General features: G+C 36.0%; 1 protein-coding gene across 6 annotated transcripts; it reads left to right on the forward strand.

Moving 5' to 3' along the window:
- Positions 1 to 2,341: 2,341 nt before the first annotated feature.
- Gabrg2 (gamma-aminobutyric acid type A receptor subunit gamma2) lies at positions 2,342 to 81,617 on the forward strand. 6 transcript variants are annotated; one of them, XM_050138735.1, is made up of 12 exons: positions 2,342 to 2,445; positions 26,336 to 26,487; positions 27,942 to 28,009; positions 29,818 to 30,038; positions 32,382 to 32,464; positions 35,048 to 35,185; positions 50,486 to 50,504; positions 64,370 to 64,389; positions 72,226 to 72,378; positions 77,445 to 77,650; positions 79,782 to 79,805; positions 81,342 to 81,617. In XM_050138735.1, exons 1-12 carry the CDS (start codon positions 2,342 to 2,344, stop codon positions 81,615 to 81,617), a joined length of 1,464 nt encoding a protein of 487 aa, XP_049994692.1. The 6 variants fall into 6 exon arrangements, with proteins under 6 accessions (XP_049994692.1, XP_049994691.1, XP_049994693.1 ...); XM_050138734.1 differs by lacking the exons at positions 50,486 to 50,504; positions 64,370 to 64,389; XM_050138736.1 differs by lacking the exons at positions 50,486 to 50,504; positions 64,370 to 64,389 and having other exon boundaries at positions 72,229 to 72,378.
- Positions 81,618 to 144,179: the final 62,562 nt, after the last annotated feature.

Here is a 144,179-nt window from a genome sequence, read left to right on the forward strand (position 1 = left end):
TAGAATATTCCACAAACTGTCTTTCTTCAATTTTCTTCCAAGAATTATGACAGGAATTAAATGACGGGTCTATATTTACAGTCGCTCCAATGGGTATGGTTTCTAATATTGTAATTTTTTGTAACTAGCCTGTCCGTTTCACTTATGTCATTGATGTTTTTTGGTAGGCATTTAAAAAATATGTTTCTAGGCCCTATTCTACAAAAATGTGATCAAATTAGATATAGTCACTAACAACATATAACTATAGACTGCCTAGGCTCTGAATATATTAAAATTGTAGCTGTGAGGAGGAACCCTGAATGGGGACCATTTTAGCAAAAAGATACTTAAATTTGTTCTGTCTTCATTGAAACCACAGTGGAAAGAAATCTATTGACCTCTGCTGCGGGAACTACCTGCCTACTGGATCATGGCCTCATAGACAATATACCTGGATGCAGAAACGCGTCCAGCCCCTTCCTCTCTGATTCCCCCTGGGCACCATTGGTTGGTCAGTTTGCTTTGGATCTGATCTTCATCCATCGTTCAAGCAGAGAATCCTGACTTTGTAAGTTTTACCCTTTTAATAAACATCGGTCTATTTCTTAGTTCTGAGCTAGTGTGGAATTCCTTTTTTTAAAAATAAGCATCCAATCTTTCTGCCTTCAGACCTCATATGAATATTGTTATTATTTTAATTGGATTTTGTTCACATGCCATGAAATAATTATGCTTAAGGCTAGCATCATGCAGGTTTCCTTGATGTCTCTGCCAGAAGGCATCTCCTGGACTTACACCATTGACAGAAGTCATCACTAATTTTTCCTGCTTTTCTAATGTGTAATTTTGAGAGCAATGATGGAAGCGGCATTCTATCATCTTGTGTTCAAGTCCCAGTCCCGGAACTTCTTGCTAAATTTCCATTAGTATAGGATGATTTTTATCACAATAGCTTTTGGTTTAGGGATGGTGCACTGGCACTTTTCTATGAAGAGGTACAGCAATTATCTTACCTGTATTTTTTAGTGAACATCTTGCATATGCGATGCTGACTCTACAGGAAGTGGGAAGCACTTCACCACACCCCTTTCTTCCCTAGGATATGAGAGTAGAGATTTTCTGTGTGGTTGGCTAACTAGGTTGGAATAAGAGAGTTCCAATGTCCTCGGGCTCATTTGATCAAGAAAGAAACACTAGTTAATACAAGATTGCTTCCAAAACACCTAAAACTAAAATTAAGGAAATCAAAGTCACGGCACACAGAAGAAATGGAAGTGTCTCGGCGTTGTTACATCGCCCACTGTTTTTGTCCACAAGTACACACAGGCATAAGCAAATCAGGGCCCTATTTTGTGATCCTTGCTCAAGCAGCTGCCTCCATGCAGCTGTGTTGGTCAGCATTCCAACACATGAATGACAAGGGAGGAGTAAGGTCCTGAGGAGCACAGGACTTTCCCCATGCTTTACCCTATCAGTGTTTTCTGCTTTCATTCAATTTAAATTTACCAAGTCTTTCTTTGCAGGATAGTTCACTAGGCAGAGCTACTCTTTTCTCAAAGCCTGTTATTCTTCCCCCAGCAATGCACTCATGTTTAAGATCACATGATTTTAAGATAAGAATTGTTCTCAAATCTGGCCAAAACAAACCCTCTCTAGTGATTCTGTTTCTAGGCATACTGAAACATCTCTCTATCTCTCTTTTTTTTTTTTTACTCCCATGAATGGAAATCCTAGTATGTTGGTACAGGAAAGGGTTAAAAAGTGCTGGCAGGAAATCACGCATGTGTTAATGCCTGCTGCCCCTTGCATCTCTTCCACTTTGACCTCACAGTTAGTCTGCAGGAGTTAATCACGCAGAGCCTCTAGTGATTCCCCTTTCTGCTTCTTTTAAACAGAAACACAGCAGAACCACGCAAACAGAGCACAGCCCCATTTAAAAAGAAAGAAAAGAACAGAGAGCAAATACATAAACAAATTTAAAAGGACAAACCCCTGGGAGTTCATGGGAGCGCACAGGGCATGAAAGTGAGCGCCTTTCTGTTTCTCTCATTTGCCTCCGTGTGCATCTCTGCCTGTACCATCCCCCCCCCCCCCCCCCCCCGCCTCAATTATATTATCCTCTCAGACTTGGAAGCTGCTGCCTGAGCTGACGCTTTGATGGTATCTGCGAGCGTTTGTACTGATCTTTATTTCTGCCCCCTGAATATTAATTTTTGAAGCTGGTAGCAATGCATTTCCTGAGTGACGGGACCTACTAGAGGCAGGTGGGGGGAGCCAGCATCAAATCATCAGCATAATAATAATACAAAGGGGAGGGATTCTTCTGCAACCCAGAGGCGAGAGGAAAAAAAAAAAAGCGATGAGTTCGCCAAATACATGGAGCATTGGAAGCACAGTCTACTCTCCTGTATTTTCACAGAAAATGACGCTGTGGATTCTGCTCCTGCTATCGCTCTACCCGGGGTAAGATGGGCCGTTTTCAATGTTGTTTGGCTCTAGAGAGATGTGGGGGAGAGATAGGGTATGGAAGCAGGGAGACCACCCAGATTTGAGACACTCTTTTGGCATTTAGGCTTTATAATTTAGGGAAGAGTGAATATGTGGGGTGGGAGAGAGACGGATGAGAGAGGAAGGACATATTGGTTTATCTGTTAATGAATTAGGTTTTATTTGTTTGTGTCGTGTTTCTGAGCGCTATAGCTCACCTCATAGACTCTGTGTTCTGGGAATAGCATTTGAATTTGCTGCAATCTGATATGAAGTGGGCTGTGCTCGCACACGCCAACATTTGAGGCCATATTGAAGGCATTTGGGTGGGGGTCTGGAGGAGAAAATTATAAATGGGGTCCTGGAGAACACTAGCGTGGTCTGTGTGAAGGAGTATTGGGGGCGGGGGCAGCGCGTTTTCTATTCTACACTACAGTCTTCTTTGGTCCTGCACCTGAGTATTCAGTCAGCCAGGTTTTCTATCCAGCCCCATTGACCCGGCAGCTGATTTGCAGATGGGCAAACACGATTCAGCACCAAGGACAGCGGTCCAGCTTAGGGCCCGATGTAAAGAGGCTTGCCAAAACCACATACAGTATCAATATCTCTAAATCTTCAAAGGACATCCACGTAGTCAGAAGGCCAGTGGGCCAAGGCACAGCACAGGAGTCTGGGGACCTTGCACGAGTTATTGCTGCTCCCAACATCAGATGGTACAGGGGCCACTGAACATAAGGTAGTGAATATAGTTCAATGAATGTTTAGGGAATTTATCTGGAACAAAGCTGGCCTGGCTGCAGTCTTGAAAACATGCTCAACCAAGTGAATGCAATGCCAAAATCGTGAAGCATGCATGAGTGCTTCACAGTCTTCCTGCACAAATAAAGGGGGAGGAGGGATCCATAAAATTCCTGAGCATGAGTGCTCCCTGAAATGGGTTTCATCTAGATTATTTAGAACTTCTTTTGAACTAAGCCTATGAGAGTAGAATCCCCCCCCCCCCCAGGCACGGTGCCTATGCTTCTATTCATGGATATAGCTCTCACCACATTACAGTTTCCAATAAGAACCTACAGCAGGCTAGAAGTCCACTCTTTCATAGTATGCTCTTCTGTATTTCCATTTTAAAATCAAGTATTGTAAGAAATATTTCTATGGCTGTGTAATCCCCAAACTTCAATAAAGACACAAATCTGTGGAAGATATCAAGACACTATGCCAAAGTTTTCTTGGAAGTTAATGTAGCTGTTGTAATAGAGATAAACTAAGTGTTTAACTACAATAAACTGAGTTTAGATAGACCGTTTCATTAAAAGACACAAATTGAAAAAGAGTCTCAGAAGAGGAAAGCGACATTTATCGGAAACAGTATTATATGTCACAGAATATAGTAGAACCATTAAAATATTTTTTTTTTCTATTCAAAACCATCACACACTTTCCTGTTACACATTTTATGTAAGTTTGTAAACTTTGTTTTGGGAATCAGTGTGCTCATAAATAGGGCATTTTTTTTCTTGTACTTCTACAAACCATGAAACCTGTGGAATAAAATCTAGATCAGACATGAGGGAATGTATCTTTCCTTCTTATTTCCATTCATTTTAGTAAACAATTTGTAATAACTACCTGAGTATATTCTTATGTATTTTACCTCCAAATTATTCTATTTTACTTTTTATTGCAAAATAGCATTTAAGATTTATGTGTTATAAAAATGCTCTGATAGATATATTTTTGTATCCTCGGAGTAATGGTAAAGCAAGTATCCATTGCAGTTTCGTGCAGTGAATGTGGTCAGAGTTTCATGTGATGCAGTCCTTTAGATGATCTATCTAAATACCTGAGTATGGATGGAGAAAGTAGAAGATTTGCTCTACAAAGCTGTTGCAAAAGTGTGGGATACAAAGAGTTTCTTATTAAAAAAAAAAATGGAATCCTCAGATTCTATGTCATAAACAATAATAGTAAGTGAAAGGGGATGAACATTGTAGGATAAGAAACTTTAACAGACATTTTTAATCTATAACACTTCAAATGAGCTTTTCTTCCTAGTCAATGACCAAACTCAGTTGGTCATCCCAACATAAAAGCAAAATAAGTCATAAATCAAATAATCAGAGCAAGTATGTTGAAAGCTTATACCTCTCCTTCAAGTGAGAATTTCATAAACTTGAAATTTGCTCCACTGCCTTGTATCTTGTTTACAACTTGTGAGAATCACTTGGGAACTGACGAAAATGGAAATTCCTCAAGCACACACTGGATGATTCTGAGTCATGAGGTCTGCGTGAAGTCTAAGAATGTTAATTTTAACAAGTTCTCAGAGTTCCTTAAGGAAAATAGGCCTGTTGTCTATCTATTTAGAAAAGTTTATTTATTTCCCTAGTTAATATTCATAAATAATGTGTTTCCAAAATTTTTATTCATCTTGGCATATAAAATCAATTTCTTATCCATTAGTTACCTAGTTGTATATTAATCAAGTATGCCCATAAATCAAAAATTAAAACTATAAAGGATGTTACTATATTTATCTCATGTGTAAATTTTTTGAAAAATTTTGACATGCAACCTACATAAATGTCTATGTTGGTATATACCACAACAGCATATGTTGACAAGTATGTTTTAAAACAAATTTAAAAATTTTGTAAATTATTTTAATATAAATTCATCCTGCCACAAAGTTTTAAAAATTAGTAAATTTTAAAATATAGCAGAAATTATTGGGAATAGTAGGAAATTGGTATACAAAGAGGGACATTTTATTTTGAGTGTCAAAAATTATCTTAAACTATATTTATAATGACAGTTATTTTTTAAAAATTAGTTGAGCAGAAACATAGTAGATTGAATTTTTGACAATTTCAACTTTTCATTTAAATAAAAGTTTTAATAGTTTTACTTTATTTATTTTAGAGATTATAACACGATTAAATATCCCATATTCCTCTCTTGCTCAATGTCAAACTTATGGGTTCTTTTCAATTAGTTGTTTGTCACATACAAATAGGCACATACATATTGATTGTGTGTCATTTTAATGTTCATATTTATTTTGTGTTCTTAACTTTGCCGGATAAAGTATGTTTCAGATGAAATATTAAGAGTTTTGAATTTTTTAATGCCATAATTACGTTTTATACTGAGTTTCACTTTTGCAAACCATCAGCATAAACATAAAAGAAATACTCTGATTTTTCAATATAACCAGCTTGTTTACAAAGTTAATCTTCATCAGCAAGCTTGTTACTCTACATCTTTAAAAGTGCTTTCCCTTATTTTTTTCAAGAAAACTACCTTTGTTTTTCATAAGCACACATAATTGCTTTGGTTCTGACATAGGATCCTAGTTAGTCTTCTCTGAGCACCTACATGAAACGGTAAAAACAGAGGCTGTAAGTATTACTCAGAATTTCCAAGAATCCTTTCCCCACCACACTGTACACCAAATACCTGGATAGCAGGCTGGGATTTTGAAACCGTTTTCTGTTTTGTTTTACTTTGGGTTGTTCACGCTGAGCTACAGGTTGAATTATAGAGTGTGCTCGGCACCAGTATAAAAATTAAACTTTCATTTAATGGAATCCATATATACCTTTCTGGTATTTTAGATTCATTTTATGTTTAGTTTAAAATAATTCACCAAAATTTAAGTTAATGGTAAAAACTTGTTTAGAAATTTTATAAGTTCTAGTCAAGTAGGAAGGAAGTCAAGATTGACTGCAATGACATCATTCCTGTTGTTCATATTGTCCTCCCAGGCCCATGATTCCTTGTTGATTATAACATCTCAGTTTGTTGAACATGGATATTTAAAATTTTAATCACAATGTAAATAACTCACAAGTGATCTTGACAAACTGCCATACTTACAAGAACAGAGGATAAGTAAGTTAAAACCAAAATACCAGAGGTAATTAGTAACTGATTTAAAATAAAACCAGTCATGCTATATGTGCACACATGCTTAAGCACTTAGTTTGTACATGATACATGTATACTTAGCATTAAGCACAGATATTTTGCCATATGTATCCACAAAAAAAACCCTCATATTGTTACTTCTGATTACCTGTTGTCTTTAAGCCAACCACCTAATATGTCTATAATTCTGTTTCCTAATCTGTCAAGCCTGGGTGATAAAGAGAGTATCACCATGCCACAGTGAAGACTAAATATAATTGGTACAAAAATGTATAGTTCACTGTATCTACCCAGAGGTCAAAGTTGATTTGAAAGTACATATATTTATGGTTGATTTAGAAGATGCCTTACTTTCCTCTAATTCTGCACAGCATGCATCCTGCTGAGGGTTGTTTCCAGAACGTGGATGTGCTAAGCACTCAATGTAATTGAGCCACATCCTCAATCTGATGATTCCTTCTCTTGACATCGAGCTGAAACGAGCAACAACAACAACTACAAATAACAGAATATCTGTGCAAAGTGAAATCCTGGCTGTTTTGACACCCATTCTGGTTGAACTTCCAGACTGTTTAATTAGAACTTTTAATTAGTGTTCTGTAATCAATTTGGTAAAATTGTTTTTGAAAAATCACAAACACATGCCATTTCAATAAAGCCCAACTATACTATATCAGGTATAACAGATTCTAGAAAAGATATCTTAGTTCCAAATGTCTATTGGATAAATTAAAATATTTAATTTATTTTTCGAGGATTCCTTGAGATCTTAATACCAATTAATTTTATCACCATTAAAATCTATCAAATTGTTCTCTCTGGACAGACATGCTTAGACACACCTTGCTATTCAATGGCTTTCTACATTTAAGAACATACTAAATGCAATGGTTTAATTCAAAATTAGAATTGTATTTGGGAAACACATTTCCCATAATATCATGTATGTATAAGAAAGAAATAATTCAATTTGCAATTCTTTGACTATGCAGGACCTACTACGGAATGCCAGCAGTGTTTAAAAGTCTTTACTCTCTATAAAGCAAACTCACAGGAAAATTTGCTCAGTAGTTTTCTTTAATTTTTTTTAACAAAATTCTTAGAAAAGCAAAAGATGAAAAGATGGAATTGAGTTAATAATACTGAATATTAAAGCAGAAATAACGTGGCTTTATCAGTGTCAGGAAACTTAAATTTCAAATATGTATATACTAATGGATGGACACTGTTAATTACCTGCATCATGCTAGAGCTTACTTAATTAGCTGTGCTATGGGACCTCCTAATATCAAGGCAATGATGCTTTTATTTCTGGAGTAAAAAAAGAAGTTTCTGTTTCTAAGTATTAATTATAGTTTTTAGTTTTTACTGTAATGCTTATATCAGTGTTCTTACACCCTCAATAGACTTGTTAGTTAGATGATAAGGATAACACTGTTTTCTTAAAAACAACAACAACAACAACAAAAAGAAACTATCATAACTGAGAAACAAGTTGATTAAGAGATCTAGTAATTCCTGAATATCAGCTTCAGGAAAGACCGAGATTCTTGTTGTTGTATTCCTAGTATACACAAAACACTGAATAAGTACAATACAATTCTTAGTGTTAGAAACCACACAGATTGTTCAGATTGTTGTGAATTGCAAGAGGCCTCTTCATTTTGCTTCCCTGGGGGAGTTGTTCCTTTTAATGTGTACTCTATATTGGATATTAAATGTCCTTTAAAAGAAAATGTAAAAACCCCTTTTAAGTTACATATTAGTGGCTTAGGGTAAAAAGAAAACTTAACTCCAAATCATATTAATCCTTGTAGTATTATATTACAAGAGCATAAATATGGTAATAATTCTATATTATTATAAGATCATTGTTCAGCTGTGCATAGATAAAGTACCATGTGAAGGGTAAATACGGAGCACTGACATTACACTCTACACCCATTCATAAAGAAAACCAAAGGAACAGAAAATAGCATAGCAGTGGGCAAAACAAGGGATGTTTTTAAAAGCAAAGATTCTTTATAGTAATTGAAATCCTACCATGAATAAAAGTTCAGCTACAGAAACAAGTGTTTGTAGTAGGGCAGTAGATTCTGCAATTTATTCATTCAATTTTATGGTAAAATGTCTCAAAAAAACTAAATATACCATGTCAATATTTAATATATTTGTGGTGTGGAAAAATAAGTGATAGATGGTCTTATGTGTTGTTTGGTAGTTATCAGTCTTTTTTTTAATTTATTTATTTTATATATATATATATATAGTGTTCTGGGCACCTGTAGTTGCTTTTGAAAATGTACTTGAAATACCTGGGTGGTGAATACTCTTCGCACAAAATTTGGTATAGATGAGTCAGATGTAGTGGTACATGTCTTTAATACCAGCACCCAGTAGGCAGAAGCAGGAGGAGCTCCCAGAGTTGAAGGCCAGCCTGGCTTACAAAGTAAATTTCAGGACAGTCTAGGCTAAGCAGAGAGACCTTATCTCAAGAACAAAAGGAAGAGAAGTATAAATCAATAAACTTTTTTTTATATTTAAAAAGGTATATTTTGGAATTAGATTTGCTGTGCTGACTGAGTGTGGAATTACAGACTAGCAGAGCCACAAAGATCTGTTCTCATAGAGTTTCAATATAATGCATGTGGGTACAGGTTATGACCAGAAAGGTATACAAATAACTATTAAGCTTTTACTAGACAAATGCTATGTATTAGATAAGAGCTACATGATACTGTAAAAAAAAAAAAAAAAACAACCCTATAATCACCACTCTTGCAATTTAAAATACATCCTGGTACCAAAATGTTAACAGTTTCATGCTTATCTATAAATAACCAACAACATGCAGCNTAAAAAAAAAAAAAAAAAAAAAAAAACAGGTTGGGGTTCCAGTGTTGTTAAAGAAAGTATGGGACAGAGGTTCACAAACATCAAAGATTCATCTGCAAACACCTAGTTGCAGTTTTAACAAACTGATGCTATTTTCTTTTCTTGTTCTTCACAGTTTTCAGTATAATTCTGGAGTGATCTTTCATAGGTATAAAAATTTATATATTAATGATATTTATTTTTGAAGACATCTACATTTTTTGAAATGTCCTAAGCTTTTCTGTTACTGTTTAGAAAAGAATTATTTAAAACATACACACATACACACAAATACAAAGGGCAGTGATAAAAGTCACACTGTGGTCTATTTACATACTTCTACTTCAACAACTTCCTATATATAATAGGAAGTTGAGAGCCTTCTCCATACACTATTTTGTATAAACAAGTCAGGTGTAAGTGATATTAATATATTTATTATATAATGCTTGTAATTATATATATGCAACATAATATAATGTATATATATAAATATAAAACAAGGTCTTATGGTTATATAATTGTCAGTAGATATATATCTTTCTATTATTTTTTACTGATTTATCTTTTCTGAGTCTTTGTTAATTGGATATAAATGAACAAATACAGTCATAAAAGATAGCATGACCATCTATATTCTGCAGTTGACTCCAGAAATATTAAAGTAAGATAGTTTGAATACAACAGAGCCAAAACAACAAGGATGGAGGCATTCACATTTTAAGTGCAAAATTAAATTTGTCATATAGAAGTACAGATAAGAGTTTTTAATTCCTTGACAGTTTTTTACCTTATTTTATTCTTTTTTTAAAAATACTATTTTGTTAAAAATGATTCTAATAGTTATGTTAACGAATTAACTGCCACATAACCAATTATCTTCAAATTTCCTGTCCAAAAACAATTAATTAATTAATTAATTAATTAATTAATGCTGTGCTTCAAGGGTGGAATCATTTGTAGTGCACAGACATAGCCAAAGAAATACAAATTTAAGATGTTATCCCTTTATTTGACAATTGATAATGAAAAAATTTAAAATTATTATTTTTTTTACTTTCCATCTCTGGAAAGATCATTTTAATGAAGTTATTTGCCCCCCAAAAGCCCAATAACAATTTAATTAGGTAATGGAAGGAAAAAAAACTTTGATCCTTTCCATATTCTCTTTCTTCTAAACTTCGAAATCCATCAAATGTGGCTACAAGCCAAGAGAAAATGAACAACGACAAAACAACTCTTAAGCTACACATGCTAGGCTGTGACATGTCTTTAAGAGTACAAAGTACTAGGCTATATTAGGTCACACACTCATTTATAACTAATAATTTCTTACATAGTGAGCCTCAGTCACCTTATTTAATTTCTCTTTGGCAAGTCATTTTGTGTAGTGACTGGTAAATACACGTGTACCTATTACCTCTCTTGCTACTACGGGGTCATTGTCTATTCCCTAGTCTTTATTCTTTCTTAAATGCCAGTTTGTATGCCAAGGCAATATTCTGTCTCCCTCTGTTTAAATCTAAATTTTGTGAGCATGTATTTTTTTTAATTTCTAATTACTTTGTTTTCTAAATTTCTCATCAATTTTCTTACCTAGAATGAGGTAAGAAAACTGGGGGAAAGACTGTAATTTCTAGAATGCCTGCACTATTCATTTTAAGTGTGTTGTTTCTGTGAACCAGAGACTAAAATGATATGGACAAAAATTATAGGAATATATATATCACTTTAGGGGACTCTTCCCTCATATAAAACTAAACAGGCATTTATTTTCCAGTAGTTGGTAACAAACTACTGACATTCATTTGCTAAACAAAATTACTGAATTTATTATTGAGGACATACCTTGTTTGCTTATCTTGACAGTCAACTCTCTTTTTGTCAGGATAGATTATTTAATGGTTGTAGAGTATTGGGAAAGATAAAAATGCAAGGTGATATTTTGTGATCTGTGGTCATGACTATCACTTCAATTTCTGTATGCCTCCTAGATCTGATCATAGGTGGGAAACCATGTCACCTAGGTTACAGCATCAGCACCAAAAATATCTTTCTGATACCATGTTTGCTCTTTACTAACTCACTCATGACACAGAAGAAATAGCCCCCAAACTAGTTTTTCTCAATAACAACCTATTCTAATAAGTAATTTGTGTAAGATTTAATGAATAGCTGGATGAGTTTTTCTTGATAGCATTTCTTCTGATTCATGCAGACATAGGTTTTTTTCCTACTTGTGAAATTAGTATTAGTGAAATTAATTGTCTATGTATTTTGTTTGATGCTTATTTTATTGGTCAACATGATGTTAGGGGTCCAATGGTGTTGCTTTTTGTTGTTGAATTTTAATATACCTAATTATTTTCATGGTGTGTTAGGTTGAAGTTAATGGGGCAATACTGACATTGCATTCTTTTATGTGTTTTTGAGACTATGCTTTAATTTCCATGGATGAAAGTTTTTAGATGCAAAATAGCTATGGTATGGTATTATTAATTAATTAGTAGAAGAGTTTTCAAGTTCATAACAGTGAAAGTTACTTCAAATTTCACAGCTATAGAATGTATCATTTTCCGATTATTCCAAAAGGTAGCAGTATAAAATAGATACATTTTTCTCAGATTAAAACACAGCTATGACAAGTTTAGCTGGGCAGCTATAGCTCAGAGTCTTTCATAAGGTTACAGTCTTACCATAGGGTTCTACCATTACCCAAATGCAATAATCTATCTGTTTCTAAGCTCTCAAAATTATGCACCATCATTCATAACTTATGCTATAGGTAACACAAACCAAATCTAACATTGTGGCTGTGGTCAAAGGAAAGTGGTTGTCTTAGTGTGTTCGAACTGATGTAAAAAAGTATCCTAGATCACTGTTAAAATATTATGAATGGAAATTTTCTTCTCACAGGCCTGTAGGACTGAAAATCAGAGATTTGCAGGGTATATTTCTAATGAGAACATTCCCCTGCTTGGCAGAATACTTTTGTATGACACACTGAGTTAATTAGATGTCTTTAAACACTGGGTTCATTTTCTATTTCCTCCATATTCTCTGTATCAGAGTTTACTATCTATTTCCCAATTTCTTTGAGACTAGCTATCTGTAACATGAAATTTTCATGAAAGAGTTACCTCAGATTTTTAGAGCTGTTGACACACTTCTTTCCTATTTCATAGCTTAAAAGAGAGATCTTAAGTAGAATAATATTTACAAAACTAATTATAATTTTGAAGATGAGTTAATAAAGTGCCAATAATGTAGAATGAAGTGCAACTCACCAGTCATACATACTGCATACTGCAAGTCTACACACACACACATAAATCATTCATAGAATTTAATAAATAGAAATTAATTAACAATGTGTTTAAAACACAGATATGCAAGCATTCAAGCATTTCTCAAAATACTCACTATGGTTTTTGGAGGTTTTCCAGATGCTTCTATGGCAAGAAGATCATAACAGTTTTACAGATTCAAAAGAACAGTTCTTTCTAAAACTCATTGTTGTCCCCACTTTTCCTTGCATAATTTCCCTGATGAACAAGCATCCAAGACACCCTTGCAGATGCACAAGAAGTGAGAGCTCATCATTCAATTCATTCTCTTTGACTACTGATATTAAGTAATTTTCCAAACAAACTCTTAGCAGATGGGTAAGTCTCAATAAAGTACATCAAAAACTTTCAAGTGCATTAAAGACATAAGTTGGAAATAAATGGTCCATACTTGTTTGGGGGAACTAAAATAGGATACCCTGGCTTACGATTTACTTTCAAGATGACTTAACTGCTCTATTCCTCACACCATGAAAACACTGAAGATAGCTAAACAAGTTAATCACTTGGTCTTATGGCATTTATATTATGGAATAAAAACATATCTTTAAAATATAGTTACATATTATACCTGGTAACACTATAGACCTATCTTTATAACTTTACTCATAACCAATGGCATACTTATGTACCACCCTGTTCCACTATTTCTCCTGACCCAAGGAAGTTCTACAACTAGGACATATTTTCTCCTCAATCATTTTTCAAACAACCAAATCCCCAAGATTCCTCATTTTACCCTCGGCTGACATGGCCAAATAAGTGTCATGATTTTATGAACTTTGTATTAACTTTATGAGTTCTGTAGTGCTTTGTTAAATATGGAATGAAAACAAGTTCAAGTAGAACAATCCATCCCATCATTCCATGTCCTGACTTCTCTATCTTTAATAAGTATTTACTGCATTTCTAGTACCTAATTGTTCCAATTTTATCCTTGGCAAAACACACACACATACACACACACATACATACACACACACACACACACACACATGAACCCTTTTTAAATGAAAAAAAATTACTTTTCATAGGTGGTCAGGAGAAACCATTCTGGTCAATGAATTAGTCATAGTGATTTCTTTTTTAATTAAGTGAAGTTGAAACAATTATGGGATTTAAAAAATACTATACTTCTGAATAGAATGGTTTAGAATAATAAAAAACCCATATGAGAATAGGATTTTGACATAATTTTAGCACTAAACTAAAATCAGATGGTTGACATACTGTAACCAAAGGTAGAACAGCTATAAGAAAGGGTTTGGGAAGCAGGAAGCTACTTCCTAATTCCCAGACTTATAGCAGTAGTCTGAATTGAAACTGTAGCTCAGGTAAAGATTTTGAATTGGTGAGAATACTTCTGGTCATCAGTGTCATTCTTAAATAAGACACATGGACATCCTCTAGAGAATAATGAATTCTGTTGTGCACAAACAATTGTTCAATAACGACAATTAACATTAACTATTGGCCTCTTTCTTGCTCAGAAATCTCATCTGTCCTTATATCCAAACAAGGCCAAGAATCACTTCTTATTTTTCATAGTAGTCTGGTTATTTCAAGCACAATTTATTTATAACAGTTATAAAATTATCTCTGTATAATTAACTGATATGTTTATACAGATTTAGTTTTTTGGTGCTAAAATTATAGCATTTAAAAATGACAAACAATTCCTCTTAAACAAATTAAAATATTTATTAGTTGGTTGATTTAAATGTTCTAGGGCATTGTCATGGAAAGGATTAGCAAACATGTTTTAATTTCTTAGCTGTAAAATGAATTGGTGGAACTGGAGGTAGCAAAAGTAAGATCCAGCTTCACTGAAGACTGAATAAAATTTCATGATTAGGACATGTTACAGTTTTGCAAATCCAGATTAAAATTTTTCTTAGGCAGTTTTAGGCCTCATAACAGTCACTCAATGACCACCGCCTTTTGACTGTGAAGTTAAGAAACTTGGAGAGTCTTGGTTCAACAGGCCATTATAGCTTCCACAAACCCCAAAGCTAAAGATGTCATCACAAAGAACCTAAAGAAAACAACAGAGATTCCCCTGCTTTGCTGCCATCTGCTCATGTGATAGTCCCACCAAAGTGTTTTCAAATGCCTTGATTTACAGCTCTCTTTTGTTTTAGCTATACAGCAATAGTAATTCACAATAACTCAATTTCTCTAATATTATGGCATACAAAAATATCAATTTCTTAATCTATGAAATGTAGAAACTTTTTTCTTATAAATTTGTATTTGCCAGTAAAATCGACATGGTGACTTAAAATATGCTGAAACTTAAACTCCACAAAACCATTTCCACATTAGAACAAGCAATTTGGGGAAATTGTCCACTCACGATGTTGGCATTCATATTTAGCCCATACAAGTTCTTTCTTGTTCTCGTTAACAGCAGGGTTCTCCGTTGACACTGCAGAAATTAACCTGCATACAAAAGTACTAGGGACTGTTATGTGCTTCAGTATTCCAAAAAGAAATACTAAAACTGTCGAACAAATTTAAAAAAAAACAAGTACTATTTCAGTAATAAAATATTCATTACTGAAGCCCCAAATTTAAGGACAGATATGATTCTTGGAAAGATGTCTAAAGTTGTGAAACACAAACAACGTAAAAAATTCAACATTTTGAGGTAGTAGCCATTAGGTAAACACAAATCAATCAGAAAAAAAAAGTTTTTAGATGGGGGAACATCTAAACAATCTTGTTTGAATGCCTTTGAATTTGAAACATTTAACAATGTATCTGGACATATACAGACATATTAAACAATTTATCTGGACATATTTTATGAAATTACATGCCGACCTTCTTTTTCATACACCTGCCTTTAGTGCCCTTCAGATTACACAGAACCTGGGAAAGTCTTGGCTTTCACTCACAGACAGCCTGGGAGAACACAGAGGTCATCCTGTCCATCTCTTGCTGTCTTATAAACAAATGAAATTTGTGTATGTGTATATGAATGATCTCATTTTTATTTTAATTCTATTCTTGGTAGAAAAAGAAACAAAAGTTTTATCAGCTTCTTAAAGTAGTTTCTGTTCTGGATGAAAACGCTCATTTTCCCAGAAAACATTAAGATTTTAAAGGTGAAGAAAGAAGTGTTTCAGTAGATGTAACCTCAATGTCAAGTTGGATGTGCTGGGAGACAGATTAGTCATCGTCTTGCTCAGAGAAAGCTTTAGGGTTGTCTTTCATGTTAAGTGTTGCCTTTCTCTACTTGCTCAAGTATTTGTCTCCACAAATAGATAAGATGTGTTTGATACCAGTATTGCATTTAACACTTCCTACTGTCTAACTACAGCTGCATCTTCTGCATGAGTCTTAAATACAAGCTGATTATCTAAAGGACTAGAAGATTTAAATCTATAAAGCATCATTTTCAAAATTCAGTCACTTTTCCTAGATTTCACAACTAAGTGACATGCAGTAATTTATATATTGAATATGTATTTTGATACTTTAGGTTTATTTTACCTTAATTAAAGTGTGTGTGTGTGTGTGTGTGTGTGTGTGTGTGTGTGTGTGTGTATTTTCATGTGAGTATAGAGAACAGCTGGCCTGAACGCCAGAGGTTTAGGGTTGTGAACTGGTTGATATGGGTGTTGGAACCTGAGTCAGGTATTCTAGGAGAGTACTATGTCCTCAGAACCACTGAACCACATCTCTGCTCCTGTTACTTACTGAATACTTTATAAAAAGAAAGCCAAACACCAGTGATTCAGTATAATTTTATAATTTCGATAAATTCATTTAAAAATATTAAAAACTAGAAAATTAGTCTCACTTTTCATAATAGATGACAGCTACAAAAACCAGAACAATGTTACTAAGCTTTTATTACATGGCTTTTGTCTATCAGACAAGTTGATTTTGTTATTGCTCTTTTAAAAAGTAGATTAGCAAACTAACAAATAGGGTTGAATACCAATTACAGGCAACTGAGAGTTTTACCAAATGTGATTAGATATGAAGAAAGTAATTTAAAACTGTAAAACTTTCAAAATATGTTGTTTAATATCCTTTAATATTATGTCTCTGTGAAATTTCAAGTTGTTCCGTCAGAATGACTTCAAAGATTCAGGTCAAATAAAGACTGTCTTAATAGAACACAAATATTAAAGACAATGCTTTTTTTCTTATTGTCAATTACTTTGAGTTGCATAACAGAAATTCCCAAATGATTATTTACTCCAAAGCTGAAACATGAAAAAGAAGTTTAAAATGTTTAAGAAAGTGTATCCAAAAAGTTCTGTCTTGTTTCTTCAATAACTCTTAATTATCCCACATCTCAAAATCGTTTGAAAATCCAGATTTTGACTTCCTTTGATCAGTTAAGACATAATTAAGGGTTTTTTTCAGCATTTGTATTTTTATAAAGACTCCCAAATAATTTTAACATGCAGGATTAAATAGGAATCTTCTAGATTCTGCTTGAACATTGATTGTGAAGGGAGTGGCATTATGTCGTCCTGGATGCCATAGTTAGCATATATAACGAAATTCACATTCTTTCTTCCTTGAGGCAATTCTTGATGGTGTATATAATCACCCCCATCTTCATTAGATTTTATGTCTTGTATTAATTCTATTGTGAAAACTGACCTCTGATTTCCAGCGAGAAGAGAACAAGTCATGCAGAATCTGAGGAGGTACTACTGCTACACTGGTAGAATTCTTACTTAGCTTGCAGAATACCTTAGGTTTGATCCCCAGCACAATTATCAAGAATTCTGGGAGGAAGAAAGCAGAATCAGGCAGATGCCGTGCTTCTCCTACCCAGGACAGAAAAAAAAAAGAAAGAAAATAGTACTGTTATCAGTTTTCTAAACAAGGACATTAATTTTTTTATAAATAAATGGTTAAGTAAAGCCATGCCGTTTTTCTAATTATATACTGACATTTCTTTATAATTATATTTAATACTAACACTCTATTTCTGTCTTATGAGTATCATGGTCAAAACTATGTTGCTTGTGGTCTTAATTTTGTGCTGTTGGTACCTAGAACCATGTACTTCCTTTGCATATCCACATACAGGAGTGGTTGGAAGTTTATGATATTGCTGGCTTACAGACAATAGAGTGTAACAAAGGCAGTTCAATTACACATTTAGCTTCAATTATTTATAAAAACCTTAATAGGAAATTAACATGATTTTTTACTAGTTTTACAAACATCACACGCTCTTATTGATCCATTCAATGTTTTAATAATAATATTAATTGGAAATCTTAGGAAATACCAAGGACTTAGATGATTTTGAAAGATGCTACTGAGGAGTCTAATTTTCTTATGTCTAACTTCGTTGGTTAAATTGGGTTACTTTAAGCTGTCTTTGTTTTGTGAAATAAAATGTAAATAAGAACAAGATGTCAATAGAGATAGAGGGAGTAATGCACAATGATATAAAAATATGTCTTTATCAAGCAACTCTGGAAAGAAAATATCATCACAAACTCAGGAAACGTCTTCATCTACTTACCAGTCTGTGTCTTCTCTCCCTTGCCCCCAATTAACTGCCATCCTCACTTTATCACCAGAGTGACTTTATTCTGACATTAAAGTGCATATCACATTTTAATGTATATGTTTCTATGTGCTGCAGGTTTTGTTTAGATATTTATTTTTCAGATTTATTTTGTTGCATTTAAGTACAGTTTGTTAACTTCACTGAGACTGAGCATTGATTGCATGAAGATGCCATATTATATCTACCAGTTCCGCTGTCCATTTGAGTTACACTCATTCCTATTGATCAACACAGTAATGGGTCTAAGAATGTCGTTGTGCATGTCTTTTAGAAGATTGGTAGACAGTATTATAGAATATACAGATGCCCATGACAGACAGTTAATAGCAAAATATTTCCTTTCTAGAGGTGTATGAAAGCAAAAGTCATACCATGACATCACAAAACTTTTGAAAAATGTTAAAGTGAAATAATAACAAACCATGACAAGAAGGCTGTCCAGAAGAAAATGGCTCATGGCAGTAATTCTAGAACACAACCTGATTGCTTTTTTCTCTGCAGAAACTCTGCTCTAAGCAAGTATTGAAGTTGCCTTCATGTTTTGCTTCATCACCTAGTACATTTCAATCTTTTTATATCAGTGAAGGACACTCTTTGTGGGAAGCTAATTCTAACCATACTTTTATTGAGGGATAAATAAACTAAAATTCTAAGGCATAATTCACCGTCTAGCTAAAGATACTGACTTTCAGTACGTCCTTCTCCTTGATACTTTCTATGAACTTTGGAAAGAAGTATTCTCTATTTTTAAAGGAAATTTTGTAAATGTTAATCTCTCTGATGAATTTAAACAAGAAAGCAGGGAAATTAAGAGATGTCAGTGAATAATGACAAAATTATCAAAGCAAATGTTTGTTTTGACAGTATGCAAGGCAGTAAGAAGAGACAAACAGAAAGGGTCTGATTTTGTGTTGTTATTGTTTTCATTTTTTGAAACAAGTTTTCATTATGGAAGCTACATTGTCTAGAATTCTGGAGTTTAGAATTCTCGAATTCTAAAGTCTGGACTGGATTCACACTCCTGGAATCTTCCTGCATGGATTCCTGAGTGCTGGGAATACAAGCATCAACAATCATGCTCAGTCTGAACCTGTGGGGTTTTTTGTTGTTGTCATTTTTGTATTTTTGTTTTTTAATTCTCATTTTGAAAATTGTGTCAGCACACATTGAAGACCACCCTACCTGTCATAATTATTTATGCTCCTGTTTTCTAAGCTAATTTGGAGATTCTGACAGCAGTAGTCAAGATTAATTTCGTCTAATGAAACATAATTTGTGATGGATTGTTAATAAATATTTTTGCATTTTATGCCCTGGAATATATGTCTGATATTTGATTCAGTCAAAGGGTTACACTTATTAACAGGTATAAACCTAATTGAACAAAATGAACTATTTGTGAGGTACGAAAGTCATTCCAAGCTAGGCAATCTGCTCTCAGAATGATCTGCATGCATGCACAATTAATACCCCTTCACTGGACTCCTTAGACATTACTCAGTATGTCAGTTACACATTCTTCCAGGAAAAGGAGCCATGTAAAAGTTACTGAATACTCTACAATCATAATTACCACTGTCAGAAAACAAGATATCCTTCAGAACTCTCAGTCTAGAAAGCAGGATGGGGTCCCAGATCTCACTGTACTGTGATGATTCTCCCCATCCCACACATGCACCAGTATCGACATGCATCTATTCTACCTTCTCACGAGCCTTCTAGAAATCCTTCCTTTTCAGATACAGCCTTTGGAAGGAGCGGGATCATAGTGCTGTATTGCTTCTGTGAGTGTGTTGCTTTCCGAACCCAACTACAAATGGGGCAGCTGATCACATCCATTACCTTTAACTGCGAGCTTTGCTGTTATTCCTCAGTATGGATTATGAAACCGTTGTTGTCTACCATGTCAAGCTTACAAAATTTGACTTTATTAACTTAATAAGGTGCCTTATTATTCAATGGTCTCGGTTAAAAACTCATTTATCCCCCAAAGGAAAAATGAACTGGAATCGTCATTTAATGTACGTAATGTTTTCGTTGTCTCTTTGATGACTACACATAGAGCAGCAATTCTCAACCTGTGGGTCACCGCCTCTTTGGGGGTTGAAAGACCCTTCCATAGAGGTCATCTAAGATTTAGGGAAAGCACAGATTATTTATGTTACAATTTGTAACGGCAGCAAAGTTGTAATTACAAGGTAACAATGAAAATAATTTTATGGTTTGGGGTCCCCACATCATGAAGAACTGTGTTAAAGGGTCACAGCATTAGACAGTTGGAGAAACACTGGCATTTATTCCTAGGCTAACAAGATGGCTCAGTGGATCAGTTAATTTTTCAATTCAGATCTCAAGAGCCTGCATAAAGCCAGATGTGCTAGTGCATGGCTCAGATAGTTCTCCATCCCTGAAGATACAATTAAGAGAGCAAAACCACCAGTGTACAAGAATTTGTTAATAGAAATGATTCAAAGGTATCACTTCTCTGATATATATGACCTGAGGGAGATATAATGACATGTAAAATACTGTTCATGTGAATCAATGTGTCTGCAAAAGGAACCAGCAACCAGTACCGACATAGCAGTAGTGCTACTGATTTTTAAACCACACTGGTATTTTAAAAGTATTTCAAGCATGAAAATAAATGTTGTTTTTTTTTTATTATTTTATTCAACTATCTTACCTATGTTAGGGAAATAGAAATATAGATTGTATTTTAAGGAAGTGAGTATCAGTGGATTTACAGACACCTACATGAAGCAAGAGAGGCTTTTTAATTTGTCCAACTGTTTTCTCTTTTATGTTGGAAGTGTATAATAAAGAGTCTCTTATTTAACCTGGAGCTTTAGTAAATCTATTAGAATATTACATAGATGAAAATATAAACTCAATAAATACTAGTTAATTTTTCCAAACAACCCACATATGTACTAAAATCAAGTATTTTAATCGCTTATGTAATTGTACTTTTTTTCTTACAAGCCCTGCTTTTTCCTAAATAGCTCATTATCAGTTTGAAGAAGAGTTAATGTTTATAGTTATGGCTTAGGTAGAACCACATGTTAATGTGTAAAGACAGAAACAAAATGAATACTATGATTTACAACACAGAGATTCATATGACTAAGGCAGACTGGGAACACAAATTTATCTAAAATATTCTATTCGGCTTTTTATTATTTTATTTTTTAATAAGAAAACAAACTATCTTTTCTTCATTTTACATACCAATTCCTGTTCATACTCCCTCCCCTCCTCCCATTCCTTCCACCTTTCTTCCCTACCTTACCCCCTATCCACTCCTCAGAGAGGGTAAGGCACGTTGCTTTGGCAAAGGTCCAGGGCCCTCCCTACTATATCTAGGCTGAGCAAGGTATCCATCCAAAAAAAAAATGGGTTCCCCAAAGGCCAATACAATCAGTAGGGATATTTTGATTGAGGGAGCCATTATGGGGCTAGCAAGAAACCTGACATTAGAGAAATTTTCAGGAGTCTACAGGGATAACCCCAGCTAAGACCCTAAGCAATAGAGGAGAGGGTGCCTGAATTGGCCTTGTGATGTAGTCAGGTTGGTGATTATCCTAAATGGCTCCATAGAACTTTCATCCAGTATCTGATGGAAACAGAGGCAGAGACCTGCAGCAGAGCACTGGGCTGAGCTCCCAAAATTCAGTTGAAGAGTGGGATGAGTGAGAATATGATCAAGGAGATCAAGACCATGATAGTGATAGGGACACCCACTGACACAGTTTACCTGAGCTAATGGAAGCTCACCAACTCTAAACAGACAGGGAAAGAACAAACATAGGCTTAAACTAGACCCTCTGAATGTGGATGACAGATGTATGGCTGGAAATTTCTTTAAAGAGTCTGACTTATGACTATAGATGGATCTTAGAGTTTAGCTTCACAGAAAATCCCCTGAGAATTTTTAGACTTTCGACTATCAGTCCAGAACTCTTGGCCAGATGACCTGTGACAACCTCTGTAAGTTTTCCAGAAATGAGAAGAATGAAGGTTTGTGGACGCAACTCCTCTGATGTTTTCATTCAAGTAAATTTTAAAAATTATGATCAAATAACTTAAGAACAATTTTAATTGCATTTCCTTTCCTCTATAATGTATTTTTTAAGATACTACAAAAAAATAATAACTCTAAATCCTCTCCAGGGGATGCTGACTGGTTCCTGAATTCAGATTTTCAAATTTGTGTGCTTTCAAGCCAACGATAGTATATAGATTGTCTTAAATCATGATCCATCTGTTTGTACACAGGCGTGCCTACAGTGCCACATTTGTTGGTCAGACACCATCATCCTTACAAAGCCCCTTGTAAACACAGACGTCCTACCTCTGAAGACTAAAGGAAACAGCCTGCCATGAATGAGGGAAGATTTTTTTCCTCTTATTTATTTTTTTAGACAAATCTGGAAATGATCCCAGATCATGCATCATCCCCTTTAATTTAGATTTCAGCTGGGAGAGCTGTGGAGAAACTAGACCTCATTTATTTATAATACAGGGGCTCATTATTTTTCCTCCTGGAAAGCATCTGTTTTTAGTTCTTCTGAAGTAAGGTTAGGTAAATGCCTTGAAACAGCTGTATGGATTCACGCTTTAGTTACACATTTGGCGCCATTCTGTTAAACCTAGCAATGGTCACCTCGCCATAATAATTATGGACCTAGATGCTAAATAAGTATACAGTGTAATATGAGTATGGATAATCCCCCATGCTTAAAGATTAAAACTTGTGGTTTTCTAAGTCTGACTAAATTTTTCCAGGCAATAAAGTAAGAATTAATATAGAAAATAAATCAGATTTACCTGTCTCCTAAATATATGTTTCTTATTTCTTTTTTTTGTATTTTAACTTCTCTCGGTGTCTATTTGGGCACTGTGAAGTGTGGAAATAAAACTACCACTGATGTATTCATTTTTAATAATCAGATTTTTGTTTCAGCAGTTGGTAGGGAAGTGATGGAATTGAGAAACTCATTAGTCAAGTTTGGTATCTTTCCTTCTAAGCAAGCCTATTTTTTTTCTACATTAAATAAAGATTTGATTTTAGTTTAAACAAGAAAAAGTAATTGCACCACTGTGCCTGGAAAATTTATTTATTAGCATGAGAATTTCCATAAAAAATAAATCATCATCTTTTTATATTAAAGGAAATGGAATCCCTATGGCTGACAGGGAAGCAAAGGGAAAGACACAGAGAGAGAGAAAGAGAGAGAGAGAGAGAGAGAGAGAGAGAGAGAGAGAGAGTTAAAAGATTTAAAAGGCACACTTTTGCATGGATTATTATGGTAATGAAATGCTATCATGATTACTTTTAATGGACTAACGATATTCTTTTCTTCATAAACTAAATAAATTGAAGTTTCTTGTTAGAAAACCTCCCCCCAAACACAATAGTAAGATCTGGGTCATAGGATTAGAGTTCATTTAGGCAGTGCTTAGCAGTGCTTTGGTGAAATGAGGAATTGAGCCCCTAGAGGCAATTTCTTAGCAGAGAACTTGTCTAGGTTGCTTTCTTTGGAGAGGTGTTGAAACACTGCCAGTCGACCCTATCCTGTCCAGGCACTCCAGATAGCTCATCTGAAGCTCCTATGCTCATTAACATACAAAATGTCAAATGGGGTCTTTGTAGATGTTTGTCCATATACTTTATTGTTTTTGTAAATTTTTGGTTGAGAATTTTACACATAAATATACTCTAGTTATATAATTTCCATATTTCCAAAAATTTATTGCTTGAGGATTTTATATATGGATGCTATAATATGTGATGATATACAACCAACATTCCCACTTTTTACCCACTCTGGGACCCCCACATACACATACATTCCCCTGAGAGGAGTCTAGTTCTGAGGGTGTAAACAATCGTCAGGAAACAGCTTGGCAATTTATGAAAATAATATCAGGTACTACTGTAGAGCCTATAACTTCCCCAACAATGGGTCTTGATCCAGGACTATAGTACTAGGCATGGATATACCCCTGGAGGAAGATAACTCAAATTATAAGAAAGCATGTAGTTACCCTATAAGAATGACTAGTCAACACAGGTGCATCCTTGAATGGTAGATCAGTATGGCAGTATGCAGCATTGGGTGACAGGTAAGGCCCTTGATGTCTTTTCTCCTTAGCAGACTATGTAGCCCTTTCTGACACAATAAAAGCTAGCCAACATGTGGGATTTTCCCATTTTGTTTGAGACTGATTTCTCTAAGTCTTATGGGCAAAATGTGTGGTATCTTTAGCCATAAGGGTCTATATCATGTGGTTATGGTGGGTAACCAAGATAGCATTTGTTGTTTTTGGAGACCTCTGAAATGTTCCTAACTAGTAACTTGTAAGAAAGTATTCCATGCATTATACTATGATTTTCATTTAATAACATGTGTCTTTGGTGAGAAGCATTCTCTACTCAGTCAAAAACATCATGTGAACTACATGCACAATAGTTTACTAACTAGTGCATTCCTATAAGGCTTTTCATACTTACTTAATATTAGATATTATTTCCCAAAGCTATAAAAAACAATATTATTGTCCTTGCTTCCTACGGTAATCTAACTAGTTAGTGTTCCTCTTAAAACATCACCTTCTATCTTCTTTGCAACCGACGTTAACAACTCAGTCACCATTCTCCTATCATTTTTGACATCTACATATTATTGATTATCTATTTTCTGTCTATCTGTTGATGTGTATATACACATATGCAATGTTATATACCTATGTATAAATATACATATATTTAAACTTATTTACTGCATCTACATTTTGTAAGTAATTTATATGATAGAAAATGTGAAAAAAAATACATGTCTCAGCATGTACAGGTTTGCCATCCAGCCTTGTGACCCTAGCTTGACCCCAGGAACCACATAGTAGAAGGAGAGAACAGAGTACCATGGGTTGTTTTCTGACCTTCTCATAAACACTGACTTCCACCGGTGTGACATGGCACACTTTCTTACTCCCGAATAAATAACTCCAAATAAATAAATGTAATGAAAAATTTCTAAAATCTATATATACCATCAGGGCAAAGTTGCAATCTGGTACCCAATGATATCCATTCTCTGACATAATTAGGAAAAGTAAGCTAAAACCAAGGGTTTGGGGTCAATCTTTATTTGTTAACTTTTCACAATCCCCAGATTTCTAGCAGTACTGATGAAAGTGAAAGGTGAAGGTTTGGACAGAACTTACATTTTTCTAGACCTGGCAAAATATAGTAATTTTGCACGTGGGAGGGGAGGAGCTAGAACTTAGAGCAGAGGAAGATATAAATCACAGAGTTCAATTCATCTTCCTAATTCATTTCTCCCTTCTTTGTCAATTATGAGGAATTTTCCATCTGGTTTCAGCATATAATACTGACTGACAGTATATCCTGAGACTATTTGATCAGTCAAAACAACTAATTTTATTCATATGAATACAGTACATCAGCCCCGTTAATATTGCAGTGACAAACGATGAATTAAAGCCTGCAACTACATTTTTCTTCGTAGTACAGTTTTTTTAACAAGGAAAGATAAATGACCGACTCTAGCCTTCACTGCAAGAAATTGGAGAAAATACACATCATGTAGCCTAGGGGACAAGAAGGCAGTCAGCCTGAACTCTTCCTAAGTGGCTCAGGTCGAGGAGAAGGGGCCTGACTGAGGGCTGTGAGAGTAAATCTAATAATCACTCCCTTAGTTTCCTTAATAGGTTGGTGTAAATTAACTTCTTGAGAAGCAGGAAGGAGACAGTACTGCTGAATCATTAGACTACCTTACAATAATTTAAATATCACATTCAAAAAAAATTTTTTTTAAAAAAAAAGGTCTTTAATGAGCTGGGCACATGGGTGAGAAGAACAGCAAACATTGAAAGTCAAAAATAAGAGATAACACATGTCTTATTCATAGACAGGAGGGCAAAGCACTCCGGAAAACTGTAAGAAACATTGTAATGCATTTTAATCTCCATCTGCACAGTATAATTGGTTAGATTAACCATCAGGTAAACTTTCTGCAGTTTCCCTACACTCCCGCAATCCTGCCTCATTCCTCCTTTCCTCTGGCTGGTTTGTGGTAGAAGTCAATTCGGATGTAATCTTTGTGTTTAGTGACTAATATTTTTCTTTCCTTAGCTTCACTAGCCAAAAATCAGATGATGATTATGAAGATTACACTTCTAATAAAACATGGGTGTTGACTCCAAAGGTTCCTGAGGGTGACGTCACTGTCATCCTAAACAACCTACTGGAAGGATATGACAACAAACTCCGGCCTGATATAGGAGGTATGAAGATGCTTTGGGTTCTGTGCTGTAGAGGGGACGCACCAGGCCTAAGTTACTTAATTCGAAAAACATATCATTATATTCCAAGAGCCAGAAAGTTTAAAATTATTATCCTACAATTTTCAATATAGAGAAAGGGTATATAAACAGCATTCAAGCCTGGTGGTAGCAACGGTGAAGCTTTACAACTGCTAGATATTTTCCTAGATATTACAAAGGTTTTAGTTGTTAAAAAGTTGCTGCTGTTGTTGCATCAAAACTCCAGATGAAATCACACCAGGGAAAAAAGAAATCAAAATGAAGAATAGCAGAGAAGGTATTGGGTAGACACAAGTATGTAATAACAGCTAAAATTTCAGACACTAGCAATAAGCAGTATTTGGCATCACAGTGGGGGATGGACTAACCTATGCCTAGTCAAACTGGATCAGATAGTCTCTCACTCTATTCCAGAATCAGGGTGTGAACTGTGAAAATCTTTTTCATGGTAATAGAAAAGAAAAAGAGAGATGGTTAAACATGTTTGGGCTTGGAATTGTCATTCACTTTTGTAAAGATAGTATCTGTCCAAGTAAGATCCACCAACCCCAAAGTCAAGAGACAAAGAAGTAACCGCCTTCACAGGAAGTGAAGAGTTTGGATGTCACCACTAACGAAGAATTCCATCTGTCACAGAGTTCGGACATGATACTTTCAAGGAAAATGAATAAGATGAGATAAAAATGCTTGAATTAAAGCCCAGAAGGACCTCGTGTATCTTCTGCTAATTAAATTTTAAATCAATATAGATCGCATTCATTTGATCGTGAGCATTACACCACCTATTTTAATATTAGTTCTAACAGATTGCTGTGTAATGGACTTGCTGGTGGTTTCCTTCTACAATCTACGCAGTCACAGCAACCCAGTAGGTCATTAGTGAAGATCTCGTTTTGATGTGGGTTGGAGATGTTTGAGGGCATAGTGGTGAAAGAATTGACAAGAGCAATGTCACATTATTGCTGTTTGTGTCTACTTTGAACTTTTAATACATAGTTCCCCTGCCACTTAGTAATTGTGTTTCTGTATACATCAATCAAGTGGGGTCAGGAGGCACAAACAGTTTCTAGAGCTCAGAGAGAAAAAAATGATAAAATTCAGGATATCTGAGAGAATGCTATAGAAAAGCAAACAAAAAAGAAGATTTTTTTTTATTCTTCACTTTTGTATACTCTAACAAGAAAAAGCCAAAAACTACTACACTTGCTTTTTGAAACAACATCCTTAAAAAGAGATATTTCTTTGAACAAAAATCATTATGAAAAGCTAAGGTATTGACTAATACTGAATTTGTCCTGTGTGATCATTTCTAATGCAGCTAAGTGAGATAGGCTAAGAAACAGACAAAAAATACAGTTTTGTTCCTGGAAAAAAAAAAAAAACAAAGAATTATATCCCTCTAATTTTCCTTGCAGTGAAACCGACATTAATTCACACGGATATGTATGTGAACAGCATTGGCCCAGTGAATGCTATCAATATGGTGAGTTTTAAATATAATTTGTTTTTAGCTAAGAAATAATAAGGAATTTTTTTAAAAAGGGAATCAAAAGTTTGCAAAGGAAAGATAAACTTAAAGACTGATTTTTTTTTTCATGTCAATTGAAGCAGTTAAAAATTTAAGGATTTTTAGCATAAAACTCAAACATGGTTAGAAATGAAATCAATGAGTGTAATTTTGATTTAATGTGATCCAACAATCACTGTAAACCTGTCAATTGCTATCTACAGCAAAATATAAAACTCTTTTATGATTTAGAAGATTGACGATGTAGAAACAATACTTTGCTTCAATTTATAAATCTTTTCCAGAGAAAATATTCATACTTATATTTTCAGCCCAAATCTGAAGTGAAATACTACATTTATTATATAACACAAAATAAAAGGGAATAAATTTATAGTATATTTTAATATAAATATTATTGTAAAATAAAATAAAATAAAGAAGCAAATGTGGTCAAAATACATAGCAGAAAAATACTATTTCAGTACACAGCATATAGTATAATAGTATGATAAATTATGGTAATATTATGATTGAAAATTGGCATTTGCCATGCTAGAATAAATTTATTCTATACAGATAAATACAGAGACTCAGATAAAATGATATAAAACTTACATAGTCATGAAAATAATCCTCAGTTTTTTACATCTTCAGTGTCCTGATACAAGCGCTAAATATTTAAAGAAAGTCTGTAAGTAATAATTTAGCTTTGTCCTTATTGAAAGTACATTGAAAGAGATTATCTTGGTATCAGAATTATGTTTTTTAGAAATTGTCTCTTAGTTCTATAAAATGCTGTTTTTTCATTGTTGTACATTAATTTTCATTTTGTTTGATACTAATGTGTGTTCACATTTATCACATCATTTTACTTCTCAGCTCAGCATTAATTAGTTAAAATAGTTATTAAAATTAGTTTCTCTCTCTTAAAAACTTAACCGTTAAGCCCTAAACTAAACTGTGAGCAACGTATAGGACATAAGCAGTGTACTGTTTGTTGTGTGCCATGGTGAGACAAGGTAGCAGCTAATACAGACAAGAGCAGTACTGAGCAGCGTGGAAGCAGCGAGAGAAGTGTATCCTGATGTTGCATATGGTCCTGAAAAAACAATGCTTCCCCTGGTGCCTCGAGTTTCTCAGCATAAAATGGTGTATAGGCTACTGGACACCTAAGAGGCCTTCTGAATCTTCTGTATTCTAAGAACTATAAGTTGATTTTTGTCTGTCCCACTTTTCTTATTTCAAATCAATCTGATTAAAATCAAGATATAAAGTAATACAAGAACCAGGAATGGTTATTTGGAACCATGAGGATAGTACATTATTTATGATATTGTTTATTATTATAAGACTTGATTTTTTGGATTATTGACTTAAAGTCGGATACTAATCAGCTAACAAGTGAAAAGCATTTAGTAAGAAGAATGACCCAGAGTAAAAAATTCTGAAAAGTCACACACAGACAAACAAATACACAGACACACATTGACAGACATACACACACACACAGAAAGAGAGAGACATACACATACACAAAACACATACACAAACACACAGAGAAACACACAAAAATGCACACATACACACTAGGGGTTGGCTATTTGGCCAGAAATCAAAACTGTATGAAACTGATGTCAAACCCAGATATGGTAGTGATCTCATCAGGAAAGATGTTAATTCCTTTTGAGCTATTCAAAACCCAAACAACACTGCCTCATCTGGCAATATCCATTGGACTGAGAAACACAAACACTCTAAATCCTCTGTTCTTTTTAAAACAGGAATATACAATTGATATATTTTTTGCCCAAACCTGGTATGACAGACGTTTGAAATTTAACAGTACCATTAAAGTTCTCCGGTTGAACAGCAATATGGTGGGGAAAATCTGGATTCCAGACACTTTCTTCAGGAACTCCAAAAAGGCTGATGCTCATTGGATCACCACTCCCAACAGGATGCTGAGAATTTGGAATGATGGTCGAGTTCTCTATACCTTAAGGTATTCTTTTTTTTGGGGGGGGGAAGTAAAGGGTGTTTGTTGGAAATAAAAGAACAAAATCAACCCTATGCTTTTAGGAAAGAAGGATGGATGGATGGATGGATGGATGGAAAGAAAGGGAAGCATGTGGCTCTTTGCTTTCTGTCTTGTCCTATGAACTCAGGCAACTGTGAAATTTCTATGTACAGAAGATATTGGAAGGACTTGGTTCTAGAATACATTTCAAACTTCTTTTCTACAGAAGAAGCATGACAATTCTCTTGTTACATTTTCTATTTCAATAAATTAAGCAAGCAAAGATATAAATTATTAGAAAAGGTGGAGCTCTCACTTTCTGTGATGTGTGTACATCTTCTTACCTTCTACCAACTTACCTCCCATTCTTTAGTGGAAGTATAGAAGTACTATAGCTAGTATTTCTTAGCTATCAGGTAAGGATCCTACCCACATGTTTGTTAGAAGTGAAAAGAGTGATGGGTACAATGCTAACTGCAGGGCATAATACATAAGTATTTCAGACATAAAATTATTTGTATATTAGCAGAAATTTAAATAGCACACTTCTAGGTTTTGGCATGTAAAAGGTATCAGTAAAATATGTCTTATAATTCTTAATACTGAATATATGTACCATAATATTTTAAAATTGCCTGAAACTTTACCATTTAGATTAGTTATTGAGAAAAATGGCTCCAACTGCGAAAGCAAGCCATTGTGTCGATTTTAAAGTCATTGAAAACTTATTAAATTACTGATAAGGTAATGAGTAGAAAAAGAAATGAGAAAATCAAAGTCTGTATTATACATCAGAGCTCAAACTGGCTTTTGAAATATGCAATCATTCTCCCTATCTCGGGTCTTATCATTTTATAATGTTGTGGTCATTTTTTAGTTCTATTAATTTGAGGAAGCACTATACTGTTTAATTATGGAAGTATCCTAAAAGTGTCAGTTATGGCCTGCTTAAGACTTGAGACAGTGTACGTACATAGAGAAAAGAAGATGATTTTAGCTCAGTTTCTTATCTGAACTAGAAGTGTCTGTATATGTATGTGCACGTCTATAGGGCTATATATTTCTGAGTCTGTATTTATATCTTCATTCTATCTGCATTATTTTTAATTTGTAATAATTTCACTTTAATTTTGAGAGATAATTCTAATAAAAAATCAAATTTTATTAAAATCTCATTTATGAATAAAGCCAAGCTTTTCTTTGAAAAAAAATCATAAGAAGAAAATTATTAAGTCCTCCCTGCTATGAAAAGTGGTAAGCCTAAATCCAAGTCCTGTGACTTGTCCTTGGTCATGTGACCTTGAGGAGGTTCAAATATCACAGAACACTAACAGTGCATTCTTAGGAAATAGTTCACTTAGTCCATGCTTTATACACATTAAAAATGCACAGAAAAGTCATTAATTGCTTTATTACACTACAAGAATTTAAATGAGCCCAATTAAAAGTTATGTCTATTGGAAATTCTTTGAAATTAATTTTTTATAAAAGTTTTATCACTTAAGCAGTGGCATTGTAGATTGTAAGAAATCCAGCTCACAGATGTGACTATTTTGAAAACTACCAACCATCACCGTTACAGTGTCACTTTTTCCCATGGGTCTGCAAAGGAGGCCAGAACATCTGGGCTCTTTCAGATTTAGACTCCTGGAGTCTCAGTCCAGGGCGTGAAACTCCTGATTTTTTTAGGCTTTAATTCTGTACAAAATGGAATTCGATGGCTAAGGCTTTCTCAATTTCTCAGTGTATGCACATTTAGCATCTCCTTTATGTGTTTAGATAACCCCCTTCTTTATAGCATTCTATTTGATGGCTTCATGGCGTTCTGTTGTAAAAATGCACACAAGTCCATTGCACCGCAGAGGCATCTTAAAACCCACCTATGGCAATTTAAAGACAGCAAGTTCTTGCCAACAGAAGGCTTTGTGTTAATTAGCTGATAAGATCAGAGAACTGCCAGAATTCATATCGATGCAAACAGTAAATGTGCTTAAGTTCTGAAAACAGTTTGTTCTCTTAAACAAGTTAAATATATTCACTGAGCAGTCTCCAGTGTGTGCAATTGATTTGTAAAAATAAATAAGATAAAACACAAAACAAGGCATCACATATTTTCAATAAATTGGGTTGAGCTGAAGTAGATGGTTCTGTTGCTATATAAAAATTTTCACGTAGAAATATTTTTTTTAACCTGGAATTTAGAATTTTTTTTTTTTTGTCCACTGAGGATCACGTTGTATGATAGATATGTTAGGTTGTAGTACAAAGGATGCCGGTGTGCAGTTTAGAAATGATGCTGGTGGTTTTCTCTGTTGTCGTTCTACGTAGGCTGACCATTGATGCTGAGTGCCAGCTGCAGTTGCACAACTTCCCGATGGACGAACACTCCTGCCCCCTGGAGTTCTCCAGTTGTAAGCAGTGCTCTCCTGTATTGTGCCCTGCGCCCTGTAGTCATTCCACTAACCTCCTCAATTAATGTCATGAAACATAGAAGTTGCATAGTGGCTGCGGGCTATGTTATTGATTCTGAAATCTTTTTTATTGTAATTCCTAATTATACCAATTAAGAAAAGCTCTGCAGTAGAATTCATTGAGTGGGAAATTTTAGAAAATAGATAATGGAATGCCAGAGTCACTGTTGAGAAGACTTTAAGACCAGGTCTGAACTCAATAGAAAAAGCATAGCCATTGAGTCTATACCTCCAATGGACTCAAAAGAGTTTTTTTTTTAAACATATTCTTAGGCAAGATGTGCCCCACATTAACACTTTTCTGTTAGTATAATATGTGTAAAAATGCATGGCATGTCAACACAATAAAAGCATGACTTATTGTTATTATCTTTATTGGTTAATATAAGTTACCAAGAAGAGCTTTGATAATCCTACCATCAATTAAGCATTAACACTTCTGCACAGATATTTGAAACCAAACAGGCATCAGTTTTCTAAATGGTTTCCTATTTGTTAATCATTCAAGTTAGATTATCCTTCTCTGCTTTGTTTTTCATATGACAGTTGGACATAATTGGATACATGAAAAATTATTTGTGGATTTTGAAGGATACACTTTTTGTCAACATAATTTCTCTGCGAGGGAGTCAGGGAAACTCCTAAGATAAATAAAGTCATAGACATAGTTAATTTTAAAAGACCAATCATAAGAGAAGCAATCCTCAGTTAAGCCATCAATTCCAAGGATATAAATGTGCATAATATAAATTTGGAAAACATCCCATTATATATCTGATTTCATGCCTATCTATTTGAGTAAAATGCGTTCAGTTACAAAGTTGACATCTCCCTCACTTTTAGAGAGAATAGCCTTACTGTCTGTTACTAACCAAGTAGAGCTGCTATTCTTCTGAGTTAGTTGAAACTCAAAAACAGGAAATAATTGCGCCATGAACTTGCAAATAACGCTTGTCCTGTGAACACACACACACACAATGTAATGTCGCTTACTGCTGAAAGAAAATCACTCAGCACTCCGCTCCCCACAGTGTTCTTTTGGGGGTATCATACTTTTCCCACCCTCAGTGTTGCTACAAATGTACCCACCTTATTTGTAGTTGCCATCTATCTGCTCTCTTTTACGAAAGAAAACAAAGATTCAACCAAAATTAAAATGAAAGTGTAAAGCAAAGACTATTTTATTAAAATGAAAAGCATACTTTATGGTCATGGATTATCTAACTTAATATTATTAATATATGAATAGTTGAAGTAATGTCCATTTCTTACTTATTCATTCATGCGCCCATTCATGTGGGGCCATATGAGAAAGTGAAAGTAGGACCTTGTTCCATGCTTCTACAACATTCTACCATTGAGTTTTATTAGCACTCTTGGTTTTAATTAAGTTCATATTTTACTGAGAAAAGGACAGTGTAGTACACAGTTGTTGTGATATGAAATAGTCTTATACTAGCCTAGAATCAAGTATAATAAAGGTCTATTTGTTAGAGGGTAAACTCACAGAAAGAAAAGTGACCCTCAGTCCTCTGAATGCTCTGGGAACTAGAACCAAATCCAGCAGTCAAAACCCACCCCCTCCCCCTGCACACACATTTCATCTACATTTACAGTACATGAGTTCAGTCCCAAAGTCAGCTAGTATCTTAAAGACTATTGGCTAAAGGAGTTCCCACAGCAAGCAGCTAATTCATGATAATGCTGTCCACTCAGGAAATGTTCACTGTCCATCAATTCTTTAATAGAGGAATTACAATAATTACTGTTAAGAATTATTTTACAAAAAAGTTAAGAAAATTTCTATGATACCTATGAATATCATACACAAAGTCACTCTTTTGCCCTGCTTGTTAGTGTAATACTATTTTTTGTAAAGATCTTCTATTCCTCTATGCTCATTTGTGTGTACCCATTGGCATTTCTACATACTAGCTTCAAATTGCATTATCTATTTATCTTAAAACTGAATCCAAACTGTATCCTAATACCATCCTGTATTTCCTCTTCTCATTGTTCTCTGCTACACACTAACCATGTAATCCTAGCAATCAGATGAACAGCTTGATATAATTATGTCATGCTATTAGGAATTAGAGAAATACCTTTTTTGAATCTTTCTGTTCCTTGTGTCTACATGACTCTCAAAATCTTGACCTATTGGCAAGACTTCACTATGAAACACTAACTTACATTTTTAATCTTTTATACTGGAAATTTTTGTATTATCTCAGGTGACACAAAGTACAGATACAATATTTAGAACATCATTTATTTTTTTACATTCTACACAATTAAAAGTGATTTTTCAAAGGCAGTTTTGCTTTTGTTACTTTCACTCCTTTCCCGCAGGGTGTGGATAGAATGTGTTAAGTTTTCACAGAACAGCACCTTTCCGTCCAGGCTCCTTATCTGACTTGCGGTGCTGTCTCCCTTAGCATCTACAACTTGTTCAAAGAAGGTAGTTGCTACCTGTGGCCCTCCGCTGTTGCGTTTAACGTGAGTATTCTCATCTCATGGTAGATGGCTATCCACGTGAAGAAATTGTCTATCAGTGGAAGCGTAGTTCTGTTGAAGTGGGTGACACACGATCTTGGAGGCTCTACCAGTTTTCCTTTGTTGGATTGAGGAACACCACTGAAGTAGTGAAGACAACTTCTGGTAAGTTGCCCTTGAGAAGAATTTTAAGGGACACATGTACTTTGCAAAGCATTTTGATGCAGATCTCTACATGATGTTTAGGAAGACCATGAGGCATATTGATTTCTTGGTATTTTAGTAGCACCAATGAATATACATGTAACTGATCAATTTAAAGCAAATTGAATTCGAAATAGTCTAGTAATTTATTTACTAACTTTATAAAATTAATTGCAATTAGTTGTGAAAAGAAAATGTCTATTAGGTGCAAATTAATTTATTCCTTTTAGGGAGTATGCTTCTTAGTATATGGAAATGAAAACATTTTCAATAACCACAAAAGTAAATGAAGTAGACATTTTAATATTTTAAAAATACTTTTGTTAAGTCTTTAAGACTTAACATACTCAGTCTCTTCAAATCCCACCCTTACTGCACTTTCACCCCTTCCCACCCAACTTTGTGATTACTATTTTTTCTACCTTTTGTACCTAGTTTCTGTTGCACAATTAATGTTGGAATTGTGATCTCGTCTAGTGTATAAAGTTAGTCTATCAGAGGTACCATCATAAGACAAGCAAACAAAACCAAAACTCCCAAATCCTCCTCTATCAGAGGCTATCAAATTTTAATAACCCCCAGTTAAAGAATGATGTATTTACCTCTCACCCTCTATCTTGGGATTTCTTCTGGATGAAGCTTGCAGAGTACTTATGCATGCAGTTGCTGTTACAGTTGCTGTGAATTCATATGTGCATCTGGATTATTGTGTCTGGAAATCACTGTTCAGTTTAATTATTTTATACTGGCTTCCTAACTGGTTAAGACAACATACTTTGCATTTTGTATAGACCCGTCTTGTCACAACTGCATTAGGCATTGTCTATAGATACTGTGATTTATCTGAAATTCATCTGGGACCAATTTTCCTAATTGCTTCATATGTATTAAAAGAACTACTCACTGAGAGTATGTGTATATGATATATACTTATATGTACATATTATACATAAAGTGATACTGGCATTAGAGAGCTGTCAATCATAAATGTAGCTAAAACTGCATTTTGTTAAGTACACATAGCCATGGCGTTAAGTTATTAAGAGAAGCTGAAAGTCAATATGTTTTATATAAAGTATCATGACTTTTAATGGCAGTGTGGTCTGAACAAGAAAAATTAGCATACACTCATGTTTGAATATTTAGTTCCCAGTTAGTTGAAGTGTTTAGGAAGGATTGGAAGGTGTGGACTTGCTGAAGGAAGTATGTGCTTGCTAGTTTTATGTCAACATGACAAAAGCTAAAGCTATCTGAGAGGAGGAAATCCTAATTGAGAAAATGTTTCAATAGGATTGGGCAAGATCACAGGACATTTTCATAATAAGTGATAGATTTTGGAAGGCCCAGCATAATATGGCTTTTAACATCCCTAGGCTAGTTATCCTGTGAGCTATACAAAAGCCTGCTAAATGAGCCATGGAGAGTAGGCCAGTAAGAAAGACTCCACAGCCTGTCCATTCCTGCCTCCAGGTTCAAAGCCTAATTTGATTTCTTGCCTCTGCTTCCCTTAAGGGACTTTGATTCAGGATATCTAGCCAAATAAGCCCTTTCTTCCTCAACTTAGTTTTTGTCATCATGTTTTGCCACAATAGTAACCCTAACCAATACAAGCTGTATCATTGTGTGTACACTGTCAGATTTCAAAAGCCTACAGCACTACAGTTTGCTCTGCCTTGTGACTGTGTGTCAATATTCAAACTCCCAGTGACTGTACAGGCGCCCTGCCTGAGTGCTTGCTCTCACACTCCCCATGACGATGGTCATCTTCTAACACTGTAAGACCCCAGTAAAGTCTTCTATAAAAATGTGTTGGTCATAATGTTATTGCACAGTAATATAAAAGTAACTAATATAAATGCTATGCTTTATTTTTTTTTTCAAAACTCTCTGTGGGAGCAAATTTGACATATTTTGAAAGGAGGAACATTTCCTATGTGTAGTATGTTTGAACTCTGAAAAGTCGAATATGGTCTCTGTGCAGAGTATTCAATGCTACTATATCAACTTAAATATGTCCCAATTTCAGACATCAACATTAGGTTGTCACCATGCTATCAATTATTTTAAGGAAAGACTTTGAATTATATACCTAAGTGTTAATCAGATTTCCTATAGTTCCTTTTTGCAAAATTCATAGGACATGATTTTTGTGTTGAGTTATTTGGAAGGTACTGTCTCTGTTACTCAGAGATGAAAAAAACAGGAACTAAGTGAAACTGAAATTTCAAAATCAGCCTTCAGCGTACCATTCTCCAAACTACAGAAGCATCTGACCCTTGCATGTCTTTCATCACTGACATGTTTATTCTAAAGATTCTTTTGTTTTGGAAAAGCAAGCAAAGAGGCTGAAACAGTGCTTGAGTGCATGGAAAAAGGTGGCCTTCTGTTCCTTCACTCACAGGGATCCTGATCATCATGTACTAGAACATCGTTTTTCCATTTGGTTCAAGCTGAAAAACAAATCAAGACTACCTTTGAACTAAAACTTCCCATATATAAAATAATATAAAAATATTCTCCAGTGCTTATCTCTTCCAGAAAGAGAAACTGGGATTAAGTTCTGCTGGATATTCACATTTTTATTTTTGTACCAACACCCTAAAACAGCAGCCACAAACTCATGACTAGCATGCTTTTCCTTTACTCATTTGGTTTCAGCAAGATGTTCAGCACAAATAACAGAAGAAAAAGGCTGATGTGCGTCATAAATTCCTAGTATAGGTGCCCCCCACCGCCCATGTAACTTGGAGACTGCCTAAGGGCATTCATTAAGACAAATGTACAGAAGAGACTCCAATTCTTACCACTTTAAATGTGGTAAGAATTAGCAAAGTCCCATGATAGCATTACTCTCTCTAAGAAAGTCACAGTGAAGCTATATGGAGGGTGAATGCTAGAGTTGTTACAATAACTTCTTTTCATGAAACTCAACTTCATGTGGAATTTAGTGTGTGGGGGGGGGCAAGGTTTAACAGTCACCATTTCATTCTACTCCTTTTAAAAATGTGTGTTTCCTGTGCATTTCTATTTGAATGGCCTCATTGAAAATACAGCCTGAGTTGAAAACTAGCATCAGTACCAACACGGCACCTAGAGGCTTGTGACAATATTCTGATTGGTGGTGGTGCACACCTTTAATCCCAGCACTCTGGAGGCAGAGACAGGTGGATCTCTGTGAGTTTGAGGCCAGCTGGGTCTACAAAGTGAGTTCCAGGACAAGTTCCAAAGCTACACAGAGAGACCCTGTCCCGAAAAAAAATTCTAGAAAATCCAGTACAAAAGAACTGGTGGGAGTTCGAGGCCAGCCTGGTCTACAAGAGCTAGTTCCAGGTTAGGCTCCAAAGCTACAGAGAAACCCTGTCTCGAAAAAAAAAAAAAACTGGTGGGAAGTGCGGCGAGACTCAAGAGAGCAGTTAGACAGATGTAGAGCAAGCAAGGTGGAACGGAAAGCATCATGAACCTGATGATTTGAGAGCATAGTCAAAAGCAGCTGGAAGACCAATGCATTCATGCATTCTCTGCAATTTTGGTTAGAGGAGGAGGTTTATTGAGTAATTAGGAGAAAAGTGACATATCAAAGCTAGAATGTTCCAGGTTCATATCAAGCTAACATCACAAATGCCTAGCGTGTTCCCACAGCTGATGACACCGAGTTGCTGGAGATAAACATTGTGTATGACTCTAATGATGTTGGTCATTTATAGAATGTTGGGAAACTGTGTGGGAAGCCAGGGCACAGTGACTCCTGGTTCATCATGTTTGAAGCTGGAGCCCTTTTCTCGGTATTACTTGTCTTTAAATTAGATTGCTGAACAGGCTAAATGAACATTTTTTTTTAATTAGCAAAAGTAATATGTCAGAAGCAGTTAGTATGAACAGGGGTTACTATAAACTATAATAAGCTATGTTAATATTATATATGTGTGTGTGTATGTGTGTGTGTGTGTAGGTATGTGCATTTATGCTTCCAAAACTGAGTATGTTGAAGGAGAAGGCAGAATGTACCACAGCTAGCACTGAAGCTTATACGCGTCCTTTTTATAAACAAGATACAAAAGTTTGTATAGGAAAGAATTCCTTCCTAGTTAAGCCATTGCCTCTTCATAGTCCTCGAATTTACCTCCCAAGTCATCTTATTTACTATCAGTATCTCTGTGCCTTCCCTTGAGGGGAATATTTTCCAGGTGGTAAATTAGTGTAGCACTTAGTGCCTTCAGTTCAGTCACTTTATCATCCCAAGGCCTGATCTAACAATCCTCTGTCCAAACCCCATCTCTTCCTGACGGTTCATTATCTGGCAACAGCACCACCATGGCCCCTGTGAGCCAGGCATGAACACTCAGAGTCATGTCTCTGCCTCCCACACCTAATGAATCATGAAGGCTCCTGTGCCTCTGAAATCTCTTGTGTAACTGCCCTCCTTTCTGCTGCCATTGCCACTGTCCTAGTTCACAAACTTGTCTGTTCTTATCTGGACTATGTCTGCAGCTTATTAAGGCATGTCCCTGCTGCCAGCCGCTCTCCTCCAAGGTGTGTGCCTTGTAAATTAAACGGAAAGCTGCAGAACTTCTTGAACGCTACCAACATGCACCTGCAGCACCTGCATTCTCTCTGTGTGCAAACAGCTTATAGCAGTTCCCCGAATGGCAAAATTAACTACAATTACCAACAATGCTGATATCACAGTCAATGACTTTGAGGATTTATTTGTGAGGAGTGCATCCACTTATAGGGCATACATTTAATAGGCATGCTCCCAGACACATGCTTTTCCTTACTTATTGCACTATTTTGTTCCCCTGTTGGTGCTATGAGACCCCACTGGACAAAGCCCAGCATATGTCAAGAATGAAGCAAATTCAATCAAACTCACACTATTATTTCTAGTATTTAAGAAACCAGCCTCCTCATGCCATTTCCAGCATTGTTTTCTGTAGTTTCTCAGCTTATCACAAAACTCACCTGAAAATGTATGCCTAAAGTGATATTGCGTGTACTATGTTCACATTCAATCTTAATTCCCTTTCTATCTAATAGAACTTTTTAATTCACAGACAGTTTTTCAGAAAACATATGTCTTGTATTCGTTTAGTGTATATGTGCATGGGCCACAGTGTGGCAATTATAACCCATAGGAGTTGTTTCTCTCTTTTTCACCATGTAGGTCCTGAAGATCAGACTCTTATAATGCTGAACAATATCTCACAGGCCCCACCCACGACATCTTATTTCTGAGACTCTCAATTTTTAAACAAATGCCTTATTCTCTTCATGCTTTTACTGGTGGTTACACCAAAACATCCTGGAACCTTCAGTGCCAGAGTGAACCCTTAGGTCTTGACCACTTAATTTCCAAACTAGCTTCACCTCTTAGTCTGCATGTAATTTTTTTTTCTTAGAAATCCTTCAACATATCTTAAGTCAACATCACCACTGTCATGGAATTGCTGTAGGCATGAAATTGGGTGTTCTGGTTAACATTAAAACACCAGAAGCAAACAAAACAAAACAAAACAAAACAAAAACCCGGGACACTGGGGAGATGATCCAGGGGGTAAGAATTCTTTCTGCATAGGCACACAGCCATGAATTTGAATTCCTAGCACTCACATGAAAAAGAGGCAAGTGAAAAATGCCTGCAGTGTTCTGGCTTGTGGGAAGCGCTTATAGATGGAAGGAAATTCCATTACTGTTACCAGGACCACCATAACTAATTATTAGGATCTCATCAACTTCCCTCTTGCGATTCTGTTATCCTGTACAAACATACCAGCTGCTTTATTTTACAAAAGACTTTTTATACTCAACCTTTGACCTTTCAGGCCACAAAAGCTGACAATTACTTTGATAAAACTATGTCTTCTTCATCAGTTAAAATAAATAATAGAGAATTCAATGTTGAATTTTCCCCACGTTGTGTTTAAACCAGCAATTAATTCTTTGTGCTCTTATTATTCCTACTCATAGAATTTGGCCATCAAATTCTCTGCATTAGTGCATTTGTGTGTGTGTGTGTGTGTGTGTGTGTGTGTGTATACTGAGCAGAACTTTGTTCTCCATGTACACACTCTGAAATGAAAACATAAGCAAAGGATTTCATAGTGGATATTGATCTGTGGGACCTAAATGCCTTTATAGTGAACCAAGAAGAAAATCCTCATACCCTCCCTTCTAGGGAACCTTCCACTGTTGTTCTTAATGGATCTGAAACACCTGGTGCATGGAGTACTTTCATAACTTTTTGTCAAAAATTACAGATTATTTTTTTCCCTCCTTTGCTGTTCTTCGCTGTTCTTCAGGAAGTTTTTAAGCTCAGACTTAGAGTTACCGAAAGTGGCAGGGCCAAACTGTGAGTGGCATCATCCTGTAGCCTAGGTTCCTGGACTGAGTAATAGCAATAACAATAACAATAACAACAACAACAACAACAATGACAACATCAACAACAGTACTACTACTACTACACATCATCATAATAAATAAATAATGTTATTGAGATGAGCACCAGCATTCACTAGTCTCTGCTTCCTGAGAGTGAATGAATGTGATCCACTACCCAAAGGGCCTGCAACCAGGACTTACCCACTGCATGCTAAGTCAAAATAAATCCTTCCTTTGTTATTTTGATTTTTGTCTGGTATTTGATCACAATGACCAGAAAATATGTAGATATATTTCTTTCTTAATTTCTTTTGTAATAAATTCAAACACACGAGTTTTAAAAAAAAAAAATCTGTACCCTTAAATGGATCTTCACTTTTATCAGCTATGATATATAGACCCCAATTTAGATATAATGGCTTATAGATCAGGCTCTTGCTTGCTGTATAGAATTATGTGCTTTTTATTCTTGATCCTCAAACCTTGTACATCACCCCCTACCATGCATTACTTTTCTCTATGCGCAGACACATAGGATGACCTGATCTTCTGTCTCTGCTTATGTCAACTTTACTACTTGGTATTAAGTTCAAATGCAACCTTTTATATATACATTCATTTACATACACGTGTGAAACAATCTCTAAATAAAAATCAAAGTTCCCAACTTAAGGTTAATTTAGATTGCTAAGGAAATTAAAGAAACCAAAGGATTGCTGAAGTGAACTAAATATTGAGTGGAGAGGCAAGAAATAAATTCAAAGACAAAAGTTAATAAGATTTTCTTTTATTAATTAAGTTAAAAGAGGAGAGAGGACTGAAGGGAAAAAAGCAGCAGTAACACTGGTATAGTAGTCTTGGTGTTTCTGAGATTTTGTGAGTCATGAATCTATTTTAATCAATACTAAAATTCCCAAAGTGCTCAAATAGTAACTTGCTATCTTAGAATAAATTGGCAGACGACGGCGCAACAATGGATTTTTATTTTATTTTAAACATCAATTAAAAATATTAAAATTCATTTCATTTGAGGGAAATATTAAATAATGCAACTTGCTGTTGGCCTGGAGCAGGCTGGAAAGCTGTTCATCTTTCAGACTGAAAACTCTGAGTCAATGTTTCAAAGCCCTTCTCCTGAGCATGCAACTCCTGCTGTAACCAAGGATATGCCCCTCCCCCCCGTTGTGTAAATGTAGAAGTTGCTTTCTCCATAGGTAGAATATTTTTCAAAGCATTCTTCTCTTTTTCAGAGTTTTCAGTGTGATTTTGAAAACAAATCAAATGCAAGCAAACATACAGACATGTAGGTGCTGAGTTTAAGATAAATGACAATTTCCACCCCCCTTTTCAAAGTTGATAACAAAATGGTAATTTTCTATTAGCTGTAATTCTGAATTATTCACGTTGCATCTTAAACATTGTGTGCTTGAATTTTAAATCCTGGTGTTGTTCTGATAGTATTTGGAACATTTCTGGAAATAGATTTCTAGGGGTGAAGGAAAAATACTTCTAGAAGTCTCATGACATCCAAAGATAATTGTTTGGGTTCAAGGGGACATGTGTGATTGTGTGAGCTCTGCTTGTGCTTCCTTGGCAAAAGGAGTTGCATGCTCCAAGGAAGATAAACCATGAACAGAAACTAGGAAGGGACAAGAAGTTTTACAATGGTTTAACATCTGGGAATTGTGAACAATACAGTTTTATTTCCACAAGTCTCCAAGAAAGATAATCTATGTTTTCCTATTTGATAAATGTAGACAGAAACTAACAGCCTTAAGTATTCTGCTCAAGGGTACTCAATGTAGTTATTTATCAGACCCATGGTGTGTTAACCATGCCACTCAATAGCACATTCCATGAAGAGACAGATTGACTTAAAAAGAAACTTATTTTGGAGTTTAGAATAGCTAAGGATGGCTAATGTTACAGGTACATGCATGAGTGAGAGAACTACTCCCCATGACCACTTATGACCATTAGTAACATACTAAGCTACCTTAGGGTAGTAACTGTGTTCAGAGAGAGTAAGCATTGTAACACAGTTAATTTAATGGTATTTTATCATATCTAAAAATATATTTACAGCTAATGTGATATTGTTTAGTTGTTAAGGAAATATTAACTTCCATAAGAAATCAGGTAATCCATTGTATTTATATAAATTTGTCCCTTGAAGAAAAATATAATTTGAATAATTATAACATAGCATTATCATGAGAACCATTTTAAATAAATATAAAAATGAATTTCTTATTTTAGCAGTACGTGGAGACCAACAGGTTGGGGTATAAAAATTTATTCAGATTATTCTCTAAGACACTTGAAATCTTAAGGATACATTAGTGTAAGTAGATAAAACTAACAGCTAACAGATGTCTCTAAGACATCTGCTGCTGTGAAATAAATATAAAACCTCAAATGATTTTCATATTCAAGACTGAGTGTACAGAGTCAGTACTTTACCAACAAATGAATCTGTTTCCTTTTATTCTATTTTCTGTGAAGGAAAAATTCCTTTGACTAAAGTCTGTATTTATAGAATATGGTGTTCAATATTATACATCTAAAATTTTAAACATTTTACACACCGAAAAGAATAAATTCTTAACAAAAAACAGTATTTTTATTTTATTCATTTAAAGGAGATTTCTGTGAAAGTCAGAACATTTTGCCTTTCCTAAGAGCATGGAAAGAATTTTCTTTGTTATTTGTGTGTGTGTGTGTGTGTGTGTGTAATGTGTCTCTGTGTTTGTTTTCCATCACTGTGATAAAATACTTCAGAAGATCTACTTACAAGAGGAAAACTTTTATTTCACCCCCTTTCAAACTCTTCAGTCTATGGCCACTTATGCCTGTTGTCCTGAGTGTGTATTTAGGGAGAATGGCATAGTGGGAGCACAGGCTGGAATACTGTACTCTCTTCACTTTGTGGCATCTGGGAAGAAGAGAAGTGGCTAGGTCCCAAAGGACCCTTCAAGAGCACACCCACACAACCCAGTTTCATAACAGTAGGTGTCATCTCTTCAGGGTCCCTTCGTCCCCCAGTAGTAGCACAGACTGAGCTTTGGAGAGAAATTCTGATGCAAATATACTAAAAGTACAACAATTACAACAAAGCCTAGACATTTAGCATAGATATGAACTATTCTTTATCTTCCAATTCACCCTCCATCCACTCCAAAATTATCATGTATCAAAAAGTACGTTCACAGGAGACACTAGGATGTACCATCACCTTAAATTTCACTTTTTAGCCCATGCTCAACCTACAGACTTTTGCCCATTAGATTTTACTACAAGATTTAGCAAGTGACACTTGCATTTATGAATGGTGAATATAAGAAAATGTGGCATTTCCAATAAGTTACAAGAATTTCAAATTATACATATGAGCTTGTAGCTCCCAAACATGATTTCTAATCTGCCTACACTTAAGTGACTAGCAGAGCCAAACACTTTCATCTTTTTTTCAATTATATCACTTGTTAACAGCTGAATGGTAAGGAGCTCTGAATCATGAGCTCTGTAATAGCACCTTGTTAAAGAGATAGCAAAACCAGGTGCAACAATTGTAATGCCAAGCAACCACAGTTACTTGGTTGGTATTTCTCCCTAGCATATTAGTGACTAAGAGTTAAATTAGGTTATTGCAAAGTGTAACATTTTAAGGACCGGTGGCAATTGTAGCTTTACTCAGAAAGAAATCAGTACAAAGAGGTAAAGTCAGAGAGGTAGGGAAGTTGAAAACAATTAGCAAGCTCCTATCTAGAACAGAGTAGGCATGACCAGAGTAGAGGGTTTTTATTTCAGTGAACTGGAGAAGGAGAAAGTTTGTAGGGACTTCATAAGTTAAACGTTTCTTATATCTGAAATATCTGAGCCCAGTTTCCACAGGCACACAGGTAGAGAAGAGTCATAACTGCCTCAACACGAAGGGTATCAAAAGTTCATTTTACCCAAATCTTCAGCATGACTTAACCTTGTTTCTCAAAGGTATTGCCTTCCTTTCTGATCAAATGTTCCCTGATTTCTGGAAAACAATATCAACCAGTACTATTATTTAAAACAGGGGGAAATTAAACATAATAAATCCGCAAGTGCCAGCACATACATTTTGAAAGAAGTCTGATTGTTTGTTAAAGGACAATGAGAATTCATCACAGAACAACATGTTAGGAAATAAATGTGAAAAACACCCAAACATGATGTGCCTGCAAATAGGCACTGAAATGGGTCTCAAGGAAATGACAGAGCCTATTCATTCTAGAAACCACACCATTTTCACCTTCATGCTTGGGATTATGTATCATGAACATCTAACACCAACAACTAAATTGACTTTAATTTCAGTAGACTTCCTGTTGCTATCCACATTCACGGGAGATGGAGGTTAGATAAAAATAGGGATGCGCAGTGCTATGCACACACAGTGCTATGCACAGCCATCTGTGCCTACAGGCATTGTGTTGTCTTCCGGGCTTCCATGTAAGCAGCTCAAAGCTTTGCTGCTGTTTTTCTGCATAGTACTGATCAGCAGTCTTGCATAGCCAATTAAGAAAGTCTTCTTATAGTGTTAGGAAGATCTATGGCATCTGCGACAAAATCCCATCATTTATTTTCTACAATGCACTGTGACAGCTGGTGTAGGGAAAACAGTACAAATTCTGTTTAAGGCTTGTTGTTTTAATCATACCACCCTATGGTTGAATGACCTTGAACACATCATTTTCTGTTTAAGGTGAAAAAAAATTGCTGAAATTGTGTTTGCAGAAAGATGTGTCTATTTATTTACCTATCTTGCAATTTGTTTTCTTATTATTATTATTCTGGCATATTTTTATTTCTGTTTATAAATCTGTCTCTGTAAGTCTCCAGTTCTTCTTCTCTTCCACCCTCTCAAGATCTATAGCACGCTAGAATAATAGAATTAGTCTGCGAGTCTAAACCAGACTAGATCATAAATAGCAAGTAATATTCAAAATTTTTGTAGCTTAAAGGTAAAATATTTTACGTTAATTTTTCTTTATCATTCTATGGAATGATACGTTTATTGCCAAAGTGGAATACCATAAAACAAAGTGAATGTGAGAGGCTCTACTTTGAAACTAGAAAACATTTTAGCGGAGAGTCTGTTGGCTAGAGAAGAGCCCCCTGGCAAGACTGATGTGCATGAAATGAGAAGTTCAAGCTGTACACACAAAGGACCACCAGGCAGGCCATTCTGCGACGGACTTTGGAGAAATGGGTATCAGATCTTTTGAGTTACAGAATCATAAAAAACTATTACAGTGATAATACCCTTAGAGCTATAAATAGTCCCTAAACAGGCCACATATGAAGGATCAGGGAGGCAGAAGATTTTATTCATCCCTTCACACAAAGTCCTCACTAGGAGAATTGGTCCGTTCAGTAGATAATGCAGCTTTCAAGAAGACTCCATCCACTCAGGATTAATAAGACGGATCCTCATAATCCATTGGAGGAATCAAGTCATTTGCTGGTCCTTATTTTCAATTTCTGTTTGACTTCAAATCTTAAGGTCACATGCCATTATCAATTAACCTTGAAAAAAGGAAATTATAACCTGCTATTAGAGAATATAGAGTATATGAAAAAAAATGTCTGTCAGACTCAGAGTCTTCACTTTGCACAGAAAAACTTGGGGTCAAGAAACCTCACTTGGTCAAGGACTTCTTATTCATATAAAATCAGCTTCAGACAGAATAAGTAAAAATACATGATGTTAACATGAACGTCATCATAGAGTGAAGAGAAAAGTCACATGTTATGAACATGGGTAGGTTATCCATGGTGAAGGAACTGTCGAGATAGCTTTATTAATTACAATGAAAAACAAGTTTGTATGTATCATACTGTGATAAATTCAATTTTACAGTCATTAATCAGTGTTAACATGAAAAAATGACCTAAAATTATCTTCTCCTCAGTAGGAGGGAATACTTCAATGTAATCCAATATATAATGGTCAAAAATAATGAAAAAGCCAGGTAATCTTGATGGTTTGTTTTTGCTTTTTTTTTTTTTTTTTTTTTTTTTTTTTTTTTTTGCAGTGTTTTTTTTNCCGAGTGCTGGGATTAAAGGCATGTGCCACCATCGCCCAGCTGCTTAATTTTTGTATATAAAAATCCTTAAGGTCTAGTAAGACTTGTATGAAATACAAATGTAGTTAATTAGCCTCAAGCAAAATAAAACACCTTAACATAGTGCATTTTAACAGTAAGATGCATATTAAGATTCTTTCCTCCAAGGAATTTTACTTTATTTTATTATTAAAAATATTATTATTTCATCTTTATATTATGTATATGTATGTTTTCTCTGCAATTATGTACAATAAGCAAGTAAGCTTACCAAATGTGTGAATGGTGCCCAAAAAGTTCAGAACGAAGCACTGAACTCCTTGATGCAAAATTACAGGTTATTGTGTGGATGCTGAAAACTGAACCCTAGTCTTCTGCAAAGACAGCAAGTGCCTGTGTGTGTGTATGTGTGTATATATGTGTATGTACCTATGTGTATACATAAAACAATACTTTTTCAATGTACACCATGCCAGTTGCATAATATAGCAAACTATGAAATATTATATTCAATTTAATGGCAGTATTTGGAGTATTATAACTAAATCTAAACAGGCATAACCTTGTCTACTTTATTTCACAAATAAGATAGTTAAAATGCTACTTGTGATTACATATATAATGTATACACATATATATGCATACATACATATTTAAATATGACTCAAAGGAGCACTCTGGATATAATCAAAAGGGTATAAAATTAGCAATACATCACTTTAAGTAAGAAGTTTAAAGAAAAACAGCAGGCAGGCGTGAAAACCTGGGCCTTATGTTCCAGCTAAACTTATTAAGATACGTGTAAATTGTGCAAGTCCCAAAAACATCTGAGATCTGAGATCTCACTTTGATTATCAGATAGATAAGAATTATAGAGTTGCTAAGTGATGTAAACATAGTAACTAAAATGTATAGAATATTTCAAATATCCTGAAAACAGATAACCACATGATCAGAATAACATTTTTTTCACCGTTTACTCTTTCAAAATTGTTTTCACATGAAATTCCCAAAAACTGCCAAATTTAATAGATCCAAAAAGAAAAGTGATTCATAAATTATTGAATGAATATCAGAGTTAATGGTTGATGCAGTGTTCTAATTCTGCTTGCTTTGTAGCTTTCCATTAAGAGAGCAGAAGGGAAGACGGTGTGTGGGGGAATGTTCCTTTAATAGCTGCCCCATAAAGTGGCTTTGAGGGTAGTGGTTAGGGTATTTGTCAAAACAATTGGAAGTGTTGGGTTTTCTGCTCGTTTGCCTGACTCAATTTATTTATTTGTTTGTTTATTTATTTATTTATAAAGTGTCAGTCTCCCTGTGTATTCCTGCCTATCCTGTAGATCAGGCTGGACTTGAACTTGTATAGATCCTCCTGTCTCTGATTCCTGAGTACTGGAATTAAGGGCATGCATTATCATGCCCAGCTTAAGTTGATTTTTGACTCAGCCCCACTAGCTTTAGGTGACAAATACATCCAGTTTAATGTCTGATTTAATTTTCTGGTTCACATAATTAATAATACCTTATGAAATGGTTATTTAATACAAAGAAAAATGTGTAAATCAGTAGGAGCCTTTACTTTCCTAGCTGAATTTCTTTCTTTATTATAACTAAAGAATTACTTTAAGTTTATTTTTATGATGATGGTTAGTAAGTGTATTACACGTGTCTGTAAGAAGGAGCGTTGTGCCAAGGGACACAGAAGTGGGAGGATGCATTTATGATTCCAGTTCTCGCCTTCCTTTTTGTTTTTCCATTGATATGATTGACCAAAACCAACTTGGGAATAAGGTATTTGGTTTACATTTCTACCTAAAAATACATCATTGAAGGAAGCTGGGAAAAGAACTGAAGATGGAACGTGGGGGCAGAAACTGAGGCAGACACCACAGAGAAAAAAAATGTTCACTTGCTTCCTTCTTCTCACTTGCTCAGCAATGGTTCCTATGCCCAGGGGTAGTATACCACAGTGGGCTAATCCTTTCTGTGTCAACTAGAGATCAAAAAATTACCTGAGACCGGCCTATACGCCAATCTAATAGAGGCAAATTCCTCAAATGAGGCTCTATTTTCCTAGGCGATTATAGTTTTGTCAATTTAACAAAAATTACTACGACACATGGATTCCTAGATGAAATTCTGGGCAGCAGACTTGTAGGAGATGTACCTTTACCTGATGAGTCATCTTCCAGGCTGCTATCTGCTAGTTTTAGAAATGAAGTGTGGATAAACTCATTGGTTTGCATATGGCCTTCCAAATAGCTGGTAGGAATGGTAGCATATAAAAATCAATCCCCAGACTCTAAGCCAATAAATCTCCTTCTACTCTCCCCGCCCAGTCCCTGAACTTGGTTTCCTTTTGATAGGTGTCTATTTCATGAGAGAGTGAGACAAACTGTAATAATGAAATATAAAACTCAAGAAAGCAAAACAATGACAAATACAGCCTAGTAATTGTGCTGATTGGAAGGTCTGAGTATTGATCGCTTTCTGGAGGATATTACAAGTGGGTAAGGATTCCTAGCAGTGTTGGTAATTATTAATTATTCATTGCAATGTCATGTAGTGTTGACAGATAAAACCAGTGTAAAAGATGTTAGTCCTAGCTTTCAGACTCAGGCTGCCTCTAACTACAGCCAAGTGAAGCAGGTCTCTTTATCTCTTTGTGTACTGGATTTTCACCTGTCAGTCGTGATCTCATTGATAGAATTCCTTTCCCAGAAAGCTGTAGGAAACTCCAGTGAAATAATGATGTAAGAACTCTATATAGCATATTTAGAGTGTTCCCTACATGAAATGTAATACCACAAGTTTTTACTCTCATCATTGTCTGTAAGATCTGAGGGTTTGATGTTCTAAAGTCATACTTGTGGTTATGATACCCAAAGTGCACATACTTTGGTTCAAGGAGAAGAAATTGCAGTATAAAAATAAAAAATCAACATCAACAAAGCAAACAAATAAACAACATAAAAATAATAGACCATTGTTGAAACTCCAGAGGAAGAAGGCTGAGAATGACTGAAGCGGCAAATGGCTGTTTCTTCCTCCTGGAATCCTGCAATCAGATTTTGTCATCAGGACTTTAGGGCTACGATTAGCAAAAACAGCCAGCTTGTTATCAAGGTCACTCAAAGGGTACCTTTCAGGCCTTGCCACACACATTGGGAATCATTGCTGCTAAGTAATAAAGACTACATGCAGATAGGAAAGAGAGCAGTTACTTTAAGAGACACCTATGGGAAGATAGAGTTTAGATGCTTCTGGAGTTACTGCCCTTTATACCTAAAACAAATAAAGAACTTGCCACCTACCCAATTTTAAAGTAATCATTGGTATGAGAAAGAATTATCAATGTAGATTGAAAAGCAATTTCTTATCTCTTTTGGGAATGGAAATTAAAATTTCAATATGGAATGAAGGATGGAAGGAAATAAGAAATTAACCCCTTGAAAGACATGTAGACTGATTTAAAGCATTATCTTTTTCTCTTAAAATATCCACGGCATGATCTAGCCTCTAAGCATGGTGCAAGGGAAATCACAAAACTTTGCCATAACTATAGTCTACATTATGTCTGCAACTGAGAGAGATGGTGCCTATTTCTTTTTGAACTGAAAACCTAGTTGTATACTTCTCCAAGGATAATTGCTATTTATTTTCAAACTCCATAGTTAGCCATTGTTACAATAATTAATAATACATTTCTTTTTTGAATGAATAATTAATACAGCAAGTCGCCATGGCAATTTCCCCAAGAAGGCTCTCTTGATTCACACAAAGACATGAAAGTAGATATTCATACTGTCTACCTTTCATAGATAAGAATACTGTGGCTTAAGAAAATTTGATAACAGTGCCTTCACAGCCATTAGAAAAAAATTAAGAATTTGAAATCAGGCTGTGCTCTTCACAAAGGCCAAGTTCATCAGAGTTTTGTTCTACAGGATATCTTGAGAGGATGATGGTCTCCTGTGAAGTTATGTCCGGAGGGATAAGGGATGACGAGAAAGGGAAAGTTATATAAACACTTTTCCAAGCGACTATTTGCTGTAGAAACATTGCATGTTCACAGTCTTTTCAGGGAGGTGTTTGCTTGTCAAACTTCCAGTGGCTTGCCACAGGCTGACCAGCAGGCAAACTCACACCCATAATTTTGCCCAGATGTTAGCTGAGAAAAAGAAAAAATAAATAAAGGGTAACTAACAGGCATTTCCGTGTGCCAGTTTTCTTATTTTTTAAAGTCTTATTGACTATAAAATTTCACTAACATGAGGAATGATCAGCAATTTTATATATGTGAAGAATTTCTGGGTTACTGGGTGAGCATATGAAAAATCATCTTATATAGAAAGACTGGTTCTCTACTCTTTTAACTTCCTGGCCCTGAAGCAAATTAACAGAACTCTGAATTAGTATAAGTACTCAGGAAAAAGTTTTTTAAAATACAAAAGAAACCTCTGCTGTTTCTATTTAAATAACAGAATCATGGTGTCAATTATTACTGACTGCAATTACACCTGACATGGAGTTGCCATACAACCATTCTGCAGACATAAAGTATAGGGCTAAGAAACAAAAAGTGACTAGCCAAAGTAACATAGCTGATGTATAAAATATTAGAATTCTAGATCCTTCGGAGCCTGCCTGGATACATGTGCATGGTGCTGACAGTAGTCCAGGCTCGTCAGCTCATCTCAGCACCTTGGTTATCTATCTAGAAACTCCTATGTTCATAATATGACTAACAGGCTCATGAAGATAAATTTCCCTATAGTAAACAATTTTTCAGTTAAATAAAAGATGAACCAGACCTAATTGATTTTGAAATAGTTTCTATGAGTCTATGTGATGTATCTACAGAGCACTGACCAGATATATCTGCACATTTTTCAGATTAGGAGAGTCCCTCAGTTCAAATCTGCTTCCAGAGTATGCCATCTTCACTTTGACTTTTCTGAATGAAAGAATCATTATCCTAAAAATAGTGTCAATTCTTATAATTTATAATATATATATATAGTATATGTTTGAAATATAATTGGAAGGTATCAGAACAGTCATTATCTTGTTTAAGAGCTGTTGAAGTTAATTATGACTACAGGACTCATTTTAGGAAGTTGCCTATCTACGCCCACCTCTCTTCCTGGCAGGTGGGAGTCTCATGTCCTTTCTTACAGAGAGCAGTGTCTCCCAGACTTAGCTGGAACACTATCTGAGGGTCACGGTTGCCACTCTGGAACTCCAGTAATGGGTGGTTCTTTGAAGGGGCTTTGTTTGCACAGCAAATAATGACTAACACACGTTGACGTGTACCAATTTAATGTTATGTTCGGTGCGCTGTAATTTTGGTTTCCCTTTTCCCTACCTTTGCCTTGCAATTTCTGAAATATTTGAGCCTAGAAAGAAAATAAATTTTGAACTTCTTACAGCTGTAGAGATAATACTCATTTGATGTTCTACCCAGCATTTTTATAGCTCTTTGTTCTTCTGGATTTTCTGTCTGTCTGTCTGACTGTCTGTCTGTCTGTCTGTCTGTCTTCGCCCTCCTCCTCTCTCTCAACCAGTGAAAATAGAACTAGGTAAGGTATAATTGAGCAAAAGTTTGGTTTTGGTTCTTATCTTCTTGCAGGAAGGAATACAACCAGGAGACACTGTTAGTTTAAGAAGTTTCTATAGCAAAGAACTATTGAAATGACCTACCTATAGAAAGAGAGAGAAGAAAACAGAGACAGACAGAGAGAAAGAGAGGGGCAACTTTAAGGGATCTATGTCATGGAATTATTTGTATTATTATTCTATTTTATGTTAATATAATTACATCATTTCTCCCTTCCATTTCCTTCCTCCAAATTCTCCATTATACATTTCCTACTCACTTTCAAATTCATGACCTCTTTTTCATTGATGGTCGTACATGCATATATGTATAAGTATTTACATATACATTACTATATACTATTTACTGGTCAGTACAATGTTACTTGTATGTATGTTTTCACAGAAGAGGCCTATGAAAGTGTATGTGGAAGCATATAAACTCCCTTATATAGGTACTTGGCAGTATGTGACAGACTGCCTAGCATAAGCAGTTCACTGAATCGAGAAGAGGGAAGTGAGAATGTCATAGGAGCAATCCAGGGAGAGATCAAAGGGCAGATGTTTAGAAAGGAGGAAATGCACAGAAAAGGAACTGGACAACTATCCAGAAGGTTCTAAGCAAGCAAATTTTCTGAGTAGTAGCATATTCCACTTAGTAGTATAGCATTGTATTCTGCAAAAATTTAAGTCATGAGGAATCAATTCAGAATCAACACACCTATTACAATTTTCAAAGATGGTCATTCAAACAGTTGTACCTATGTGGCTTATATCTTAAAATTTGAAGAACAAATTGAACTTCTCCATATTAAAACTCTAGTTGGTGGTTTGAAAAATGGTGGTATAATTAATTGAGGATTATGTACTGGGGAAGAAAAGATTAGAGAATTTGAAGTGATAGTAACAAATGTTTCAGAATGAAGCACGGGAAAAAGAACATGAAAGAAGTGAATAAGCACCGCAGAACTATTGGACAGATGTTGGCTGCTGGTTACAACCAGCAGGGCACAACTCATTTTGAAGGCTCTGCAAAGACAGATGAAACAAGCAGAAGTAGAAAACCAGAGGAATAAATAATCTAGCAGTTCATAAATTAACGGGAGACTATTAACTCAAAAACTCAATGTCCTCAAATTCTGATCAGAGGAAAAGGAAAAAAAAACTTCATCAAGTTACATAATTATAAAATTAGTGATAAAATTATCTTTAAAAAACAGCTCAGGTCAGAAGAGATAGCACAGTTAAAAACAGTTGCTAACTCTTATAAAGGAACCAGTTATGTTTAACTCAGCACTGACAGGAGCGTTCAGAACAGCCTGTCCTAATTCTGGGGGCTCCTGTCCTAGTGTGTTCACACCTGGGTTCAATCTCTCATACCACAGAGAAAAAATGTAATGACTGGCAAACAAGTACGTGAAACAATACTCAACATAATTAGCAATTTGAGAAATGAATCTAAAGCTACTCATGATTCCTCAATGCATCCATTAATTTCGACTAAAATTAAAACAGCTAGGAGCAAAATGCAAAGATAACAAACTAACTAATTGGAATATTTTAAATTTGTATTGCCTATTATGTATCAATCATGCCTCAGTGTAGATGTATGAGAAATAAATATGGTCACTCACCTTTCTCTTTTCAAAAGAGTGCTATACAAGCATGCCTGGATTTATGTGCCCAACGAATGCTAACTTAAATCAATCGCTGAAGACTTTTGATTCATCTGTTGGGCCCGTCTGAATCATTTAGTGCATTGTGCTGCAAGTTTCTGCTGAGAAATTAGAACACTCACCTGCAGAGGAAATACATTGAAAGATTTTGACAATTCTTCCGACCTTCCATTTCCCAGCTTTGCAAAGATAGCAAAGTCAAGAGCACACAACTGCTTTCAGCTCCTGTAAGAATGGAAAACAAAACAAAACAACAACAACAACAAACTGGTTTTTCCTAGAATGCCTTACAGTGCACATTGTTGTCTCGGTCTTTCCAACATTTTAATACTAAAAAATTAGCACTAAAGTGTTTCAAGCTGAGAGGAAGACCTTTCCTTTACTCCTACAGCCATCAGCAAATTGAGTGCTAGCTAAAAGATACCTTAAATTAGGAGCATTCATTTTCAAATCAAATTACATGATGTTTCATGTATATCCTAGGAAAATTTGGAAGAGAGTAAAGGCCATAAACTGTGGGGAAACAAACAAAAACCTGGATATAATTATTAGCTCAACCACTTTCTAATGTTGTTCCCCTGAAGAAATTAACTGTTCCAATTTAGTATGCTTATTATGAAGTAAGGTGGATAAGGTCTACCTTGATGATCTTCAAAGAGGGAAGATAAAAGTTCTGACAAACTTCTTGGCACAGTGTAGAATTCAATTAATACTAATGTAGTGTTTAATCGTTTAAAGAAATATTTTTGTTATTGTAAGCCTCAGGCTAACAGATGACTGACTTTCTAGGTGTTTTGTATCAGCAGTGGCCTAAAATGTTCAATTTTTTTGTATTTAATTCTAATAACTAATATAGCTGCCATTTCTCCACTAAGATAAAAGGATCAGTGTTTCTATTCGAAAAAATTATCGACAAAGAAAGAATTCTTTCTGGTGTTCTATTGATTAAAAAGTGATGATCTTCAAACTAAGCCCACTAGCATAGAAAAGGAGTGTATTGCCGTGGAATAATGTAAAAATATTACCTATTAAAAGAGAGTAGTGTCATGTGCTATTTGGATACCTATTTGAACCTGAAAGTGCGACAAATGGTTTATGAAATGGACTGTTTATATTCATGAAAGATTACCATGACTAAAGTTAGATGCTCTGTGACCGGGCATTGGTTCTCCAACCTGCTGGTGTGTCTTTTAACTAATACTTCAATTTCATGAGCTTCACCTTTCTAGAATGAATATTTTCTTGGGAAAATGATTGGACAGAGGAAGGTTAAAATTTAATTGTTAACATGTTACAGGCAGCAATGAAAGATTTTTCTCCTGAGCAGAACTAATCCTAAGGTTTTGTAGGATTACAGAATTTGGGACATTGTTGGTACTGTGGAGTTCAACCATCGTTGTCATGATCTATGAATATAAACAACTGCGTTATCTAAGCATGTATGAGAATGAATCTTGTTAGTTGTGGCAGTAAAGACTTTGAATATACTTCTATCTTTATTCTGTGATAACAGAACACACAAACAGGGAAGAAATTGTCCGGGTAATTCAAAGCATTGTCTCCCCAAGAATCCTCCATAAAATGAAAACGCTTAGTTAAAGCAATTGTTATACATTTTCCCCACAAGGTCAGCCAGAAGGTTGAATTAACCAGAAATGGGAAAAAGCCCACATTTTAAAATTATCAGTCTAATTGCTTGCATGCCCTTGACCAGACAGCACAGAACCTGGCAGCAAGCCAAGCCAAGCATCTCCTCTGATTAGCTGTCCCAAGCCTGTTTCTTAGTGGAGATACAGTGAGAGAGTGTATTGATTTCATCTCAGATTCCCATCTGGGTCATTGGAGCCACATTCAGCAAGTGTAGTACTTTCCCTGGAAGTGGCAATGACTGAGAGACACTGTCAGACCCTCCCATGAGGAGGGATAAGTGTGGTGACACTGTTGGCTGGCATCTCTTTGTTTGCCTGGGTTTGTTTTACATAATCACATACCACAACTCTTCAGGGAACAATGCTAGAAGCTGTCCTGGCTTCCCTTCTCCTCACATCGGGAAGACAAACATGAGCGATTGCAAAATGATCCTTGCCCCAAGCTCTGTTCTCAGCAGGTACATAATCAACATCTCCCAATGCCAAACCGCAATGGCTCCTCTGTCTTCTCTCTCTTCCAGCTATAAATATACACTGTGTGCCCCAAAACAGCAGCACTTGCATTTCTAATCCTTCACGATGCAGGCTTGGACAGACGGAGTCTCGCTTTCTACACTTAATGCGTTTTAAACATAAAAATTAAATAACTTTGTAGAAAAATCTCTATTTCTATGATTATAGGTGCTGTGTGGCTTGAATTGTATGAGCAAGTACATTGCCCCTTTAAAAACATGTACACTGCTTTTAATGAATCTAACAACTGGGAAATTTTAGGTTCAGATACAGCAAGTGAAACTCAGTAGTACAGACCGGGGACTAATTACTTTAGGGACTGAGTATATTACCTTTTAAATTCTGCCTTTGTGCTCTTTGTTTTCTGTTTGGAGACAGTGCCTTACTATGCAAGGATGGCCTTTTGCCTTTGAGCTCAAAATACTCCTGCTTTATTTAGCTCAAAACTAAAGCAGAGCAAAACTCTTCTGTTTTAGTTCAACTCCATTTTGGTATTGAGTTCAAAAATGTTCCTGAATGCTAGGATTGGCCAATGTACCCTCAAGTCTTGCTTATCTCAGCTCTCCAGTTTCTCAGTTGTAGCTAAGTTATATTTCCCTTGATATTCTTTTTAATGAAATTAAATCTAAATTGAATGCTTTCTCTTTTCTAGTTTGTATATATTTTTAATTTACTTTATAGTGAAGGTAGTTTAAATAAATTATGTCAAATTTGGGAGGCGCTTTGTTGGTCACTGTTTTGCTTAACATAGCCACAGAGGCACAGGATATTTTATGTAAACATAAAGAATCTCCTTCTTTACTCACCCACACACACAAAGTGTGTGTTTATACAAAATTCAGACCTTGAACTTGCCATTTAGATACAATTCCACAGCCCCAGTCTCTCCAATGAGACTTTCTCTTCCTTTAATAAAAGATGAATTCTGCAAACTTGGTGAGTTTGAGTATGACAGTGTAGCAGATTAAAATTCAGATCATCCACAGAACCTGAGACATGACAAACATAAGAAGAAAGGGTTTTTTATTCTTTGTTCAGGATCTAAGCATTACACAGCATTGTCTATATCTTTCCTATCAGAGGAAAATATTATACAGTAAAATATAATTGAGGGCAGCTATTTTCTTTTCTTTAGTGTCTCATAGCAAGCTTAAAGATTTTCACAAATATTCTGTGATTAACCTCTTGCAACTGAATTCTATATACTGTAACGAAATAGGGAAAAAAATAAAATTTTAAAAAACTGAAAAATAAGAAAAAAGGAATAGGTTGGCAAAAAGAGCTCAATTGGTACATATAAACCCTAGAGCATACATGCAATCTGGAAAAGACAGAGCAAAAGACAAAGGTTTTTCTCTTTTCCGAGTAAAAGACTGAAGAAAGGAAGAGAGGGACCTCAATTCTTCCATTACTGAAAAAACAAATTTCATGTAGGCTGCAAATTCATTCATGTGGTCATTAAATCCTCCTAGACAGATCTCCTGATCTGCAAACTCTTGTTGCTGTGTGAGACACCAGTGCCTCTAAGTCAGTGCCATCCTTTTGAATTTAGAAGCTATCCTTTGCCTTGCTACTTGAAAATCATATAAGGAGTTAGTCCACATTAGGGTTCATTGACTCTGAAGTTAAATCAGTAACTTAGGCAGAGAGAAGGCAAGATAAGGTCTATTAAATTTTTAATGCACGAACCTTGGTCAATTTTATAGTTCAAATATTATTTACTTAAATGATCATATTAGAAAAAAAAAGGAAGCACTTTGGATGAAATGAAACACCTGGTTATAAACGTAAAGTCTGTTGTATATTCAATGACTGCTAGTAGATCTCTGTCTCTTTTAGGATTCTGCTTTCTAACCTGTGAAATGAAGGGAATATTTTCATCTCTACTTTCCCTTTGCACTCTGACTTTACTGTATATAGGATCAAATCTAAATCCTAATGTCATCACATAGAGCATGGATGATTTTCTATATCATGAGACCAGATAAAGTTTTATGTAGGTGAGCACAACATCATCCCTTTGCTCTAGATGGTGAAAGAGAATGGCATCTGAATAATAGCAAACAAACTAGTACCAACTCCAAAGAAATGGGTAGATGGGTGGCTGGCTGGCTGGCTGGCTGGCTGGCTGGCTGGCTGATCTCTGATGATCCTCTAGATGAATCCTGTAACAGTGGAAACAAGATGTGGAATAGATTCCTACACATCATGGTTCACAGGACCCTTTCCTTGAGAAGTTACATATAGAGTTTATTCTTCTAAAAAACTTCTATCTAAATTTCTACTGGAGGAAAATGTTTGATAATAACCCTTTCCACATCTGAGCTTTCAAAAAAATGACAGACACATAACACCCACTTATGACAAACAAATTGACAAAATAATTTAATCTTTGACATGAGAATTGAAACACAAACAACATTGAGTTCTGAAAATCAAATGTCGTCTAGAAATGTATAGTGCTACATATTTTTCTTAGTCTTTGCACTATTTCATTTAATTTCAATAAAAAATAAATTCCTTAAATTGCTGCAAGAATGAGTGGACAGAAGGAGATGATAGTGTCTCATGGAGGTGAAGGAATGACAGGTGCATCTTATCAATCCAGTAAGTCTACAAAAATCGCAGCTGCAAATCCCCCCTACCCTCTCAAGGAGCTTCCTCAAGTCAGGGATGAGCTGTGCACTTATAATTTTACATCAGGAATGGAATCTTGTCAGTGACTTGAAGAATGCACTGTAGTATAACAGAGAAGGTCCTAACCACGTCTTAAACAGGTTTTGGCTTGGATAACAAATAAACGTGACTATGATTTATGATTGTGACATGTCCTGTCAAAATATGTAAAAATGCAAACATGTTCATTCTATGTGTAAATATAAAAGAAAAGACCTAATCCACAACTTTATTTTAAGATCAAAATACCATCTTAATTTATTTTTGCCTGTTTGGGACAGGATTTCTCTGTACCTTTTGGATCCTGTCTTGGAACTTGCTCTATAGAACAGGCTGGCCTTGAACTCACAGAGATCCACCTGTAAGATCAAAATCCCTCTAAGGTTGTGTGCAAACATAAGTAAAGGGAAACCTTAGATGCTGGCATTCAGTTTCATAACATTAACAATGGTGCTCCACCTCAGCACCATTCTAGGTAACTCTGAGGAAATCAATATCTTTAATCTTTACCACAATCTTATGTGGTAAGGATGGCTATTACTCTTATTTTCCATGTGAGAACTCTCCACTGTCAAACTTAAAAAGATAAATAAGGTAAATAAATAAATTAAGAGCTGGTTTATATTCTTCTCTGCCAAGTGGTTTTATTTATTTCTGAATTTAAAAATAAACAGTTTTAGAACTTTCATTAGTGAAATTGGCATGTTTTCCAAATGTGCAGACTTAAGTGTCAAAATGACACAGAATTACCAAGGTTGTAATCAATATTTGTGCAGTATTTTCACTAACTATATCATTTGACTGATTTCGTGATATTTCAAAGAGAATAGATACAGAGAACGAGATGGAAGAAGATGTTTGCTCAAAAATACATAGCAAGTTGGAATTAGATTCTAGTACTTCTGATATTGAGCCCTGCATTATCTTCAAAATACTGGTTTCCTTAAAGAAAGAAGTTAGGCATTATGGAACCAACTGCCTAAAATATGGCATAATTTACCTAGCATAGTGTGTATGTGAAATTAATTTTATTATTTATTTAAATGTAATTACAAAATTTTCCCTTCCCTACAACCCTACAACCCCTCCCTAATATCCCTTCTTGCTCTCTTTTAAATCCATGACCTCTTTTTCCAATAATTGTTATTATGGTTATGTGTGCACATTTGCACATATGCACACACATACACACATACAACCTGCTTGGTAAATATGATGTTGGTTGTATGCATGCTTCCAGGGAAAAGCATTTGGTATTAGATAACACTGGTGTGCTCTTCCCTGGGGAAGACTAAACATATCCCAATAACAAGCTGAAAAACTTCTTGAGTGCAAGAATTCCACTGAGTTGGGAAGAATTTAAAAACTGAATGCTGAGTACTAAAGGCCATGTAGGCCAAGGTTTTAAGCCTATAATTTTGCTGAACATCCAAAAAAAATAATTTGGACATCTTGGGGTCTGAGTTGCTATTTGACCTTTTGCAGGATTTGAACATTCATGCCTTTTTTTTCCCCTAGCTTCTTTGAAAGCCATTTTAGAAAGCTTGATATTTTGTTACCACCAGGTTCTTGAAGCTCAGCAGAGACTTTTGTTTAGGAAAATAGCAGTTCCTGGGTTACACCAATCAGCCCAGCTTCAAATGAAAAGCTCTAAGAGACTTATTGGAAGAGATAGAGAGGAAAAATACACAACAGGAACAATAATGCATTTTTACTAATAGGCTTATTCTCCAGAAACGCACCTGGGTGCAGAGATATAATCATTATGAATATTCTCTCTTGTGACTAAGTTCAAGTATCATCTTGGGGCTGATTCCAGTGATTTATAAAATTAGACAAATTGGAGATGCCCTGCTAGATAGTCCTCCTCCAAGACTCGTCTTTGGCCTTAACTCACTCAAGAAACAAGCATATGTGATCAATGTGCTTGCTTGGAGTAGCTGTTTAATATCCATCTGGGACAGAATGAATTCTGACCATGAGAGAAGTCCCTTAATTTTACTCTATGGCTTCACACACACAATCTCTCCAATGGTGGCAAACACCACAACAACTGGATCCATGTAGTATGCAAGGACCTCAATAGCTCTTGACCAATTTGATAGTAGGCGGGGAAAGTAGAAGAGATTGAGGCCCTGTCCAATCACTTAAATGTCACTTGTTGGAGAAGGGAGGCTGCTCATTGGTTCCTGGCCACCCGTCTAGTTTAGACCCAAAATAATCACACAGAAACTTTATTAATTAAATCACTGCTTAGCCCATTATCTCTAGCTACTTATTGGCTAACTCTTATATTTATTTAACCCATTTCTATTCATCTGAATATCACCATGTGGCTATGGCTTACCAGCTAGTTTCGGCACATCTGACTCTTCCTAAGGCTCCGTGGTGCCTCTCTGACTCAGCCCTTCTTTTTCTTCCAGTACACAACCTAGCTTTCCCCATCTAGTTCTCTTCTTCCCTGCCATAGGCTCAAAGCAGTTCCTTATTTATTAACCAATAAAAGCAACACATGAACAAAAGAATCTCCCACATCACAAAATGGTGCCTAACTAATCTGGGACAAGAACTCAGTTCTTAATGTAGATTTTCTTGTTTTTACGACATGATGGCTAATAAGCAGCTTCCTTGAAGAAGCAGCCTTTATCCTAAAAGTGGATGGATCAAGCGGCTGCCTATAGCTGCTGATGTTCTCCAGCATGAGACTGTGGGGTGCATTCCTTCCCACTCGTTTTCTCTATCTAGTGCAATCTGTTATTCCTGTGTCAGGATGACTCCATATAACATGCTTGTGCTCCATGGTTAACAACTGGTAAATTAATCATGATGACTGATTCAACAGTCCATGGAGTTCTTCCTCTGTTAGTATTTGTTTAATTGTGAAGAAAGCAGGAGTTAATGACTGCACACTTCGTCAGTCTTCACCAATACATCCTAAGATCCATTTTTTTATTTTATTAGTGTCTAGTTTTCTTTAAGAAGTCAACTATAGTACTTTTAAAAATTGTTTAAAACAATTCCCTTATACTGTTACAGTTAACAGAAGACTAAGAATTTACAATTGAGAATTTCTCTTAGAGGGCTTCTTTTAGAGTAAATTAGGATGTTCATTTGTGACACACCCTATGAAAAAAAATGAGTAACTTTTCATTAAAGATCATTCTATAATGTGTGATTTTTCTGCCATTCAAAATTCAAGCTGAACAAACAAGCATAATTTTAACAGTTCAAATACTTCAGTTATATTAAGGTGGGAATGTATTTAATGGTGTTTACAAATGCTTTTTATATTGCTATAAACAAAAACAATAGGGGAGATTGCTATTCTTTTCTTCCCAAGAATTACATGTAATGTTTTATAAATGGCCAAAAATGTTGCTATCATCAAGATGTGTACCTACTAATGTCATAAAAGTTATTTCTCTGGCCAGGCGGTGGTGGCACATGCATTTAATCCTAGCACTTGGGAGGCAGAGGCAAGAGAATCTCAGAGTTTGAAGCCAACGTGGTCTATGGAGCCAGTTCTAGGACTGTCAGGACAGTTACACAGAGAAATGATTTCTCAAAAAAACAAGCAACAGCAGCAACAACAACAACAAAAAGTTATTTCCCTAAATATTTGTCCTCAGGAAGCAGCACCTTAATTGGACCCTGATTTGAAAGGTTCCAAAATCCTTCCCTTCCATCAGCAAGTGTGCTCTTCACAATATTCTCAATAGCAGCCTGTGTCTCATTATTTTGCTGTGAGGATTTCCATGATTAAATCAAGTCTAGGTTCCTAGTTAGCCTTATCACTTGCTACCACTATTGCTTGTACTTGGATCCTGGCACTAGATTTGCTACTGGGAACTCCTCTATACTTATGTAAAACATGTTTTAATATCCAGTCAGATGTTTGTAGGAGTTAGAGTTAATTATCTGGGAAATTGTCTCCCCTTCTGATAGATAACAGTGACACACATATCCATTTGAAGTTACAGCTTCAGATGCAAGAGCCAGAGTTATTTTATTTAAATGGATCCCAGGATGAATTCTTTGGCTGCATTTCTGAAATTTGATGGCAGACTCAGAATAATGAATCGTGCTGCAAAGGTCTACATTAGGCTAGGCATCTGTGGAGGGATTTTACAGAGTGAGAAAGAAGTTATTGTATTAATGAGCGAAGTTGTGAGTAAAGGAATGTAGAAACTGATATTCGTAAATGTCCCATGGCGTGACTCTACAGAATCCCTGTGCTCTAAAGATCGTGCCAACATTGAGTCCCTTTCATCTAAATGTTTCTTTCTTTTTATTTCTAAATGGAAAACTACACAGTTGTTGATTCGAATGCTCTCTTAACATAGAATGAGCAGTGTTACAAAAGGCTCAACAGTAAATGAAGGCAACTTTTGTTGGTAGTCAGGAGCTCCAGTGACCCAAATCAGCTTCATAAATGAACGGCACATCCAACTGTTATTCAGCTTTTCCCTCTTTCCCCCCTTGGTGCCTCTATGTTACTAACCATTGGTAGAAAAAAAAAAAAGAAACCTTTTTATTTCTGTAGCATTATAGTTTAGGAAACAGAGTCTTGGGTTTGCCAATGGTAAGTCTTGTCTTTCTTCATGCATGGGCCCTAAAAGGCTTAGTATTCCAGGGTGGTAGTGATACCAACTGAGGTGCCTTATGGCTCAGAATGATGTTTAATAATGTTAGAAAGATTTCTCTACTTCAAAATAACTAGCATTAATGAAACTTCTATTATGTGTTTGAAGATTGTCAAGAACTATATATGTATGAGCTCTTTTTATGTTCTCACACAATTATTACTCTCATTTTATAGATAAAGATGTTGAGATTCAGGGAATAAAGAAGTTGTCTGAAGTCATATGTCAGCTAATGACATGACTAAAATTTTCACCCCAGCTGACATGGATAAACAAGAGATTTTTATCATCCATTTTTGTAGCCACCATTGATGCCACTGCCAGATTTTCAATTTCCTTGGTTTCAGATATCCATTCCCTGAATGCTTAATGGTTTATTCTTTACAACTCAGGATTGTCCCTTTCTCTGGCCAAAACCATATCTGGAGAGTAAAACTACCCTACAATATTTTGCCAGGAGAAGCTTTGTCTCTAGGAGAAAACAAGGTTGTGGCAAATTTTGTCCTTGACCCTCCAGGATGTCTCTGAACTGAACCGAATCCATACTTGCCATTTCTCTTTACTCTTGTTTTCCTCATACCCCTGGTCTGAGTGCCAAACACCAACAAATCACCCAGAGTCATGGATTCAGCTTTTTGAGAAAGCATTAATTTAAATAGGCCTGTTTCTACTATTGCTCTACATTTTGATCCTTGTCATACATTCAGATGGAGTCTTGAAAAGACAGACTCAACCCCAAAAGCTTATATTAATTCTACTTTTAATTTTCTGTTTTTCTTCTGTAGTTTCGTTTTGTTCTTTTGCTTCAACATGAGAAGTCAAGGAGAAGACAAGTAAGATCAGTGTATCAAACACAAACACAAACACAAACACACACCAAAAACAAAATAAACAAACAAAAATCTAAAACACACCTGTCAGATTTACCATGGATCCTGTTAGTTTTAGCATCCAAGTCTGGTTGTGATCTTCTCTACTAAACAAATCCAGCCACCAAACTGAATAGTACAGTCTTGGCAAGCAGATAACATTACTTAAGCTCACTGTGACCTAGTGTCTTCATCATAGGTGGCTAAATCCAGCAGCTTATACAGAAAATTAATTTACTGTACATTTCTTTTTAAATTAAGCCTTATGGCTTTAAAAACTCTACATGGCTGTAAATATTTCCTAAACTAAAGCATTTATTCATTAATGAATAATATTGTCTTCTTTCTATATAACACTCAGTAATTTTGCAGAAGAATAAACTGTAGGATTAAATAGGTACAGCTACATCTCCACTGACTTCATAGATAAATTTTAATCATGATAACACATTGTGGAATATTAGTTTAAGATATGTTACATTTGTTTGTGCTGTGAAGCATTTGTTTAATGAAGCAAAGGTGTGTTGCATTCTTTTATGGTGCATTTGTTTAACTCACATATTGTCCTTAAGTTCTAGAAGTTTTATCCACTCTGATCATGTTACACATATACACATGTGTATATGGACATGATCAATAACTGCCCACTGATATCATAACATACTTAGAATCTAAAGTAAAGGCTTTCAGTGTGTTCTGACAATATATGACAGTAACAATGGATAGAAAAGAATCTCCATGGGAAAATATAACATACATCTAGCTAGCTGGTCATGAAATGGGAGAGTATAAAGTTTATGAGACAAGGCTATGCTGGATCAGTATAGACTGGAAATTGCTACAGTTAAAAAACTGTTCTGCAAACTTTACCATGCAGAGCATTACCTAGGTGCTAACCATTTGTAGGGCTGAGCTTTAGATCTGTGCTTTAGATAACCAACACACTACTTCTTTTCATTTAACTCAATTTTCATTATTATATAATTAATTTTTACATATAATTATTTAATAATTATATAATTAATTATTATATAGTTGTTACGGCCACCGTTCTAGACAGTACGGATCTAGAACTGCTATGGAATGTATGTGTGTGTGTGTAAATGAGAGAGACAGAGACAGAAACAGAGAGAGATTGTACATGATCAGGAGATCAAAACAAGTAAAAGTGTGAGAAGAGACTCTTTTGTTATCTAGAAGGGAGAAGATGGAAAGGTAGAGAAATTACAAAGGCATAAAATAAAAATTTTAATTTTATTTTGCTATGGTTTGGAGAACATAAAAATAACTGTCAAAAATAAATACACAGCTTAAAATCAAATTATATATTTGAGAAAATACAGAGCTAAGAAAAGTGTCTTTTCTCAATGACTATTGGGGATTCTGTATATATTAAAGATATTACTCTTGATAACTTATTCTTATAGAAAATGGTCTATTCAAAGGTGGCATTTTGCATTTCACAAGAATTATAGAATTTATTATAATTAGAAGTTTTATGTTTGAAACAGTACGCTTGCTTCTGTTTCCTTATATCCTCTATATTTCATGATGTATCCTAAGTCGTTTCTACATGAAATTACAAAGATAATATGGGAAGTCCTTCTGTATATGTGTTGCTTTTATTAGTTAATGAATAAAGAAGCTGTTTTGGCCTGTGCTAGGGCAGAGTAGATTTAGGCAGGAAACCTACACTGAATGCTGGGAGAAAGAAGAAGAAGTCAGTGAGATGCATTGTAGCTGTCTCAGGAGACAGATGAGCTGGAGTCTTGTGGGTAAGCCATGAGCCTCATGGTAAAATATAAAATAATGAAAATGGGTTAGTTTAAGTTGTAAAGGCTAGCCAATAAGAAGCTAATAGGCTAATTGTTGATGAAATTAATACAGTTTCTGTGTGGTTATTCACAGTCTAGGTGGTCAGGAATGAATGAGCAGCCTCTGACAACACAAAGGTGTCCATTTTTTTCTGTGTGTTTTAAGGTAGTCTATTTACTCATGAACTTATATATGTAGTGTGTATGGAATTTGTGTGTTAGGGTCAAGAACAGGTTTAATTTCAGAAAACAATATTTTATTATTATTTTTTATTTATTTTACATGCCAACCACAGTTTTCCACTCTCTTCTCTCTTCCTGTTCCCTCCCCCCACATAGCTTCTATCCCTGCCTGTCCATCCACTCCCCTTCTGTCTCCATTCAGAAAGGAACAGGCCTCCCATGGGAGTCAACAAAGCATGACATATCAAGCTGAGGCAGGACCAAGCTCTTTGCCCCGCATTAAAGCTGAGCATGAAATCCCACCACAGGGACTAGATTCCAAAAAAACAGTTCATCTGCCAGGGACAGGTCTTATTCCCACTGCTAGGGACTCCACAAACAGACTAAACTACACAACTTTCACCAACATGCAGAGGACCTAGTTCAATCCATGCGAGCTCCCCGCCTGTCGTCTAGGTCGTGAGCCCCATTAGCTCCGGTCAGCTGTCTCTGTGAGTTTTCCGTCATGATCTTGATCCCCCTGGATCATATAATCCCTCCCCCATCTCTTCAATTGGACCCAGACTTGCCCCAGTTCTTGACTGTGGATCTTTGCACCTGCTTCGGTCTGTCAGTTATTGATTGAAAGTTCTATGGTGACAATTAGGATAGTAGCCAGTTTGCCAAAACAATTTGATCTAAAGCATTTTAGTCAGCTCTCTTCCTATGGAGTGATGCCTTGGGTCTCGGTGTTGAATGAGGTGATAGAGGCAGGTTAAATGCATTTCATCACTTCTATCTCTGCGTTTAGAGAGAAAATGGCTTTCCTTCAGTCTAAACCATTTAACGTAGGACCAGTGGTGAGATCACGCAAGTCTTTATTTTCGGTATAACTAACTGCGTGTTCTTTGTAGAACAGTGATGAAAAGTGTTTGCGTGCAAGGAAGGCACATGTGAAGGGTAGGAGAGTAAGATACCATTTGCTGGTACTGTAACCCTAATAGAATATGCTGGGTTCCACTATATGTAAACGTATTAAAAATCATGAGAAATGGATGAGGAAAAAGTATATTTGAAGCTCTTTGTTTTGTTTTTTTCTTTCTTCATTTATTTATTTTTACTTAAAAATGTCCACCTCCTCCCCTCCTCTCATTTCCCTCCCCTTCCCCCCATCTCTCTCCCACTCCCTCTCCAGTCCAAAGAGCAGTCAGGGTTCCCTGCCCTGTGGGAAGTCCAAGGTCCTCCCCGCTCCATCCAGGTCTAGGAAGGTGAGCATCCCACAAAGACTAGGCTGCCACAAAGCCAGTACATGCAGTAGGATCAAAACCCAGTGCCATTGTCCTTGGCTTCTCAGTCAGCCCTCCTTGTCCAACACGGTCAGAGAGTCTGGTTTGATCACGTGCTCCATCAGTCCCAGTCCAGCTTGCTTCATTAAACACATGCAAACCATTCAAACCAGTGCTTACATGAAGTAAAGCCTCACTACCAGCAACTTGAAAGTAACTTCTCTTACTATCTCAGAGCTTCTAGAAATGCAAATTCCCTCCAAGAAATCATTAAGATTTTAAAAGTAGACATATTATAGTTTCATCTATAAAAGGGCTAAGCATCTACGAACTACAAAATTCTAATGCTTTCATCTGACTGTTAATTACCACAAGTTAACAGTAAATAGAGCCTCATTTCTCTGGCATTGAGTCACAAGAAGTTTCCTAAGAAATAAGGAAAAGGAACAGTACTTGTGCTTATTAATTTAAATGATACATTTCATGCCTTTAATTATAGTCTGTGTCTTTTCATGCTCTGATAAGCAGGGTTGGGACTAATTTACCAAATGTTATGACTTAGTGTATCATATGTGGGACTTGTCAAAGGGCTAGTTTGATTTAAAGTGTCTGAAGTTCCCATCTTTGACTTGCATAGCATTTGGGGACTAGGGGAGTCATTGATGCAGCACTTTAAGAGGATTAGATTTTTCCGACTTCTCAGCATAAGAGTTTTTAAGCATATAAAAAGCGATGTGGTCTTGGTGATAAAACAGTTGGCAAGCTGTCTGCGTGATGCTGCTTTTCTTTTAAATGGCTAGGTCTGGAGTTTGAATCCATAATCCACCGGTGGAAAAGCTTTAAGATTCGCAGGCAAGGAATGATGGTGCTCAGAAGCCATCGCCTTATAGTAGAAGCTGGTAGATAGGCAGACTATGAGACGTTAGATCTCAAGGGGAATGGAGAAGAAAATCAAGATAACAATATTATTAATGCTGAACAAAATTAAAGTTCACTTTTGAGACCTGAGACCACTGATGTAAAAGCGTAGGCTTTCCTTAGCTTATACAATATGAAAAAAGCTACTAAAGTTTTATGCAGATTTATCTACAATCTTACAATTTCTACACTTTAATTAAAATATGTTTTAACGTAGAGAAAACTCATGGGAGAAAATGTATCTTCAAATTATAATTTTATAAAGAAAATTTCTACTACTTTCAGCTTTTCATGTAAAATAAATGAGCTTATATTTTTTACAATAATAGAAATGCAAAATAAAAAGAGAAGACCTGTGCCTATTATACTAAAAATTGATACAAAATCTGAGAATAAATTAATTTATGAAATATTATTTCCAATAGCTCTGTTTTCAGATAAATCAGTGCAGAGAAATATGTTATCAGGAAATATGTAAAAGTGAGTTATCAGAATTGAAAAGCTTTCTACCTTTGAAAATTCCTACATAATTCATAAATGATTATTGCTCTCTGCTATCTGTGAAGATTCCCACTCTAAGCCAGGCAAGCTGTTCTTCAGCCAGGATTAAATGAGACAAGGGAGAGTTTGTGAAGGCACCAACAAACTCTTAGCAGTGCTAAAAGTTTTCTAAAATTTTAATGATGGAAATTGCCAGAAGATGGGGCTGGGTGTGTTTTTGGTCTCTTAAAGAGCTACCGAGGAAAGGGTGCACATCCCAACAGTGTGTCAGAGTGTGAGGTAAGGCTTGAGACTGCTGGAGAGAATGAGTTGTAACACCCTGCTGAAAAAGCTCTCTACATTCATTTCTTATTTTTACATCGGCTTGAGAAAGCCATGAGTAAAGAAAATCAGGCACAAAGCCAAACTATCCGACTGCCACATACCATTTCAGTGTGCGTACACATGTTAGAACAAAAGATCATATAGTAAAGTGAAAGCAGATATTGAAAATAGGACCCATGTATTAATCCCACATTTAACAAAAGAAATTCTCTCCTATAGAAGGCATAAATGTATATTAGATGGGAGATGAACCATGGTACAACTTGTAAGTTCAAAAACCGCAATAGTTTGTTTTATAGGCATGTTTCAAGCTGGTGCCAAGGGGTTTTACAAACAATTTATACATAATCATGTTTCAAATTTAATGACTTTAGATCATATATATATTATATATAGCTATTCATGTAATAATATATATATAATTACAAAATATATATAATTACATGAATAGTTATATGACTATTCTTTGATTCCTTGGGGCTTTTAGCACACTCTTGCATTTTTTTAGACAAATTCTTGGGAGAGGGTTTGGTTCTAATTCTTTGTTTTTCAGTTTTATTTCAGATTTTGGTTTTATTTGCTTCTTTGTTTGAGATAAAGTATCACTATATATCTCAGGCTGGCTGAAAACTCATTATGCAGCCCAGGCTCTTAGGCAGGCTTTAAAATAGCCAATTGTCCTTCCTCGTTCTGGGATTGTAGACAAGCTCCATAATATATTAAAAAAAATAAATTTATTTCAAAATATAAAATGACATTATTGCAAAGAACTCACAAATGAAATGTCACAAACCTGGGGGAAGGTAGCCAACCCCTCAAACACACCGTTGCATAGACTCAAAATCACTTGCCTCCATGGATTGTTCCACTGGAGTGGCTATTCAAAATCAGTAGAGTATTTTGCCTTAGGTTTGTATTATCACTATTAATTACATATTTGTGCACTTTTTTTTACCACAAAAGTTGAAAAAAGTACAATAACAGCAGAAAGCAGGAAAAAACAGCAGTATGTACTCCATGGTCTATGAGACAGTTTTGATTGCATTCCATTATTTTGCATCTCCTAATATTACTCCTTCTTAGACTAAATGTCATATTATGTCTACACTCATTTCTAAAACTTAATTGTTTCATAATATTCTTCTTGGACATTAAAGTATTGACTTTAATGTATGAATGAATCCCTCCAATATTAGTGACTCCAATATTAGCCCATTTGCACTCAAGAGGTGTGCTAGTGACTCACTGAGTGAGAGTGGAGGGAAGAGGTACAGTTTAGGGATTCATGCAGGTAAAAATCACATGACAGCACTTATAGCATCAGCATCCACATGAAAGCGCAATCATGGGTGAAAGCAAATGCTAAAAAAATGATTGTATGCTTCAGTGAAATCATGAGGAAATATCTCATCGAGGGAAAGGAGCTATAATTTTGAGCAAACTATAACTTAATGAGTGTCAATCACCTAGATATTCTCCAGTGGTCTGTACATATAGAAATAATAAGAATGTGTAATACAAGGCAATCAAACAAGGCTTTGTACATAAAGGATATTTCTCCACTCACAACAAAGAAGACCTTACACATTGTTGCTACATATGGAAGGCAAGAACCAGAGTCATCTCAAAGACGAAATACTTTTAAGACTCAAAATTAGTTCTCTCTCTCTGATGATATTATTTCTGCCAGAAGGTTTAGGTTCCAGTTCAGGCTCGGTTGTATTTTACAATTTCGTTTTTGTGTTTTGCCCAGGTAGTTAGACAAGAGCTCTCAATTTAGCCCTCAAGTCAACTTGGAAATTGTATGTGCAAGAGAGTTGAATATGGGCATATTGCCCATACTTCGTGGTGTTCGATGAGATTTCCCACAGCTCCATCTTTTTCTTACAGGAGACTATGTGGTCATGTCTGTGTACTTTGATCTGAGCAGAAGAATGGGGTATTTTACCATCCAGACCTACATCCCCTGCACACTCATTGTGGTTCTATCCTGGGTGTCCTTTTGGATCAATAAGGATGCTGTTCCTGCCAGAACATCTTTAGGTGAGAAGTACTTCTAGGTGCTCTGGTCTATCAAGATAAGTACCTGGGAAAAATCACTCCTTATTTCTCCTTTTAAGTGGGTTCACTCAGAATTCAAAAGCTAAATGAAAATCCATTTTTTATTATTTTAATGAAAGTCAGTATGATTATTTTTATTTAATGTATTTAAGGGTTACTAATTCTATAGTTCTATGTTCTTTAATTGGCTCAGTATTTCTTTAGTAAAATTAAATAATACATATAACTAAATATAAAATTCAAACAAAAACTTAATTTCAAGAGAATTTTGATATTTTATTCACTTCTGCTCTTTAGTCATCTTCACATGTATTCATGAGTGCTGACTGCATTTATCCTTTATCAATCATTTGCTTAGTGATGTTATGATGTTATATAGGAGTTTGAAATATGCCAAGGTGAAAAAGTTAGTATCTTGGGAAAGGGAAGTACAGGAAGCCAAGCACGGTTGTTTTCTAGAATCAACTGTTATCTTATTCCTAGCACACCGCTCCTGGATAATGCCAGACAATTCATTACTGTGGTGATATTAACAAAATTGACTCCAGAAGAGCCATCTAAATGATTAAGAAGTGGGAAGCCACATCGACACATATAGAGAACACTATTGTTTTATTATCATTTGTAATTTAATCAAAATTTTAGATGTGGCGATCCCTTGTTAGATTTTTATCATTTTGTATATATGGAAGAAGAAGTCCACAAACCAAAGCAAAGCTACCAACTCAGAAGAACGCTATAGTCTCCATCCACAGAATGAATGACCTTTCTATGTGAAAGTCAGTCATTGGCTATGTGCAACCTGGTACTACATGTCTTGCTAACTCCATGGTGGGAAAAGCAATATCAGAACACGGATGTTGAAGTTCAGTGATCTTTATTTCCAGCCATACATACAATAGAGCTGTGCAATAAGCCTCAGTGTCTCTAATCCATCGCTTCATCACATGCAAAACAGGTACCATTCCTGTTTCCTAATTTGAAGAGTTTACTGGGCTAGAGTAACATATTCTATGCAAAGAACATTAGGCAGAGAAAAGCCTCAAAAGTGATATTGACTCTTATCATTTCTGATAAAATGATCTGTACCAGGTTATTAAACTGAGGGCAGACGTGATTACTGGGAGAAAGAGAACATTTGCATATCTGTCCTCTTCCAAACCCAATTTAGTTTCCCATCTGTTTCAAAATGAAGTTATTTTGATTTTTCTGATATATGCAGTACTTTGTGTTACAAATCCTATTCAACAATTCAAGTATCCTGTCTAATGCCACATACTGAAACAAACTCCAAGTACATTCAGCCTAACACTGCAGAGTGTTCCCCGTGAGCATGTCACCATCTCCCAGGGGAAACTGTAGACGTATTGCTCTTCTCTGGCAAAGAGCTTCCAACGTGCTACTGCATCAGAAACTATTCTGTTAATTTTATATGTTTATGAAAAAATGCTCTGGAAAATTCCAGTGTACCATCTTCCCAAAGTTATTTTGAGGAAACCATTTTAGTCTTTCCTGTGAAGGCTAGATTCCTTTTACCAATATATCATCTATGACCACATGACTGATTCATTTCAACCACCCAGTGACAAGTGTTCTCTAACAAGAAACCATTGGAAAAGAAAGAGATATCAAGGTGGGTTGACAGAAGGCCCTTGCTAAAACAGGAAACAGGTTCTGCTTTCATCGTGTATAGATCAGTGGTGCTCAGTGTTCCTGGTGCATAATTGCACCAGGAAGAAAGAACCATCACAGCATCATCACAGGAGGAAGTTGCAATGATTATCACACTTCAGAGCTGAATTAAGCATGTAAATATGCTGAGAGTTAAGTAATAGTCTCAAAGTCACACAGTCATTTGGCAACAGACATGTACCCTGGAAAATTAGACATGGGTTTGTCCAAGGTATGAGGACTTGCTGAGTTCTCCTTATTGTCAAAGTACAGAAGCCAAGCTGTACATGCTTCTATCTAAACTTTGTTTTCAGTGCTCTAGATCAGTGCTTCTAAAATAACAATGCATTAATATCACCGAGAATACTATGGAAGCACAGGAAATTTATTCCCACCCTTAGATTTTTCTTTGGGCTGCCAGCTCACAACAAAAATGACAAGGAGACTTATTATTCATTATGAATGCTTGGTCTATAGCTTAGACTTGTCCCACTAGCTCTTAAAACTTAAACAATTGCTTTTCTATTTATTTTATTAAGAAATTTTCAATATACTCTTTTCTTATTTTACCTCGCTACTATTCTCATGCCCTCTCCCTCCCTTCCTCATTTTTATTCACCTATGTGTTGCCATATGACTTGTGGCTTTTACCAATTTCTGCATGTCTTGCTCTCTCTCTCTCTCTCTCTCTCTCTCTCTCTCTCTCTCTCTCTCTGTGTGTGTGTGTGTGTGTGTGTGTGTCTGTTTGTGTGTGTCTGGCTGGTGACCTGGTTTTCTTCTGTCCAGAAGTCTCTGCTATACCTGCTGCCTAGCTATTGACCATTTAACTTCTTTATTAAACCAATCATAGTAACACATCTTCCTGCAGTGTAAAGGAATATCCCACAACACCACCTCATGGCCACCACATGGGGGTGATTCATTTATCTTGTTCCCATCCCACATTTGGGCTTTTGTTTTATTAAATGCAAAGTGAGTCAAGTATCCAGTCACTTTTCAGAATATTACTGTATATTTGTAAAGTTCTATGATCTTTTCAGGCATTTCTAGTCAAAATTTAAATGAGACTACCTTGAACACCTACAGATTTTGAACTTCTTGTCACAGAACAGATTCAGCTTACATGTATGATGGCAGACAATACTCAGAAAAAAACAGTTTCTTTCTGAGGACATATTTCTGGATCTTGTAACACATGAATGTGTTTTGGGACACAGCTGGTAACTGGTGCAAGTCAATCGTGTTCTAGTGAGAGTGGGTGGGTGCACAGCAAGATGAAAACAGAGGCTGGTGTTTTTCACACCAGTATTCTGAGGTGAGACAGCATCCCTGAGATCCTCACTTCATGTCAGGATGGGAGTAATATGTGAAAGCTGTGCTTCTCATTCCTTTCGCCAAGGTAAGAAATATTTAATTTCAGTAGGTAAAACTGGGATTCAAGAGTACATCAAGTCATGTTATTGGTAATTCATGTAAAACCCTAACTTCCCTACTTTCTAATGTCATAGTTTTTCTTTTTTTTTTGTGACCCCTGGAAGCACCCTGGAAATATGATGGAGCAGTTCTATACGTTGCATAGCTGTGATGAACATTCTTGTGTCCTAAGTACTGTCTTTCTCTTTTGTGAGATCAGTATTTAAGTAATGTGTCTAAATTTGTTTTTTATTTAATTGTCACATGCCAGATCGTCTAAAATGAACTCATCCGTCGTCTCTACCAAAAATAGCTACATTTTCACATTTTCAAAGTTCAAGTGTAGCTTCAGGCCTGATTGTGAAAATGAAAGGCGGGTTTCCAATCCAGTGTTTCACTTTCTCTCCAAAAATATAAGATGCAATTAGGTACAATCAAGAATTTCTATTTGAATTAATGTGTACCCAACCTAATTAGTTTCTTTTAGCTTAGGAAGTAGATCGTCTCCAAAATAAACAACACAAATATCTAGCCGTATTTTGGGACTTTGTTTGGTGTCAGTTCCCTGAGTTAGTTTTTCATCGGTGTAGCAAGTATATAAAGTAAATAAATGTGAATGGAAGAAAGATTTGCTTTGGTTCAAAGTTTCAAAGGTTTCGGCATATGGTCACTTGGCCCTGCTGTTCTGAACTATGGGATACCATGGTTGAAGTTCATAAAGAAAGAATTCTGCTTATGTCATGCAGATAGATGTGAGCTGGGGGGAGGGAGTGGGACCAGCATCTTAATATCGCCTCATGTGTGCACCTAAAATGTCCTGACATCCACTCCTGTAACTAAATGTTGCACCATGTCCCCAAGTGTCACGCTGAGGACTGTTAGCACATGAACCCTTGAATTACAGTCCAAATCTTCAACACAATACCTTCTACATTCATTAGTACATTATTTAATGTTCACAAAGATATCTCAGATGCCCCACTATTTTCCATGCTGAACTCTAAGCCTAACACTATCTGAACCAATAAGAATATAAAGGTTGTGGAGGCTCCCAGAACTGCATAACTTCCTAACTCAGTATGATTCAAAACTTCTCAGATTCCTGGGGTTTCATTCTATATATTTTCCTGAATTTACAAACACATATGGAAATTAAAAAGGTAATCCAGTGTAAAGCGGTTGTTGTCAGGATGCCCACATTTTTATTACATCTCTATCATACTAGCCTGGAGAGAACATCATTCCTCCTGTGCTCTGGGTGGTGTGATAACTTACTTGAGGTAGTTCTTTTCTTTGTGAAAATGTTAGTTAGATAGTGTCACTTACGCATGAATCCATCTCTCCTATTGAGTAATTTTTAATGGTTTCCCCCTATTGAAGAAAACAATGCCCTATACTACATGTATAATGCATGATTAATACAACGTCTATTTCACCAACATCCCCTTGATATCCTAGTTTCTCTGCAGATGGCAGGCATCCTAAATTTTCATAAATAGACATGATTGGCTTTCCTCAGAGTCTACCATCAATTTATTAATGGCCAAAAAGCAGATTTTACTTTACCTTTGAAGCTTCAGTTTCAGCTTGGATGCCTCTAAAGTCCTCCTATGTGAACTCCATCTAAGGAGGTTTTCTCCATCCCTACCTTTTCTGTGACATCTGTCAGAAATTCAAAGTAGGATTTTCTTTCCTAACTTCATTCATGCTGCTTCTTCTCACTAAAAAACAAAGCACCAAGAACCGCATCTATTATATTTTTTTCATTATGTACTCAGTGCTATCCAGAATAATTTACACCTAAAAGATTGACAGTATTTTGGATAAAGTGAATTAACTCTAGTTTTGCTGTTACTCCTCCCTTACTAGGGCTGTTGAATAGAAGTGATATTTTCAGAATGGCTGCTCAGATTGTCCCCTTACTGATGACATCATGTCATCTCCTTTCCTGTGCTTCCTTATAGGTATCACTACTGTCCTGACCATGACTACTCTCAGCACCATAGCCCGGAAATCTCTGCCCAAGGTCTCCTACGTCACGGCAATGGATCTCTTAGTATCTGTTTGCTTCATCTTTGTGTTTTCTGCTTTGGTGGAATATGGCACCATGCATTATTTTGTCAGCAATCGGAAACCAAGCAAGGACAAAGACAAAAAGAAGAAAAATCCTGTATGTATCATTTTACATCAGAAGCGCTGAACTCTTAGAAAAGGTCATGGGGTTTGGCTTGGGTTTGCACTGGTGAGCTTACTTGCATGCTCAGCACTTTGAAACAAGAGAGAATAAGTGAGGTTTTGACCACAGTATAAAGGCTTATTTATGATCATTTGTTAGATCAGAGTTACAAGATACTCTAAGGCAGAGTCTTTATGCAAATATAATTGTCCATTGTCTTCCATATGGGGGATTAAAGCAATGTTTAGGAATGCATTCATGTGTGAGTTATTATTCTATGGGTCATTGACTTTCATCTTACTATGTTTTTATTTAAAGGCACATTCTAAACATTAGTTTCTTCTATTGGATTACCAGTCATACTAATTTGTAAATAACTTATTGTGTGTGTGTGTGTTTGTGTGTGTATGTATGCACATGTGTAGGTGTGTGTGTGTGTATTTATATGCATATATGCATTTTTCTACTAGAAGGTTTATTATCATTGCATACTTACATGTATCTTTTTAAAAAAACAAATGGTTTAATATTCTGTGGGCAAGTTAATTAGCCTCCCTGTCTTTGCTTTTTCATATCAAATAATATGGTTATATCAAAACCAAGGTCAAATAAGGCTGATACAAAATTAAATATTATTATGAAAATCAACAAATCAAGAAAATATTTTTAAAATTATAAAAAAGGTAAAATAAGGGTTCTTTATCTTGGTGGCTAGGATAGGGGTCGATATTGATTGTACACTTGACAACCTGACTTTTTATTTTTGGTGACTGCTTGATTTGGAAACAGGTAAGATCACATATGCTTATACTAAACCATAAAAGAAGAGAATCAAGCATACATATAAATAAACAAAGCTCTTATCTTTTATGGGGAATGTTGAGGAATGCATATAGATACCTTTTTACCCACATGGGTCTAGTGTCTGGGTCACAGAAGCCCCATGGAAAGTGAAAATTTATTGCCCTTTGAGAGGATGACAAACCTTCTGGATTGAGACCCTGCCCTGGTTTTCTGCTCTGAGAGGCATGAGCAGCATCACAGTGGTTACCAATCTTGCCATGAATTGTGGGATGACTAGAGAACTCTAGTTGGATCTGACTCATACCCCTGATACACCTCCAGAAATACTGAAGATATTTTATTAAAGACACATTTTTGTCTGAAAGTAAGACTTTGTGGAAGGTAAATAACATAGCAGCACTATTCTTCCTGGTTAAGGAAATCAGGAAATTTGCTTTCTTTCAATGTCCCAAATATTTATTGTACTGTGTGTGGTCCTCCATTTCCCTGACTGTTCTTATGTCTCTACCTTTCCATTTTTCCTATTATTGTTTGAATTTTCCTTCTCTAAATTTTGTTTCTCTACTTAATCCATCTCCTTCATTTCCTAATTCATTCTCCCTCAAATAAGATGGCTGTACTGATCCTCATCTAAGATGAGGATGGGAGGCAGGCTTTTAGGTGAAGGCTGAAGTCTTTTACAAAAGTCCTTTGGCTTTCCTTATCACTTTAGTGTAGAAATTGCTACAGAGACAAAAAGAGTTGGACTTAACTCAGGTCCATGGAAATAGAAGAAGAAAAATTTCAGACAGACAAGAAGAGAGACAAGAACATACAAGGAAATGTAATTCCTTGAGAATCTTATGCACTTTTTCCTTTTAAGCCAATTTGTTTACTTATCAGAACTAGGTAGTTGTCTAGATGGTGAAGATCTAAGAAGCTGAAAATGTATTTCCTTGTTTATTGTGCCCTTCTCTCCTCCTTGTCAGGACTCACATATGAGGTCCTCTTTAATGGCAATCACACAATTTTTCTACAGGCAAAGTTTTCACTAGGATGCATCCTTGCAGCTGAACAGCATTGACTTTCACAGTCATGTACTTGTGGGTTAATTTGCTAAGGATTTGATCACCAATCACGAAATGTCATTTTCTAACTTTAGACATGCTAATTGTGCCAACCTTAGAGCCCACCTTCTGTGTCTAGGCTTTCAGTTCATTTTACTTACTGCGTTTTCAAAATGTATTTTTAATTTGTCTTATTTTCTTTCTCTTTCTCTTTTTATTCCTTTTCCTTCTTCCTATTAAAAAATGCATTCTCTTTTCTGTCTACAAATCCAAAGCTTCTTCGGATGTTTTCCTTCAAGGTATAATGTTTTGGAATGGAAATTTCACTGCATGCCACTGCTAAATTAACTATTAATGCTTTTCATGGTGCTTTATTTTTTTATGAGTAAACATTTAAGTAGTCTACTAGATGATGACACACTCAGGTGGAGAACATTCTATAAATTTCTTGAATTGATTCAGCGACTAGACACTATTTGTGTAGGTTTTGATTCTACACTCAGCTCAAAACCACAAGGCCAGTAGTAATCACAGGTTACAGGGCTTCAATAATCCCAAAGCCCAAATGGACTGTACAAATGAAATACATTTCACTGTCTATAATTTACATACACACACACACATATATATATATGAAGTATATATACTTTTAAAGCTAAAATTTGACTCCTGAATTTAAACAATGTTTTAAAGCATGTTTTATGCTGGGCAATGATATCACATGCCTTTAATCTTAGCACTTTGAAGGCAGATACAAGCAGATCTTTGTGAGTTTAAGGCTAGCTTGGTCTACAAGAGCTAGTTTCAGAACAGCTAGGACTATTACACAAAGAAACCCTGTTTCATAAAACCAAAAACAAAAGGCAAACAAACAAACAAACAAAAAACAAACCATGTTTTATAAACTTAATTTCTATGTACTTGAGAATTTTATATTAATAAAACTGTGTTTACAAGACTTTAAATTAAAATCTTCTTCCATTTCTGCCAGTGTGATCACCAAGTCTATTGGCTCAGTCAAATATTGAAATGAGGTTTTTATTCTTTCAATAACTAATTTAGAAACTGTTGTTTATATTTATATACTCTAAAAGCTAAAAGTAAGCATCAAGTCTTCATTTAATTTTATTATTGGTCAAACATGGAATTTAGATTATTGTCAATAACTGCAGTTTATCTTGCTAAGAAAAATTTGACAAGTAATGACATTCTTTTTGAATTCTCAATCTCATTCAATGTATGTAAACAATGATAAAAATTTTAAACTTGAAGATGGTGAGTGTTAGACAAACTACATTATCTTAATACATAAATTAAATCTTTGTGGTACCAAGTCAATGATCTTCTTTATTCCTCCATGCATATTGGCATTATTAGTAGTAGTATGATGGGTTCCTACTTGCTTATAAGTTAGCATGACATGCAATTTGATTTGAAAACCAATACATTTTTATTTCTCTATTTTTACTCACTTGCAGTACCATTAACCAGCTTCATGTAACCAGCTTCACGTCTAATAATTAGTGGAATGAGATTCCATGTAGTTTGATTTAAATATTTATACTTTGAGTTCTTATGGTGTTCAATATTCTTGCTGTAGCTATTAGCTTGATGGTATTATTTCCAGCTGCACCGCTTAAGCTCAAAGTCTGAAACCTGCAACCGTGCTATCTTTCTAAGTTCAATTTTGCCATCGTAGTTCACGATGCCATAAGCAATTCCTTGAGTACTCATTTTCAGATTCATCATCTCATTGGTGACATGGTGGAGGAACTGTGTAACCTACATTCAGTGCTTCTGACTTGGGTCTCTTTCCTTTACCTACCTTGTCTCAGGCCCCTACCATTGATATCCGTCCCAGATCAGCAACCATCCAAATGAACAATGCCACACACCTTCAAGAGAGGGACGAAGAATATGGCTATGAGTGTCTGGATGGCAAGGACTGTGCCAGTTTCTTCTGCTGTTTTGAAGACTGCCGAACAGGAGCCTGGAGACATGGGAGGATACATATTCGCATTGCCAAAATGGACTCCTATGCTCGGATCTTCTTTCCCACTGCCTTCTGTTTGTTCAATCTGGTTTACTGGGTCTCTTATCTTTATCTGTGAGAAGGTATGGGTTTAATGGATAGGGGTCTTATTCACTGAATCTCATGGAAAGAAAATGTCCTTTCTAAATACAATGAAATAATCTCTTATGTGGTCATTGAATTTGTTTTTCTGTCTCAACCTAGTAATGCGTATACTGTCATACTATCCGTGCCAACTCCCCTTTGGTTATTGTAATCTGAACTTCGGTGTGCACTGTCTTTCAAACCTACAAGGCAAAGTAAGCTTAGAACAAGGACTGTTACACCAAGCATGCTATCTTTGAGCAACAGCAATAGGAACAATGAAAGCCTTGAGTATTTGAAGTGGTGGTATCAGTCTTTGATTCCAACATGGTGTAGTACAAAAGGGGCAAAGCTGCGCGCTGTGTTCACTTGGGGTCAAGTTGTGGTAAATTTGAGCAAATTAGAATATCTCCCTCATTGGTGAAGAATCACAATAGAAAAGTCTAGATTAGTATTCTATTAAACCTTTATTTCAAGGTAGGAAGAAAACTTCCTGCATATTGTATGTACAGTGATGTAAATATTTCAGTAATGTAGAATGCTTCAAGTTTAATGCATGCATCTCTTTAGAGCCAAAATAAATGAACTAAATGATCATCATATAGTATTGTCTTTTATTTTGTGTCTTTGGGCTATAAGAGAATATATTAACATAATTGCAGGGATTTAGGCTTGAAATTGAAGGGGATTCACTCTCTTCTCCCTCATGCATGAAAATTCAGGTTTTAAAATTATGTTAGTCTTGTATGACATTAAAAATTTGAATAAATTTAGGTTGATTGACATATGACAGCTCTAAATATGCCCAACTTCATCACTAGCCTATAAAAATCAGTGTATGCGCTTGCTGCTGTTTTACCTTTCTTTGAGGATGTGAGTTCTTAACAGAACTCTCTCCATCACAATATCTGCTTCTAGTGATGGTTAATGCCTTGTGGGCAGAGTCCTTGTCATTTTTTCTTTGGGTTCTCAACATCTTACGTTGTGCCTGGCCCATAGTCAGTGCTCATTAAATATGTTTGAAAGCAACACATCCTCTTATAGTCTGGTGAATATCTTTTTTTCTGACCCAGAACAAGTGATTCATCTTCTCACACTGCTTCTGGCCAGTGACACGTTATCTGTAGAAGTAACCAGAGAATCTAAAGAACTGCAGCTCATATATTCATGTTCCAAAATTTGTTTTTAAGCAAAGTCTGTATTTGTTTTAAAATAATATCTGCTTTTACACATATGTATGCAATTGATGAGTTGAGCATAGAGTTTCTTCATTATTTATCCAGTTTGTTTTAAAGAATCAATTTAATCTGTTAAAAATGCATTTCTGCTTGTGAACCTATGAAAGTATGAACAAAATTCATACCTGACTGGTCTACAGTATGTAGTGTTCTGTGCTTGAGAAAAAAAATGTACTGAAGGTTAAATTAAAAACTGAAACAAACAACACCTAGTGACTTACATGGATAACATTGAGCCTCTGACTATAGGCTCATTTGGCTCCATGACAATTAAGTGATTGCCTGACTTCAGACATGAGTTAGATTTTAATGTCATCATTCTGAATCCTTATTTTTTTTAAAAATAGTACCATATGGTCAGTTATTCTTCAAGGAAAACACTAATTTAAATCAAAGTTAAATCATAGTTAGTATAACTTTATAGATGATGAAAATACAAATAAAGAAAATGTCTTTATTAATATAAAACCACATGAAGTCATTGTAATATATCTGGATGAATCTTGAAAACATTCAGCTGCTGGTTTTGCAAACCTTGAATATACCAGTGCTTTAGTATTTAACCTCAAACAGATGTAAATAGATGGTTATTTTCTTGTTTTAAATTGTCAAAATAGTCAATGTTGGCTCTTGGGAAGAGTTGATGGCAAATTCCAATTGTGAGAAACATGATATTAATGTCAACTTGGAATGTGTTCTGTAGTAGGGACACTGAGAAAAAAATTCAAGCTAGCTTTCCAACATAAGCATAATATCAACTATGGATATAAATTATATATCATCCAATTCTTAATCATCAGCTGCTCCATGTCTATGTATTTGCAAATCTTTCCACAGAGAATTGCCTAACATATGAACTTTTCCAATAAAAATGCTGCATTCTAATCCATGGGGGCATCTCAGTTGTCTGGTTGAATGGTTTTCTGTTTCTCTCAAGACTTATCTTCTTCTCTTTCCAATTTCATGTCTATAAATACAATTTCAATAAGCTTTATTTGTTAACTTTGTTGCCAACATTCAGAAAGTGATTTTCTTCACTGGAAAAAAAAAATGAAGCAAGCATTTTGGGTAGAGTGAAGAAGGAAGACAGAAGTGTTAATGAAGTACTATAGCACTTTTGATGTACAAAAACTTCTCAAAGTTGGGATTAAAGTGTCACTGGCACACTGCTTGAGAAGCCAACCATTAGAAGCCTATATTTTGTACACTATAAATCAGACATATTAATGGCACCCCAATCAATGGCACCTAAACAGTGGTGAATCATTCCAGTGGACCCATATAATTCAGTTCCCCCCACTCCAATCAAACCAGCCCTCTTATTATTATTATTATTATTATTATTATTATTATTTAGTATGTATACAGTGATCAGCCTCCATGTATGCCTGCAGGCAAGAAGAGGGCACCAGCTCCCATTACAGGTGGTTGTGAGCCACCATGTGGTTGCTGGGAATTGAACTCAGGACCTCCGGAAGAGCAGTCAGTGCTTTTAACCTCTGAGCCATCTCTCCAGCCCCTCAAACCAGCCCTCTTACGAGGTAGAGCCATCCTATTTGCTTTAAGGTTATGCTGTGTAGAGTGGTTCTTTTAAGGTGAACTTGATATATAATTCTTTTTATTAAACTATACACTGGGGGCCAGACAAATGTCTGAGTGGAGAAAGCATCCGCCATGAGCACCTGAATTCATAACCCTAGAACCAGTGTAAAGGTGGAGACAGTAGCTTGCACACCTTTCATCCAGTTGCTCCCACTGTGAGGTAGAATTCCTGCAAAGTTAGGGGCCGGATAGTCGGGCATACACAGTGGTGATTAGAAGAGATTCTGTCTCAAACAAAGTTGAAAGCAGGAACAGAAATGAAAGTGTGTGCTATGGCTTCTACAAGTACACCATGACACATGTGCTCCTCCCCGTACACCCAGGAGCACACATATAGCAATATAGAGAGAGGGAAACTGAGAGAGGGAGAGGAGAAGAGAGAGATGAAATATAGATCGAAAATCCAGGTTTGTCAGAAACAAAAACAAAGACCAACAAACAAAAAGTTTTATGAACCAAAAAGGCCCAGATAACCCCCAATGAATAACAGTTCCAAATTTGAAAACAGAGAGACCTGACGATCCGTGATTCTGTGACGGACAGTGTCCTATTTTCTCAGAGGCCTTTAAAATTCTCCTGAGAATAAAGTAATGGAAACAGTCATTAACAAATCCATGCTCACTTCCTCTGCATGTCTTTGCCTTGTCCTGCTGTGTCTTCCTGCACCTGGTTTAAACATCTGTTTCTCACGTTTGGGTCAGGTAAGGATCATTTTCACGGAGGTATTCTTTGATGTTTACCAAATGCCTTATCTTCAGCTAAGGACATATTCCTGTACAAAACCTGCATTTCTATTTGGTCCCAATGCTACCTACTGAGTTCCAGCAATAGGCTTTGTGATGAAAGTCATATTAAATTGATCAAGTGTTGTGGTCTATGGGGATTTTGTAAAAAGAAGGGAGGGGGTGAGAGGGAGGGAGGAAGGGAGGGAGGGAGGGAGGGAGGGAGGGAGGAAGGAAGGAAGGAAGGAAAGAAGGAAGGAAGGAAGGAAGGAAGGAAGGAAGGAAGGAAGGAAGGAAGGAAGGAAGGAAGGAAGGAAGGAAGGAAGGGAGTGCTGTCTCTATGCTCTTTCATTATGAAATGTAGAAGGTAAGGTAATGACCTACACCAAGGTCACTTCAGAATTATCTGTGAATGCCTAAAGATCACATGGCTTCCTCTTCCCACTGTGTCTCATAATGTTTCTGAATTTGGAAGTAAAATTTTGGTGTATCTTTCTTTATATCCGTTAGATTTAGTCATCCTTCAATCTTCCTTTCTTAAACTTTTCCTTTACTCTATTATTACAAAAATAGTAAGTTTTAGACTTTTTGGTAACTGAGATTTCACATTTTGTTAATTCTCCACCATTATTTCTTACACTGCTTTCAGAATTCTCTTTCAAAGAGGCAGGGATTGTAATCATCTGAAAAAAAAAACAAAGAAACAAAAAACAAGACCTTTGTTCTTAAGTCACAGGCTAAGAATGCTTGTCTATAGCTATTCTCTGCCGAATCCTCTACCATTTCTGCAATGCCACTGTGCATTGTCAGCAGTAGCTTGGCATTATGATTCTTTAAACAACTACAGGGTATAGATAATTATGTAATCAATCTAAGTTTCTTTTGTAAAACTTTGGGTTCTGAAAACAGAGAGTCAGAGGCTCTTGTTTCATATTTTACGTGTTCAAATCTTGACCCTGATGTTACATGTTATACCAGTTAGTTTATTTGTCATATGGTTTCTTCATGTCATCCAGGGTGGCCTTGAAGTCTTGGTTTTTCAGTCTAAGTGTCACAAGCCCTAGGATTACAGATATGTGATTCCCACCTAGCCCAGTGTCATGAGATGCTTATGTGCCCCAGTTTCCTCTTCTCTAAACAGAGACAATATTTCAAAATATCATATACTTTCACTATAAAGAGAAATTGAGTCAATGCTATAAAATGAATCATTGTTAATTATTTTCCTTCATCATAGAAATGAATATTCAGAAGGTATGGATATTAGAACTCTGTCTATATTGTTTATAATTAACAGCTATAAGAACATTGTTTGAGCATTAAAATGAGATAGGGAAAAACACTGGCCCATTAATAGCAAAAGAATTAGTCTAGAAGACTCCTTTCTGGATGGGGCTAGTGTCTCATAGTTAAATGAGGGGATTTGACCTCTTCTCTTTCCAATGGGCTTTTATTCTACCTTCCCCCTGCCATTTATTAGAGGCTGATATTATTGGTTTAAATTGAACACCCTGAGTCTATCAAGCTGTATAATTTCCATGTAGCCATTGGCTGATTTGTCATTTTGCATCATGTGTCCTTACAAAAGACTTCTCAAGATGCTTTCCCACCTCTGAATATTCTACTGGGTCTAGAATATTTCTATGACTCTACTAACATACACTAAGATATTTCCTTTTAATTCTTCCACTATTTGGTATAATTTAGAATGACCTAATCCTAATGTTTACTTCATCAAAGTACTGAGCGATCATTCAGTCCTCCTAGTAAACAAAATTTAAATGAACAATGCTGTAACAAGAATATGGCTTGCATAATTTAGCCTTCATTTGCATCCTAAATCAGGGTGTTTATCTTTATGTCTATCTCCCTGATATATAAATTTACCGCATATTTCTTCTGAACCTTGTGTGTATTATGACTCGGAGATGAAGTCTTTTATCAAGGAAATCTTGATGGATCACCTATGAAGTGAATTCAGAAAAAGCTTTTAGGAAATACATAACTGCAAGCTTTATGCCCAGCATTGTGAGGCCAGAAAGAGAACAATTATAGGCAAGCCTTGCCTTGAAGCATCAAGGATATGATACGGGGGAAGGGGGATGGGAACACAAATAAGCATAATGGGACTACACACAAAAGTTATAGTAGAAGCGTCTCGTCTATCCGTGAATAAATCCAGGAAAGCATTGGTTGTACAAAGTTCTGCTTGATGCGAGACTCCGTCATTGATTTTAGATCTCCCTTTCTCACTGCTAATGAGAAGTCATAGACTATTAACAAAACATGAAGAACTATAACTCATTCACTAGCTACAGGTAAACACTTTAAAGGACACATGTCTTTTTTTCTCTTCTCCACATGTGCTTAAACACATAGATTAAATAGATAGGTGGGTAAATTGATAAAACCACAGATACACATATGGATATCTATAAGTATGGAGCAGATATCATGCATATCTATATTTTTATACAATTTTATATGCAGATATGAATTTGTATAAGAAGGAGCTGCTGGATTTCTGTTGTTATTTAGTTCTACCATGGGCAATTGACATACTTACTTGTTATAATTAATAATGCTGCTACATGAAACACATTTGTCAGGCATTATATGTGCCACCAATAGATTCTATTCCACAGAATGCGCTTATAGACATGAGTTTTGTTGACTAGAAACTATGATCATTTCTTAATTGCAGAACTGACATAAAAGAGATAATATGCTCCATTGGAACCTTGACTGCTCTTTGGACTGGAGAGGGAGGGGGAGGGGAGGGGGTCGTGGGTCGTGGGGGGAGGGGGAGGGAAAAGGGAGGTGGGGAGGAGGCGGAAATTTTTAATATAAAATAAAATAAAAACAGATAAAAAAGAAAAGAGAACCTGAGGTTTCCCAGGGAACATCAAATACTGTTAGGTAAAAGCCATGGGTTGAATTCAAATATGATTTCTGTCTTCCAGAAAGAAAGAAAGAAAGAAAGAAAGAAAGAAAGAAAGAAAGAAAGAAAGAAAGAAAGAAGAAAATTAATGAAGAAATTACCTTCATTTTATTAAGGATTATTTACTAAAGCCTACCAATAAAGACATGGTATACAATTATTAGTACAACTGAGGAAAGCCATTATTACCCACATTGATTTCCTAATGTTATGGTTTCAAATTACCTAAACTTAGTGACTTAGCCCAATACAAGTTGTCATGTTTGATGGTTAGCAACATCATCGGTTAATGTAGACATGAGTGTCCAGGGCTGCATTTCTTCTGCAAGCTCTCCTGCATTTTTCTAGGTCCTAGAGTTCTCTGCTATTTCTTGCCTAGTGCTCCTCTTTTTGAAGTCAGAAGGAAATCAAGTCACATAAATGTTACCTTTGTTTTATCCCTCAATCTGACATCATGGCTCCCACTTAGAAAAATCCTTTTAATTACATAAGCCCACATTGAGAATCCTGAATGATTTCCTCTTTCCCAAATTCTTACTTATGCTTAGAAACTGAAATATTAGCACATGCAGTATCATATCCATCACTTTCAGAGATTAGAATGTTGACATTTTTTAGGGGCCAAGCTTATGCCTATAATAGCACCCTAGTGTTGAAAGATCATGAGATTATATACATGGGCAGGTGAGATAGCTCAGTAGGTTAAGTCTTCTGCTGCTGAATTTGAAAACCTGAGTTCAAACCCCAGGACAATCTTGGTGGAAGAAGAAAACTATATTCTGTAAGTTTTCCTATGCTATCTACATATTTTCCGTGGTATGCACTCACATTCACAGAAATGTAAATACACACACATCAATAATAATGAATAAATGTTTAAAAAGTTATATAAAAGATAAAGAAGACCTAGAGGGGACACAAAGGAGCAGAAGTCATGCACCAGATGCACTAGCTATAAAAGCAGTCACTTCTAAACAGAAAAACAATTCCCAGAGGGGTCAGACTCAGTCTTTTTACTGTCATATGGTGAGGATTAACGCAAGGTGGATTCAGAGAGGCAGATGGAAATAATGCTGCAAATCTCTCTGAAACTTACCATCTGTAATAAAAAAATACATAATTTTATTTGTACTTTCTTGCCATTATACATTTTTGAAGAAATTAAGATAATTGGCCTTTTCAATTGTACTATTATTGTGTCGAAATATGGCCTTTAAAAAGTATTTCATGGTTGATTGGTCTTTAAAACTCCACAAGGAAATGAAAAAGAGGATTACCAAGAATCTCAGAGTAATAACCATTGAAAAGTCTGATACAGACAGGCAGGCAAGGGTAAGACCTTCTATGTTGCACAATAAATCTTTAAAGTTAAAAAAATGCTGGAGCTCTACAGTTAAGGGCACATGCTGCTCTTCCAGAATCCTCCAGGTTAGAGTACCAGTAATCACAAGGCAACACAAAACCATCTGTTAACTCAAGTTCCAAGCTACCTAATGTCCTCTTTTGGCCTTGCTGGACAAGCACCCAATGTCTTGACATGCAAAATACCATACATACAAAATAAAAATAAAGAAATCTTTAAGAAAAATTTCATTTCAGAGTATTAGAGGTCTATATATTTTATTTTGAGTTATGTCTCCAACATGGAAAAGTTTCCAATTGGCTGCATAAAGGTCAAGTTAATGTCTTTAATGTGGATTAATGGCCACCGTTTTCTGAGTAGTCCCACAGCAAGGCAGCCAAGTCCATCAGAAGTTTTCAGGCCAACATAGCCCTTGAGCTGTTTTAGCCAAGAGTGGACCTTTTGAGCCAACATTTCTCATCTGTTATCACAAGGCTTAAGCAAGACAGAGCTTCTATGTCATTGGGAGCCCAAGAGGACAATTCCACACGAGTTCATAGTGCAATGACTATGAAGACAATTACATTTTAATCGGAACAAGTTAATCTAAAGTGACAACAGTTGAGTCATTTGAAGTAAGCACATTGTTTGGTGTCTTTAATATTTTCAGAGAGAGGTTGACAGGATAAATGTAAACCATATAGAAAATGTATAATATGTAGAGGAACCGAGACTTTCTTACAAGGCTACAAGCTTCTTAAAGGTAAGTTTGCAGAGTCTACTGCCAATCCTTAATTCCTACAACAGTACTTGGTATTCAATTATATGTTTATTTATATGTATCACCAAGACCTTCCAAGGTCCATGCTCACAAACTTTCCTCAGAAAAATGTAGTAAAAGTTTATTAAAAGACTCAAACTCATGTGATGTTAATTTCAGAATACCATCAAAGACAGCATCTGCTGAAAACCATTTGAAATTTCCGAACATTTATTACATTTTTATGTATCAATTATCTATCAATGGCAGCCAACCTATTCAATTAGTTTTGAGAATACACACACACACACACTTCTTTAAATAAGATATTTCAAGGCAGAATTACTCCAAGAGAGGTCAAAATTAAAATTACTATTATTTTGATAGGACAGCCATTATTTATAACTGTGTTAATTGATTTCTTTCAAATGACACAAAAACAGTTTTGAATTTTTATTTTCTTATTTTGTGTCTTCATACCAATCAAGTTAAAATAAAGGAATGATAATGTTATTTATATTTGTGGACTGTATATATATTTCTCAGTACAAAAGCATATATTGCATAAGATGGTAGAAAACTGTTGAGATTACTGAAGACAAATTATATGTCCTCAGCATGTTTAAGTCCTTCAAAAAGATAAATATGACCACAAAACTGGTTACCAGGGACAGTGCATTTCCTTTTTAATAATCCAAATCATAAGCAACTATCAGATGCCTACTATTATTGCACTAAAGAATTTAAAATGTTTAACACTGTTACATACCTTTAATTCTAGCACTTGGAAAGCAGAAGCAGGAAGATCTCTGGGAGTTGGGAGCTAGACTGATCTGCATATTTTGTTCCAAGCCAGAAAAGTCCACATAGTGAGACTTTCCTCAAAATGAAGGAATGAATGAATTAAATGTGGCATATTGTCATAGTAATATTATAAAATTCAGAATACTGTGAATAATTCATAGTTCTATGAATAATGATGTAGGTGGATATGGCACTTAATATACAGCAAGATGTCAAGCAATGTTTCTAAATGTCTGTATTGTGTATGCATCTATGTAAATGTATGCTGTGTGTGTGTGTGTGTGTGTGCATGGTGGTAATTCAGAAACATATTTTCTATACCTATCTTAGCAATATAAATTTATTAATATGTATGTATATTTATTTGTTCTTTATACTTTAGACATAAGGCATACTATAAAGGACCTTACCATAAATCAAGCAATTTTATTCTAGTTTCTTTTTGTAATTATCATTGTGGTTCAGAAAAAAAAGAAAATGTGTTTTACCCAGAAGTTTCTCATGAGAGCTTGAGTCTATTAATTCTGGTTTTACCTTTCATATCTTGAAATTTTTAAGTTATTTAAGGACTTTCACATCAATGACCCAGGTACTGATACTGGCATGGAGAGAGAGAATCAAAAACTGCATTCAGTTATTTGAACATGAGCAACATTCTGCTATTTTGATTTTGACTTGTGACGGTTGATGTTGCATTCACTGGGTGATCACAGTTTTAAATGTAAATAAGAATAATCAAAATATTGATTTATTAACATGAAAAGTATAATTTTCTCAACTGAATAACCTAAATGTCATGAAAATTGTATCTCTAGTATATACCTCTTAGATAGTGTTTTTCCTTTCTTTGTCTGAGAGAAAATGCCCTCATCAAATGAGGAATCTGCTATGTATGCTCGAGAATGGAAGGAAAAAAGCCGGGCGGTGGTGGTGCACACCTTTAATCCCAGCACTCGGGAGGCAGAGGCAGGCGGATATCTGTGAGTTCGAGTCCAGCCTGGTCTACAAGAGCTAGTTTTAGGACAGGAACCAAAAGCTATGGAGAAACCCTGAAACCCTGTCTCGAAAAAAAAAAAAAAAAGAAAAGAATGGAAGCAACATTTTGCCAGTTCAGAATTAGGCATATAAAAATTGCTTGTCTTCATGGAAGATGGTACGAATCTTCAGACACTATCTAGAGCATCAAGACCTACAAGCTTAACTTTGCTGATTTGAATCTCATGCCATTTAGCTGAGGCTAAACTCAGCTGCCAGTTCCAGCTCTCCAAGAAACTTGCTCAACAAAAGTTATCAAAACTTTAGCAATTCATGAGAAAATGAACTACTAATTGTCACTCATATTCAAAGCAAACTGTGATTGCCAAGTCCTGAGAGCCTCACCACAGATATTCCAAAGTAAATTGGGGGTGAATTAATGAGAACATTTTAAATTAAAAAATCAATGGATGGTCAGATCTGGGAACAAACTGAGCAGGTTGTATTTAGGAATTTATATAGATAGATATAGATAAAGATATAGATATAAATTACATATAGAAATAGATAATAGATGATATAGATATGGATATAGATAGATAGGTATATGTATATATTAATATATAGAGAGAAGTGGTTAAGGAGAGATACATATATGCATGTGACTATTAAAGATAAAAGAGGCTGTGATTTTGAAAGAGACCAAGGAACAGTAGATGGGAGAGTATGGAAGAAGAAATAAGAAGGGGAATTTATATAATTTTATTATATTATCAATTATAATGGTATGCTTTTGTGTGTTAATAAATAAAACTTGCCTGAAGATCAGTGCTTAGTAGCCACATGAGTTAGCCATAGAGGCCAGGTGGTGGTGGATTAATTCCAGCACCAGAGAGGAATATAAAATGGGAGGAGACAGTTCTTACTCTCAGTCTCAATCTGAAGAAGACAGAAACAAGTGACAGGATGAAAGATCATTGTCCCACAGCACTTCCCCCCACCCGTTTTTTTTTTAAACAAGAACTCTGAATCTACTATCCTTTGTTTAGGTTTTTGTCCAGACCATTGTCCATCCTTTTTTCTGGGAATGCGGGTACAATTTTTCAGGATACTTCCTGCTGATAATCTTATAGGGACCTAAAGAAAACTTAGAATTTTGATCAAGTCCTGACTGGAGTATCTTGTGAGACTTGATCATCTCAGCCAGCAGCAGTCTTGAAATGTTCTGGATATAGAACTCAGACATCTGGGCTATCCACTCCTACACATTTGTCAGGGGAAGGGGAGGTCTTCCTTGATCAAACCTGATTTTTCTTAACCCTGAATGAATCCACAGCTTCTCATTTTCTGTGGAAACAAAAGCAAATCCTCTTCTCCAAAGTAACATACCTTTTGACTTAAATTTTGAAGTCAAGACATTTCAAAATACATATGTTGGATTAATCTAGCAACATTTATATCCAAATATATTTTAGCAGCTGTTGCTTCTTCTTCAGCGATTAAAAAATTCAAAGACAACACAATAAATTGCAGTATCCAGACTCCCTGTGTATTTTCCATCTTTATGTGGCTTTATTTTAAACTGTATTTCTTTTATTTTTAATTTTGAGTTTTTGAGAGAAGGTTTCTCTGTGTATCTTTGACAATCCTGACACTCACTCTGTAGACTGGATTGTACTCGAATCACAAAGACATACCTGCCTGCCTCTGCTTCCTAAGTGCTGGAATTAAAGGTATGTACCACCACACCAAACTATTTCCTTTCTTTCTTTTTTTATATTTTAAGGACTTTATCCTTTCTATTTTTCTCCCAAGTCTACATATATTTTTGAGACACTGTAAACCATTTAGAGGTTTTCTTCATCTGAATCTATCTTTACTGTGTATCTTTTTTTTTTTAATTTACCAAGCAATATGGCCAAAATTAAAGCTCTGGCTGGATTCACCCCCATTTCTTAGCTTTCTAAGAGTCTAGTCTCATGGCAGAGGTACCAGCTGGAAACATGTTTATTGCCACAACTGTCAAGGTCCCTGACACCACCAAGCAGCATGCTATTGACAATTCATAAACACCATTTAAGTGTTTGCTGGTGGTTCCTCTTAAAACAGCTGCAAGGTTTTTGCATCTAAAGCTGAGTCAGGAAGCCTCTTTCAAAGGAACTGCAGCATCCTGCCAGCAAGGAGAGCCCATCTGGAAAAAAAAAATCTGCGGCTAAACTTTGTGTTTTAGTGTCTAGAATTCCTTTCCAGACTTTTTCTTGTTTTACATGGATTTAGTCAGCCCCACGTTAGTATGCCAATTTGTTGCCAGAGGTTTCTGTTCCTTCCACTGGCTCCAAAAGTTGGGCTCATGGGGTGGTTGTGGGGTGGGGGGAAGAGGAGAGGGGGAAGAGAAGGGAGAAGGGGAGGGTTGGGGAGAGCTGGGGGGAGTAAGATAGGTGAGATGGAGAAAGGACGAATATGGGAGCAGGGAAAAAGATATCTTAACTAAGGGAGCCATTTTGAGGTTGGCAAGAGGCTTGGCTCTAGAGGGGTTCCCAGATGTCCACGGAGATGTCCCCAGCTAGGACCCTTGGCAGTGGAGGAAAGGGTGCCTGAACTGGCCTTTTCCAGTAGTCAGACCAATGACTATCTTGAATATCACCATAGAACCTTCATCCAGTGACAGATGGATATAAATGCAGAGACTCACATTGGAGCACTGGGCTGAGCTCCCAAGGTCCAAACGAGGAGCAGAAGGACAGAGAACATGAGCAAGGAAGTCAGGACCTCGAAGGGTTGGTCCACCCACTGAGACAGTGTGCCTGATCTAATGGGAGCTCACCAAATCCAGCTGGACTGGGACTGAAGAAGCATGGGATTCAAACTGGACCCTCTGAATGTGGCTAAAAATTGGGGCAGACTGAGAAGCCAAGGATAATGGCACTGGGATTTATCTCTACTGCATGTACTGGCTTTTTGGGATCCTATTCTATTTGGATGCACACCTTCCTAAGCCTGAATGGAGGAAGGAGGGCCTTGGACTTCTGACAGGGCAGGTTACCCTGCCCTCTCTTAAGACTGGATGGGGGAAGAGTGAGTGGGGGAGCGGCAGGGAAATGGGAGGAGGGGTGGAAGTGGAAATTTTGAATGGTATTATTTATAAAGCAATAAAAAATAAAAAAGAATAATGTTATTATTTGAGACTGATTCTTACCTTAGGCTTCATTTAACCAGCCAGCATAAGCCTTAATGGGTTTACAAATATGTGTTATTGTGATTCGTAGAAATAAATTTTTATCTTATCTTTAAAAAAGAGGTGTGCAACCAGGTTAGAAATTCCTATGAGAAAAATTATCTAAAATTATGTTATATAAACGGTCAATATAGAAATAAACTTTAGAGAAATGGAAATTCTAACAAAAAAATGGAACTAAAACATTAGACCTCATATAAATTCACTAAAGTAAGAAAAGTTAAATCTTTTTTTTTTTTTTTTTTTTGGTTTTGACAAATGTTTTAAATTTTCCAAGTTGTATGCATTTGCTTTCTTCTGATGTTTGAACACATCCCCTTTGTCTTACCCCAGGAGTCCTTCTCATTTTACATGACATTTCAAGAAACTATTTGAAGACTCAACTTCTCCCACACCCAAACCTCTATTTTTAGTTTCTGTTCTTTTTAAAAATATAGAAAGAACGTTTGGGAATACAGAGGATAATAGCTCTGGAGAGTGGAGATGTGTTTCATTTCCGTCATCAGTGGATCCCATGAGGCAGCAACTAATCTGTGCTCCACCACCCCGCGGTGTGATTTTAAATGTTCCTAAGTGACAGTGCCCCCAAAGCCCATCAGGGTAGCTCTCTTGTGATTACCCACAGTCTCCCTGTTGTGGTGCAGAAGAAAGGTTACAAAAGGGCTCTTCACTAATGTGGGCTAGCTAAGAAGGATTAAATTCAGTCCTTACTCACCAAAGTACCCCTGGGAGATAATCAAGGCCATACATCTGAGAAGGATACTCAGTAAGGAGTGTGTGTTTGTGTTTCTGTGTATATATGTGTGTGCTTGTATGATATATATACAAATACATTATAGATATCATAGTATCTAGGAACTTTTATGTTCATCTGTTTTATTCAGTGATGCCACCTCTGAATTATTCCCTTGAAAATATCTATATAGCATCAGGTGCCAGAGATAAGGCTTGCTAGTGAGAATAATAATACAAAACCATAAAATTTGGTTTTTGCTTTTTTTCTTTAAATTTTCACTCATTTCATAAATGTTTCTGAATACCTATAATGATACAAACTAGCACAGTGAACAAGCCTGCTGCTCATACAACAGGCGCTCATATCTATCTGCTTTTTGGACCCTAAGCTTCAAGGGTCCAAAAGTTAACAACTATTCACCTTTACGGTTGACTTGTTTTCAACCAGTAGCTAAAGGAGTTGATGTTAGGTACAGAAAGTTGTTTAAATAGGCAATTTTTAAGTTTTAACCCTTCCTAAGTTGTAGTGACTATGAGACACAGATTTTATATGTATTCCTATCAAGACCCAATATACAAAGCTTCACATACCTAGGGTGGCAAAATATACAAACACATCTTTATTGGCAATTATCTCCTCTCTGGCACTATACTCTAGTTAGTGGTTACTGTAATCACATTCAAAATGATTTACATTAAACCCATCCCTTAGATTTTTGTTCTAAAGAAACCTAAACTTAAAGAAAGCCAAGTCATGTAACTTTAAAGGGGTAGAAATTGTGTTAATAAATCAAACAAGAAAGCTTCCAGTGAATTCTATGACTATGGAAATGCCCATGTTTTGAACAAAAGGGAAGGAATTCTTGTTGTGGGAGAAGACCATATATGGAACTTATCCCTGAGCCAAATTGTGAAAGATAAGATTAAGTATGGGAAAAAGGAAAAATTGTTAGACAGGAGAAAATTGCCCACTCTTCCCTCATCTTTTCCTTTTTATGTATTCTTTTCTCATACAATATATACTGACTTCAGGCTCCTCTCTCTTCACTCCTCTCAGTCTACTCCCTACTTTTGCTCTCCCCTAGTTCCTTTGTTTCCCTTCAGAAAAGAGAAGGATTCCCAGGGATATCAACATAACATGGCATAATATTATGAAATAAGACTAAGCAGAAACCATCATATCATGGTTGGACAATAAAACTAGTATGAGGAAAAGGGCATGAAGAACAGGGAACAGAGTCAGTGACACCCCCATTCCCACTGTTAGGAGTGCCATAAAAAGTCCCAATCTAAACAACCACAATGTGTTTGCAGAGGACCTAGCACAGACTCATGTAGGCTCCCTGATTACCACTTCAGTCTCTGTGAACCCCTATGAGCCCTGCTTAGTTGATTCTGTGGGCTGTGTTCTCCTGGTATCCTTGACCGCACTAGCTCCTACAATCCTATCTCCCCGTCTTCTGTAAGGTTCCTCAAGCTCTGCCTAATGTTTGCCTGTGCATCTCTGTGGCTGTTTCCATTAGCTGTCAGAGTAAGCCTCTCTGATGATAATTGGACTAGGCATTGATATCGAAGTATAACAGAATATCATTTCATTGACTCTCTCTCTTTCTCTCTCTCTCTCTCTCTCTCTGTCTCTCTCTCGTTGCATCTGGTTCTACTCTACCTAGGTCTTTGGGCCATCCAGATTTTGGTTCCTGGACATCCAGGTAGTCTTGGACATAAGCTCCTCCTCATGTGGTACAGGGCTCATGTTAGAACAGTCATTAGTGGCTCACTGACAAAAGCTCGACACCATTACCCCAGCATCTCTTGCAGACAGGACAGATTGGGTTTTAAAACAATGCTGCTTCAGATTCCATATCCCTCATTACATACAGTCCTTGCTAGGATCATCTTGGTGGATTCCATGGAGTTGCCACTGCACTAGGTTTGCACATTGCTCTCCAAGTGCCCTCTAATTCTAGTGGACTCTCCCAGCATGCCCTTCTTCTATCCCCTTTATCTCTATTCTTCCAGTCCCTATTCACCTCCAGTCCACTGCTATATTTTCATTTATAAATAGATATTAGCTATTAAGTAAAGGATAATTATGTTACAATTCACAGACACAGATGCTAAATAACAAGAATGGATTAAAGTAGGGGAAGAAGGAAACACATGTATCTTCCAGGATAGGAGATAGCAAAGAAATAGAATAAAAAATTACTATCTTTAAATTTAAAAAAAAAAAACTGAAATGAAATGCAGCATGATTTGTGAAATCCAGTATCCTGTCTTTGAAACAGAATGAAGTGAAATGCTTTAGGTAGAAGCAGCCAGGAATTTAAGCAGATTATCTCTCATGAATGACCTTGTATGCCCTGCTAAGGAGTAGGACTTTATCCTCAAGGCAGTGGAAAGATATTGACAGGCTTTAAATAAGCCAAAAAATGACATGATCAGATTTGACTTCTGAAAATCACTGAGACTGAATTGTGAAATGGATTGGAGAGGCCATGACCTGAAAGAGGAACACCAGTTAAGCAAGTGCTACAGGCAATCAGAGAGCAAGAGTTGTGAACATTAGAGATGGGGGAAAAGGACTGTATTCTTGTGTTATTAAAAGGCAGACGGTACTAGAGTTGTGCTTTATTTCAGAGAGTTTGTAAAAGAAAATGCCCAAAGTTTTAAGTGAGTGTATTATTCCAGAGTTGGAAGACCATTCAATAGCAAATCAGAAGGGTATGTCAGCTGACAGCTCTTTACTTCAAATTTTGTAGTGAAGCTTTATTCTTGTTTATTAGTTGACACTTTATGGTATAGTAGGTGGTTGACTACATTGAACGGGGACTTCAGTCACTTGGATTCTAAAACCATCTACTGAATGATTTATTAAAAAAGTTAAAATCTCAGTTTACTTATCATTTTTTCAGAAATTTTATTTTTAATTCTGTACATGTGTATGAAAAGAAAAACAAACTTGACAAAATCTAAATTAAATTGTAAATGAGCACCAGGAGTATATGAAGAAGTCAACAAAGAGTAAAGGAAGAGTAGAGGCAAGTTTAAGCAGTGAAATTCTTGTTTCTCAAATAAATGTGAACTAACAAAACCATTTAAAATTGCTCCCATAAACTTTGCCCCTGAATCTTCACAGCAACTTCTCATCTCCTCCCCCTAATGCAATCATTGTTCTGAATGTTTGTGCATCAGTAAGTGACATCTGTTCTAGAATGTCCTCTTGAATGGAAACATAAATTCTTTGTTTCAAATTTTCTTTACAAGGTACAATACATATGATATTTGACTATATTGCTATGAACATTTCCCTTTATATTTCTGAATAAAATGCTCATGAATAAGCAAATTCTGTTTATTGAATTTGTGTTGCTATGATTGAAACTTTTTTTATATTTTAAGGGTTTTTTTTCTATTTTAAGGTTTTATTTACTAAGAAACAGCTGTAAGTATTTATTTTCATGTCATTTGGGGTATATCATTTTAGGTATCTTAGATAGGTAGCTAATGATGGAACTTTTGGTCATACAATAAAGGCATGTTTTGTTTCATTCTTTTTGTTCTACAGCTTCCAGGTGTTCTGTTAACTCACAGATTTTTTTCCAACTTATTTATGTAGGCATTTAGTGCTATGAACTTTCCTCTTAACACTGCTTTCTTTTTGTCTCATAAATTTGGATATGTTGTGTGATCATATGCATTGAAAGTCTTCTTTTATTTCTTCCTCGACTCAATGGTGATTCAGGTGAACATTATTTAATTTCCATGTGTTTGTGAACTTTCTGAAATTAGTGTTGCTATTGAATTCTAATTTTAAGTCATGGTGATCCAATAAGATACTTGGGGTTATTCCAATTTTTTTTTGTATCTGTTGAGGTTTGTTTCTTGCATGAAACCAGAAGAATAGACTGTTTTTATATCCAATCTATTAGTGTTTCTTTTTATAGGTGAGTTAAGTTTATTTATATTAAATAACATTAATGAACAGTGAGTGTTATTTTCTGTTATTTTAGTTTACATTGCTGGTGATGTTATTGTGTGTGTTTTTCCTTTCTTTGGAATTTGCTGCTGTAAGATCATCAATTATCTGTGTTCTTGTGGATGTTGCTTACTTCCTTGGGTTGCATTTTTCCTTCTAGTACTTTGTGTAGGACTGGATTTGTGGCTAGGTATTGGTTAAATCTGGTTCTGTCTTGGAATATCTTGTTTTATCCATCTATGTTGTTTGAAAGTTTTGCTGGGTAGAGTAGTCTGACCTGGCATCCATGGCCTCATAATGTCTGCACAATTTTGCCCAAGAACTTCTGGCTTTTATTTTTTCCATTGAGAAGTTGGGTATAATTCTGATAAGTCTGCCTGTATATGTTACTTGGCCTTTTTCCATTGCAGCTCTTAGTATTCTTTCTTTATTCTGTATGCTTAGTGTTTTGATTATTATGCAGTAAGAGGACTCTTTTTTTTTATTTTGGTCCAGTCTATTTGATGTTCTGTAGCCCTCTTGTGTCTTCATATGCATGTTTTTCTTTAGGTTGGGAAAGTTTTCTTTTATGATTTTGTTGAATATATTTTCTGTTCATTTGAGTTAGACTTCTCATTCTTCTATTAATATTATTCTTACGTTTGGTCTTTTCATGGTCCATATTTCCTGGATATTTTGTGTTAAGCTCTTGTTAGGTTTAACATTTTCTTTGACTGATGAGTCTATTTTTTTCTACTGTATTTCAATTCAGTGCTTGAGATTCTCTTTTTCATCTCTTGTATTCTGCTGTTTATGCCTGATTGTTTTTCCATATTTTCTATTTCTAGAATTCCCTTTGTTTGTGTTTTCTTTATTGTCTCTATTTCAGATTTCAAGATTTGAACAGTTTATTTTACTTGTTTGATTGTGTTTTCTTAGTAACCTTTATGGAATTTTTTTACTTCTTCCATTTTTTTTTGTTTGTATTTTTCTCCATTTCTTTGAGAGAATTTTTAATTTCTACTTTAAGGTCCTCAAATATTCTTCTAAGGATATTTTTAGGTCATTTTCTTCTGCTTCATATCTTTTGAGGTGTTCAAGTCTTGCAGTTATAGAGCCAATGGCTTTTGCTGGTGTCGTGTTGCTTTTTGTGATGTTGAATGTGTTCTTACCTTGTCTACCCATCTTTTCCTCTGATTGTTGTAGTTAGAGCTGGGTCTCTGGTGATCAATGTTCCAGGTGATAGTGTATCCAAAGTTCAGATTGTTGCTCCTCATGGTGGAGTCAGGGCCACAGTTCTTGTCACCCTGGATGTCACTCAACATTCTTGCACAATTCGCTGGCTCAGGCCTGGTTCTGCAGAGGTGGTTGGCATGGGCCTGTTTCTGTGGTAGTCGCTGGCTATGCCTGCTCTGGGGGAGGTCACTGGCTCAGGCCTGATCACATGAAGACTGTTCCCTCCAACTTGCTCCTGTTGAGTTCACTGGCTCGGGCCTGCTCTGGCATAGGTTGCTGGCTTGGGCCTCTGATTTGACAGTAAACCACTAGAGCTCAGCTTATTATACTATGGAATTTTACAACCCAATAGAATGTGTAATCACTCCAGTTACTACATATCCATCAAACAATTTCCATTCTTATTTCTGTTTACCTTAGTCACCTAGATAGATGAGTTTTACTATGTTTGGTTTCAATTACTTAATTTTTAAAAAATGCCTAAATGGAATTGAAACTCCTGTGAGGATATGCTAGGACTGGTGTTTTGTTTCTGTTTTATACTTGTCAAGTCTCCATGAACTACCTACTTAAGAGAACTATTCTTTTAATCGAGTGTTGCACCAAAGGCTAACTGCTGGAAGATGACTGAATTTGTTCTAGTACATATAATGCAATGCCAGATGGTCCGAGACATTAAACTGTTGATTAAATACAATTCCACTGAGTAAAGCCATTTCAGAGAAGAGTTCAGGAGTGAAATCACATTTCAACTGCTTTCATTAGAGTTAATGCTATTGGTTTTCATTTAACCAGAACACACATCTTTATCTCTTATTAATAAACCTGGATATATCAACAATGTTAGAAAAATAAGTGTGAGAATGTTTCTGCTTACTACTCTGCTTTTTTTTTAATCTTTTTACCACTATGTTGAAAGAGTTCTTTTAACTGGAATTATACCTCATGCAACAGCAGTGATTCGGTGGCCTAAGAATTCCTGAACTGTACCTTATAAAAATCATAGTGCACACATTGCCCAACTTTGAAGGTATTATTAAAAATATCTCTACTTCTTCAAGTTGAGATTCCTACCTTGTGCCAATATTAAATGCTTTTCAATGAGACATTTGTTTAAGAAATATAGAAATGCATATATATATACATATATTTCTAAATATATAAATATAACATGCTCAGTGTGTTTGTTATTGTATATTGATTATTTCAGGGTTGACTAGTTAGTAAAAAATTAAACAATGAAGGTTGTAAATTTGAGAGAAAGAGCAAGAGGGAGTAACATGAAAAGGGTTGTGGAGAGAAAAGGGAAAGGAGAATAGTGCAACTAATATGTTGATTTTAAAAAATTAACAATGAACATTATATAAGCCAGGAAGCATTTTACGTGCCTTCAATTCCAGCATTTAGGAAGCATAGGTCTGTGAATTCAGTTCAACCTGATCTATATATAAAATTCTAGGCAAGTTATGGTTATATAGTGAGACATTATTTAATATTGCATCATTTCTGTGTACATAATAGCCTTCTGAATGGTTTCAAGAAAGTAGTATAAGGACACAACAGTTTTCTTTCTAAAAAATGTTTTCATGTAGAGTCTCAATGAAAATAAAAAAACTGCAATAAAGAAATAGTTTTAATCTAATAAAATATAAAATTAACTGGAGTTTTAAAGAATACTTCAATGTCAAAAGCTCCTTCACTGCTGAATATGTGGGCACATTGTAAACATTTCTGCTAGTTTAGCTTCACCTCTTTCTGCCAGTCTTAATCTTGGTACCAGTTCTGGGCTCTTTGCCCTCAGAAACAGAAGGTCAATATTTGTATCTGATGTGTCATTGCCTGTCACTTTAAAGGGACAGCAAAAACTCACAACTCTTGGGTACTTATTTGCACATTAAGTTTTCTAACGATTTAGTGCATTTTGTCTGTTTCTTACAATTTATCTCTACAAGATCATCACCTGGAATTCTGAGAAACTAAAGGATGCCCGGTACCTTCTTAGTAAAATATGTGATATTTAACTAATGCAACAACTGAAGTCTTAATTTTTATCTTTGCAACATTTTAAAATCATAATATTGATTCTATTTTAAGTGTCTTTGGGGTGGATCTCAAATAAATAATAAATATAAGCATATATTTATTATTTGTATTTTATATATATATTTACCCAAAATAAATTAAAAAAATCACAAAAATGCATTTTCATGTATGTTATCTAAGGATATGGCTATTCAGAGTGACTTTGTCATCTATTTATAGGTCTTTACTTCCAGGGAGCCAAAAATTCGAAGAGGACACACTTAAGTAAAATACAAAGATTATGCAGTAAAGCTTATATATCAAGATGACAATATTGATATTATTTCTGATCAAGGCACCATTGTAATACTTAGTTTTAGTACGATTCAGATGCTGCCAACGACTTCATAGAATTTCATTATTTTGGTAAATTTTCATAAAAAATATTATGTTTTACAAATACTCTCACTGCTCCAATCAATCAAAAAATAAAATTTTTAGTAACAGTCATGGATTTAGTATACATAGTAGTTGCTACCTTATAAAGCATGTGGTCACAAATACAGTCACTCTTGGCCACTCCCCTCACAGAAAGACAGACAGTCACCACACACACACACACACTGTGATCATATTTTTGAACAACATAACATTAGAACTTAATTTATAATTATGTAGGACTTAATTCTGTAAGAAAGCTTAAACTTTAATCAACTTACTCATTCAAAAAATGAGATAAAGAAGCTTCATTTTACCCAAATCAATAAGTTCAAGACAAGCAAGCAACAGAACACTAAGACGGTGTACAGAAACTCAGTCTTACTACGATTCACACACGGTACCAGCCCCTTTAGAGAGTTAGCATGGTCCACTGAAAGTCTTACGATCTTATACTTAAGGCAATGAAAAGCTTCTCAGAGATTCCAAGTCACCCCACATCATAGTATTGACGCTGAAGTAGAAAACCATCAATTCTGTGTTGTGTTTGCTGTCTGAAAACACACACAAGCTGCCACTGCCAACCAAGCACTAATGATCACTACTATCATTCTAATACTGATATTATCATATGTTTATAATTAAAAATATAAAGACAGTTTTTCTAACTACTAACTCCATACTTTCACAGGCTTTCCCAACTATAAAACGAGAAGTCTGAAGAACAACCTGAGATACATCAAGAATCCTTTTATCCCACAGCATGCCACCTTGTGCTTAAAGCTTGGGAGGAAGATGTACTAGGGAGGACAGTTAAGGAGTTGGCAGTGTGAAGTGAGGGTGGATAAGACACATATTTCATATATATGAAATTCTCAAGAATAAAGAAAAAATATATTTGTAAGGGAACCCATTTTTTTCCTGTGTCATTTTTATTCCACTCTTAGTCTTAGTGACACTTTTGGGCTCCTTGACATAGGATACAGGTCAATATTTTATATCTGACATGTCATCATTTAAAAAAAATCAAAATTCCTTAACCTCTGCACTACCAATGTTTTCAGCTGAACAATCTTGCTGAATGGCTGCCCCTGCATTGAAGTTTGTTTAGCAAGAGGAATCCTTTTTGGTATTTTTTCTGTTATGAAACCTGAAACAGCTCTAGACATTGACTAATGACCTGTAACTGGGGAGAGTGTGTGGGGACAGCAGTTGTGAATCACTGGTTCTAAGGAATACAAGACAATTACCTCTACTTCTAGCTGTTCAGTGTGAGTCATTTTCCATCACATTAGGATCAGGCGTGATGCCACACACATGAAAGAAATCAGGATGCCCATTGGTCACATTAACATGGGGATGACAAATGGAGGCCCACTGTAATAAGGAAATGATATTCTATCTTCCACCTATACTAGAGCAATTAGTGTTTGATCCTAAGTTCTGAATTCTGTATCTTAACACTACATAAGTTCTTCTTCTCTGGAAGTCTTTTATGCACAGTGGGGCCTTTTCCGTATCGTGTAGTTTTGCCGTTATGAAAGTGGATGGAGAAAGTAAACACTCTATTTGCTTTTGAACTTTTTTTGAGTCAATTTCAAACATACAGGAAAGCTGAAAATTCATAAGGAATTCCCCCTTTGCTCTTTGACAGCTCTGTGCAGTCAGCATTACAGAGAAGTTACATCAGCATGCTATTATCAATTAAAGCAAAGCAAGTACTAGAAAAATCCAATTTGGTCACTGATGACCTTTGCTATAACTCTCTTGGATTGAAGTTAATATGTCTCCATCTCAGAATTATAAATAAGAATAGAAAATGAGGTGAGACCATGAATATGTGTTGAAATCAAATGACATCTACCTATACATTTTAAGATGGTTATAATAAATTTAATTTTTTCAAAGTGTCCATGTATCCAGGTATTAAGAACCTGTGTAAACTATGTGTAGGTATTTCTACACTTTGGTGTCAATTTATTTCATCTTTCTTTGTTTACTGAGAATGCAGTTCATTGGGACTTTTTGAGGTGATGCTCATCTGTATTATTTCTCTTGTCATAATTATTTACTATGGAAGCATATTGCTTTGTTTTCATAACCCAAAGACATGTTCATAGCTACCTTCTTCTCTTATAAATGACTAGCTTCCTGAGACAACTTGTTTAATATAAATTTGAATGAGATGTTTGATTTGAGACATGTTCCTTACTCATCTCAATGTTGCTGAATGTGTCATATGTAGTAATGTATAGAAAATAAGTCAAGTCTTTGAACCACATACACATTGTGATGAATGAGAAATGTTGACAAGATTGTTAAAACAGCATTCCCTTGGATCACAAATGACAGGCATTTGTTATAAATGGAGATTATGTTAGATTAAGTGAGGCGATCCAATTTGTATATAATCATCCATATAATATTTAATTTGCATTGTAGTGTGGTGTGTAAATGTGGGGAAAGCTGAATGAATTCTACTTATTTCTTAGACAATATAGTATTCAAAGAGAAAAATAAGTCATTCAAGATCCAGTTCTCTGTGATTCTGTGTCTCTTTGTGTTACTTTACATTGACATTTTTTCCTTCCCAGGAATAAATTACATTTGTTTCTGTAATATGTTTTCTCACACAAGCCTCAGAGACTTCAAAAACTGTGATATTTTTAATACACACTTTTCAGTTCTCTAGAAATTTGACTAAAAGGAGGTAAGAATCTTTCTAAGTTGGCTAAGGGGAAAAATCGCTGCTGACAAGTGATCTCTGCAAGCTCATGTAGTGGACACAGGATGAGATATTCTAAAACTGTCAAAGCAGACACAAGAATGATTAGAATAGGATTTCTCTGTGCCAAAGCCTTTCTTAAATAAAAATGACAAGTTCTGACCGACGTTCTGCTGGGAACAGATGAGTGACTGAGCAAGCAGCACTGGGATGATTCCGGAAATCATTTTGTTTTTGTCAAGTAAACATTGGGAAGTCAAAGTTTTCCTGCTATAGGACACCTGTAGACAACATCATTGAAATGAAACACATCGCATGTTCTCAGAGGACACGCATATATGGCTGCAAAAGAATTCCTCTCACTGTTTCCCAGTTTGCTTCTAGGAAGACTTCACTCTGCTTTGCAATGCTGCTAGTGAAATCTGGGGCAACAGTGCAATTCCATTCTTGTCCCCAGAGTCTGCATGCTGCATGCGTGCAGTTACCTGGAAAGCACTGTTTCTTCTCAAAGATAGCATGTTCCTTCTCATAGAAGACCACATCTACCAGGATTATGGTGGGTTTTGATCCCATGTCTATTAAAAACCAAAGATAGTAAGTTATTTTCTTTCTCTTTGAATTATGTTACTACATATGGATAAGGAATGTTGTTATCTACTCATATCAGAACCCTTTTGTGCAATGAGTTAGTTGTCAGACACTGGTGGAAATTACAAAAGTCTATCTCTGGGAGAGGGATGCATTCAGTAGATATGTTGACATATGACTATGATGTGATGACTTCTTCTGGCTTCCTTTACTGTGACTTTAATATAGACAGTCATATACCTGTGACAAGATCTTTTTAATAATCTCCATTTGTACATAAAACATTTCCCCCAAAACACAGTCCTTTAATACAGAAAGCTTAAAAATGTCACAGGCCTCTGAACGCCAGCAGTCTAGAGTTAGCTTATTGGAACAGCTCCTGTTCATGGCTGCTCTCTACACTGGGCTGGGGCTGCACTCATCTCTTGCACACAGTCTTTTCTCTTTGCACCCTGGAAGCTTCAGTTCCTTCACATGTGACTCTTATAAGCTTGCTTATATCCTGCAAACTTCTTTCAGAATAAGGGAGGGGGTGGTTGTGGGAGGAGGAAGAAGGGGGGGGAAGATAGAACGGTCACAGTGTATTAATGGAACACCTGAGAGTCACATCCTAATCATTACACTATGCCCTACTTGTTAAAAGTAAAGCTGTTTCTACACTGCCTATTCGGGCTCCAATGATGACTATCAGAGAACCAACAAATGGACCTTTCGACTCATCACAATCGGATTCAACTGTCATCAAGGTGTAAAAGCTATTCACCTGCTCCTATCACCAGGTATAAGATAGTCTATTCTGTATCAGCTGATAGCACTGAACTAGATCCATGGATGTCTCTGTGAAGGCCCTGCTGAATGCCGAGATTGTCTATGAGCCCACAGAGATGAGTTTCCATTTTATGGATGGTTTCAATAACATTCATGAAAATTTATAGTTATAATGAGGTTATCCCCATGCCGTCGATTTGTTCATCTCTGCATTCTCCAACTAGTGCTTTGAGTGCCCCTGAGAAAGCCAACACATACCAGAAGATATATTTTCACACTAAATACTTGTAAAAGCTTTAGCTTCTGCTCTCACAGCCAGAGGGAACTCTAAATGTTAGGTAAGAAAAAAGAGGATTCTTTTTGTGTGTTTGTTCACATTTGTTTTGTTTTGTTTTGAACATACTATTTTCCCATTCTCTCCTCTGCTGTGAAAACAATCACAGCAAAACTATTATTTAACAAGGTTGCTTTATCAAAATGACATGCGAATGAATCAAGTACAACGTGTGCTTCCTGGATGCTAACGCTAGGTTAGAATGACGCTGCTGCTATCCTGTCTTGTGACTGCACATCATAATTTATAAATAACCCTGCACTCCCGATTTCATTTGCTCTTCATAAAGAAACTCTAGAAAAAGTAAAATTGGTATTAATCTCATCACTATAGACACGAATGGAGACACACAGGTTTTACGATGCTATTGCTGTTATATAAATATAAATGTGAGATTGGATTTAAAATAGATTGGAGGGGTGAAAGAAAGAGGAGGAGAGAAGGAAAGAGAAACTCAGAATCGAGTGGGGCAGGATTCAAAGCATATACCATCACTGCGCACGGCAGGTACCTCTAGAAACAGGACTCTTGAGAAAATACAGCTGACTCTCAATGTTAATAACAACAGGAAGAAATCAGGAAGATATTGGAAGCTTGGTAAGTCACAGAACTGTGGAAAGCATTGAACCTTAAAACTTTCATTTCATTCTGTGATTGCTGTGAAACCAACCATCCTTTATTGCAGTAGAAAAAATCATTGCAAAAGCGAATCAAAGGCAGAAAGATGGGCAGGGAATACAAGAACCAGCAATTTTTCTAAATGTAGTGGAGGAATTTTCTCAGTGACTCTAAAGTTAGGAAAGCTTCTACTGACCTGAAGCTTCCTCAAATACAAAATACCTACCCTGTTCTTTTCAAGATTGGGGGACTGACCATTTGAACTTCTTCTGTTGAGAGATCTCTGTTCAGCTCAGTGCCCCATTTTATAATTGGGTTGATTAGTCTTTTACAGTCTAATTTCTTGAGTTCTTTATATATTTTGGAGATGAGACCTTTGTCAGTTGCGGGGTTGGTGAAGACAGAGACCCACATTGGAGCACCAGACTGAAATCTCAAGGTCCAAATCAGAAGCAGAAGGAGAGAGAGCACAAGCAAGGAACTCAGGACCACAAGGGGTGCACCCAAACACTGAGACAATGGGGATGTTCTATCGGGAACTCACCAAGGCCAACTGGCCTGGGTCTGAAAAAGCCTAGGTTAAAACCGGTCTCACTGAACATAGCGGACAAGGAAGACTACTGAGAACTGAAGAACAATGGCAATGGGTTTTTGATCCTACTGTACCTATTGGTTTCGTGGGAGCCTAGGCAGTTTGGATGCTCACCTTACTAGACCTGGATGGAGGTGGGTGGTTCTTGGACTTCCCACAGGGCAGGGAACCCTGATTGCTCTTTGGGCTGATGAGGGAGGGGGACTTGATTGGGGGAAGGGGAGGGAAAGGGGAGGCGGCGTTGGGGAAGAGACAGAAATCTTTAATAAATAAATAAATAAAAAGATTTTAGGACTGAATGACTTATATTCTAGCAAGATCTGAAGTGGTGCTGATCTTGCCACTCTCAGGGAAAGATGCTGCACTGAGGAGTAGACCCCAAGCCTATAAGTCTCTATTTTTTGTGGCTACTGGCCTTGGCCCCTTACCTTGCCTTGATAGCTAGGTTATATTTAACAACTCTTGATGGTTTCAATATTGACTTTACTTAGAGTAACGTTTTAATTTAGCACCTAGATTGGTTAAGACACTTTGAGAGAGAAAGCAAATATCTAATCCATGATATCACAAAGCATTCTCCATCACTAATGGCTATGTAAATATGTGTATTGAGTTTGATATGAGGAAACATGAGTTTCCCTGGATACATTATTTAACTTGTGTTAGTCCTGACTACTTTGTTGACAAAATTGTGATTAGCTTCCCTATTTCCTGGTATACAGGGAAAAGTTAAAGATTAGGTGTAATATTTTGCTCCTGTCATATCTTTGTGCATTCTCTGAGGATTAAAGGATGCATTTATTTAATAATCTGTTAACTGAAGTGTTACTTTTCAGCCCTCCTGGAAGATTGTTATAATAGGCTGGTGGTTTTAAAAATCAGGATTCCTCAGAGGGCAACTTTTACCAATGAATTATGGACATATGATTCTTTTGCTCCAACCTGGGGTAACTTCAAAGGGTCACTCTAGCTCTAGGAGAGTTCACGAACTAGATATATCACGGCTCAATGTCTCCTCTCTCAAATTTGCTTTTTTTTTTAAGTCATAAGCATTCATCTTTAAAAAGTCCTGTATGTTAACCTCTAAGTCATTGTTGCTGATTCTACAGACTATGCTCCTAACACACTTTAAGACTCATGGGACAAGCTGTGGCTACAAGGGCTGCAATAGCTACAGTTCCTGTTGTGTTCCATTTCCCATGCCAGAGGTTCCCTTGTGTATTGTTAGCAACCCACTTCCACTTTATCTATAGAAATATCTGTAATTACTACAATAAACACAAATCTAATTATTAGCTTTTATAGAGTTTGTATAGTAACATCAGACTTGGTAAATAGTGATAAATGTCTCATCTTAAAATAAGATCCAAGTTTCTATGAAGACACTCACTGGAATGTGGATGGTGGGCAAACAATGGATTAGTATTTTATAGTCCATTTTTGACACTGGAAGTTTAGGTGATGTGTACTACTTTTATCTCTGTTTGTGACTGGATATGTAAATATCCAGTGTGGATGTCAGTGTGCAATGGGGGGGGGAGGAAGGTGAGAGAGACTTACTGGGTGAATGCAGACATGGTGATGGAAAGGTCTGATGTTGAGCAGCTCTCAGTAAAGCTAACCTGTGTCCTCCATGCTCCCAGTGAACCCCTTTTCTGTGGGGAGGAACAAATGAGATGAATTGGAAGCAATTGTGGTTTCATTGGGTGCTTTCACTTAGAGTGGCACAGAATGTCTTTCCTAAAAAGGCGAAATGCAAATTTACTGCTTCACACAGGTAAATATAGGCATTGACTTAAGAAAAAAGATCATTTGAGGTAGATCTGACCTTGTGGTGGTATAAAAGGACTCCATATTCCCTAAAAAAAAAAAAAAAACATGTTTTATATGTGTACTTTGAGCTTTCCAAGAACAGGCATTATATAATATGACAGAATCTCACGAGGCTGACTTTAAGTCCTAGCCAGCCACGTGATGGTGTTCTGTAAGTTTTTTTTCCCCTCAAATAAATATCCCTTTTAATAATAAGTCCAAACTGGTGTGGGATTGTTTCATGGTTTACTGCCTTCTTTCTCCCAGCATTCAGTTTAGTTTTTCCTGCCTAGCTCTACTTTGCCCTATCACAGGCCAAGCAAGCTTCTTTATTCATTAACCAATAAAAGGAACACATATAGAGAAGGACTTCCCACACCAATATTCCTTCTACTACTTATTTTCTCTGTTTTCCAGCCCCACCTATCCTCCCACTGCCTAGCTAGCTATTGGCCATTCATCTTTTTTATTAGACCAATCAGGTAACTTAAGCAGAAAAGGTAAAACAAAAGTGATGCATCTTCACACAGTTAAACAAACACAGCATAAAACAAATGCAACACACCTTTACATAGTTAAAGTAATATTCTTCAATATAAAGAAATAAAACACATTTTTACATAAGTAAAAGAATCGTCCACAACATGCCCACCCTAGGAATTCCAAAGATGGCATAGGATCTACTTATTAAGTATTTCCTGGCCAACAAACCTCTCCGCCAATGCAAACAATCCCAAACAAACCAAATCAGAGAGAATTAAAAGATACCCAGAATTAATGGGTGCCAGCACTCGCTGGTGGCCCTGGGAAAACACGGAGGTGGGGGAGGAAGACCAGAATGACCTTTGGAGAGGGAAAGGGGAGACCATTTGTTCATTCTCTGGGGGGCAGTTTAAATAGCCTGTGGGAGTGGTCTTGACTTTCCCTGGGAAGAGGTCACTATTTGGGGGAGGGACTTTCTTAGAGGTGGAGTCTGGCCTGTGGCAACTCCCAGGGGAGGGAGCTTTGAAACGGAGCTTTCCACTCAACATTCCAAAAATGTATGCCAAGGGGCTGGGGTGAAGACCCCAATTGATCTGGAGTTATAGGCAGTACCAAGCTGCCTGGGAAGGATGCTCAGAATCAAATTTGGGTCCTCTGCAAGAGAAGTGCATATTCTTAACTATTGAGACTTTTCTACAGCCTTCAGTGTATTTTTAAGCCTTAATGCTTTTCTTGCTATTGTTGTTGTTTTATTTTGTTTTGCTTAGTTTTTACTTTGAAACAGGATAATTTAAAACTAAATATTTTTCAGATTCAAGTTTCTTGCCACGAGAAAATTGCATTCATTTGCCAGGATACTTGATGTTAGATGTATTTGGTATTCAATATTATGTTTGTTTCATTTTGTTTTTGTGGTGTTAGATACCAAAATAAGGACTTACGCCACCTAGGAAATTATTGTTCTTCCGAGGGACATCCAAGACTCTAATCTTTGAAATTGACTTTGCTCTCTGAAATTTTAGTACTACGTTCTTTGTGACTGACATCTGGGATGTATTCAATAAATATTTATTGACTGTAAAAAGTACATGGATGCCATGCAGATACACTTACTTCATGGAAATTAGGTTTATGTTTTCAAAGCAGAGGTTTGATACAATGTCATTTTGGATAGAGAGGCATCTTAAATGAACTCTAGCAAAGCATACTCATGCAAGGAACTGCAGGCTGCCGTGAGAGAGTAATAGGGTAGTCGCTTAGAGAATGCAGCCTGACAAGATTTCTTGGGGTACGATGTTGAAATCAATGTCTAAACCTAAGAAAAGACAGCAAGAAAAGCTTCTGCTTTTACACCCATGTGTACACCAAAGTTTATGTCTGCAGCTCTATCCTAAGTCACTTGTCATTGATGTGTGCTTACTGGTGTGTGAGGGAAGGGATGAGCCTGCAGAGAGTCACTGTTTAGCCACGCAAATTCACCCTTAACCATGGTGCAGTTGGGGAAGTTTAAGCTTTTTTCATAACCATCCTGAACAGTCAAAGCTTTGCTTCTGTTTGCTTGTTTATTAGGTAAAGAATTGATGGGCAGCCCAGCTAGCTTCAACTCACGGTTTCTTGTGCTGTCCTCTTAAGTTCTGTGGGTCATGACAAGTGCCAGAAGTTTCCTGTCCCTACTGTTTTGTTTTTGTTTGACACATACCACCTTACCACCCTGAATACTTTAGAATTGCTAAAATGTCACATTTCAAAAATTATGAAATATACATTAATAGCATTTCCAGAAGCAAATCAGAACAGAGTGTTTTTGAAATCACGTTCCTCATTCTCCTCTGAACAAAATTGTATCGGGGACTTTCCTGTGCATGATTTTAAGGTTAAAATGCAGAAAAGATTACCTCGTTCCCTCTCTCATGATGCATGCAGCTCTTTCTATACCTGAAAACAGGGATAAGACTGACAGGGGAGCAAGGCAAACGATAGCAAAACTTTTCCTCCTAGTTTGTAATTACGTCTACAATGTGATGCACAGACAAAGACACTCTAGTCTCACAAATACCCATCAATGTGGCGATTCCCACAAGCTAGGAAACTCATTAGTTATCAAGAACAGACCCTGAAATGGAATATGCACTCAGGCCCCTTAGCATGGTTATAAAAAAAATAAAATGACGTCTAGACATGGAGAAAGAGAGTATTTATGCACTGTTGGTAGAAATATAAATTGACATAACTACTATGGTAAATAGTTCGAAAGTGATAGTTGTGTAGCTGGGTATGCTTATGGGACCCCTGGCAGTGGGACCAGAATCTATCCCTGGTGCGTAGGCTGGCTTTTTGGAGCCCATTCCCTATGGTAGGATGCCTTGCTCAGTCTTGATGTAGGAGAGAGGGGCATGGTCCTGCTTCAACTTGAAGTGCCAGGCTTTGTTGACTTTCCATGGGAGGACTTGCTCTTTTTAAGAAGTAGATGGATGAAGGACTAGGGGGAGGTTGGGAAAAGCAGGAAGAGGGAAGAGAGGAGAAACTGTCCTTGGCTTGTAAAGTAGAAAATTTAAAATTAAAAAAAAAAAGTAAAAGATGGTTACACAATTTTTCCTTAATCTCTGTAACAGGATCTTCATCTCTTCTAGTCTGTATTGGTTTGAAAAGTGTTTTATCAGACCACAAAAACAAATTTCTGCTTGCTTCCTTGTTACATTTGCTTTCAATAGTGCTGCTTTGTATGCTATAGTGCTGTCTGCCTTTGGTGGCAGCGCATGCTTCTTAGAGGTAACAAAAGGAGCGGTATTGTTTCGATGGATCCCCAAAGTGTTAGTCTATGTCTGTTGATTGGGGAATCAAGCCTGTTAACATTCAGAGTTGCTATTAAAATGTCCTAAATCTATCTAAAGAGAGTTCCTGAATGCATGTATGAATGGTTTGATTATGAAAATCATCTCACAACACATTTTTGTACAATAACGTTCCATTGTAAATCTTTGATATGTCTGTTATTGTGTTAATTATATTTTGATAGGGGTAGGGAAAATTTTAAAGAAAAGAAGTTGAGAAAAGAATATTGTGATAATAGGAGTGAGAGGTTGGGAGACATGCTGGGAACAGGTCTTGGACATTTGGTAATGTAGGTTACAGATACCTTTAAATGCCACAGAATTGAAGATACAATGTATACAAATAAAATAAAATAAAGTCACACTTTTAAGAAGCCTCATGTAACCACAAGTCATGCTGTTTTCAGCAAATAAGTTGGAATCTAAAAGTAAGCACTCACTCAGGCATTCAGGCCTCATCGCTAACAAGAAAAATAGTCCCTAATGGCAAATAGAGGCAAGGCTAAAAAACTCCAGTTTCTTGCTCACCCCAGAGGCCTTGCTTCTCAAGCACACCATGAGCAACATAATAATGCAGCACTGTGCTGTTGATTAAAGAGAATACTCTTCTCATGAAGTCTGAAAAACGGCCAGAGGCCCCTTCAAAATTAAAGCTTAAGTGAGCCGGGACTTCCTGAAGCATTGTTCACAGAAAATAAGAGAGCAGACATTCATGTTACCCAAATTTTTCTTAGAATGTACTAGGTACCTTCTAAGTGTTTTCTTAAAAGTAAATATATAGGTAAAATGCTTTTTCATGACCAATGGAATCGAATCAAAGACCCGATTTTAACCCACAAACCTATGAACACCTGATTTTCGACAAGGGAGCTAAAAGTATACAATGGAAGAAAGACAGCATCTTCAAAAAATGATGCTGGCAAAAAGCTACGGAGAAACCCTGTCTCGAAAAATCAAAAACCAAACAAAACAAAACAAAAAAAATGGTGCTGGCATAACTGGATGTCAACCTGCAGAAGAATGAAAATAGACCCATTTCTATCACAAAACTCAAGTCCAAATGGATTAAAGACCTCAATATAAATCCGACCACACTGAACCTGATAGAAGAGAAAGTGGGAAGTAGACTGCCCACATGAGCACAGGAGACCACCTCCTACATATAACCCCTGTAGCGCAGACAACAAGAGCCAGTGAATAAATGGGACCTCCTGAAACTGAGAAGCTTCTGTAAAGCAAAAGACACTGTCATTAGGACAAAAAGACATCCTACTGAATGGGAGATCTTCACCAACCCCGCATCAGACAAAGGTCTGATCTCCAAAATATAAAGACCTTAAGAAGCTGGACATGAAAAAATTCCAATTAACCCAATTAAAAAATGGGGTACTGAACTGAAAAGAGAATTCTTATCAGACGAAGTTCCTGGCCAAAAGACACTTAAGGTCATGTTCAACCTCCTTAGCGATCAGGGAAATACAAATCAAAATAACTTGGAGATACCATCTTACACCTGTCAGAATGGCTAAAATCAAAAACACCAATGATTGCCCCGATGTGGAACACTCATCCATTGCTGGTGAGAATGCAAATTTGTGCAACCACTTTGGAGATCACTGTAAAAACAAACAAACAAACAAACAAAACTTTGCATTTTTTCTAAAAGTGAGAAGTTGACTACAGTTTTTTGACATAATTCTTAAACCACCAGGCAGCATAGCAAACTAAACAACAGAGCCCAGACAGTGGGAGCAGGGAAAAACAAACAAACAAACAAAACTTTGCATTTTTTCTAAAAGTGAGAAGTTGACTACAGTTTTTTGACATAATTCTTAAACCACCAGGCAGCATAGCAAACTAAACAACAGAGCCCAGACAGTGGGAGCAGGGAAAAAAGGACAGGTGATGTCATAGTCAAGAGTTAAGAGAATATTGGGAGACTTTTGAGAACACAGAAAAGTCAGGATGTAGAATGGGAATGCAAAATGACTTTAAAATACCGTACCCTTAGCCTAGTGTGAAGACACTCACTGGAAATCAGAACCCTTGGGTAGCAGAGGCAGGGGGAGGATGATTGGCAAGATTTAGCAGCCAGTCTGGATGAGATGGTATCTCAAAAACAGAATAAGCAAACTACTCCTCTTCAAGGATCAGAAGTGAATACAAGAATAACAGTCATCTTGGGCAGCTTTTCCAGTCTGATCTATCTTGAATCCTAATAGAAAACACAATTTACTGTGCCACTATTTATATAGAATTAAAAAAAATCACTTGGCATGAATAGGATATTGGGCATTTGTTCTCTTTGCAAGGCACTGAGAACACTTTACATTAACTCTACTGGTTCTCAAAACAAATCTATTAGAGAATTGTAGTGATTATTTTCTGAGGTGGCGGAGAATCGTCAAATAGTTTACCATTGTAGCATGGTCATTCATGTTTGTAGATCAGAGAACTGAAGCTCAAAGAATTCTACACGCATGTTTAACAACTGCTTATTCTGGCTCAGAAACCTGGTAACTTAGTTCAACAACATTTGGATTAAAAAAAAAAACACAGGGGCATAGACAAAGACTCTTCACATAATAGCTATGAGATTATCATATCATTGTGAGTACTGGGTGAGCAACAACAGTACCTCTTGCTTTTAGCTGCAATATAAGATGTGATTAGACAAATATTTGCTAACTAATTAGTATATAATCTTACATTATGTGCTCTTCTTTAAAGATTCCATGTTTAATGACCCTCAGACACTGGTATGACATTGAAGTCGTAGCCACTAGTACTATTTTCCTGATAATGCAGCAAAACTTGCATAATACACACTTTCTTCATAGGAAACATCATGAATCATGACCTCCCTTAAACTTAATGCTACACAGCACTTACGTCCTGTGGTTTGACATAGTACTTTTAAACACTAAAAGGAGGCAACAAAGGCAAAAATGGCAAAGAAAATCATGACACCAAGTAGATCTTTAACCTGAACCTGTAGACACTATGAGAGATAGGCTAAGGAGGCTGAAAGTCACGTTTTTCAGTTCTAAATAGGAGCAGGTATTCTATTTTACTCAGTATTGTTTTCAGCTCCATAAACACCTGCAGTGGTGTGAAAGTCCTGGGCATTACACATAAATTTCAGAGAGGAAGAGGATTGTCAGATACCGATGATAACCAACAAGGGCATTCAGTCTGGGAGAGGCTGATTCTCCCAGCAGTCAGTAGTGAACTGTCGTTCTTTGTCCAGGGAACTACCCCTCTAATTCTCTGCCATTTCCACATCAGCATATCCATTGATATTGCCATTGTTTCTGTCATGTCTGTGCAGCCATTTCTAGGACAGACTTGTTTGATAGTCGTGGCTCTTACATTCTTTCCGTTCCCTCTTCCACAATCTTCCCTGAGATATAGGTGCAGTAGCTTTAGTGTAGGCATATGTTGTGACTCCTAACCATCCGTTGATCTCTGCAGTGTGCATAGTTTGTTTGGTGAGTTTTTATTTCTTTTTTTTTTCTGTGATGGTCTTCAGTTGCTGCATCTCTGTGTATAGGAAAAGACTTAGAAAATATTAAGAGATCAGGCTGGTCTAATAAAGAGTTGGTAATAGATTCACTTCCTATGGTCATAACCTCACTAGTACCAGAGAATTGGCTATATTTACAGTATCAGGCATAATTTTCATATTATTGCATGGACTTAAGTCCAATGAGACAATCATTCACTGCTGCCAACATGTGAGTGCCACTTACTGCATCATTATGAATATTTCACCATGCTGATAATTGCCATGGTTTATAGGTGTTGCAGCTGGGTAACAGTTTCTCTCCCTAGGCTGCTTGCATAGAACTTTCTAGAACCATAGATGGCAGAGCACAAAAAAGGAGGTTTTCAGGTCCTATCTAGCTTGAATGTTATGCTGGTTGTCTGGAAGTTGATTTATTCCATGTGCCTCAAACAATAATTCTAATCAAATACAGACACACACATACACAAAATCACACGCATGCACACATGGGGAGTGGGGCTTCGGTGTGGAAAGAGACAGAGAGTGTGTGAGTCTAAATGAGGGTACAAGAGACCCACCTCTTTCCTGCTGGATTAATGATTCTGGTGTTCATCAGCTTTCAGGAACACCACACTGGATGACCAAACATTTAAGAATTCAGCGTTTGATGACAAAAATTCAAGCAACAGCTATACAGATAAATTTAGATGATCATGATTTTGTCTTAGAAAATGCCCAAAATCAGTTGCCACTCTACCACGTACAAACAGGATTCTTGCTAATGATCAAAGCCTTACCAAGATCTTAATCTTAAACCTGAGGGGATGCTTCATGTCCAGAGTGATGAAGAAAAATTACATATTTTCTATTTCTGATTATTATGTTAAATTTGTTCTCTATATCAATTTTCTAATATGAATTTACTGTAGAAGTTATAGAGTATAATCTCTAATTAATTTTTTTTTCTCTGAGTGATCTAGAAAATTGATAGTATTTACAAAATCCAGGCATTGTTTCATTTCTGATGCAAAGTATAATATCCAACTTGTAAGCACAGTATTGTTTTTTATTTAGTTTATTTTGTCATCATTTGTTCTATGTAATCTTTGTACTTAATTTTGGGTACATGATTTGTCTTCAAGCTAAATCAATAAGTTAAAAAACAGAGCCTCAAAAATATTGCATTATATTTTAAGCAAAGCGATCAATGCATACAAATAAAACAAGAAACATATGTGCACACCAATAAAAATTCAATAAACACAGGCTGGAGACAAACTTGGAGAAAACAGTTTAAATCCAATATTACAGAGAAGTAGCCTATTTTCTTGATGTGTTTACAGCTATTTCAGGGCAGCAAGAAAATCTCATAGTAAATAGTGACAAAAATGAAAACAATATTAATTTTCCAAAACTTTTAGAACATATTCAAACTAATTAAAAATATAGATAATACAAATTTAAATCTTTAATTGACATTTTCTGCTGACTGTTTGATAACACAACACAAAGATTCAATGAATCTTAATGAGAATATGAAGAAATAGTCATGGTTCCTTTTAATGTAGGAATGAATTACTGAATAGCATTAAAGGAAGTCTCTAAAATTACTATTAGAAACACATTAGGATTACATGTTCATTTATGTAAACCTGAAAGCAAGATGTCATGAAATCACTGAAGCAAGAAAAAAACATCAGAAATAAGATGTTTCAGCACTAAGCACTAATTCTTGGCAAGTCATATATGGAAAGTAAATGAAAAGCTATGCAAAAGTTTAAAGAAATGTTAATTAAAGTATTTTAAAATATTGACATAAAAACTTAATGTAAATGCAAAAATAATCTACAATTTATACATATAAAAATAAGATAATAGCTAGGCATGTGTTCTTAGTTTATTCATTTATTTATTATTTACTGACTTAAAAATATTCTTATGTGTCTCTGTGTGTCTCTTTGTCTCTGGATCTGTGTACCCACAAAGCTAGAAATAGGTGTTCCAGCTGGACTTAAAGTAGATTATGAACTGCCAAATGTTGAGTCTGAGAACAGAACTCTGCCTATAAAATGTGTATCATATTTTCCTTAAGTGACAAGGCAAGTTGAATATGGCTTGACACTTTATCTTTACATTATTTAAGAGTATGTCTACAATAATGCAACTTTAACCATGGTATAATTATCAAGTTCCTTTTATTAACTATTTGTTCAGAACTATAGCATACCAGATGAATTTTATTAGATTCAGAAAATAGATCACTACCTTATATTTCTTACAGTACAGAATAGGCTATTGTCACATATTCAGCTGGAATGCTTCTCTAGTCTTCTAATTCAAATGACTTCTGTAGCTTTCCTTACCTCTCACAATGTTGACATTTTTGAAGAATCATATTGATGGGCTGTTTTTATAGCTCCTTATATCACTTTGGTGGCCTCCTTTTGGCACGGGTCTTTGTATGAATTCTGAGAAATGTTTTCATGCATCCTTCGTCTTACAACCATCCAATACCACTACCAACCCAGAAATTATAATGCCAGAGACAACAGGGTGTTACTAAAGAGCTTTACCATTGAAAGTCTTCCTGAAAGTATAATAAGCCAGAGAAGACAGCTACAAATCTAAGGCTTTAGATAAAATTCAACATAACCATAACTAATGGTCAAGCAATATTAGGGAAAAAATGGTCTTTACTATTTTTTATACTCTTAAACTCTTATAAGTTTGAAACTACTTGAAATTTTCAGAAAATAAAACTCATGCTTTCTGTTCTTAGATTTTTTGAAAAAGATTAATCCCCCCCCCTCAAAATTAGGATCTTACAAGCAGCTTATAGTGGTAATCGAGGAGGACTCAAAAGTAAATCTGGCATGGTGAGAAGGACCATTTGCTACATTGTCTTCCAGTCAAGAAGCTGATGTTCAGGTATCTTTCCCCCTTTAAAGCAATCTGAGATACCAATTCATATTTAGTGTGGGCCAACCCAATTATATTAGCCCAATCTAAGAGGAATATAGACAACTTTGAAACAGTGAATAAGAAAAGCAATAGTTTATTGAAATGAGAACAATGGTGAATTATCATAAGAATTTTAATGATCAGAATGTTGAGAAATAAGGCTAGCAAGACTTTGGCTAATAAGGTTTCAGAAGGGAACAAGGATTCTGTTAGAATCTGATCTCAAGGTCATTTTTGCAACAATCTGGAAAAGAATCTACTTTCTGCCCATATCCTAAGAATCTGTGTGAGACTGGCCCATCTTAAGCCAACTTCAACGTTCTACTTACATGTCTTCCAACATCTTAGATTCATTGGAGTACGAGTGTAAAATACAAAGAGATGTTTCATCCTCTATGCTGATTGAAATCTGGAAACAAAAATGACACCAGGAGTAGAGCAAATATAAAGGTTATAGAATTGGTTCAGAGGGACCTAAAGATCTTCACAGAAAGCTCCTAGCTCATCATCACCATTTTACAGAAGGTCCCAGACACAGTGAAACCAGAAATTTATCTCCTTATTGGATGAAGAAAATTACCTAAGTATTTTCTTCTGTCTTCCTTCCCTTTTTTTTTTTTTTTTGTTTAATTGCACAAGTGTTAGCATCCTATTGGACAGAAGTTCGAGAGTGATACTGGTTAAGCTTCGTGAATCAGTGAAACTCCATTATATAAAAGAAAACCAAATCTAACTGATTTGAAGAGTCAATAGTCAAGTTTCTCCAGTTCTTCACAGCATTTGATGGTGAACAAGGGATGAAAAACAGTACTTAGATATCCTGGATGATGTTATACCAGACCTGTGAGTCAAGACCTCTAGAAGACCATGAAATAGGCCCGTTTTGAAATGGAAAGTAAAATTTCTAGGGCACAACTTAATAGGACATAAAGAAAGTTCTCTGCCCTTTACAATCTATATCAAATATAAAACAAGATATTATGGACCTGAAGATCTGTGGGAGACAAGACATAATACAAACATGTACCATTTCATCTTTAGGTCATAGGTTATGATGAAGCATTGATTTTGAACCTCTTGGAAGAAAAAGAATATCCACAAATAAAATCTATTCAGGAAACACAATGAAGATCAAAACAGAATATCTCTTGTCTCAGAAGAACAATATTTCATACTTGGGATGTTAAAAATATAATCAGTTCTTTGCCCTAAAGGTATCGAGTTCTTCTGAGAGAAGTAAATATGGATAAAGTTAACTGTCTTAGTTAGGGTTCTTATTGCTGTGGTAAAACACAATGACCCAAAGCAACTTGTGGAGGAAAGGGTTTAATTGTTATTTAGTTCCACATAAACTCAAAGGTCTGAAGTTCCGGATCACAAGCAGAACACTTTTCCAGCATGCTTGGGGTCCTGGTTTCATATATATATTAACACACACACACACACACACAAACACACACACACGGGCACTGACACCGACACACACAGACACATACCCAAATGATTAACCCAAACTCTGAACATATCTGCATATATTCTTTAAAATTGTAAAGCTTTGCAAAATAGAAAAAAAAAAAAAGGTCTTTTAGCTTTCATGATTTTTGCCATGATCCTTAAGCACTGTAGACAAAAGAAATAACTGACAAGTGATTTTTTTAATTTATTGAAATAATCTATCTATTCTATGCAAGTTTCTTTGGAGAGGTTCAAGGGACAAGTCACAAGCACAGAGAAAACATGTAAAACCCATATATAATTAAGTACCTTATGCAAACTATACAGGGATTCTAGATAAAAAGTAATATAACAAAACAATAAAATGGCCAAAGTATTCTTAATAGCCAGTTTATCAAAACAAATTAGCCTGGTGTGGTAGCATCTGCCTATCATTCGAGCATGGGGGTAACTGCAGCAGACAGATCACATATTCAGTGGTGTCCTGTAAGTTTGAAGGCTACACCCCGGAAAACAGAAACAAGCAAATGAAAACCAGATGGCCACAAAATGAACCATAAGCATGGCAAAGATCCCCAGGCCCCGTGAGCATTAAAATATCACATAAGAGTACTTGATTACTCAGGTGTTTACTATAAAACACAACATCCAGTTGTTATGGAGAAATGGAGTAAAAGAAACTCTAATATCAGAAAGATGCAAAAATATTTTCAAAGGTAGTTGTGGATCTCTATTCAATGCAAACATTGATCTACCATAAGATGAAGTGCCCACTCTTGGTGATATCTACCCAATTGATTTAAAAACTATGTCACACAAGCACACACAAGAGCACTTAGGAAACATTTTTTTTTTCATAATTGTCCAAACCTGGAAGCTATCAAGTCTTCTTCAATAAGCAGATGTAAAAATAAGGTGTGTTCCACTAATTCTCCACAGTAAAAAACTGACAAGATGATAGCCTGGGCCCACTGATTGAGATCAATATCAGTAAACACAAGAAATGCAATGATATACTGAGGAGAGTGACATTAACGCTGTGGTTTTGTGATAAAAAATCATAATCCAAGCATGATTATGAGAAAAAAAATTATCAAATAACAATAAAAACATATTCTAGAAAATATGTGACCAGCTCTCCCTAGAATTATCAGGATTATGAAAGCCAGAAGATTCTGAGAATCTTCCACATGGAAGATACCTAGAGAGATGTTCTTACTGATGACAGGGTGGGGACAATCCTGGAATGGGGACAGTGAGTAAAACTGATTAATTAATTATTTATGTACTGCTATGTAAGTACTGTTATTCTCATTGTAACAAATACAATATACCAATATAGAATGTTAAAAGGAGAAACTGGGGCCACAGTAAACAGGAACTGTGTGTTGACATCTACCAGCTTTAAATATTATAAAGCAAATGTAAAAAATGACTTATTATTATGGAACATCAAATCATGGACACTAGAGGATCATCCCTTTCTTTCTAAAGATATAAACACTGCCACCAAAGGGTACCTTTCAATACACAAAGAATTGCACTACAAGGCTAGAAAAATACTGGCTAAAAGTGTGAAGTAACATTGCTTCTCGGGATTTTTCGTGTAACGATTTTGGCTCATGCAAACTGCACTTTCAGAAATCATCAGATTCTTCTTTCTGAGTTAACATGTTTTCTAGAAATTTGAGTGACTCAGTGTAGTCTTCCTTTTCCCAAGAGTATGAGAGTAATTATGAAGCATTCAAGTAGGCTTCAATAAATTCTAAAAACAAATTCACAATTCATTCACAGGAAAGTGACAAATGAATCTTGGCAGCTCTTAGCCAAATGCCATCAATTGCATTAGCTTCCTCTTCTGTGCACAGTCCGTCACACATGTGCGACAGACTGAATCTTGCCAGTGACAATGCTGTTCTGTTTATTTATTTAATCTTGAAGTATCTGGGCTATGTGTGTGATTTGCTATGACTGGCACATATTTGAGATCAGAAAACGTTATTCTGTTGGGTAAGCCAGTGTTCAGATTAAAGCCCCAGGTAATTTGTAGAGTTTTTGAATACAAGAGGAAAAAATTAATCCTGAGACATTGACAAGTACCTCTTTTGCAAAACTGTCATTTTCATTAGCTTCTTCCTCACTCTCTCCCTATTTTTTTTTTTTTTTCTGAGACCGGGTTTCTCTGTGTAGTATTGGTGCCTGTTCAGGAACTCGCTCTGTAGACCAGGTTGGCCTCAAAGTCATAGAGATCTGCCAGCCTCTGCCTCTGGAGTGCTGGGATTAAAGCCATATGCCACCACTACCCAGCTCATGAGCATCTTTTAAGTGGATGTGTGGTATACCAGGCCTTTTTCTGGAGTGCAGGGAAAGAATATCCCACCACTTAGAAGTAACCCAAGCAGCATCACATAACTCGAGGATGTATTAATCATTAAACTCTGCTAGTTCTGCCATTATTGTGGAAATAAAAGCGTTTCCTACCTATGCTGAATTAACAACTTGCATTATGTAGTGTGAGGAGCAGCAATGTCTACCACAGCTGGAAATTCTGAGTAATGAAATTCACCAAGCTCTGCTGAACATACAGTGTACTAGAAACTCCGTGGATGAGAGATATCTGGACTTTCACAGGACCAATGAGCAGGTCCAGATACATAGGTGCAGAACTAATGCCTGATGAATAGGGACATTGGAATCTTTTGCTTATTTTTAGAATAAGAAGATTTGGTAACTATTCTGCTTGTATTATTTTAGGGTGAACATTTTAAAGTCTGCCAGTCCTACATATTTAGTATATGCAAGGAAAGTTTAAGAAATGTTAATAAACAAATTGGGCAAAAGAGAGAAGTCAAGATTTCCACTCTTTCTATTTCTGTAAAAGAGGTAGTCCCACTGTTGTACTAAATGGAGATCATGACAAATTTTCTCTCTCCCTTTGAAGTTTAGACTAAGGAATAACAGTTTTCACAATGATGTCTTCATAAGTGTGTGTGACATCATGCTTCTGCTACTCAGCTGCATCTATTAGCGGGGGGGATTTGGGTTTTGCCCTGTTGTGCTTCAGTCTTGCTTTGATCTGATAAATTCTTGTGAAGCTCCCATTCTCTGTTGGGATGGATTTTTTTGTGTGTGTGCAATTGTATATTGCAAACATATCCAGAATCACTCTAGAAGCAAGCTGTTGGAATGTCTGTATGGCATTGTTAATGTTGGATTCCTTGAAGAAAAAAGTTCCACCCACACATTTAATTGTAGAGAACCATTCCACCTCTACAATAATGAACTGAATTAAAAAAGAAAAAGAACAGCCGAGCACTAACATTCCCACTAACATAACCACTAATGTAGACTGTGTCTTGGAACTATGAGCCAAAATAACTCTTTTTCTTTAGATTGCTCTTATCATGGAAGTTTATAAAACAAACAGAAAAAAAACCAATACGATAATGTTCCTAGAGCTGGTATAGATGTCAGACGGAGGACTGAACACTCCAAAGGCACTTAGGCAGACAGCACATGGGCCAGTAAGAAATCTTTCCTTAACCACTCACTACTCACTGCAAAAGCAAATATCTACAACCAAGAATAAAAGCAGCCCTCTTCCATGAGTGCAAATGCTGAGAAGGTAGCATTATACAGTTTATTCAGAAAAACTTCAGCAGTGAACATTTGATCATGTTAGTAAAACCAAGCATCGATTTCCTTCTATGATATGAATCTCAGATCCATGCATGAAGTGATTGGTTACCTCTCTGAACAGTCATGCCTCTAGTGGGCATATTTTGCCAGTTAGAGCCATATGATACTATACGCATGGTCCACAACAGGCAGAAACCATTGATAACTTTTCTCCCTGAGCAGTCTGAAAAACTCCTTTTTTACTTATTTAGTTAATATATATATGCATATATATATATAATTTTTATTGATCCTTTGTGGATTTCACATCATGCTTCCCGATCTCACTCATCTCTCTATCAACTTTTCTCTGCCCTTGTGACTTCTCATCTCCCACAAACATAAAAAGAAAAAAAAATTAAAAGTGTATTTAATAAACAAAACAAAAATTCTTGGTGTGGAAACTGTTGTGCGGGCCTGGTGAGTCACACAGTATACCCCTTAGTCAATACATCTTTACTTGTAAGTGCTCTTTGCAATGGATCCTGGGCTGAGGGCTTGAGATGAAGAAATCTGGTCATTCTCCTTGCTGCCTGTGACACTGGGGGAATTAACTGGGGCAGCACTGTGGAGATCACTCTAGTGGTAAAGATGAGGGAAAACTGGCAGGCTGACCAACCCAACTACCATCCAGGCCCAAACCAGAACTGTGAGTTGACCCACCCCAACATTCACCTCTTCTATGCACTGCTAGAGTGTGTGAAGGGGCTGGATCTGCAGATCCAAAGCTACAGGATCTCCATGACAGAGAACAACTATAGGATATCCAGGAGGAGCCCCAGAGAGGGCCTAGTATCAATACGGTAGCTGAATAACACTTTCTAGTTTGATGAATAGTAGCCAGTAGGCAAGAAGCTTCCAGCTCAACTCCAGCTTGGTTTTTCTATGTTCTGTATCCAGCACATGTGATATCTTCAGCTGTATTGTCTAGCTATCTAGTCTAGTGAGCAATGACACTAGCCTGAATTGTTTGGGGAGACTCTGGAACCTTTTTGATGAATATCTCATGGGAAATTACTCCACATCTGGCACTGGATTATTTATTTCACATCCAATGATTTCTGACAGGAGCATTATCCATCCAAGCAGGAAACCTCACAAAAACAATTTTTGAATTGTTTTTTCTTTACATTTTAAATTAAACTGTTTATTAAAAGACACACAAATAAAATATCGCATGCTGACCATAAATAGAATCAAAAGCCATACAGCCCAATGAGATTTCATACAGTTGGAATAACTATATTGAAACTGTGAAGCTTCATACTGGCGTATACACTGTCAATATTGAATATGTTTTTAAGTACTTATCTATCATCAAAAATGAAAAATTCATGCCTGAATTAGAACTAGAAAACTAGTCAGTTTTACAACATCTATCATAACTCATGGCCATGACCTGCATCCAGTCCATTTTCATCCCCTAGTATTCACCATTTGGTTTTCTCTTTCAGACATGTTATATTGTATTCACATGTAAATTTCTACACATATATGTATCCTTATTATTGACTATATTCCACATATGAAGAATAACATGTTTCTTTTCTCTCTGAGGTTGTATGTCCTACTTGATATTATGTATTCTAAGTACACCTATTTTTCTGCAGGCTTTGTGACTACATGCATTTATGTAATGAAATATAGTGATATTTACCTCTATTTCCCTTTACAAATCCTTCATCTCCCCAAACTGTTTCCCCCCCAAGTTTCTGCCCATATCCCTTAGTAATTTTATAACTCACTAAGTCTAGTTAGTGTTGTCTGAATATACACAGGTCTGGGCTCATCTACAGGAGCACATGATGGAAACCTACCAGTCGCCACATCCTCTCAAAAAAAAAAAAAAAAAAGAGATTCTTTCTCTCCCAGCAACTATCCCAGCTGCCAATTGCTCCTTAGTAAGGGGTGGTGCTAAGAGATCAGGAACCCCAACTTATGCTGGGATTGGTACAAATTATAGAATTTTAATAAGATAACATCTTCTACAAGTGGTTCTGGGACCACTGAGTTTTGACATGCAGAAAAGTGATACTAGATTGCTTTTTGTGTGCATAAAACTCAACTCAAAATGGCTCAATGACCTGAACATGAGACCTGATATGCTGCTGGAGAAAAAGCCAGAAGTGCACTTCAATTTATTGACTTAGGTAAGAACCTTGTGAATAGGACTCCAGTAGCACAGAAAACAAAACCACAGTCAAGAAGTGGACTCTCATGAAACTTAAAAGCTCTTGTAGAGCAAAAGAACCTGTAAAGTGAATGGATAAACAGATTACAGAAAGAAAGAAAATTGTTGCCGATGTATTACTGATAGAGAATTAGGGCTTAGAATATACAAAACTAGAAACAAGCAAAACCTTAAACAATCTGAAAATAAACAATGGTATTTCAAAATAGTCCATGGAACCGAACAGAAAATTCTCAAAAGGAATGCAAATGCCCAAGAAAGACTTTTAAAAAGTAATTAGCATCCTTAGCCATCAGAACATTGCAAATTAAAACTATTTTAATAGTCCAGGTCAGAAAGCTTAGCGTCAGGACTATGAATGAAAATGACTCAAAAATTGTTGGTTGTAATGTCAAAAAGTTCAGCCACTCTGAAAATCAGGTTGGAGGTTTCTCAAACAAACAAATAACCAAGTCAGAAATCAAGCCTCTGTAACCCAACTATACACTACTGTCATTCACCCAAAGGAGACTGTGGTTTGAATAAGATTGTCCCTCATAGGCTCATATATTTTATGCATTGTTCCCAGTTGGTGAACTGTGTAGGAAAGATTAAATTATGTTCCTTTGTTGGAGCAGGTATGCCACTGGGGGTTGATTCTGGGGTTTCAAAAGCCCACAAATGTCCCCTCTCTCTCTCTCTGCCTACTCCATATGGATCAGGATGTAAAGCTCTCAGCTACTGCCTCCAGCACCATACCTTTCTGCATTCTGCCATGATGATCATGGACTAAAACTGTTAAGCAAGCCCCCAACTAACTGGTTTCTTCTGCAAGACTTGTCTTGGTCATGGTATGTCTTTGCAGCAGTAGAACAGTAACTACAACAGTAACATAATATCTTCCTATAGAGATATTGCCACACCTGTGTTCATTGCTGCTATAATCACAATAGCTAAGTGATGAAACCAACTTAGATGCTTATCAACAGATAAATAAATGAGAAAAATGTGGTACATATGCTTTTTTAGTCAGTTTATAAATCAATATTTTTATATATAGCTTTTAAAATCTATAAAGTTTCTTTTGACTAAATATTTCCCCTCCTCCCTTCCTTCTCTCACACTTCTGTTTAAAACTTTCCATGCCTAGTATTCTGATTTTCTCTACTTTTATATTCCTTATGTATTTATCACTATTCACTCTTCTTTAAAGCCCCTTTATTAGTCTCCTCTTTCACATGCCCCCATGCCACTTTCTCTTGATTCTTACGTCTATAGACATTCACTTCATACCCTCAAACACATCGACACAATAGTATATATTGTACTATTTGGTCATCAAAGAAGTCATAGATAGTCTGAGAAGTTGCTTCATCAAGAATATGGCTGCATTTTATCTCCTGTTGTGTTATCTTAAATATAGAAAAAGACTTTGGAATGTTCATGTAATGCTATTTTTATGTCAACTTGACACAAGCTAGAATTATTGTAGAGAAGTAAGTCTTAAATGAGAAAATATCTCCATAAGAATGGGCTGTAGGCAAGCATGTGGGATGTTTTTAAAATTACTGACTGATGTGCGAAGACCCACTGGTGGGCAGGTTGTCATGAGTTCCATGAGAAAGTGGGCTGAGTAAGTCACGAAGAGTAAGCAAGTAAGCAGCACTCTTCCGTGACTGCTGCATCAGCTCCTGTCTCCAGGTTTCTGCCTGGAGTTCCTGTTCTGACTTTCTTTGATGATGAATAGTAAAGTGAAAATATGAACTGACACCCACTCCAAGTTGATTTTGTTCGTGGTATTTCATCACAGCAATAGTAATCCTGACTAAGACACTATGTATGCACAGCCTGATCTGATCCCCTTCAAGTCCTTGCCCCATAATGCTGAGTGCTCCTTCTGTGCCAGGCACTGAAGGAGATATAACAGGTGGATAAACAACTAGGAAGAATGTATGCCTTCAGAGATATTGTATTGTATATGAAATCAACAAATTAATACCCTAACTAAATATTTTAAATACATGTGGTTAACATAAAATAGTAAAGAAATACAAGTAAATAAACAAATAGATAAACATAAATAAATAAACATAATTCAATATTACACATCTCAGTATTACACAATCCTGAGAGCTTGGAAAAGTAAAACTAAATTCTGAAAAAAGAAGAAGGGACAAAAAAAATGCAAAGGGTGACGTCAACAGAACTATAAAAGGCATGAATATGACTTTCTCCTTTAAATTTAAGAGAGTTTCTCTGTTGAATGGAAATATTTTCTGATCTTTTTTATTTTTATCAGTAGTTTAAGGCTTTTCTATGGACTGGAGCTGTTGACAAGTCTTTTGATTTAATGACCCATTTGTCCTACCTCCTTATCTTTATCCTCATAACTTATCAAATTCTTGAATACCTATAAGAAGTTGTTTGTTCTTCTGAGGTACAATGATAATTCCCAATGGAGCCCACCTGCCTAGTTTCAGAGTGTTCACCAAACCAGAAGAGTGTTTGATATATTTTTGCTGAACTAGATTGATATATTTTTATTGGACTTGTGACTTGTAAACTATTAGGACCATATTGCAATTCATTTCTCAGACTATTCAAATCATTAGAAGCTACGTGGTGTTACTAACTTTTGAGATCTGATCATGGGTGTATTAGTCAGGGTACCAGCGGGAAACAGATGGCACATTCAAATTAGGATTACTCTAGGGAGTTTAATAAAAGAACTACTTACAAAGATGTGGCAAGGTGAACTTTGGTATTCTCTGCAACCCTTGAAAGGGTGACTGGGCACATAATTTGTAGAAATTCTTAAGGAGAATCATGTGAACACAACCACAGGGAAAGATGACCTTACACTTTAGAAATGTGGCCAGGCCAAGGAGAAATCACAGGTGCTAGAAGCATAAAGGCCTTGATCTTCCTTCCCTTTCCCTCTCCCTCTCATTTACTCTCTACCTCTCCTTTTCCCTCTCCCATCACCCCTTCTTTTCATAAGGAAAACTATTGCCAGAAAACCAGGCTTTTTGGTGAAATAGGCTAGGATACATAGCAGGAAGTGATAAAAGATAATCTTTAGGTTATGAAAAAAACAATCCATCCCAGTGTAACTGATGAGCTATAGGTCAAAAAGCATAGGCACAAACATTACCTCTCAAACTTTCAAATTGTGCTGGATATGATATTCTTTACAAAATAAATCTTATGTTAGAAATTGTACATCAAATGTGCATAGTCTCTCTCTCTTTTCTGTGTGAGTGTGTGTGTGTGTGTGTGTGTGTCTGTCTGTCTGTCTGTCTTTGTGTCTGTGTTGGTAAAAGGGTAATAAATTCTTGTACCTTTTACTTCTCCCATCTTGGGTGACCTACTCATCAAGAACTTGATTTTATGAATGGGATAAATGTTGATATCTTTTTGCAAAAGATTACAGTAGATCTCACTGAACAATACAACGAGCCAAGAGGAAATGCTTTATAGTTCTCTCCATCTTATTCAGTACAATTAGCAGTAATGCTACTACTACACATTAAAAAACAATATTTGAAAACTAAAGTAGGGCACTTTTAAATGATATGCAGTTGTTAAATAACCACCAGTTAGGTATTAGTGGCACACACCTTTAATTCCAGCACTCAGGGAGGCAGAGGTAGGCAGATCTCTGTGAGTTTGAGGCCAGCCTTGCAAATAGTGTGTTCAAGGACAGCCAGAGATATACAGAGACACCCTGTCTCAGAGAAAAGAAGGAGAAGGAGAGGGAGAGAGAGAAAAAGGAAGAGGAGGAGTAGGAGAGGGAGAGGGAGAGAGAGAGAGAAAAAGGAGGAGGAGGAGGAGGAGAAGGAGAAGAAGAAGAAGAAGAAGAAGAAGAAGAAGAAGAAGAAGAAGAAGAAGAAGAAGAAGAAGAAGAAGAAGAAGAAGAAGAAGAAGAAGAAGAAGGAGAAGAAGGAGAAGAAGGAGAAGAAGGAGAAGAAGGAGAAGAAGGAGAAGAAGGAGAAGAAGGAGAAGAAGGAGAAGAAGGAGAAGAAGGAGAAGAAGGAGAAGAAGGAGAAGAAGGAGAAGAAGGAGAAGAAGGAGAAGAAGGAGAAGAAGGAGAAGAAGGAGAAGAAGGAGAAGAAGGAGAAGAAGGAGAAGAAGGAGAAGAAGGAGAAGAAGGAGAAGAAGGAGAAGAAGGAGAAGAAGGAGAAGAAGGAGAAGAAGGAGAAGAAGGAGAAGAAGGAGAAGAAGGAGAAGAAGGAGAAGAAGGAGAAGAAGGAGAAGAAGGAGAAGAAGGAGAAGAAGGAGAAGAAGGAGAAGAAGGAGAAGAAGGAGAAGAAGGAGAAGAAGGAGAAGAAGGAGAAGAAGGAGAAGAAGGAGAAGAAGGAGAAGAAGGAGAAGAAGGAGAAGAAGGAGAAGAAGGAGAAGAAGGAGAAGAAGGAGAAGAAGGAGAAGAAGGAGAAGAAGGAGAAGAAGGAGAAGAAGGAGAAGAAGGAGAAGAAGGAGAAGAAGGAGAAGGAGACACCAACAAAGATACTTGCCTTGATCCAGGAACAATTTTGTCTTGGCTAACTCCTAAGCTTAATTCCCATCCACTTATTTTTAGTGGGATTTCAAGTGTATGTTTCCAGTCCTATGTGAAATTGCCAGTGACAGATACAAAAGGAAAATAGGATATATGTTTCCACTTTTGATTCCAGGCAAACCTAGACATATGATCTAACTTTGAAATTTTACTTTGGCTGGAGCAAGAGAATTATCTAGTGTTTTCCATGGCTAGAGCTGAAGACTTAGTTCCTGTCTAAATTTGAAGTCAGTTCTTGTGTATTGTATTTGATGTGTAATAAATAGGGGAAAAAACGGGCATTGCAGTTCTTTATTCTTTTCTATTCTTTTTCTTTTTTTTTTTTAGTTTTTCGATACAGGGTTTCTCTGTAGCTTTGGAGCCTGTCCTGGCACTAGCTATTGTAGACCAGGCTGGCCTCGAACTCACAGAGATCTGCCTGCCTCTGCCTCCCGAGTGCTGGGATTAAAGGTGAGCACCACCACCGCCCGGCTCTTCTTTTCTATTCTTAAGTGTCAGTGATATAAACAATACATGCAACAACCAGCCATCTACTGTTTACACATATCAGGAACTGTAAATAACAGAGCTCATATAAGTAGCTGTCTTACATTCTGTAGTTTATACATATCTTGTATTCATGTATCATGAAGAAATGAATAAAATTCATCTGAGGACACAGTTTTTTCTTTTTTTTTTCTGTACCCAAAACTAAATTAAATTAGAGTCAACACTCATTAGCTACCTAGCTACTATTCCCACTAAAATATTTTCAATTTATTGTTTTATATCAGTGAATGTACTTAAAACTATGGAAAATATTTGCTAAACAAGCCACTAAAAGTCCTTAAAGATGGAAAAAAATTGATACATTTTATTTTAAATCTGGAATGTGTGCTGTCATTGGGGATAAATTTAGCGTTTAGCTGTACATAGACATGAACTTTTACAGCTATAGTTACTAAAATTAAAATAAGAGGTTTTTTTTTCTATATCATCTGTTATCTAATACTTTATCTGCAACTCTAACTTCCAGGACTTTAATTTCCTGAAAAATTGCCGAATTTCTCAGAAACCCAGTTTGTCTACAGAACCTGAGGTGTGGAAGCTCACTGAGATATTTATCACAGACATTTCTATGAATTGTTCAGGAATAAGTAGCTGTCTTTAAGAAGTGTTTAAGTCTGTGTTTTACTGGGTTCTGGTTGATGTATACAGTAGTAGTATAAGATGAAACTCAAGACACATTCTCAGCACAGAAGAAAGAATGATACATATTGAATATTCAATATGCATAGCACATTGAAAAATAACTACAGCAGAGTAGGTAGAGTCTGCCATTCATAGATATGATTTAGTTGTCTGCTGATTTAGTGACCCACAGGTAAAGACATTCCAACACAGGTCTGTTAGTTCCAAATATATTGCAGGCATGTGTCCATGGGTCTCATTTCTCTTTTAACAATGTAGCCTAGCAAGTACTTGCTAAAAATGAACATGTAATCAATATTATAAGCAGTCTAGAGACTATGCATTGTGTATAGGTTACACACAAATTCTGTCATTTTTCACCAGGACATGTATTTTTAGATTTTAATATCTGTGGGAAGTCCAAAGACGATTGTCATAAAATAGAAAGTGATTATAGCAGTGATTTTTATAATAATCACCATAGCTGAATAATCATATGAGAGAATACCAGTAACCAGACAGTAACCAGACAGAGGTACAGATGGGATCATTAGTGAAAATTTTTCTTAAGGGAGTTTTCAGTTGTGGTTTTCCCTTGGCCTTGAGAAAACCATTATTACCACCAACCTTTCATCTTTTACTTTGTCTCAATTCTTTGAAGCTGTATTACTTACTACTTTGTTACACCATCAAAGCACAGATGGTATGAAGGCTTATGACAGCTATAATTTTCCTCTATATTAGTTACCAGTTCAATATAAGCATCAAATCTCGATGACAGAGATTTGGTTAATACCAAATGATGATAGATTTGTTAGCACAATGATTGCATAAGAGAGGGATAGGATAGAGAATATAGATTACAGAATTCTATACAGAATATAGAAGAGATATCTTCATTTACTTTATATTATTCTTCTTGTCCTCAGCCATGATATTGTTCTCTTTACTTTTTTATTTCCACATGGCAAATAAGCCTCCTTTATTGCTTCAGGCAAGCTTGCTCTGTTGCCTGATGGCAGCCGCTATTAGGCAGGGCTCTGGCCCTGTAGTTTGTCACTCTGTATCAAAGGGGATTGGGTGACCATCCATCATTATTTCAGCAAGTCCCCTCAGGGTCCTTCTTCTCACTAACAGCATTTAAGCAAATTATTTATTTCCCGAAAACAAGACATTCGATGGAAGAGAAAGCAAAACCTATTCCAATACCAAGAGAAGGTTTATTTCAAGCTTTTATGTCTAACAATTGAATGTAATAAAACAGTAAAAATTAAAAAATTTAAAGCTACTTTAATCCTTAAATTTTAAAATGTATTGTTAGTCATGCTGATTTCCTATGACTTTTGGATTAAACTGGAATGCATTGATGAATTTAGTATGCTTGATTGACTGGGCATAGTGTAGGAATAGGCACCTTAGTTTCATAAAATTCTATTTCTGATGAAACAAAAAGATATTAATTAAACATAACAATTTATCTCCCCTTTTCTATTTAATAAAACTATTGTGAAAATAGTATAATTTCCCTTTCTTATTTCTTTGTAAGGATCTAATGTTCTAGAGAAAATGTCATTCCTCTTTTATACTCAGTCAGCTTTCAATCTGCAAATATATTTCAGCCATCTGTTAAGAGCCAATTCATGTCACACTAAGCTATATGAATTAATATCTTTGTTTACTCAAGATAATAGAAAACAGAAGAAATAACAGGGAAAGGGGAAAGAAATCAACACATTTGGGAGCAAGTGCTGGACTTGACGCAATATGTGTCCAAATGTGTATATTTCAGGGGAAAAACTAGACAAGACCAGCCAGAAAAGGAAATGAAACGTTATGCAGATAAAGTTGCTTGCCCAATTACACAACTGAAAAGTCTTCAAGACTGAATTAAAATTGAGGATAAAGGGATAATGGGAGCTAAGTTAATTGCTAAATTATTTCATCCTAACATCTGCAAAACAGAATGTGTAAGTGTCAGATGATGAGGAAACAAGACACGGTTCCCAAGAAAAGAAGGATATGCTATGCACTTTAAGAGGTGGTTATAGTTTTTATGTGTGAAGGAAAAATTAGATTAATTACCTAAGAAAATCATGATAAACATTCGTTATTGAACTTTTCTGCTAGTGAGATACAAGGTTGAAATGTGTCAAGATCATTTTTCAAGAAGCTCTGTATCTAATACTTCAATTAAATTTAGCAGATGTGAGAGGACAGAATTAGAAAGCAATAACCTAGTTTATAAGAAAGCCTACAGAGATTCTCAAGACCCCTTTAAAGCTAACAACATTAAATACATGAAGCAAAATGTAATAATAGTTTAATTCCTTTGTTAGCTGTATCCTGTTCAACTAATTTTTGTTGTCACACTTACGTAAAAGCCATATTTATGGGGAAGAATACAGAGTGACATAGATTAAGTATCGATAATGTTATAAGACATTAATATATCTATCACATTGCTGAGTATATAGATAATGCACATGAAATCGGTATGATGAAATTTGTCTGTATTGCAGCAATATTCACAGAAGCTGATATTTAGAATTCACTTGAGTATAGCAATTGATGAATGGATAGTAAAACATGAAATACACACACTGACAGCTCAGTGGTTAAGAGCACTGCCTGCTCTTTCAAAGGTCCTGAGATCAATTCCCAGCAAACATCTATAATGAGATCTGGTTCCCTCTTGAGAAAGAGATTTGGTCAGTTATCCTCATCAACTTGGACCACAAAATCCAACACTGACAAGTTCAACAGAACTGCCATATATGGGCTACCTATGCATGCTTCAACATTGCCAGGGCATAAGTTTCATTTCATTTATTCATTCTACTCAGGTTTAAAATAGAAGCAAGTGATTGACAATATGTGTTTGGTCAAAAGCATTGCCTCAGTTCCCTAACACCCCTTTATAGAAAGAGTCAGGAATATTATAGTTGGGGCCACATCCGATCCCTGGCATCCATCTCCGGAATGCTGGACAGGAAACTCCATTTCAAGCCCTCTCCCCTGGGAGTTGCCTTAGTCCAAACTCCACCTCTGAGAAAGCCCACCAAATGGTGACCCCTCCCCAGGCAGGGCCAAGAAGGCTGGACAAATGATAACCCCTCCCCAGAGTAGGTCAAGACCACTCCCACAGGCTACATAAACTGCCTCCCCAGAGAACTGACACATGGTCTCCGGGTTTTGCATCATCTACTCTCTCTCTCTCCCTCTCCAATCTTTCCAGGTGACACCTAGGAGCATTGTGTTAAACATGGGCATCTTCTTTTATTCAGTCTGATTTGGTCTATTGGAATTATTTGCATTCAAGGCTCCTCTAAGAAATATTCCTAACAATATGTTTAGTCTGCATAACACTATGCCCTTTCTACATGTTGGATTAAACATGTAGAAAGAGCATAGTGGTCTTCTTTTCCTTAGAGTTTCATTTTCTGTATTGTCACTTCACTGACCTACAAAGCCCAAATATCTGTGGACAGTGTTAGAAATAAATAATGTTTTTAAAACTGAGCCATTTTTAATCACGTGAATATGCCTGGTAACACTCCACTCTGCCCCACTTGGAAAATGAATCTGTATATTTGGACTGTATATGATACCTGTCCACTAGCTATTCAGAAACTGTTTTGGTTATCAAAGTGACTGTTAAAGTATTGCATAATTTCATTCAATTGCATTTTATTTGACTTTATTTTATTCATCAACAGCCCTAAAGCACAAGAATAGTGGTCACTATCAATTCAAAAATACAAAGGAAAATCCTAAAATTCTAGTAAGATGTAAAGACAGTATAAAGGAATAACAAAATTTTTTAAGAGTTCAAGAGAAACTATAGTCATATGACATTTATTTGAGTGTATAATTGTAATGATTCTATTTTTCATTTTAAAATTTTATGTATTTACTTATTTTATATCATGGCCACAGACTTTATACCCCAGTCTCTCTAACTCACCCATCCTTTGTACCTATCCCCCCATAACCCACTGGATACCAACAAATGTGGCATATCAAGTTGCAGAAAGAGTAAGTACATCCCCATATATTAAGGGTAGGCGAGGCAACCCAGTATGAGGAGAACAGTCCTAACCCCCGCCCCCCCAAAAAAAAAGTCAGAGACAGTCTCTGCTCCAATGGTAAAAAGTTCCACAAGAACACGAAGCTACACAACTGCAACATATATGCAAAATAACTAAGTCAGTCCCATGCAGGCTCCCTGGTTGTGAGGTCAGTCTCTGTGGGCCCTGTTAGCTCAGATTAATTGATTCTGTAGGTTTCTTGTGGTGTTCTTGACTTGTTTGGCTCTTCCAGTCTTTCCCCCCCTCTTCTGCAGGATTCTCTGAGCTCTGCCAAATCTTTGATTGTGGGTCTATATCTGTATCTATTGCTAGATGAAGCCTTTCTGATGACATTTGGGCTAATCTATGAAAATCACCATATAAACAAACTGAAAGAAAAAATGAATGTATGATCATTTCATTAGATGATGGAAAAGCCTTTGACAAAATGTAACACCCCTTCATGAAAAAAGTCTTGGAGAGATCAGGGATACAAGGGACATACCTAAATATAATAATATCAATATACAGCAAGCCTATAGCCAACATCAAATTAAACAGAGAGAAACTCAAAGCAATTCCACTAAAACCAGGAAAAATATCAGGCTTCCCTCTCTCTTCATGCCTATTCAATATAATACTTGAAGTTCTGCCTAGAGCAATAAGACAACTAAAAGAAATCAAGGGTATATAAATCTGTAAGGAAGCAGTCAAAGTATCATCATTTGCAGATGATATGATACTATACATAAGTGTTCCCAAAAACTCTACCAGGGAACTCCTATAGCTGATAAAAACTTTTAATAAAGAAGCTGGATAAAAGAAAAGTTACCTCAAAAAATAATCAGTAGCCCTTCTATATAAAATTGATAAATGCACTGAAAAATAAATCAGGGAATCAATACTCTTTACAATAACTTCAAATAATATAAAATAACTTGGTGTAACTCTAACCAAATAATAAAAGGCCTGTTTTGCAAATCTTCGAAGAGAAAAATTGGAAAAAATACCAGAAGACGGAAAGATCTCTCATACTCATGGATCTGTTTGCTTATCACAATAAAAATGGCCGTTCTACCAAAAGCAATCTACGGGTTCCCTTTAAAATCCCAACATAAGTCTTTACAGAACTTGAAAGAATACTCAACTTCATATAGAAAAACAAAATTATTCCATTTTTATTGACTATATTAATAATTAACTATTAACGTTGTATGTCATTTTAGGTGAACTATTACAACATATATGTATGATTATCAAACCCAAGTACAGTTTAGTATTATTCCCTAGGGCCTTGGAATATATTCTCCATGAGTAAAGATATAGAAGCATGATATCCCTTTTGTGTCATGAGCAAACTTAGAGAACAAAAAATTAGAGTGATGGTAACAGGAAGCACCTTGGTGGGGGTGGTGAATTCAAAAACTACAAAATTTTAACAAAAGAGAAAAAGTTCAAGGTATCTATTAAACAATATTTTATACATTAAGATTGCTAGTAGATAGGCTTGTAAGGTCTTTTTGTTGTTTTGTTTATTTGTTTTTTTAAGAAGGGTATCAGTATATAGCTGTGACAGCCTGGAACTCTATGTAGACCAGGCTTGGCTGTAACTCACAGAAATCCACCTGCCTCTGCTCCCCGAGTGCTGGTATTAAAAGGTGCTCCACCACATTCACCCATATGAAAAATGAAGATGGTGTGAGGTAATATATTTGTTCATTAGTTCAATTTATCTATTTCCTATATACATATTCAAATATCATGTTATATATCATAAATACATACTTTCTCATTAAAAAAATAAGTTAAGAATGTAGATTTGAGGATGAAAGATAGATCAAAACATTCAACTTTCCACAAAAAGTGGCAACATGAATCATATAGTTTACCATTAGAAAAAAACAATCCCAGTGAAATGTTTGTGTGACAATTTCAAATTCTAAATAGTCAAGTAATAAATTACATATATGTGTTTGTTATTGTATCTAATACATGCACATATATATATCTTCATAAATAAGGTTTCCCTTTGTTTTTTCAACATTACTATCTCTGCCTTTACTTTCCAGAATCTTTCTCCTTTATACCAAAAAGCAATTCTTCTAAAGCCAGAAGCCTTGCAGTAATTGCTTCTTTCAGGATCCCGAAATAAGTGTACCTCCGGTTATTTATTTAGCTCTTGACAACAATGAGAAATCTCTTAACACAACAAAGGAATATTGAAATCCGACACTCTATCACCTAGTGGAAAATGTCCCTGAATACTAACTAAACACTTGGAGAAGTTTCGACTCCTTTTCATCATCTATAGTGACCTAGCTCTGTGTGTGCTATTTGCACTTTGAAAGAGCCTAAGCAACAAGACACTTAGTGTCACAGTGGCAGGGATGACTACAGTTTATAGATGCGTGCACTGAAATGCAGTTTTAGGGAAAACAACAGCTTAATCTCATTACTGATAGTAAAGCAGAGAAGGATCTCACACAGTCAGGATAGTGTTTTAATGATCCCCAAACAACAGGCTATGTCAATCAGCTAAGGGAACCAGCATTCCACCCCTTTCCAATTGGGGATGATATATTCAGTGAGTATAATGCTCAGCATGGAAATGAACACAATGAAGTTTACTGTATTGATCTGGAGCCATGTTTTAACTCACTAAGTGCAGACTTCTGAAAATTTTGATGAAGGTGGTTTAAAATCAAAGTTGACATGAAGAGTTGTGTTCCATTCTCCTCTGAACTTCAAACACTTAACATCTAGAGAGGATTCCGGTTTTTAATGCAAAATTTGATAAAGAGGCTTCATGGAGCATTGCCAACAAGAGAAAATAAAGAATCTGTATAATGTGACTTTGAAGATTTTCCATTTATTTTTTAGATAGTTTCAGTATTTTCAGCATGAGACGTTTATTACAGATACAGGCTTTCCCCCCCTTTTTTTATCCCTAGTATTTTTTTTAAAAAAAGCTGTGTATTTGCATATTGGTGATAATTTAAATAAAAACATCTTGTGTTCTAATTTATTTTAATATTATTATTATCTTATGAAATCTTCTTTTAATCTTTTGCATTTGCTTGGTTTTCTTTGCCCTGGTTTCTAATCTTGTAACGTGTTCATCCAATGCACTTTTCTTATTATAGATTTCAGCAAATCATATAGCCTTACTTTCACTTCACAGGCCTCCTAGATTTCCCTGTTTCTAATAATTATTGTTATTGTATAAGCATTCTGTCCGATTCTTCGGAATGTCATATTTTCTGTGGGCCCACATTTTTCTTCAACAGCTGAATTTGAAAGGAAATCCCGCAAGGATTGAAACTGCTGTGGACTGGAGAAGCTATCAGGGCTCCTTGGTAACAGCACTTCTGCTTTTCAAAATATTTGCTTTTGAGCAAACTATTACCCAATTAATTTATACCAGCATTAAACATGAAGTATATTTCAAGGAGGGTTCAAAACTAATAATAGAACAAAGAAAGGAAATGAGTAGGCTTGCTGTTTTAGCTAATGAGTCCATAAATGATAAAGATATCACAGGGACTGAAACATTTTAAGGGAATAAAACACAATTATGATTAACACTGAAATTCAACTTGTGATAGTCTTTGAAAGATTCACAAGCTGCTTCTGCCACACTCTCCTCCCCTAGGCAGCATGTAGTTTTAATTCCTGTAGGTGTTTTGATTGGCTTGGTAGCTTATTATCACTTCCTTTGCAGCCTGATGCTGGCCAGAGCCTTCCCCCAACCAGACTTATTGAGTAGTAGAAGAGGAAAGGACTAGCTGAGTTTTTGGTGTCATAAATGATGGCTAGGGGAAGAGAGAGCACCCGGGCTTCCGAAATTTATTAAAGAATAAGCTACCTGGGGGAATAATAGGCTTTCAAGGGTCTGGTTCATCATTTATCCAGCTAGGTGAAAATTTAGCAGCAGAAACAGCAGGCTCCCAGGACTTCAGGGAGGAAGAGTTGAGGAACTACCAATTTATTCTGGCTCTATTTAAGTGAAAAAGGAATGAATTTGTAAGAGGACTTTAAAAATCTAACATTAAAAAATTGAATCTATTTGCTAAATCTTTAAATTAAAGTTTAACAAGCATCTTAAGACTATTAATCATTTGCCAGGCACTGGGCTCAATACTATTGCATTACTGACTGATTCAACATTTACAAAACATCTATATGATCCCAACAAATCTTTCCTCGACACAGGTAAGAAAGCTAACAGTCATGAAGGCTAAGGGACCTGCCTCCATCATAGAGAAGCAGGGCTGGGAGTGAGGCATTTTCCCTAAGGTTAAAACATAAGAAGTCTGAAGTTAAAAATGCAACAAAACCATTAAGCCAATAATGTTGACTTATAGTGAATTAACACTACAGTACTCAAATATAAATGTATGTGGTAGTTTCAAACCATCATAATTTTTACTTCCTATATATTTCAGAAATAACTATACTTCACAAAAACTTTGCAAATATGTTATCTCATTTAAGAATTAATCTACTCATTAATAAAACAAGATAGAGATAGCTGTGTGATAGAGAAAAGAGTGTGGACAATGGAGGTTCCCAATACTAAATTTCTTAGACAGGTAGAGTCAGGGCTCTATTCCCAATGTTACCAAGTGCCTAAAATTTCAATTGTATTATTTACAAAATAGTTCTTTGATAATTTTCCTTTGTTACCAAAACTCAGAAACATTCATAATTGGACTTCAATTATACAAAGAAACCCAAATACTACACATAGAAATCAGGTAAAAGATATGTTAGCAATGATTTGGGTGATTATCTCTGGGAAAACTAATAATAAGTAAAGGAAAACAGTTGTCATATGGATAAAGAAAAGTTTTTCTTTTCTCTATCTAAATAAGATTTTTAATATTCAGAATGGAAAATAGTGGGACAAGAAACTTTCAGAAATGAAAATCACACTGTGGTAGACACACACTTTCTCCAGTTTCATGCTAGCATGAGACAGGAGGCAGGTGGGGCAGATATAATTTTGGCTATAATTTTGTTGTATGAAAGAGATACAAGCTGCAAGTTCATAAAAGGGTTTGCACCTTTTTTGTACGTGCAAAACCCACCAAGGAACTCTGAAATTCTGCCAGATTATAAACACAGTTACAATTTAGGAATGTAGACTATTGTAATTGGAAGCTACATTAAAATTTATCCTCAATGTCCACATTCATGTTGGTCCCTCCTATATTTGAGTCTCTTTGATACAAAGAAAACTAATAAATTCCAGGTGTGCTTATTGCAGTGGTAGATATTTATTCTTAGAAATTTGATTGTGTGTGGTTAATATACATGCTTCATAATTAACTCTAAAGATAACATTTAAGGACAGCAAGCTTTTATTCATCACGGCTTTTCAGGTTAGAGATAGATATCTCATTACTTTGGATCTTTTCGTCATATAAAAGACCAATTATTTAATCAATTGTTTTTATGATGCGGACTGCTGGTTCTTTCAACATGTTTTCATATTTAACCTCTTCTGACTTGCTAGCAGTCCATTTAAAATTCTACTCATGTATTCAGATAGATCATTATCAGAAAAATCATTCGATAGGGTTTACAGTAAATTAACCCTCTGTTGTAGTGGATACAATTTATTTGCCCAAGGAATTTCTTTATTAACCACAAAATGGGCTTCAATTTCTGGTTTGATAATTTAACCAATTATTCTTTTCTTTGCCAGTGTCAATTTTTCATTCAAAAAACAGGCATTCTTTGAATTTGGTTTGTTTCTCCTCTTTTGTTTGTTTCTTATTCTTATTACTGTCTTCTTGAAAACTTTTTTCCTATTCATTCTTTTATATTTTTGATTTTTTAATTTCTTTTTTTTTCTAAGAGTACTCTAATGCTTTTTCTTTTTTTTAAATTTATTTATTTATTTATTTATTTATTTATTTATTTATTAAAGATTTCNAAGAAAATAAGCTATCTTTTTTTGATTATATATGCCAATCCAAGTTCCTACTTCCTCTCCTCTGCCTATTCCCTCCACATACCCTCCCACCCCACACCGATCCAATCCTCAGAGAGGGTAAGGCACATTGCTTTGGGCAAGATCCAAGGACCTCTCTCCTGTATATAGGCTGAACAAGGTATCATCCAAAAGGGAATAGGGTCCCAAAAAGTCAATAAATGCAGTAGGTCCCCAAGTCTGCCCCAGCCATGCAACTGTCAACCAGAATCAGAGGGACTAGTTTGGTCCTA

The sequence above is a fragment of the Alexandromys fortis genome, unplaced genomic scaffold, assembly GCF_014885135.2.
Source record: "Alexandromys fortis isolate MF-2015 unplaced genomic scaffold, M_Fortis_MF-2015_v1.1 scaffold_11, whole genome shotgun sequence".
NCBI classification, from domain to species: Eukaryota; Metazoa; Chordata; class Mammalia; order Rodentia; family Cricetidae; genus Alexandromys; species Alexandromys fortis.

Bases quoted from the DNA above. Each gene is read 5' to 3' on its own strand.
- Gabrg2 (XM_050138735.1), top strand. From the start codon at position 2,342: ATGAGTTCGCCAAATACATGGAGCATTGGAAGCACAGTCTACTCTCCT. The intron at 26,488-27,941 runs GTATGAAGATGC...TTTTCCTTGCAG, and splicing joins ACTCCGGCCTGATATAGGAG to TGAAACCGACATTAATTCAC. The intron at 32,465-35,047 runs GTAAGCAGTGCT...ATCTCATGGTAG, and splicing joins CCCCCTGGAGTTCTCCAGTT to ATGGCTATCCACGTGAAGAA.